This window comes from Corylus avellana, chromosome 4 (assembly GCF_965113065.1).
Source record: "Corylus avellana chromosome 4, dhCorAvel1.hap1.2, whole genome shotgun sequence".
In the NCBI taxonomy this organism is placed as follows: Eukaryota; Viridiplantae; Streptophyta; class Magnoliopsida; order Fagales; family Betulaceae; genus Corylus; species Corylus avellana.
Genome location: NC_142493.1, coordinates 18,551,093 through 18,695,271, shown reverse-complemented (window position 1 = coordinate 18,695,271; position 144,179 = coordinate 18,551,093). Strand labels below are relative to the sequence as shown.

Sequence of the window (144,179 nt, the reverse complement as noted above, 5' to 3'; positions counted from 1 at the left end):
ATGATTGATATTACTATGAGAATATGGTTTTTATACTTAATGTTGGCAAATACGACATTTGTAAAATATAACTGTTGAAAAATATAATTATTATAAGATACAACCATTTCAAAAATATTATAGTTACAAAAATGATTATTTGAGAAATAATAATTGTTGAAAAATTATTGTGCTAAACAAATTGTTGGCTTCTTCCATTGGAAATGCTCTAACACTCAACTCAACTAAAAATTTTTCAACTTTATTCAAAATTTTATATTTTTCAAACAACACAAACATAATCTCAAGTCTTTTTTCTCCTTGATATTCACAATTTTGAATTCAGTTCAGTAGAATAGAAAAAAATCGTAAACTCAAACGAGCTATAAAAGTTTTTGAAGAAAGAGAAAACACTACAAAAATTGTGACAATTTTTGACCAGGGGTTTTTGACGTGTGCTTTCCAACGTTTATTAACGGTTAAAAGGGTGGGTGTCAAAAATCTCATATTTTTGACGTGTCTACAGTGGCACGTCAAAAGTTTTTGACGTTTAAACACAGACACGTCAAAAAGATAATTTTTGACGTGCTAAAACTGAAAAGTCAAAAGTTTTTGACGTGTCAGTTTTGCCACGTCAAAAACTTTTTTGACGTGTCAGTTTTGACACGTGAAAAACTTTTTGACGTGGCAAAACTGACACGTCAAAACGTTTTTGACGTGGCAGTCTTGCCACGTCAAAAAAGTTTTGACGTGCCAAAACTGGCACGTCAAAAACTTTTTGATGTGTCAATTTTGCCACGTCAAAAAGTTTTTGACGTGTCAAAACTGACACGTCAAAAACTTTCTATATATATATATATATATATATATATATATATATTTTTTTTTTTATATATTGAAATATTGAAATAATTCCTGATTACAATATTTCCTAATTACAATATTCCAATACAATAAATCCAATTCCAATATTCCAATATTCCAATATTTCTAATATCCAATATTCTAATATTCCAATCAATAATCCATATACATAATCCAATAATTCAATCCACATACATAATCCAATCCATTAATCCACATATTTCGATACATAATCCAAAACCCAATACAATATCAAATATCTAATACATAATCAAATATCTAATACATAATCTAATTAATAATCCACATAATCCAATAATCCAATCCATTATTCCCTTACCCCCTATCGAGTGGTCAAATACAAAACCCGGAGGTTGGCGCTGGTTATTACGGCACACCTTACAGGGGCAGTGAATTTTTCCATTAGGGATTCTACAGTTCCTAACTGCAAAGTCCACGAATGATCTACACCCGTCTCTGTATTCCCTTGTACCCCTAAACTTTGTCATCCAACTCTTGTCCATAGCTTTTGTTATTGGAACTGTAAGTGAATAAAATAAATTTAAGTTAATTAGTTAGATGTTATTATCTTTTTTTTTGTGTTTTTCTTTAAGTACATCGTTTCAAATTTTTGTTTATTTTTAACAAAGAAGCACATACATTGAGTATTAATTATAACATCTACATAATCTAAAATTACAAAACCTAAACAAAATTAAGGTCCACAATTAAAAAACATTTGACATGCCACATGGGGACCGTAGATAAAATATATGTGGCTATCTTATGCGCTATCTATTTTTTTGTTCTCATTTTTTATGACATTTACATAATCTAAAGTTGTAAGACCTAAATTAATTTTTTTATATATGGGGACCCTAAATAAATTAGTTATAGGTAGCTAGCTAGGTTAAATGTTGGTTTTCTTTCTTCCGTTTATTACAAAATTTAGTTGTTCCTTACTTTCTTTTTATATATATCTTAGCATTTACGAATGTATTCTAAATTTACAAAATCTAACCATTAATTAACGACCAAAATAGATATGCATTTCTTATTTGTCACGATAATGTGCAAAAGCATAACCTACACAAAATATGGGTCTAAATATAAATGCAAATTAATGTTCAAAAAAATTATTTCAAGCTATGAGGATACGTAATTTTGCATGCATGCACGTAAATACATTAAACAATATTTTCACCATAAACAAAACATATATGTAAAACAAGTATACTTGCTTGAAATTAATTAATTAATTAGCTAACATGTAAAAAGAATTTGCTAATATAATACAACAATAATATATAATTGCAATAATTAATTACCTAACAAGTAATACACTGTAAATTGCATATATATATATATATATATATATATATAAAATCAATAACTATATATATATACCAGATTTTTGAGACTGCGTCGAAGAAGGCTTGGTTGCCGGAAGGAGCAGCGCTGGTGATGGGCGCCAGTGAGAGAGAGAACCACCGAGGGAGAGAGAGAGAGAACCACCGAGAGAGAGACAACGTGAAAAGACCTGGCTGAGAGAGAGGACGCGGGTGATCACCGAGAGAAATGTTGCAGAGAAAGAAAGAAGAAAATATATTTTGAAAATGGGTTTTGAAAATATGGGTCTGTCGCAAGAAGACGCGGGAGAGAGAAAGAAAGAAGAAAGAAGAAAATATATTTTGAAAATGGGTTTTGAAAATATGGGTCTGCAGCAAGAAGACGTGGGGGAGAGAAAGAAATAAGAAAGAAGAAATATATTTTGAAAATATGGGTCTGCAGCAAGAACACGCGGGGAAGAGAAAGAAAGAAGAAAGAAGGAAGAAGAAAGAAGAAAGAAAGAAAAAAAAAAATAAATTGGGAAGGCAGCTGGCGTGCGCGCCTTCCCGAGGTTGTTTTTGACGTGCCACATGGCACGTCAAGAATTTTTGACGTGCCAAATGTGGCACGTCAAAAATTCTACCTATATTTTTAAAATTTCTTTTTATTATAAACATAAAATTTTAATTAGAGAAAGTTTTTGACGTGTTAAATTAACACGTCAAAAGTCTTTGACGTGTCAAATTAACACGTCAAAAGTTTTTGACGTGTTAAAATACAACACGTCAAAAACATATAAAATTATAATTAATTATATTATATAATTTAAATTATAATAAATTATATTTATTTTAATTTTATTAAGATTATATATTAAATTATAGTTCTATTAAAATTATATTTACTCTATCATATAATTTTTATTAAAAATTATATTTATTCTATTATATATTTTTTTTCTTCTTATATGTCCACATTATCTATACAACACAATTACAATTAATTAGAGAATAAATAAATTAATATTCTAGATATATAGATAATTAGATGTATCCACTCACCGACCACATATTTTGTGTTGGCCAAGTTAATGTGAGGTTTGCGGGTCTTATAAAATAAATGTATTGAGTAGTTTTAATATATATTTTTTAAAAATTAATATGGCCAGTTATCATATTAATATTATAACTAGACTGATATGTGCATGATCATATTATGTTCAAATTAATATTAATGAAATGGTTGAATTAGATGCATGCATGTGATAATTATATTAATTGGCATACAATATATAAAATGAGCATGCATATATACAACAAACACACACACACACACACACACACACACACACATATATATATATATATATATATATGATATTAATTGGCATGCATGTGAGATATATATATATATATACCAAGTAATTTATACTAATTAATATGATAAACTTAATTTTCCTATCCAATCAAATTTAATTTTTTATGCCAATTAAAATTAATTATTTTTTAATACATATTTTTGATATCAATTATTACCAAATTATTTACAACTAAACAATTTTTTTTTTTTTGACGTATTGGTTAGACACGTCAAAAACTTTTGACGTGTTAAAATACAAAACGTCAACAATATTTTTTTTGACGTTTCTACTTAGACACGTCAAAAAACATCTATTTTTTTGTAGTGAAATAAAACATAAAAATAAATAGGGATAGTTAAAGATACATTGGCCTCCTCAATTGACAATCATTTTTTATTTAACCCCATGAACTAACGATTGTGACACTTGTTGTAATTAAACGAGTCATGTCTTTAAATTAGAACTCATTAATTTTGTATTAGATTTGTGTTGGGTTTAAAGGTCGTGTAAAAAATTGTCAATTCGAAATGTCAGATGTCTTGTTCGTGTTGTGTCGAGACATGTGTATAAGATTATATAGGTCAAAACAAACTCAGCCTATTTAATTAAATGAGTCAGACCCTTTGACTCAAATTGGTGAATTGTAACAAAAATTGTAGTCATAAGATGAGTGGCAAATTAGTAGAAATTGGATGGATTCTTTACACTACGGGGGAATTGACATAATATTTATTTAATTTTGGGAAAAGAGAGATAAATAATAAACAATTAGACTTCAAGTAAACTTGGTACACTTGATAAATATGCTTCCATGGGTTATCCTTTGGGTATTATCTGCTGGATTGGCCTTGATATATATCTCAAGTTCTGTGAGGAAGTAGAGATGAGGTTAGGTTATATTGTATGTGTGTTGTCCTTATCTTGTTGTACATCAATATTTGAAATGCGAAGATGAGATAAGGATGACATTGCAGTAAATACCTTAACAATTATGTAGTATCCTTGGCCATGGCAAATTAAGATAATCAAACCATGATTATTTCGTAGAAATAATTAAAGGCCTAGCCTATTACATGGCATCCCAAATATTCACGTGAAAATTAAGAAATTCTTTGTTTGATCTATAATAATAGAAAATTACTGTTGAAGCTTCCTACATCTGGCATCCCTTTGAAGATCTAGTGAATTGAAATCAAATTACTGTTGAACCTTCCTACGCCCCTCTAAAAACAGAAAATATTTGACCGTTAAAAGTAGTCCCACTAATACATGTTCTTATCTGCCAAGTATTCTTCTTGCCTCTTTATCTTTCTCCTACATTGCAGTCTCATGGAAATGAAAGGAAAGAGACAAAAGATAAGAAGTGATATTTTTTTCTAGGGTTAAACACGCTTTGTTCCATGAGGTTTAAGTACTCTATTTTTAATTACATAGGTTTCATTTTGTATCGCATATGGTACATCGCTTATGGCTAAAAACAGAGATGATACCTCCGTCGAACTTACATCCATAAATTGACACTAAAAAAATGGACATGTGTACTTGAAAATTAAAAATTATTAAAAACATTAAAAAAATTTGAAAAAAAAAACATATAGTTGGTGCATCATATATATGTGTTTTGGATATTTTATTCTTGTTGAAATCTTAATGTAATGAGGATTTGCTCTTATTGACACTACAAGCATTTGGCTCATTAGCAGCCAGATTATTAATGGAAACTTTCATGTCGCCGCTAATATTAGACGCTAAAAAGTAAAAAATTAACATTAGCGTCGCTTTTTGAGGTGACGCTAAGAAGTTGCTGCTAATAACTTTTCGGGGAATTTTTCTTTTTGGCAGACAGTGGTCAAAAACTAGAAACTATTAGTGGCGATGCTACATGTTGCCGCTAATGATGGTTAATAGTGGCAATAGTGTAATGTCGCCACTAATGGCCCTACATATGATATTTTTTTTTTTAAAAAAAAAACTAATAATTTTGGCGCTTCCTTACAAACTTTCGCACCAAATTTTTTTGGCTTAATTAGTCACTCAATTCTGTCTCCCTCCCGTAGACGCACCTCTTGCTCAACTAGGTAAAAAAATTTTCTCTCACTCCCTCTTTCTCTCTCTCTCACTCTCTCAGATTTTATTGCTTTTTGGAGCGGGTCGTTCACTCTCTCTCTCTGTGTCTCTCTGACACTACAAAAAACTAGCAATTTAGTGACGTGTCTACAGTGAAAGGTTTTTTCAAACGTCACCAATTGGTGATGTGTTCATTCCTAACACATCACTAATTGTTTTAGTGACGTGTTACATATTAACACGTCACCAATTTAAATAACCATTAAAAAATACTTCAAAAAAGGGAAAAATAAACAAAAAAATTGAAATAAGAATTATTTGTGACGTGTTATTTTTTAAATGTCACCCTATTGGTGATGTGCCATTGTGGCATGTCACTATAGGGGTGACGTGCTAGTTTGGCAGGTCACCAATAAGGTGACGTGTCATAGTGGTGACGTGTCACTATGACATGTCACCCCTTATAGTGACGTGACAGTGGCATTGTTACGTTACTATAGGCAATTAATTAAATGCATTTTAATTATAAAGGCTAAACCGGTTTTTGAAAACATAATTTTTTAACGGGTTTTTTAAGGGTGAATTGGTTTTTACTTAAAAAACCGGTCATTATATTTGAAGAGTTTTCCATATATAAATTAGTAAATAAATTAAATATTATTGATGTCAAAATCAAATAAAGAAACAAATAATACAAATCAAATTATTATGTATTATTATGTTTAATCACTTTAATATGTATATAACATAATATTATATGTTATAGTTGAATTAGATGAACTAAATGATAGGATGTTGGTAGCTAGAAACAAAATAGAATAAAATTTCATTGCATTATTAATCAAAAATAATAAAAAAAACTAGTTCAAAAAAAAAACTTAAGTTGCATGGGTTTAGTCGTTTAATAAAAAATAATAAAAAACTGGTTTTTTAAGAGGCATAAAGATTATTAATCAAGATTTCAAGAACTTGGTGAGGTCTCCAATAGACTCCAATTAGCTCTCTCTATGCGGCCCTCAGCTTGGGGAAGGAGGGATGGGCCTTGCTTCCTCCCTCTCCCCCCCCTCCTGTGCGGTTTTTCTTTTGTGTACCTTTTTTTGCTTTGAGCCTTTTTTTCTCTCTTGATGCTCCATAGCACTACTCCCGTTGTGACTCCACCTTGCCATCTCTACCGTGCTGCTGATCTCCACCGCACCTCTCCATCACCGTTTTTTCACATCGCTATCTGGCATCCATGGTCCGAAGTGTGGCTCACACACTCCTGTGCGGCTTCCTCCCTCTTCGGCCAGAATCCTTAGACAGCCTTCCTCTTCTCCTTGCTCTGATGATTAAAACTGTTTTGTCGATTTTTGTTTTTTTTGCTTTTTTCCTGTATTTTCTTGTTTGTTTTGTTGTCCTGGCATTTGGGCTTACGACGTGAATAATTTTTTAGCCATTCAGGTCGAGAAGCACTAGTTTTGGCGTGGAGCTTTTGCTTATGCCAAGAGAATGGGTTACCTATTTTTTGGATAGAGTTTGCACCGGGTAGATCTGATCTATAAGCTGAAGATTAGGCATGGGTTAGCGGATGTAGATGTCATAGAAATTCAATGTAAGATTTCTATGTTTTCACCTCTATGATATGTAATCCTTTAGCTTTAACTATGAATTTCAGAACTGTATACTCTATGATTGTAAGAGTTTTATGTTCTTGATTATTCATGAATGAAATCAAAATGAATTTCTCTAAAAAAAAAAAAAAAAAAAAAGATTATTAATAAAAAATTTCATTGCTTTATTTTTGATTTTTGATTTTTTTTTTTTTAAATATAATTGTATATTAATTATTAATTGTATAGATTGTCAGATTTGTACTCAACATAATGATTAGGTATTTATTTTTGATTTCATTAGCAAAAATTATATTTATAATAAAAAATATATAGATATTACATGTCGTAATTTTAAGGCACTTCTAAGGGGGTTTCAACTATTATATATATTTATACAACATCTTATGAGAAATTATATATTCGATGTCCAAACCAAAGTGTAAAAAACAATTAGTTTATAAAATCGTTAATTGTTTTGATATAACATGATTCTTATTTGATATTTGCCCTAGGCCTATTCGATATATGCATATATTTTTGTTAATTTGTATGATTTACCCAGATTTTCAGATATTTTTTTTAAAGTACTTTTTATGCTTTTGAAAGAAAAAGAAGGCAAAAATTTATTTGATTATTGTACAAAAAATGAACTGCGAAACACCTATGAGATAATTAAGCATTGAATATGATGTGGGAGGATTATTTTATTGTATTTTTTTGAAAGGAATCAATTTAGTCTCATTCATTGATAAATGAGTTTAAAGCTCAAATAACACAGAGCAAAAGCTTTGAAGCAATCATAGTCAACATTATGAGGTTACAAGCATCAAAGATGACGTATTACATTTCAGATTCAAACAAAATCTGCTAACCTATGACTAATTTTCAAATTAAACAGCAAATCTGAGCCAAACAGACTCAAACCAATGCATAGGTAGTTCTTATTCCTCGGCACTAAGGGTAAAGAAGCCCAAGCCAAAGCTCATCCTCTTCAACCCGAAAGCCAGGATAACGTTCACATCCACAACCCAAAGGTCTGGACCAAAGCAACAAACCCGAAGGGCATCAGGCGGGCAGATCGAGAGAGAGGACTGAGCATTATTACACGCAAAAACAAAAACGATTACAGGGAAACAAAACAAGACAGAAAGAACAAAAAAAGGAAAGTTAGACAAAATTATAGGGAAATAAACAACATAAAAAACACACCAAGAGGATGATAGCAACTGAAAAGAAGAGCCGATCGAGCGCTCGCTAGAAACCGAAACCGGAAGGGGTGTTGGAAGCTCATTGCGGTGGGGGCGCGAGAAAAGGCCCAGTAAAGGACGGTGAGTGGCAGAGCATGCAGAGGAAATCGGTAGCACACTCAAAGGGAGGGGGAAGTTTGAGTGAAACCCCAAGAGTATCACCCACAAAGTGTACCTAAACAAGCAGAAAAAACAACAAAAGCAATTACAGAAAGAAACAAAAACAACTAGGGACCAAAGGATGGGGAAGAGCTGGAGAGGAAGGGAAAGGAAAAAATCGCCCAAAGAGTTAGGGGCATCAGGTAAATAGGCTAGCTCGCTAAGCGAAAGATGGTGATGAGTGGGGAGGGGGGAGGCAAAAGAGGGAGAGGGGAGGAGGGCCGGAGGGGGAGAACAAAGGTTCTCCCCCTCCGACGGTTGCTAGAGATGAAACCCTAGCAGAAAGGGGGAGGGCTAGAGAGAGAGAACTCGTGGATTATTTGATTTCATTGTTGACTGAATGATTTTTTATTATTTTGCTATGTATTTTTTTTAAGGCTCATAATTATATGGGTTTTATGATTTGTATTAATAGTGGCACATCACCAATTTTGGTGACATGCCACACATGGCACGTCACTTCTGGTGGGTGACGTGTGGAATTTCACATGTCACCAATTGGTGACATGTGGTCAATCCACACGGCACCAATCCCCATTCTTGACCAGTGGATTTTTGATGTGTCACCCACATCACCAATTACATGTCACCAACCCATTAGTGACATTTTTGGCCATTGATACGTCACCAATGGGAAGTCACTAATCTCTTGAATTTTTGTAGTGAGATTTTATTGCTTTTTGGAGTGGGTTGTTCACAGTGGTTCCGATGATTGCAGTGGGTAGGAGTTTGTTTCGGCAGGTTCTTTAGGTAAATCTACTTTGCCTTTAGGTTTTGTGTTGATTTTTATGGGTGTTTGGTTTCTATTTTGGTGTCTTGGTTTTTTGATTGGGGGATTGCTTTGAATCTTAGGGTTTGATCATTCCTTACAGCTATTTGGGGAATATTTAGGGGTTTCAAAATCATTACACAGAATGATAAATTATATAGAAAATACTTGTCTTCTAAATGAGGGAATTATTGGTGACTATTGCAGATCTTCCAATTGCACGAAGAAAGTCGTTGCAAAGCGCATAAAACCCATGTTTGGATTTTACTCCTTTCTTGTGCTTTGATGTTGCTAAAATCACGGTGCTTTTTTTCCTTGAAATATATAGGAGATTCCAATTTAAATGATGAAATGGGAATGTTTGAAATTTCAAGGACCATAAATTGTTCAGTAAATAAAGGATGATATTTTAATAAAAAGAATAATCAGAAAATTTAATCCCCAAACCTTGAGTTTGAAAAAGGTTTTGGTTCCCTTAGAATATAAGGTCTACGTTCCCTCAGAATCTAAGGTCTAGGTTCCCTTAGAACCTAAATTTTATCAAAATTGGTAGAAAGAAAAAGCCAGATTTGGGTTCTCTTTCAATCGACAGACGCGTTACTCAATCTGTTACGTGAATTATGTTACCATCCTAGTGTCCCACATTAGTTAACCTATTCTTGACCATGTGTATATAAGCTCTTGGGCACCATTCCCTTATAAGCCGGTTTTCATGGGAGAGTTCTACCCAAGGTTTGTCTCATTTGGTATCAAAGCTAGCCACCATGTCAAGGGGTTCGAGTCACGAAGGGGGGCGACCTATGGGCTAGATTAAAATACTGATAGGTGAGTGGAGCCGCCAAAAAAGAAAGGGTTACCATCAGGTCAGTGTTAATAGAGTGGGCCGCCATGGACGTTGGCCACGGAAGCGTGGTGGTATGTTACGATCCTAGTCTCCCACATGAGTTAAGTCTAATCTTGACCATGTGTATATAAGCTCTTGGGCATCATTCCCTTATAAGCCGGTTTTCAAGGGTGAGTCCAAATGTTACGTGAATACGTAATGGGATAGAAATTAGGTTCTAAGGGAACCTAGACCTTAGATTTTGAGGGAACCTAGGCCTTAGATTATGAAGGAACCTAGACCTTTTTCAAATTCAAGGTTTGGGAATTAAATTTTCTGATTATTCTTTTTCTTAAAATATCATCTTTTAAATAGGAACATTATAACGACTTAGACTTGGAGTAGAACTCCTACACTAACTTGGAGATAAACCCGCAAAAAGATAACTAATGAAATACCGACTCTAAAATAAATAGCTAGATAATTGAAATACAAATAGACGCAAGTTTATCTCTAATCTAAAAATACTGATAACAAAACTAATCTAAGTTAATCTTAAATGAAATCTAATTCATATTAAATATAAGTCTACTTTATCACTATGTTACTTTCGTACCAGACCCAAACAAGTCACCCTTATTAATCATTAGCGTTGGACCGTTAGCGTGAAGTCGCTACTATTTATCAATAGCAGTGACAAAGTGCTCATTAGCGGTGACAAGATGTCACTGCTAATGAGCCAAATGCTTGGAGTGTGAGATCTCAGCGGTGATGAGATCGAAGATTGAGATCTCAGTGGTGATGAACTCTTATTAAGATCTCAGAGGTAATAAGTTTTTGCTCATAATTGATGAGTAATTTCAATTTTATATATATATATATATATAAAATAGGGATTATTAAAATAAATCCATTTTCAAGTTCAACGTCTTGTTTATGAATTGAACACGACAATTTGGAATTAATGTGTATGTTGATTTTGTATGCCGCCTACAAGATTTATGCTACATAAAAAAGTACAAACATTTGACAAACTTCAGAAAATAAAGTTGACAAAACTATGATACATTTGACTGACAAACGCATTTATAGCGTTGCTGCATTCTGTTTTCATCTTTGAAACTATTGCCACAATCTGGATAGAGTACACGACAATCTTATGTATGACTTTGGAGCCCATTTAGATCATCAAGAACTTTCACTTTACAGTCATCACAGTGTGCACAACAAAATTCATTGGTAGTTTCTAAACCTTCAACCGAGACATTCTTAGAATAGCTATCCATGGAAAAATTGCAGATAAATGGTAGTAAGTGGATGAGAAAGTTTTGAAAAGAGATACATATTTATGAGCTAGTCCACCTTTCGTACACTCTTCACATATCTACCAACTATTAGATTAAACATTAAAAAATCTTCAAACGGTACAAATTTAGTGGTCAACTGTTGTTACCGTGCACAACAATGATAAATAATATGGAATCGAAAGGAAAGAGAGTAAGAGAAAATTGAGACACAAATTTATGTGATTCGACAATGTGCCTACGTCCACAGGAGAGTGCGACTATAATTATGGTTGCTAATATGACTGAAAGTGTTTTGGATCATCATGATCAACTCCTCTCTCTAATTTGAGGACATCTTGAAAGCCTTACGAGATGTATTTGGCATTGTGATTTTATAAATAAAAGTGCGATTGTAAACTAAATCGCAGAAAATAGATTATTTGGGATTTTGTTTTGGGGTAATTTCACTTTAGACCATTAAATTATGACGCGATTTGAGAAGCCCCCAAACTTCAAAACCTCTCAATTTGGATTCCTGAACTTTCAATTGTAGTGAATTTGAAGACGTTAACTTCCCTGATTTACTCCTAAAAAGGCCAAAATATCCCTATTTTTTTTTTTTTACTTTATTTTTATTTTATTGCTTGATTTGGAATTAAGGGTAAATATAGAATTTTATAAAAAAGTTAGGGGTATAAACGTTATTGTCTCACTTTTAACATTTAAAATCTAACGGAAGGGCTCAAATTGATTACAATTGAAAGTTCAGGGGTTTAATTTGAGAGGTTTTGAAGTTTGGGGGGGAGGGGGCTTCTCAAATCGCTTGGTAATTCAGGGATCTAAAGTGAAGTTATCTATTTTGTTTTTAAAAAATTGCAATTTGAAAATGCAGATTTTTTTTTTTTTTTTGGTGCTTTCAAATTATAGGTAAGAAAGTGCATTTTTGAAAACACATAATTTTAAAGGCCAAATCGCAAATTTTCCAAATAATATAGGTTCATCAATCATCATATTTGTTTTGATCTATATATGTTCATCAATCATCATATTGTTTTAAGATTTATTCTTGGGTAATATTTTGTTTTGATCAATATAGGTTCATCAATCACCATTTTTTTTTTTTTATCAATATATGTTCATCAATAATCATATTGTTATAAGCTTTATTTTTGAGTTTCCCAGAACATATGTTAAAAGAGAGAAAAAAATATTAACCATTCAACCAACCTAAATTTTATCAAATTTGGTGATGTTTTATTTCTCATGGATACGCTAACATGTTCATCATACTACAAAAGCTATCATATTATGTATTCTGATGGATGGGCGAAGCTCCCAATGCCAAATATTGCATTTTGAATGCAAAGATCTGAACCTAAACCAAAAGGCAAAAAAGGGTGGCATTTTTCATCCTCGTTACAACTTAAGCATCCTCATTGAGATCTTAAGCAATACATTTTTATTTCCTTAAGGAGTTGGGTTAGGAATACCCCAAATTAGTGCCGGTAATACCAACAAATAATCACTTAACTACATACCCTGGTATTGACTCAATTCTTACGCTTTCTAACTTGTACGTAACATTGTCATAACCACCTACAATTTCATCTATGTGGCCTCCATTGTAGGCATCCGAAAGTAAATACAATTCTTTCTCCAACCATAACGAAGATTTTGAGACGAGATAGATAATGAGTTATTCTTTCCAACAAAGAAAGCATCATCTCCTACGCTTGTTACCTCAATCCATTTCAACCGTCCTTGAAATAGCTCGTAGACCACAAAGGTGGGTAGTTTTATAATATTCCCTTTCTTCGGGATCATCAACTATTGGTTTCCATTTAAATTTCATATTAACGAACACAAGTTCACCAGATGTCATTCGCACCAACCAGCACTCATTTGGGACATGCCGTGAAGGGTGCGGCGCAATTCTCGTCATCTGTGGCAGCGAGATAGCGTCACCAATCCAAACTTCTCTACTACGAGTTAAATCGTAGAATTTTCCTTCATAAGACATGACATCTTCAGCAAATCGTGAAACCTTTAACTTACTCCATTTCTTATCCCCACTTCTACAAAAAGCAAATTCTCCAAGCTCATCGTAGATGGCCATGACCATGAATTCATTAGAAGCAGGATTTGACGACAAGACAACATTATTGACGAAAATTTCTCGGAAGTAAGCCAAACCCTTTGAATATGTTTTTTGATTAGGAATATATCTTCTTGCCCCATAAATAAAATATTCTTCATTCGGCTTGTTATGATCAAATCTCAAAACATCTGGAAAGGTGTCTAGAGGTGGCAACTGAATTTGAGCCCTAGTAAATGGATTAATTAGACAGAACTTCGGATACCCATCAATAGCGAGTATCCAATCAAAAGCTGACATTGTGCCGAATACTACCTAAATTAATAGATAATAATTGGTATGTTTAACTCACAAGTGCACAAGATCAAACGAAAGTATAGTGCGGCAAATACGAGATCATTCCCACTATGATTGATGATTTTGCTTAGAATTGATTTTCTAAATTAAATATCAAGATTGTCACGAAATTGATATGTTGAAAAGAAATAAATATAAATGAAAGGGTAGGGCTTTGATATCCACCACTAATCATACTCAATTAATATAACAATATGCCAATGTTCCAATCATATCAAGATTACTTAATGTTTGCCAAACTAAGAGCGTGGGCGTATACTCCTTAAGCTATTGATCTCACTAAGCAACGAATTAGGCATGGGTGTATACTCTTAAGTCTTTTCTTTCTAAAAGGATTTAGCACAGGTCTATACTAAGTTGTTCTTTCAGAAAGCATAATTCATTGGAAATCAACAAACGCATGAGGCCTAGGGAATGGGTGTATACTCTCAGTTCCCCATGTTGATTACCCCAAGAACCTGCAAAGATATCTTTTGTCACTCTATTAAGCTCAGGACTCTGTCATCCAAATTGACTTAAATAACTAATCCATACCACATGCATATGTTGGCCAAACATATTCAAATGAGGAATTCAATAAAGCAGGGAATAATCAAGTTAAGCATCACAATATGATTAACATAAAGGCATCAATATTGAAGTATTAAAGAGACATGATTAGGGCTTCAATCTATCCCTACTAAAGTATTTAGTTACACATAAATTTGATGCTAATCATCTTTATAATAAAATAAAAATGAAAAGAATAAACCCGAAAAACGCTTCCTTGAAGAGCCGTCAATTCTTCTCCCAAAACTTCCTCTAAAAATTGTCTTGAATTCTCCACTGAATAGTGTGGCTTATAGGTCTATTTATCGGCTGAGGAAAAGCCCTAGAAGTCCTAGAAGCCCTAGTAAACTCATAGGTTTAAGTCCTAGTTCAACAAGGACTAGGAAAACCTAATTTGAGTTGAAAATGGACTATTTCCGCAAGCTGGCACGAATGCGCTCCATCCTAGCCAGTGTGTGCTCGGGCGTTGGGCTGTGATCGATCGTTCTTCTGCTCTGCTCGAGCCTAGACGCGCTCGAGCATTCTTCTTATGCGCATGACTACACGTCTAGGCTTGAGCGCACTGCACCTGAATGCTTGCTCTTGATCCAAGACTTCTATCCTTTTCCCAAAATTGCCATTTAAGTCTGAATTTTCCAGAATTGCATCATTTTCCTCAAAAACCTATAAAAACAAAGAAAACACAGAAAGGAAATAAAATAGCACAAAATAACAAGACTAAGAAATTTACAAGTTTAAATTAAGGGGTAACACACCCCCAAACTTACATATTGCTAGTCTCTTAGCAATACGAAACTAAAAACAAAATGAAAAACAAAAAACAAAAAGATAAATACATCTTTCGTGGGATGTACGATTGCATTTAGTGTATGCAACATGCCTTTTAAACCCCTAGGCATTCCCTAGAGGACGAGTGGAGTCTTGTGAGGGTTTTCCTGGAATGTTACCCACAAACGTTATGCACAAGTTGATGTTATCCAAAAATTTGAAATATCACTCAAAATCATGGTTTTCATTCATTAGCAAGTTTAAAAAGATAAACTCCATCTTTTTCATGAATTGGAATTTTAAAGTCTAATTACTTACAAAAGACAGGTTAAGGCATCACAAGTTCGAAACAGTGTAAAGTGAGCTAGCACATAAATATGAAGCTTTCAATTATTTTTAATGTGCAATGTCTCAATATCTCAAAGTTCATTGAAATCTTTCAATTATGGCATAACTTTTTTTTTTTTTTTTTCTTTTGGGTCAGGCTGTGCAATGTTCGGTTGCCTTAAGCTTTCTAATTGACCCATGTAACGAGTGTTAAGTCAATGACTCCCAAACCAGATGGTTTTAGGGCATTAGGTATAGAGACACCCCTAAGGACTTACTAACTCGAGTCAAAAAAGCTACGAAACCAAACTAACCATGACATTAACCAAATCAAAATTCTTCACATTTTGACGTGAACACGCATTGCTTAATGAGGTAAGAGGTCCAGTTACTAAATGAAAAGCTTATCAATGATCATATTATTATCATAATTTTTAATTATTATTTTTTATCTTTTTTCTTTGGCGCCAAAGTATCCATCTAACAAGCCTCCTAGCTTCCTCAAGACATTAAAACATACACAACAGACTCTCATGTCATACCCCACAAATTATGTGCTAACGTTCTTATGTCAGATCAGTTCAAACAGATGAATTCTCAGATACCTAAAGTAAGTAACCAAACTTAAAAACTCTATCATCCGATTATGTGTTCAAAATTTTAAGCTCAACAATGAAATCAAATCACAATTTTTTCAGATCAACCAAAATTTTAAGACAAAACATGAACATGCAAAATTTTTCAAAAATTTAGGAACAAAGTGTGTGTAAATGTCTCCCATACCCCCAAACTTAAATTACACATTGTCCCCAATGTGTGTATAACATGGAAAGATCTTACCAAGGAGATGGAAAAACTAGCTGGAACAGTATGGCTCGTAGCACACCCCTAAACTTGAACGCAAGTACACTTGTCCTTGAAACAAATGATACTCCAACCAAATACCAGTTAAGTTTAACACATTGTTGTAAAAATATAATCAAAGAATGAACATGGAACAACAAAGGAAAGGATAAAACCTGGATGGAGATCATGGACCCTGGCCTGATGAAGGACTCAAGTGCATAGGGCCTGCGCTCGAACCTATGAAGCTGACTCATTTAGTCAAAATATATGGGATTCACCAAGCAAATGGAATCCTTATCCTTGATGCACTCAGTGCATTTTGACCCTTGAGTTTAAACTTGAATCACCAGTCTTTTCTTCTCTTGGACCAAAGAGAATGAATTTTACCTACAGAAAGGTAATTCCAATTGTCTGTAGATCGGGGTGGACCACTCTCTTAAACAGTTTCTCATCCGGAAGGGAATCATGAGCTAGAATAATACGATGAGAATACTTAGGGATTTTATCTATCTTGATGTCCTTAATTTGCCCATATAATAGCTCTAACAAACTACTTTCCTGGCCTTTTGGTACTTCGGGGATAGGGGCTGATGTTGAAGAAGTCTTAGTGCTCTCTTCTTTTTTCCGATGTGGTTATTGTGGAACCTCAATTTGCTCCTCCTTCCTTTCTTCCACTTGATTTTCAACCACTTCTTCACTCCTCAATGTGGTGATAGCTTGCTCATGATAGTAAGTGCATTCATCCTCCATGTATTGTCCATTAGGATTTGCCACAAACTGACTTTGACACTCTTCTTCTTCTTCTTCTTTGAGGATATCAGCTCTTTGTTTGAGGTGGGCCTCCATCCTTTCAAATGATTGCAAGTGAGAGTTCTTCATCTCCTCAACTGCTTGTAGTGTATTATTGGTTGCCAATCTGATCATAGCTAACAACTTTTTAGGGATCTCAGGAGGACGTGGTTCTTCTTGGTATTGTTGAGGCCAATCGATGGGAGATGGCTCCTCGTCTTGATAGCAGGTACTCTCTTCTAAGTTAGAACTCTTCAGAGGAGGTGGCTCTTCTCGGTATGCTTCCAACTTGGCAATGTATTCCAGCAGTTGCATATTGGACTCACTGTGGCTAAGAAAGGAGTATGATTGACCATAGAACTGCGGATATGATTGATGATGCAGTTCATGAAATTTTGGAGCATGATCTTTAGGAGCTTGAGCTTGCCATTGGAGATTAGACTATTGGCTCCATGACAAGTTATAGGAATCAGAATAGTCGTCGTTCCCCGGTCTAGAGAATGATGTGTTCATATGCCCATAAGAATGGTTAGAAAATTGTATTGTTAAAGGACAATCTCTAACATGGTGATAAAGATTATGGCAATATGAACATGGTCAATGGGATCTTGGAATGTTTCCCCACATGTGTAAAAAATAAAATAACAAACAGAAGTTAAAATTAAAAGGAAAATAAAAACAAAATTAACAATAAAGACTTACGAAGATGCAGACTCGAATGACCCTGCATGAAAAGAAAAAAAAAAATCAGATCCGTACTTAAAATAGTTTAGTGCTACTGTCCGAATGTGTGATCGATCGCACTAGCTAGTGCACTCGATCGCCCTGGAATAGACACTCGAGCGCACCTCTGTAGATAGCACAGGAACTGCGGAAAACCAGAAAACAGAAAAATTAAAACAATTAAAACAAAATAAACTAGGAAAAAAAAATTCTAAACAAACTTAAACAATTTTCGGCAACGGCCCCAAAAATTTGTTGTGCCGAATACAACCTAAATTAATAGATAACAATCGGTACATTTAACTCGCAAGTTTACAAGATCAAACAATAGTATAGTGCGGCAAATACGAGATCATTCCCACGAGGATTGTTGATTTTGCTTAGAATTGATTTTCTAAATTAAATATCAAGATTATGACGAAATTGATATGTTGAAAAGAAATAAAGATAACAATATGCCAATGTTCCAATCATATCAAGAATACTTAATGTTTGCCAACCTAAGGGCATTGGTGTATATGCCTTACGCTATTGATTTCCCTAAGCAACGAATTAGGCATGGGTGTATACTCTAATTCTTTTCTTTCTCAAAGGATTTAACATGGGTGTATACTAAGTTGTTCTTTAAGAAAATATAATTCAATGGAAATCAACAAACACATGAGGCCTAGGGCATGGGTGTATACTCCCGGTTGCCCATGTTGATTACCCCATGAACCCGCTAAGATATCTTTTGTCACTCTAATAAACCCAGGACTCGGTCATTCAAATTGACTCAAATAAATAATCCATACCACATGCATATGTTGGCCAAACACATTCATAGGAGGAATTCAATAAAGCAAGGAATAATCAAGTTAAGCATCACAATATGATTATCACAATGACGCCAATATTGAAATATGAAAGAGACATAATTAGGGCTTCAATCTAGTCCTACTAAATTATTTAGTTACACATAAATTTGATGTTAATGATCTTCATAATAAAATAAAAAGGAAAAGAATAAACCTGAAAAATGCTTCCTTGAAGAGTCATCAATTCTACTCCCAAAGCTTCCTATCAAAATTGTCTTCAATTCTCCCTTGAATTGTGTGGCTTATAGGTCTATTTATAGGCTTAAGAAAAACCCTAGAAGTCCTAGAAACCCTAGTAAACTCTTAGATTTAAGTCCTAGTACAACTAGGACTGGAAAACCTAATTTGGGTTGAAAAATGACTATTTCCACAAGCTGTCATGTGAGCTGGCATGAATGCGCTCGATCCTAGCCCATGTGCACTCGAGCATAGGGCTGCGATCAATTGTTCTTCTACTACGCTCGAGCCTAGACATGCTCAAGCATTCTTCTTATGCGCATAAGTGCATGCCTACACTCGCTCCTTGGCTGTAGCGCTTGAGTGCTGACGCCCACGAGCCTAGGTGTAGTGCGCTCTAGCGCACTGCACCTGAATGCTTGCTCTTGATCCAAGACTTCTTTCTTTTTCCCAAAATTGCCCTTTAAGTCTGAATTTTCCAGAATTGCATTCTTTTCCTTAAAAACCTACAAAAACTTAGAAAACACAGAAAGGAAATAAAATAGCACAAAATAACAAGACTACGAAATTAACAAGTGTAAATTAAGGGGCTAAAATATGAATATTTGAGCACATAACAAATGATCCTCACAAAAATATTCCCATTACTTCTGGAATGTCTGTAACGCCCCAAAATCTGGCCTTGACTAGTCTGGTAGAGTTACTACCACTTACGCTACTATATGTAACTGGTAGCTATCTGAGGAACCGCCCATATAAGCAAACTTAGAGTAAATGCATTGGAAGGTGAGATAAATCTGAGAATTTTAACAACCATAAAGGAAATCTATATATATATATATATATATTATCCTCAACACATTGACACAGAGCAACTAGTAGAAATAATAACCTAGTCAAACCTGATAATGTGAAGATCTCTGGTCTTACATAAATTTGTAGTGGCAACCTTGACACTCTTCCTTTTCTAGAAATAGGTTTCCTACAAGATGTAATAACCGCATAAGTCTAACGATTTAGTAAGTAAACCTTACAGTTGGGCATGACATGAGCCAATTTTCATTAAACAAAAACAAACGTGCAGTTTTATAAAGATTTTAAGAGGTGTTGTCTTTGTTAATACCCCATAAAATATTGTCTTATTGAGAAAAAGAGGTTGTACTTCCAGCGGCAGTTGCCTAGGTGTTTTAATGCAAAAGGCTAATGTTTTATAGGTCATAACTATTATATATGGTATACCCGAGAGTTTACCCTTTCTCAGTAGGGTTGGCGCTGTCCCAAGGAACCTGTAATAAAAAGGCTAATGTTTTATAGGTCATAACTATTATATATGGTATACCCGAGAGTTTACCCTTTCTCAGTAGGGTTGGCGCTGTCCCAAGGGACCTGTAATATAATGCCGGTGCCTCGGCCATTGTACGCTACTGTCCATAACACTAGCAGCTCGATCGAGTCCGATCTCAGGTGCCCCACGCTACTAATGATGTACGTCCTATAGTGACCCGCTAATGAAGGCTGCGCAGGTCACGAAATAACCGGTGGATTCAAGGCTCATATATCATATCCATACACTCGTTTGACCAGAGAATAAAGTTTCTATAGTAAGCCCATGGCCATTATACCACACATACCAGTGTACCATGTCATACGATGAATCTTATCAACCAATTATTAAGGCAGTTGCCAAGTTATACAAAAATATAGGCATGCACACATCATATGCGTGTTCAGTCAGCTGACATATCGCACATTTTTAAGGAAAGTGGTCGGAAGTGTTTACTTACCTCGCGCGCTTGCTTGAGTCCTCCAACATCACAAATTCCTGATGTAACGAAATACAACACATCATTATATGCAGTACTAGAGAAAACTCCGACTGACATAGTAAGTTCTAAAAGCGCAGAGTCCTTAACTCACATATTTGGGTCATTGGGCATATGTCCTGCTCTTTGGGTGAACGCTCGGCCCTAACACATCATTATATGCAGTACTAGAGAACACTCCGAGTGACATAGTAAGTTCTAAAAGCGCCGAGTCCTTAACTCACATATTTGGGTCATTGGGCATATGTCCTACTCTCTGGGTGAACGTTCGGTCAGAGAGCGGAAAATCTTGGCCAAAAGTCCCAAACATAGTCTTATGCTTTTAGGGTGTGATAAATCTCATCCTTGGCTCCTAATGGACACAAGCATAGTACAAAACATGCTAGCATGCAACTTTAAAGAAATCAAAGGTGAGATAAAAACTCTTTAAAACATTCTTGGTCCTTTAAAGAAAATGGGTATAAGAATTTGTCAAGGCACCTCGAAAACTTATAATACTAAGAAAGCAGTAAGAACAACATGAAGGATAAGGGAATGAACAAGAAGCAACCTTGATGAGGGCAACACTCCACCGAGGCTTCCTCATTCTCCTCCAAAATCACTTCTCACTTCTAGGGTTAGGGTTTCTTGGTGTGAGGAGGGGCTGAGGGTTGAAGGGAAAGGTTTATATAGGGCTTGGGGCCTGCTCTCCTCTGAAAATATGGAGAATGAGTTAAAATTACTTTTAAGAGTTGCTAGCGAATGTTAGGGTACTATGGGGCGAACATTCGCATACTGCTACACAATGGATAAAAGGGTTCAGGAGTACGTTTGGGTATTACCAAATGGTTCAAGATTGGTAAACGAATGCTCGTGGTGGGACCCCAAGCAAACGCTAGCACTTAAGGTAAGAGCGAAAGTTCAGGTAGTCCCCCTAGAGAACGTTCGGTCAGAGAGTGAATTTCTTGGGTTTTGTTTGAAAGTCTCAAGGGGTTGGGCTATTCATAAGGGATTTAGGTCTTTAGGATTTAAAACTGTGTTTTATGAAAATTTCTTGTCGTTTTGTAGTAAATTATTACCATTTTCAAACTAGGTGTTCTATTGGGGTATTACAATGTCAATGTTATACATCTTATTTTCTAATGGGTTAAGGAAAATAAAACGTTTATTTTTGCTCACATTGTCGTGTGGGAGCATAAGCCATGGTACTTGATTGAATTGGTGGTTTGGCATCTTTGACAGCATGGATTTTCATGGCTTACAAGTTGATTGCAATCGGACGTAATCAACATAGTTTATCAATTTCTTTCCAATCTCATTTATCAAATCCTATGGAAGCTCTACTAGTTTCCCTTCAAGTTGACTTTCTTCTGCATTATGGAAGGATCAAAAGTTATTTTATAGATTGAGTTGGAGAAACTTCTTCCAACCCAATTTGGAGAAAAATCATGTCCGATTCATAGTACTTTTTATGTCACTACTAAATCAAGATAGTGTTGCAAGCCCAATCCTTGAATCAATAAAGTGTATAACGAAAGAAGTAAAATTATGGGTTAAATACCATCGAACCCTCTGCGGTTTAACAATTTTATTTTTTGTCCCGTCGGTTTTACTTTGTATCACAAATGGTACCTCAATAATGGCAAAAAACCAAAATGGTACTTCCGTGCAAAATTCGACGGAAAGCCACGTCAACACCATTAAAAAAATTGACATGTGTCCAAATACTAATTAAAAATAAAAAATAAAAATTTTAAAATTAAAAATATTAAAAAATTAGAAAAATAAGTAAAAATAAAGGAAAAGGGGTGGCTCGAGCCATTGCTTTGGACAACTTAGGGGTGGCCAGTCACCCCCATGTAGGTGGTTGGAGCCATCCTTTGTTGGATTGGGGGTCCCTTAGGGGTGGCCAGCCACCCCCATGTAGGTTGTTGGAGCCACCCCTTGCCGATTTGGGGGTGGCCGAAACCACCCCCAAGGCTGTTGAGGGTGGCCTGGCCACCCCCATTTAACCTGCGATGGTTTTAGCCACCCCATACCGGTCAGTCTAGGGGTGCCCAAACCACCCCCATGGCTCTTGGGGGTGGTTCGGCCACCCCCAATGGCCAACATTAATTTAATTTAATTTTTTTTATTTTTTTTCAATTGGCCCTTGGGGGTGGCCAAACCATCCTAAAGGGCCATGGGTGTGGTTCTGCCACCCCCAAACCAATCGGTCTAGGGTGGCCGAAACCACCCCACACTCAAAAGAGGTGGCCTGGCCAACCCCAACAGCCTTGGGGGTGGTTTCAACCACCCCCATTTTGCAAATTGGGGGTGGCTGAACCACCCCTAAATTGGCAAGGGGTGGCTCTAGCCACCCCCATAGGGGTGGCCAACCACCCCCATCTTGTCCAAAGGGGTGGCTCGAGCCACCCCTTTCCCATGTACATTTTTTTTTCTAATTTCTTAATATTTTTAATTTTAAAATTTTTATTTTGTATTTTTAATAAATATATGGACACATGTCGATTTTTTAATGGTGCTAGCATGGCTTTCTGTCAAACTTTGGACGAAGGTACGGTCTCCTTTTTTTGGCATTATTGAGATACCATCTATGATACAAAATAAAACCAATGGGGTAAAAAATAAAGTTGTTAAACCACATGGGGCAAAAAAGTATTTAAACCTAAAATTATTTTTAAAAGCAAAAGGGAAACACCAATCAAACAATAAATTAGAGGAATGAGACATCAAATTAATTAATATCTTAAATTTCGCAATTGGATATGTGTGAATTAATTTGTAAAGAAATTTGTAAATTGTGGCTTCAAATGTTCATAAGAACCCCATGGATCCCATTATAATTAAGGATCAAGCAATAAGACTATCGGACTAGATATATTTCCTTGAAATGTTACTATAACTTAGATATGCTTTTGCCCCAACATCGGCACCGTCGTACTATAAAGGCTAAATTTTGGGGGAAAGAGAAAAAAAAATTAAGATAAAAATAAATAAATTAGGGGAAAATGCATTTTACCCACTTGAAGAATCCACGGATTTGCGTTTTAGCACCCAATGTCTAAAAATCGACGAAAGACCCCCACAATGTAGATGGCATTGGCAAAAAACATCATCCGTCTATTTGGACGGAAACCAAGTCGTGTGACTGGCACGTGACTTTTTTAACAAAAACTTTCAAAAATGCCCTTAGGGGGTAAAGTGTAAACATAAATAACTTTGAGGGCATAAAGTGTTAAAAAAAAGAAAAAAAGAAGTTAAACCTAAAACTTAAAACAAGAAGTATATATACCAAAAAAATAAAAATAAATAAAATTGGGGGATGACAGAGCCGGCCCTTTTGGCAAAACCACCCTTAGACCGATCGAATGAAGGTGGTTTGGCCACCCCTAAACCCACTTGGGGTGGTTTCGACTACCCCCTAAAACCATTTGGAATGACCCACATTTGGGTATATGAGGTCGCCAGACCACTCTCGTGGGACACATGGGTGGTTGGGTACCCTATGTCAGCCGAATGCGGGTAGCCAAGCCACCCGCTTGGCCAAATCGGGGAGGCTGAATCACCCCCAAATGGCTTGACCACCTCACAGTTTTTTATTTTATTTATTTTTTTTTTTTTGTTTAAGTTTTACGTTTAGTTTTTTTTTTATTTTTTCCAATTTATTTTTTATTTTGTATATAAAGTTTTTGTTTTATGTTTAGGTTTAGTTAATTTTTTTAGTTTGGGTTTAATTTTTGATTTTTTCTGTTCATTTATTTTTTTTATTTTGAATATAAACCTTTTGTTTTAAGTTTTAGGTTTCGTATTTTTATTTATTTATTTATGTTTATGTTTATGTTTACACTTTACCCCCTGAAGTCATTTATTTTTACACTTTACCCCCCAAGGGCATTTTCAAAATTTTTGGTTGAAAAATGTGACTTGGTTTCTGTCCAAATAGACGGATTTGATGGACGGATGGTATTTTTATTTTTGCCAACTTTAGATACATTATGGGGGTCTTTCGTCGATTTTTAAACATTAGACGCCAAAACGCAAATGTATAGATATTTCAGGGGGTAAAATCTATTTTTCCCTTATTCTTTGTGTGAGCACAAGTTAAATGAATTGTATGAACCATGACTTGTTAATCTTGAGCAATCTACTTCTTTCCCAAGCTTAAGTTTGCCTGCATGTGTGAGTTATTGAAAGGCAACCATATGTAAAAATTAGATAGTCCTTTGGAATTAAAACTTATACACTACCTCTCTTTGACTAGAGCACTTGTGAATGATAGTAAAACTTGATGTTCATAAGCTAGGACAAAAGGTGAACACTATAACAAGAAAAATTGAACCCTATGTCTGTTATAGAGGTGTTGGTGTTTAAATCATTGCGGAAAAATGATAACTTGTCAAATGGACAGGGTTTCAAATAGTGCTAAGTGTAAGGGGAGTAGGTGTATAAGTCTCTCTAGACCCTAGACATAAGGTTTGACATTTGGGTTAATGAGTTTGTCTATTTCACACATGAGGTTTCATGTTAAAGCCTAACCCCCTCACAAATTGTAGGTCTTAAGCTTGCTTGTAAAATTGATCATATACAACACTTATCATGCTTTAAAGAATTCAAATTACAAGTGCATTTTATGCATTCTGAAGGGACGTGGCTCTTGAGTTTTTAAACATACGTACCGACAAGATTAACTCAAACTTTTCACTTTCTCTCAAAATTCGGCCTCTCTCCCAAAAGTGTGGAGTCTGTGTTCAAATCTTCAAGTCTTCCATCCATTCTCTAAAATCCACAAGGAAATTTTCTGACAAAAATTTCTACAATTTGGTTTGTATCTAATTCATACAAACTCGCATAATAAAGTGACATGTGTCCCATAGCTATTAAAAAGACATGTGAGAAGCACACATATGTCACTTTATTAGATGATTTTTTTAAATTAGATACAAACCGTTTTGTAACAAATTTATGCTCGTAATTTTCTATTCCTTGGTATTTCTTTTTTGGTTTTCGCCTTTTTCATGGTTTATGGTCTAGGTTTTAGAATTGTGAATTTTTTATTTGATGTTTCATTTCTAGAATTGCATATAATGTTTAGATTATTCTTGTGCATTTTATCTCATTTATCATGTGTGTGGGAACTCATCGAGGGTGTCTATAGTGACCTAAATCATTAACTAAGCTTAGGTAGCTTAGTTAGAGGGTTAATTTGGACTTTGGGTCAATGGAACATCTGGAAGGGCATTTTGAAAATTTTAGACTTTCTAACTGGTCGTATGCATGAGGACCACCATACGTACGCTTTTTTCTTTAGTGAGGACGTACGCTGACAATAGTACAGGATGTACGCATGGGGACCACCGAACGTTCTCTGCCAATAGTACGCCATACTCTGCAAACCGTATAGGACGTACATAGGGGGACCACCAGATGTACTATACTTTTCTAAAAACCTTTGATTAATACCTAGACTTCTGGTACAGCCTTTTGACCGCTGGATAAATAGTACCGACGTATGCTCCAATAGTACTGGACGTCCCTTACTTGTCAGAATAGTTGGTAGCGCCCTCATCTTTTTCTTACCTATAAATCCCCCTTACCCTCGAGCATTGAAGCCTCATTCTCGCCCCCAGGCTCTCTGAAACCCCTGTGTGAGTGTTTTGTAAGGATTTTGTGACTTGTTAAAGAAGGAGAGGTGATTCTTGGAGGTTTCACTTCAAGGAGGTAATCTTCTAAGCCTAGATTGTTCCTTAGTCGTTATGCTGTTTAAGTGCTTTTTATAGTTAGTTTAGTTGGTAGTTTATAACTTCTAGTTATGTTGTTGCCCTTAATCTTGGTTGAAGCATGGGTTAGCGTTTAATTCTTGTTGGGCATATTTCCTTCAGTATGGAGGTATTGTTTTGATATAGGAGGTCCTAGGATTCCTTTTGATAGCTTTAGAACTAGTTTGGGAGGATCAGAGGACGGTTGAACCAAATGAGGTTCTACCTAAAACTCTCTGAGCGGACATACGGCCACTAGACCGAACGTACAGTCATAAGCATTCCAGGGAATGCCACTTTAGCCAATTGTCCAATAGCCTCTGTTTTCATGTTCTATGTTGGTTTTAGTTGGATTTAGAACAAATGGTAGGTCTTTTCTCAGTATTCGAGGTTATGGAGCCTCAAGGAAATTTTAAGGAGGAGCCTTACGACCCAGGTGAGTACAAACTCACATGGATGCTTATTGTTACATTTTTCGCATTACATGTCTATTTTATATATATCAAACACACATATTTTGCAACTCTCATGAAATACATTTTGGAACTATTGTGAACTCACTTTTGTGAAAACATGTATCGATTAATAAGATAACATTGAGGCTTGTGAAACAATGCATGTAAAAGACTGATGAGATTAATTGCATCGTATGACATGGTACGATGGTTAAATGTGTGTGTGTGTGTATGGGCTTTGGATCCAATGGTTTCGTGACCAGGCACAGCCATTCCGTAATGGATGGTCATTATAGGATGAACATCATTAGTGGTGTGGGCTACCCGAGGTTGGACTCGGTCTTGCCACTAATGTTATGTATGGTAGTGTACAATATCCAGGGCACCGGTGTTGTATTACAGGTCCTTCGGGATAGTGTCAACCCTACTGAGAAGGGGTAGGGTAGACCAGACGGTTGAACTATTACTGTTACTCTATATTATATGCATATGTTATATCTATATCACATCCATGATAAACTGTCATCTCATAATGTTGCATGTGCTTTATAAACAACTGAGTTCACCATTTAATGACGGGTACGTCATGTGCATTTATACTCACCATATTTTCGGACTTACCCTTGTATTATTTCCTTTTTTTTTCTCTATATGTACAACTATGTTGTTATAGATAGTTTAGCAGAAGGTGGATATCGTGAAGCATCCAGTTATCTTGGAGGATCCAGGAGATGCTTAAGGACTTATTGCAAGCTTAGGCGGGTACTCATGGTAACTAGTGTTTTTGAGTTATGCTAAAGACCTAGGGGCTTTGATGTATGCCTGCATATTAAGGTAAAGCATGAATCCCTTGTAAAGATGAATTGTGTAGTGTAATTTTAGCTACTTTGATATTCCTTGGTAGATGCTCTAGTTGTGATGATGAATTTTAGCTACTTTTCGCTGATTAGTATCCTCTGTTTTTAAGTAGAGGTCCCTGAGTCTTGTCCAGCGAGGGATAAGGTTAGGAGATGAACCGTGGAGTTAATTACCAGTTAATTAATTTTTAGGACGTTATTGTGTCCTTGTCTTAATTGTGTTTTTGGTCATGCACATCATTTGTTTGCACTCATATCATCTATTGCATGTGTTTTCTGCTTCATGGATTTGCATTTCACTTCTTGTGCACTCAACAGGCGCGTCTAAAAAAAAACGTTGGTAAAAATTGTAACGTTTCTTCATGATCGCTAGGGAGAAACAAACCCCCAATCGACAAGTGTTACCCCCGTTTAAATGAAGACGTGCGCCGTACTTCATTAATCATCGATATCACATCCCCAAAAAAGACGTGCCACAGTGAATGTGGCATAAAAGCCCCCCTTTAAAAAGGTGCCAAACGTAGATTAAACGGATGACGATATTCAAAAAGAAAGAAAAAGGACCCCTGGCAGGAAAACTAGGCACGTAATGATGAAAGCCCACCTCTGATGTAATGGACCATAACCAAAATGTATTCCCATTACAACCCCACTGGGACCTAAGGGAATGGAGGGGTACTGATGAGACAAAATACTTCTCTATGGAAAAGCCCAAAATGAAGAAGGCCCACTTGGATAGCTACGATGGAAGCAAAGACTCGGCAAACCATCTAGAAACATACCGAGCTCACATGGCACTATAGGCCTCATCAGATGCGATCCTTTGCCGGGCCTTCCCCTTCACCCTCAAGGGAGTAGCCAGACATTGGTTTAGGAGTCTGGAACCACAATCCATCGGAACCTTCACTGAGTTAGGTAAGAGTTTTCTCTCCCATTTCACTGGAAATCGCTGACGTCGTGGGCCTGCAATGTATTTGCTAACAATGAAGTAGGAGTCCAATGAGTCGTTAAAGAGCTATATGGCTTGATTCAACCAGGAAAAACTCATAGTCGACCACCCAGACAAGAGGGTGATCCTCCCTACCCTTATGGGGGGGGATATGGCCACATAGTCCGTTCATGGTAGACGTGGCCCGCAAGCCACCAAAAAATTTGGAGGAACTCATGGCGAGAGCTGAAGAGTTTATCAATGCTGAAGAAACTATAAAAGCCTTCGCAGAACAAGCCAAAACAGAAAAAAGGAGGAGGGAAAGTTGACGACCAGAAAGAGACATGTGGTATCGCAGGGTAGAAAATCGCTTCAAAGTGTATCCAACGCGCGTACCTCCTCAACATCTCCAACATCAGTCGAGTGCACCTGGAATAGCGGCTAACATATTAGTGCATGTACTTAATGACCCTGGGTTCTGTTTGCCAAACCCCACTGCTAGTTGAAAAGGTTAATCGATAGGTTGGCTAAAGAGAAAAAGAGCGAGACGAACACCCCGTTGAGCACCAACCCCCAAACCGGCGGGGGGACCACCAAGGGGAACAACAAGAACAACCTGCTTCAAGAGGCAAAATTCGGACAATCTCAAGAGGGTTTGCTGGAGGCGGCCCCACGAACGGCATGAGAAAAGCCTACACCCGGCGAAGGTTCAGAAGCCCAGTCAATTTGGACAGACATCAGAAATCAATTTTAATGAAGAAGATGCGTACGGAGTTCTACACCCCCACGACGATCCGCTTGTGCTCACATTAGCATTGGCTAATTACACCATCCATCGGGTGTTGATAGATAATGGCAGCTCTGCAGACATATTAGATGCCCCAGCATACGACCTGATGCAATTCAGAAGGGAATGCTCCAGCGGGTAACCTCCCACTTAATAGGGTTTGCCAGAGACAAAGTGTACCCGGTTGAAACCATCGACCTTCCAGTGATGGCATGTATGTCCCCTTGCCAGACAATGATTATGATTTCATTCTTGGTGGTAAATTCCCCTTCATCCTACAATGCCATTCTCGACAGAACTAGGCTCAATAAAATGAAAGCAATCCCATCCACCTATCACTTAAAGATAAAATTCCCAACAGAAGCAGGGGTGGGAGAAGTGCAAGGTGATCAACACTCCATTCAACGATGCTACCCGACGTCTTTAAAAGATCCACAGGCCAGAACGACCATGACTATCGACATTGTGGATATGTGAAACGAGCAGAAACTTTAGAAAGCGAAGCCAGCTAAAGAACTCTTCTAGATCCAGATCGACGATAATCCAAACCATCTCGTCCAGAATGGGCAATACATGAAGGAAGAACTCATACAGGTTCTCAAAAGGCACAAGGAGATCTTTTAGTGGACTCACAATGACATGCTAGGCATTAGCACCAAAGTAATCTCCCACTGATTGAATGTTGATCCACAAGTCAAACCGGTGATCCAAAAAAGAAGTTTTACTCCCGAGCACAACATGGCGATAGCAAAAGAAGCGAAGAAACTCCTAGCGGCAGGATTTATCCGCAAGGTCTATTATCTCGACTGAATATCCAATGTGGTGATGGTAAAAAAGTCCAATGGAAAGTGGTTCATGTGTGTGGATTTCACGGACTTAAACCAAGCCTGTCCTAAGGACAGTTTCCCATTGCCCAGGATAGATCTTCTAGTGGACTCTACCTCTGGGCACAAGTTGTTAAGCCTTGTGGACGCATTCTCGGGCTACAACCAGATCAAAATGGACCTTTGGACCAAGAGAAAATAGCCTTCATTACTGACAGAGGGCTCAAATGCTAGATGGCTATGTCGTTCGGCTTGAAGAACATCAGAGCTACCTACCAACGGTTAGTAAATTCAATATTTAGAATGCAAATTGGTAAAAATGAAGAAGTTAATGTTGAATTTATGCTAGTCAAAAGTCGTCAGGCTAGTAATCGTGTAACCGATTTAGAAGAAACCTTTGGAGTATTAAAGGAATACAACATGAAACTTAACCCATCTAAATGTGCATTCAGGTCTCCTCGGGTAAATTCCTTGGTTTCATGGTATCCCAACGAGGCATCGAAGCAAACTCGGAGAAGATCAAAGCCATTATTGACATGCAACCACCTTGGAACACAAAGGAATTGCAGTGTCTCACAGGACGCCTGGCTGCCCTCAACAGATTCATCTCCTGTAAACTGACACAAGCCTCCCATTCTTTAAAATATTGTGGAAGTCCTTCGAATGGAACGAAGAATGCGAAGCAGCGTTCCAAGAACTCAAGGGGTACCTGACGAACCCCCCACTCCTCAGTAGAGCTGCACTAAGCGAATCGCTCTACATTTATCTAGCATCCTCAGTGACAACCGTAAGCTCCATTCTCATCAGGGAGGACCAAAAGATGCAGGAACCAGTATAATACACTAGCCGGGTGCTGCAAGGAGTAGAAATCAGATACCCTAGCATTGAAAAGTTGGCATTTGACCCGATCACATCCGTCAGGCTACTAAGGCTGGTGCAATGGTCAGTCAAACTAGGAGAATTCGACATCAAATATCTCCCCAGAACGGCAATAAGAGCGCAAGCAGTAGCAGATTTCCTCGGGCAATTCACAGAAGATGTGGAAGATACGAAAGAAGAAGAGAATGAATATGTCTAGGCTGTTGAAGTGGACGGATACTCATGCTCAGATAAAAGTGGAGCAAGAATTGTCATCAAAACACCCAGCAGCATCACATACCAACACACTCTCAAGTTCAAGTTTCAGGCTACCAACAACGAAGCTGAATATGAAGCACTCATAGCCGGGCTTCACCTAGCGAAGCAATTGCGAGCCAGCAATGTAAGTGTACAAAGTGACTACCAACTAGTGGTCGGACAAATGATAGGCGAATATAAAGCAAAAGGAGAGAAGATAAAAAAAAAAAGTATTTTCAGAAAGCCCTAGCTGCAAAGGACACATTTGCAAAATTTCAAATCCAGCAAGTCTCAAAAGAGTACAACGTTAAAGCGGACCAGTTAGCACGCCTTGCCACTTCAAACATTGAACCACCTCAGGGAAAGCTGAAAACATTACCTATTGAAGATCACCAAACCCCAGGTATGTGATGTCAATAAATGATATAAGTTGGAAAAAACCTGTTGTGAAATATTTGACAAATGGAGGACTCCTAGAAGACCCAAAAGAGGCCAAAGCAGTTTGGTGCCGAGCTGCTAGATACACGATCCAAAATGTCATTTTGTACAAATGAAGTTTTATACATCCGCTGTTACGATGTCTGTCAGATGGGGAAGTAGACTACGTCTTAAGAGAGATTCATGAAGGCATATGTGGGAACCACTAGGGAAGAAGATCCCTCACCACAAAGCCTTGAGGGTAGGATACTACTAGCCCACCATGGCCCAAGATGCACACGACAAGGTCAAAAAATGCCAGCAATTCGCCAACGTCCCTCAGAGTCCGCAAGAAGATCATACGTCCATATTTACTCTATGGCTGTTTGCCCAGTGGGAAGTGGATATTGTCTGACCCTTGCCACTAGGAAAATGGGGAGTCAAGTTTGTTGTGGTAGTAGTCAACTACTTCACCAAATGGGCAGAGGTGAAAGCACTAGCTACAATAACTAAAAAGAAGATTGAACACTTCATGTGAAGATTAGTGGTTTGTAGTTGGCATCCCACAGTCGATTGTTTCGAATAACAGTAAGTAATTCGATAACCCACCAGAGACTAGTGTTCGGAACTGGGTATACATAACTATTACTCTTAACCAGCACACCCCCAAGCCAATGGGCAAGTCGAAGCAACAAACAAAACAATCTTCAGAATGATAAAGAGAAGGTTAGACAAAGCCAAGGGTCTAGGGGAAGAAGAATTACCAGAGGTACTGTGGGCTTATCAAACGACCACGAGAACAGCAACTGGAGACACTCCATTTGCCCTAGCATTTGGAAGTGAAGCAATGATTCTAGGTGACATAGGCATGCCAAGTCACAGGCAAGCCTACTTCAATGAGGAAGAAAACAGTCAAAATTTAAGGGAGAATCTGGATATACTAGATGAAAGAAGGACACAGGCCGCCATGCACATAGCAGCCTATCAACAGACCACTGCAAAATACTATAATCAGAAGGTCAAACACAGTGATTTCAAAAGGGGAAACCTTGTTCTAAGAAAAATGCTGCCTCCAATGAACGACCCAGTCGACGGTAAGTTGGGTCCCAAAAAATGATGTGGTGTTTTCAAAGCAAAAATAATCAATGATAAAATACCAGTCGCAATAATACGAATCTTTGTAGGATAAGGCTATAGAGACAGTGTCGAACCTCAAGGACTGTAAGGGTGTTGTTATCAAGTTTATGAAGATTAAAAGTAACTTAATTTAAAAGATGATTGAATTGTTTTGTAACTAAAGTGCATGAAAATAAAAGAGAATTTGAATATAAGAGAGAGTGTAGGGTATTGACTTCACCTCCATCCGCACAACAATGGTTAATCATATTTAATCAATAAATTCATTCTATGCATGGTATAACTAAACAAGAAAATATCTTATTAAAGAATAAGTATAATCCATCTTTGGTTGGCACGGATCATCCACCTAACCACTAAGATGTGGTACGACCTGTCTTCCTTTGGTATGGATTATATAATTCTTTAATAGCGTACATATAATCAAGAGAGTAAGTATCACCCATCTTTGGTAGGCATGGATCGTCCACCTAACCACTAAGATATGGTACGACCCGTCTTCCTTAGGTATGGCCTATCTAACCCTTTTGATTATATGTTAGTTAAAACCGTTGTATAATCATCATCCCCATCATCACAGAAAATAAGAATGATTTGAGTTCAATAAAAGTAAAAGACTTTCTAAGACAAGATAAGAATTTCACAAATATTGATTTTCGAATTTAAGAACAATTGCATTTAAACATTAAAAACAAAATTAAATTGTGGCAATTCTCATAATTATATAATCAACATGCATGAATTGAAAATCTATAAGTTTAAATACAAGCAAACCAATGTGCTTGGATAGGGATACATTGATACCCCACTATGGGGTTTAACCGCTCATGACTCTGCTAAGCCTCCAAGAACTATTTGCTGAATTTTTGCCCGAGGTAGTGGTGTCTTTCTTCAATGTTTAGAGGCCTATTTGTAGGGATTCAGAGAGCCCTAGAAGCCCTAGAAACCCTAGGAAAATCGTAGGCCAGTCTCCCAGTCCAAGTAGAGACTGAAAACCCTTTCTCAGGTGGGTTTGGAATCCCTGCGTGTCCTGGAAACCCGAGTGCGCTCGATCGCATGTCTGGTGTGCTCAATGGCAATTCTGGTGCGTTCGATCACCCTCGAGCGCACCTCCGTTTGGACGGGAAGTTCATCTTTCGGATGGCTTGCAAACAGAGCCTCTTTTGACCACTTAAACATTGGAATTAGCCAACTCTAGTGAAACTGGACTTTGTACATCTTTTAGTTAGCTTTCCAATGCCACAAAGCTTGCTCCAATCAGAGTTTTGAAACTCTAGATATGGCCTTTTTAGTAGGACTCGTCAGGTGTGAATCATCGCTTGATCCAAATTTGCTGCCAATGCTCCCCAAAGTGCATTTTAAGCCCAAATTAAATGGTTTTTCTTATATTCTCCCTAAGAACCTGAAAACACTAAAACCAAAACAAAATCAAACAAATAATAACGTTAAGGAATTAACATATGCGAGTTAAGGGGCTTGAATGTGTAACATTTGGTACTTATCAGTCCATCTTGGGAAGGTCCCTACCGAGAGAAGGATTGCAAGTGACCAGGAACTTACCACCTTGAAACACTAGAAGGGAAACCATTAGCCCATCCCTGGAAACACGGAACATCTCCAATATTACTATCAATAGAACGAATGAAAGGGGCGCCAACAAGACCACTCAGGTATGAACCATGTATAAATTTACTACTTACCTCCTAATTAAGCTAACATGAACAACAAAGGAAGCGAAAAGAACCAAACCATGAGCGTCAAAGGTGGCAAAACAAAGTGAATCAAGGTGATTAACTTGAAATTATTTCCTTATTTAATTTCCCATTATGAATTCTATACACCCGTACTGACTTAAGCATTAGAGAGTCAACGGTCCCAAGAACACTCGATAATCCAGGGACAATGTCCCAAGAACTCCTCCAAGTAGACCACTCAACGATCCTACAAAGGAAAGGTATGCATGTGAAATGCAGCTCCACATACGTGAAACCACAAAACGGTGATGAGCCAACATCCCGCCCGGGTTGGTAAGGGTATACCCCGTTCGCAAAATGGTACTCCTTTATGCAACTAGTTAAAACAATGTCTTGGTAGCCCACCAAGAACAAATTAAAATGCCTCTGTTCAAACAACGGAAAAGTCAAAAGGCCAACATCCCGCTTGGGTTGATAGTAGTATACCCCATTTACACACAATGGTAGTCTCCTATACAACTAATTAAAACAGTGTCCGGGTAGCCTAAATACTGAATCTCCATGCAGAATGGTTTCACGATGTTCAACTCTCATATTAAATTGAGAAGCCCTCTCTCACACACATAAAGAATGAAGTTTTTACTTTTAAACTCAGAAAAAGTGCAGATACAAAGACTTGTAGGAAAGCACAAAGAAAGAAATACACAAAAAGAGGCCTCAAATGTCGTCGTCACTATCAAGATCCACAAAATCCACAGGAACATTAGCCGGAGGAACCTAATCACCTTTAGCAGCTGGGCGAGGAAGGAAGGTAGTGGGGCATTCCTTCCTAAACATGCGATCTCTAGCCACCGCCAGACTCTGAAGAACTGGAAATGGGCAATCTCGCCAAGTCAACGTGCCAAGATCCATCGGCCCATATTCTCCTTGTACGAAGCCTTGGCACACTATAAGCACTTTACAAGGAGTATAACCGGGTGGCATAAGTCTTAGAAACGTAATGGTCATGATGAGCCTATTTTGATCCTTTTATTTTTTTTTCAAAATATGTGCTCAAATTTTTTATTTTTTATTTTCTCAAAACATGTTTTAAAATTAGAAAAAAAAGAAAAAAAATGTAAACATACCTATCGTGGCCGCTTTTCCTTTACGCAGAGGAGACTTGGTGGGGCAACTTGTCCTACAAGCGTAATACCCATAAGTATTTTCACAGCAGTACTGGACACTCCCACTAGTCCCGACTGTATTTTACAGGGAACAAGGGATTGGGCCCTCGCATTCGTTAATATCTTACATGCGAGACAAACAATGTTAGTATCTAATAAATCAAAGAGAGTGACTTCTATAAGGGGGTGGTGTAAACACACCCCTTTGTGCCCACCACTCATCAAGTGACACCTCAGCATTTTAGAATAAACTTAAATTTAAGAAAAAAAATACACTCGTACCAGATTAATCCACCTAAACCCTAAAAAATCTTTTTTTTTTTTTAAAAAAAAAAAAAAAAAAAAAAAAAAAAACAAAAATTGATGGGGTGGCTGGGTGGCCACCCCATCCCCCACTGGCCACCCCATCGCCTAGGGGTCGCCCGCGCGCCCACCCCCAGCCCATACGAGGTGGCCGGCAAGCCATCCCCAGCCCATATGGGGTGGCCGGTGAGCCACCCCTTGGGTTAGGGTGGCCGCGCGGGCCACCACCAGGCCATGGGGTGGTCGGTGAGCCACCCCATGGGCGGAGGTGGTGGCTGCAGATATTCTTAAAAAAAAAAAAAAAAAATTGAATAAACCTAAATAATTTGGTGTTTTTGTTCTTATTTGGGTTTGTGCAATAATCCTAGGTGGCAGCTTCTTATTGGTGGACATAAAGAAGGTAGTTTATACCACCTCCTTATAGAAATTATACTCATCCTCATGAGGCCTTCTAGTAATTGATTGTTGCGGATATATAATATAAGACGTATGCGCCCAAAAAGTAACAATTGTGGAGCATCCATATATATGGGATCATTTTCCTGGTAATTTATGAGAGTTCAATCATGGATGCTATGTTCATGCGCAGCAAGCACAAACTAGTCCAGAAAAAGACGTACAGCTTGGTCTTGTTGGCAACTTCCATACAATTTCTTGGCAACTTTTAGAAGGAAGATAATGGCGTTATAAAAGGCGGGCCCCGGGGGCTTGGGCTTTGCTGCTTCACTCACAAGCCAACTCATCACTATCCTAGAAAGAAAGAAAGAGAGAGAGAGATGGTGGTGCAACTGCAAATTATATTTCAGATAATTTTGCTATTGTTTTCAATTGATGCAATATTTGTACAAGCAGCTGCGGGTTTAGCAATTAATGGTTCATGTGAAGCAAGCTGTGGGGGTGTTAACATCGGAATATGATCTTCTCCAGTCCAAAATAGACTTGAGAATATTCAATTCATGGCTAGGATTTCTTTTTAAAAATCCTAAAGCTATAAATAGGACACTTGTCCACTAACCAAAAATAATAATAAAATATTATTTTAGATTTAGATAAAAATAAAAAACAAAATTATAAAATATTAAGGGGAAGTTGGCCACCCCATTAGGGGTGGCAAGACCACCCCAGTTGGGGGCTGGGGTGGCTTCGGCAACCCCAGCCAATTCTTAAAAAAAAAAAAAAAAAATCGTTGGCCCTTGGAGGGCCAAATCTAAAAAAATAATAAAAAAATAAAAAAAATAAAAGTTGGTTAGCCCTTTGGGGGTGGCTAGACCACCGCCGTTGGGCTTGGGGGTGGCTTCAGCCACCACAGACCAGCCGTTTGTGGTGGCTGAAGCCACCCCCATGGCCCTTAGGGGTGGTTCAGCCACCCCCATAGACATTGGCGGTGGTCCGGCCACCCCCAAGGGCCAAACAGAATTTTTTTTTTTTTTTTTTAAAAAAAAAAGATTTGGCCCTTGGGGGTGGCCGGGCCACCCCCAAGGGCCATGGCGGTCTGGGGTGGCCAAAGCCACCCCATCCCCCAACTCGGGTGGTCCGGCCACCCCTTAATATTTTATAATTTTATTTTTTACTTTTATTTAAATCTAAAATAATATTTTATTATTATTTTTGGTTAGTGGACAAGTGTCCTATTTGTGGCTTTAGGATTTCTAAGAAGAAATCCTAGCCATGAATTGGATATTCTCCAGTCCATTTTGGACTAGAGAAGATCTTATTCCATTAACATCACATACCCTTTTGGAATGGGAGATGGTTGCTTCGTTGATCCATGGTTTGAAGTAGTTTGCAATAATAGCGACTCTTGGGCCTCTCCCAAACCTATTTTGAAGAAGCTCGACCTCGAGGTGCTCAACATTTCATTAGAAACTTATACTTCAGGAAGCAGTACAATTCTCGTCAATTATCCGAGTAATAAGAGTAAAATGTAGCTATTTGGTCTTTTATTCGGTGAATGTAAGTTATAAACTGAACCACCTAAATCATTGTTTTTTATTTTCTTTATCCAATACATTATCCTTTAAAACTGTCCATATATATGGAAATTTCTCAAAATGCAGCCCGACGTTTCTGATCCTAATGAATATGACCACTATCCTTATTATTAAAATTTGTTAAATATAGGAAATGAACCAGAAGAAAGATGTCTCATCTTTTGAATTAGGATATGATTTGAAGATGTTATAGTAATACGCATGTTCGGATTGTGTAGATATTAAAGTTGAAGTGGGGTAGCTAAGATATGTTTGGATCCCCTGATAAGTGTCTAGAAAGAAAAGGGTAGAAGGAAAGATCAAAAACAAGAATATAAAAAGAAACAGCACTAGGATGTTAATTAATAACTGGTGGAATAGAATGCATTTTGATCATATTGTCGTTCAGAGAGTTAAAGTTGTGATATCCAACAATTGTCCTAATGTAATGACGTCTAGTGGCTCTGACAGAGGAGGCCTACTTGTTGATAGCTTTTGAGAGACTTGTTGCATTGTCGGCCTCTACTGCTGACTGGCATTTAGGCAAGCAAATGCTATCTTTGCAATGGATAGCACTTCCTCGGTTACTCAACCTCTTGGAGGTGAGAGGCGTTGGTCCAACACTTCCTTCAGTGTGATTTGATGGGAAATTGTCGATGATGATGATCACGACGATATGGAGGAGATGAAGCTGCCTGGATGCCTTCCCATTATCACTTCCAATGCTACCATCCCAAAGCTGTAAACATCGCACTTCTCGTTCACTTCCGTTGTGTAAGCAAACTCTGCAAAGAAGATATTAGCAAATGGTATATATGGATATGATATTGTCCGCTTTGGGTCAAGCCCGCACGGTTTTATTATTAGGTTTATCCCGAAATGCTTCATACCATTTAGAGAGAGCATGCTTTATGAGTGAGTAGCAACTAGTGAGGACAAAGCTTACCTGGAGCTGAATACCCGAGGGTGCCTGCATATGATGTGCAATTGGATGAGTTAGGCTTTAAAATCCTTGTTGTGCCGAAGTCAGAGACGTGGGCTTCATTGTCCAAATCTAGCAGTATGTTATTGCTTGATATGTCTCGATGAATAACAGGAGGTGAGCAGTCGTGGTGCATGTAGGATAAAGCTCTGGCAACACCTCTTACAACTTTCACCCTCCTAATCCAGTCCAATTCCATTGCCTTAACCTCATTGCTCAATATCTTTCTCAAGCTTCCCCCTTCCAAGAACTCATACACCAAATATGAGTATCTTGCATGTGAACAAAACCCGTGAAGCTTTACAATATTCTGGTGTCTTACTTCTGTTAAAGCAGTAATCTCACTGGTAAAGGCTTTTAGGTTAGCCATTATGACATCCTCTGATTGGTGAAGTTTCTTCACAGCAGCAACTTGATCGTTTGGCAACTCAACTCTATAAACTCTTCCACATCCCCCCTCTCCAATGCTATATCTTGAGTTGAATGCCTCTGTTGCTTCAACAATGCTTTGATGTGCTATTTTCCCATCATAGCTCCATATCACAAACATATTTTCATTTTCTGTATCCCTTGGCTCATCATCTATCTTTCTCACTTTTTTGAAACCAACACAGTATATTCCTGCAATGATATATAAAAGAAATAGGGCACCCAAAAGAGAGACTGTGATCAAAATCGCAGCTCGGAGGTTCATCTTTCCACCAGGTCTTTTGCTCAACAAATAGGGCAAGCCTGCAAACCAGTGTTGTTGCCACACAAGCCTCTGTTATGTTCTAGTGCTGCTATTTGTGCCCTGCTGAAAGCTTTGTTGTTAGGAAGAGGTTCCTCCAAATTATTGTATGATATGTCCACGGATGTCAAGCTTAACATTTCATTAAAAGTGGATGGGATCGAGGCAGACAGAAAGTTATGGGACATGTTTAACAATGCTAAGTAGTGTAAATATCCAAGCTCCCATGGTTGGAGGGCAGACGAAAGAGGCCGGAGTTGCTGCTTTATGGCCGGAAGACACCAACAAAAACATAATAAAAAATTAAAAATTAAAAAAAAAAACACCAAGGGAAAGACAAGCAAGAGGGGAGGGGGAGAATAAAAGAGGGGTAGAGGGGGGAGGGGGAGGAGGGTGAGCACCCTCCTCTCCAGATTCATATCTGGTTTCTATTTATGGATACATTATTAATTATTCTTATAGGTGAAAGGGAATCACCATAATGATTAAATTTTTAGTATATCGTAATTTTCACCCAAAGGTGAATTGTGGTAGTGCTACTTATTGTTCGTTGAAAATTATTTTATGTTTGATAACTTAAAGCATTAATGTAGTGAGCATTTATTTAATTGAAGTGTTAGTCATATTTCACTACATTTGCATACTTCATCTGTTGTGGAACAAATTTCTTAGACTAGTTTGAACAAGTTCAGTTTCACCTTATTTGGTACTCCAAACTGAGAAATCGTTTACTATTACTGATTCAAGCAGTGCGGAAGAAAAGACTGTATACAAGTCTCGATAGATTGAGCATTATGTTTAAGTGAATGAGCATAGCAAATAATATTAAGTAATTACTTCCTAACAAGGGAAGAACGTTTTGGTTCAGCTAACTAGACCCTTGTTATGACATTGATGGCTGAACTTACTACCATGAAATTTAATGGTAGAAATGGGGATGCATGAGCATATCCTTGAAATGACACATCTATCTACTAAATTGAACAAGTTGTGTGCAAATTTAAATAACTCATAAGCGCACGAGTCGTGTGTAATAAAGTGTGTGCAAGTGTGAGGTTGAACTATAAGGAGTTGTGTGTTCGAGTGATTTTGTTGTGCAAAATTAAAATAAACAAAATAAAATGATTAAAAACAATTAATGGAAAAACACTAAGGTTTTCGGAATCCACCTCGCCAAATCAAACAACACATTCTTGCATTTTATACATACAACCGACAAACAATAGGTTTTATACATTGTTCAAAGTTTGTAAAAATGCATATTAAATCATTCGATGAATCCAACCGTTAAACGAATCACAACGAATATCCAATTGAGATCAAATCATCCACTGTATCCATTTGATATACGAATCACAATGGATATCCGTTCTCAATCGAATCATTCGATGTATCCATGGATGAAACACAACGAATATCAAACTTTTTATGAATAAAAGACAGAACATTCAATCAAATGAAATTAATCAAGCAATTGAATTGAATTCGAACAACAATTTGATTAAACATCGGAATTGTATAAATAAAATGACAAGAATGTGTTGGTTTATCAATGACGAAGCTTCATCTTCAACCTTAGTTGAAGGTTTTAACCTCTCATGATTACAAAACTCATATCAAAATGAATTAAAACCATAAGAAACGTAAAACTTACAAAGAGAAATGTAGCAAAAGCCCTAGAACAACAAAAAGTCAAAAATATGCTTTCTACGACGCCTCCCAACGTGTGTTTTACAAAAGAAAAAGTGATATAAATACTAAAACCTAGGGCTTCAACACTAACAGGTCAGCACGGGTGCACTCGATTGCACAATATGTGCGCTCGAGTGCACTCGAGCATGGGTCAGGGCTCTGCGGCGCAGCAGTTAGGCGCTGCAAGTTTGGGTGATTACACGAGTGTGCTCGAGCGCACTTCCAGAGATGCTCTTCTTCAACTTCTTTACGATTTTCACACTAAAGATCGTAGTTTTCTCTCAATGACCTGCAAAAGTTGAACTAAACATAGCCTCGTTAATGAAATGTCTTTTTGACTCACCATTTTTTGGTAGAGAAAAGTATTTTATTACTTTTATTAATGACTTTTTACATTACAGTTATATCTATTTGTTGCATAAAAGAATCTCAGGTAGTGGATGACTTCAAGGTATACATTATTGAGGTTAAAAGACAATTAGATAGAAGAGTAAAGGTTGTCAAATTAGATAGCGGTGGTGAGTATTATGGAAGCTATGATGGATCGGGTCAATGCCTACCCCATTTGCTAAACTCTTTGAAAAGTATGGCATTTGTACACATTACACTATACTAGGTACGTCTCAACATAATGAAGTAGCTAAATGGCATAATCGTACTCTAATGGATATGGTTAGTAATTTCTCTTTACCCATTTCATTGTGGTTGGAAGCCCTTAAGACCGCATTATATTTATTAGATAGATTTTCTACTAAAGTAGTTTTATAGACTCCTTTTGAACAGTAGACTGAAGACACCTACATGTTTGGGGTTGTCTAGAAAAGGCTAGAATTTACAATCCACATGAAAGAAAATTGGATTTCAAAACAATTAGTAGTTACTTTATTGATTATCTAGACAAATTCAAAGGGTATAGATTTTAAAGACCTACATGTAGTACGAAAATTGTTGAAACCGGTAATGCCCAATTTCTTGAGAATGGTGAAATCAGTGGGAGAAATAAACTACAAAATGTGGTTATTCAAGAATGTTAGGGTACAAGTCCCACTACCCATAATTTCTAAAGAAGTTGATTCTAGAGTTGTATAATCGTTTGACAAACGTGGAATAATAAGTTAATGATCGGTCACTCCATGATGAGATTATCACCAATTATAGAAAAATCAAAAGAAATAGCGTTAATGAGGTCGGAAAGAAAACAAAGATTCGTCATTTCAAATGATTATGTGGTTTATTTACAGGAATCTAATTTTGATATAGGGGTGAATAAGGACCTGGTTTCATTTTCATAAGCCATAGAAATTAATGATTTAGTTAAATGCATTGATGCCATGAATGATGAGTTGAAATCAATCGACCAAAGTAAAGTCTATGACATCGTTGAATTGCTTGAAGAATATAAGATAGTCAGGTGTAAATGGGTCTTCAAGACCAAGTGCGACTCCCATGGCAATATTGAACGACATAAAGGCAAGCTTGTGGGCAAAGGTTTTAACTCAAAAAGGAGGCATTAATTATAAGGTGTCTTTCTTTCCCGTATCCAAGGACTCACTTAGAATCATTATGGCTTTGGTAGCTTGGTAGCTCATTATGATTTAGAGTTGTACCAAATGAATAGAAGTTTAAAGGAGGAAGTCTATATGGACCAACCTGAACGCTTCTCAATAAAGGAAATAGAGCACATGGTTTGCAAATTAAATAAGTCAATATATGGACTTAAACAATCTTTCACGCAATGGTATCTTAAGTTCAATGACCTGATTACTTCCTTCAATTTGAAGGAAAACACTGTTGATCTATGTATATACTTGAAGATTAGTGGTAGCAAGTTTTTGTTCCTGATTCTATATGTTGACGACATTTTGCTTGCTAGTAGTGATCTTGGTTTGTTGCACAAAACCAAGAAATTTCTCTCTAAGAACTATGAAATGAAAGATATGGGTGAGACAACCTATGTGATAGGAATATAAATATTTCAAGATCGATCACGTAGTTTGTTAGGGTTATCTCAATAACGATATATTGAAAGAGTTTTAGAGAGATTTGGCATGGAGAACTATTCAAGTAGTGCTGCTCAAATTCAGGAAAAGGGATAAGTTTAGTCTTATGCAATGTCGAAAAATGATGGAAACCTCACGCTTCTACTGTAAGAAACCTGATGTATGCATAGACTTGTATTAGACCAGAAGTCAATTTTGCAGTTGGTATGTTGGGTAGATACCAAAATGATCCTAAAATGAGAAAGCTACAAAGAATTGATGAGGTACTTGTGAGGAATAAAAGATTTTATGCTCATTTTTAAGAGGTCTAATCATTTAGAGATGATTGATTACTCTAATTCAGACTCTACTGAATTTGTGGCATGCTTTGAGGCCACATTTCATTTATTATGGTTGCAGAACTTTGTCTCAGGACTTGGAATTGTCAACATTAATGCCAAGTCGCTGAGAATTTATTGTAATAATTCTACATTTATGTTTTTCTCCAAGAACGACAAATATTCTAAAGGCGTTATAAGCATATGAAGCTTAAATATTTTGTCATTATGTAGAAAATTCAGAAACAGCGAGTGCCTATAGAACATATTAATAAAGAGCTCATGATTGCAAATCCATTAAAAGGTTACCAACAAAGACATTTAAGGAACATGTTAACATAATGAGTCTTGATTGTAACCCATAGTGCCCATAATGTTTATGGATTGCATAATGTTTATATATGTTATTAGACACTTTTGAGATCTCATTAAATATGCTTCTGATTTTCCTGTTTTCCATTTTATACGTACATATAAGATTGGATGAATGACAACAGGAATAGTCTTTGAAAAAAGACATTTGTGGACCGTTTTTTAGACACTTCTCATTTATGAACCATGATTGAACAGGTTGCTAGTGTTGTGGTCCATGGAAGGGACTATGTCGTCTTTTGATGTACAACCGCCATGACTCACACTAGTAGGTTGTTTAATTATGGTATTTAGGATTACCAAATTAAAGTAAGGATGAATTAAAATTTTGTGCACCTAATGTTAACCTCATTGAGTCTAAAACAATATTAGTCATATGGGCCAAGTGGGAGAATGTAAGAATTTAATGTCTCACATGACATGGCACATATGAGTATTTATTAGACTCCTAAAGTTATGAGATTATTTAATCCGAAGTGGTTTCCTATTAAATTAACTCTTACTTTGATGGGAAGTTGAGTTATAAAGGAACAAAGGAAACCGGTCATATTTCTACCTTATAAATGTACGCAATTTCCATCATCTTTGTGTATCTTAAGTGGGTCAAGCGAGAGAAACCGATTTCTAGTGTTTATGCTTTCAAAAGAAGAATTAAAGAAGCAAAATATTCTCGTATGTTTCTTTTTATTAATTTACTGTGAAATTCATAATAGTTACGATCTTGTAAGTTATAGTATATTATGTCAATTTTATGTTTTACATCACTTAGACAAAAATTTTGCTAAGAGAATGACACACTTCAATAGTAAAGATGTAGCTAGGTAAATATTTTTCTTCTATATATGCTTCCGTTCTTTTCTTTCCCTTTCATATTATATTATTTTATATTTAACATAAAAGTCTACATGTAAAGATCTCACGGCCAACATTGGCCTTTCATATATAACACTTTTGTTCATAGTTTATAGGCCCATAATTTCTTAATTTGTTGTTGAAAGAGATGTGTGAGGCGAACTATGCTAGAGCGTAAAACTATTGTGTAAAATTACTATAATATATTTAAGGTTAGTCCTCTCCCTCGCTTGAATGCTTCAATGATTAGTGGTGACTGGTGAGTGAAATTCGATTGCAAAAGAGAAATGTCTAAGTAAACTTTTTTTGTAAATAATATCTACGTAGAATCAGAATAAAACCATAAGGAATTGTAACATTTTTCATTACGAAACTATAATTCGATTGAAGCCAAAAAACACCAAAAAAAATTGTAGCAATTCTCATTGCAAAACTATAATACCATTGATGCCAAAAAGTATGCGAACCATTACCAGAGACATAGCTATCCTTTTTTTTTTCTAAGCAAATTGGGAAAGGGGTACAAGTGATCAAAAGACCGAAAAGGGGTGGGCTCCCCTACAACATAGCCAAGCTTGAAAAATAATAGTGCTAGTAAACGTAACAAAGTAGGAAATGGGCCAAATAAAATAGCTCGGTCCTCTCAAAGGGGCCGTATAAAGCGGTTTTAAAGACAAAAAGAGTATAGGAAGGATCACAAACCTCAAGAGGTTCATAAACTCTAATAACAGGTGTAAGAACCTCAAAAGGTCCAAACTCAACTGTACCGCCAACAAGGAACAATATCAACCTCCTGAAGGAAGTCGATCTAGGAGCGGCAATGGTAAGATCCGGATCTGGAGCCGAAGAAAAGGGAGTACTGACTTCGGTAGCATTAGTCACCAGAACAGAAATCAACCCCAAGTTCAAAGGGAAACTAAAACCCACAAAACCAAAGCAAAACAACAAAAAATATAAGGTAACAAATGGAACAACAGAAAATACAAGGAACAGATGGAACAACAACAGAAAAATAAACACAAGCGGAAAAACAGTAGAAAACCCCAACAAACAACAGGGATGGCAGTGATGAAGGAAAAGGAGCAGCCAAGAGGAACCATAGACCAGGGCGTGTGCATCACGCGCCGGCGCATGAAGCTCATGCTCCAACACATGCTGGGCAAATGACTGATCGGGAAGTGCGGTGGAGAGCTAGGCAGCCGCTGATGATGGTGGACTGGCATGTGTAGACCTGGGTTAGCCTTAGGAAAGCAGATCGGGTTTTAAAGAAAACCCATCTAAGAACCAAACTCGATCCAAGATGAACGGTCGAAAATGGCGAGCAGCGGCACAGGGGAGTGGCGGGGATGTGAACGACCATGGAGGATGGCACCCTAGGGCAGCGGAGCAGTGGTCGGAAGGTGGAGCAAAAAATCTGTGCTGAAGGGTGACAAAAAGACCAAAGAAGCATGTAGAAAAAAAAACTTGCCGGAGAAGAAGAGGAAAAGGAAAAGGAAAAGGAAAAGGAGAGGAAAGGCTTCCCCCTCCCTTGACAACCACAATGATGGTGGTAGAAGGCCTCACAAGGAGGTGGATTTTCTCTACTTAGAGAGAAGGAAGAGCTTATTAGTGATTTTAGCCAATAACCGCTAACCGGAACCGGGTTTTCACCCCTAACCATAGCCACCAAAGTTAAAAGGTGTTAAATTACTACTTTTCCTAAAAGGTTAAGTTGATAGAAGAAGTAAATTACAACAATTTATTATCATTCCAAAAACATGAAAAATGCAAAAACGTTGATTTTTTTTTTTAATATAGTAAATGGAAAATGACATCGTAGCCACCAAATTTAAAAAATGTTAAATTACCACTTTTCAAAAAAGTTTCAGCTGACAAGAAGAGATAAATTTAATTATTTAATCAATACTTTAACACTTCTTCTCACGTATAGGTTAAAACTCTCTTTTAATAGGTGAGATCCAACATGTGGAATATTTAATTTAAATAGGGGGTGAATTGACGGAGCTAAGGTTCAATCCGAGGACCTCTGTCTCTAATACATTGTTAAATTGCCACTTTTCTAAAGCTTAAGCTAATAGCAAGAGATAAATTTAATCATTTAATCAATACTTTAACAAAAACGTTAATACACTAGTTGTAACGCTCTTGGTCCGTTAAAGACATGTGTCACAATGTAAATGGTGTTTATGTGGCTTATTAATTAATTCTGTCAACTTTGCTAACGGTATGGACCTATTTATTTATTTATTTTGCTTATCCAATTAGTATTTAGTCACTTCTTAAACCCGAATGAGCTATTTGTCAAAACTGGACCTAAAAAAAAAAAAATGGTGAAAGGGTGAGCAAAAAGACTTAGTATATAAGTAAAATCCTCAACTAAGAAAAAGTTTGGGTTAAATTCATTTTTTTCTTGAGAAATCACATTAAAGCATTTTTGTTTCTTATATATATATATAAACAATCTCTTCATATGGCCTATATTTGCACACAACTACACCACGTATGTTGAGGTTGCGAGATCCAACCTTTGAGGATCCAACAACAAATGTGGCCTTGGGAGTGCCTTCTAAAACTCTAGCTTTTGGTTAACTAGCTAGTTGTAGTTTTAATATGTTGTTATGTTATCGAATGTTAGTTGGTAGCATCAAACGTTCGATGCTATGAGGAAACCCTAAAATTTTAAATCCTTTATTGGTACACTCGTGCTTGGATTTCATTTTATTTTTAACAAAAGTTCAATACTTGAATAGTTTGAAATTTAAAAGTTCCAATGAGTTGTAGCCTCTGTAACGTTTTGTATAAAATTATCACAAAGATGTTAGCAAATAGATTGAAGGTAATTCTTCCACATATTATCTCGTTTAACCAAAGTGCTTTCAAATTTGGGAGGCTTATTTTTGATAATATTCTAGCAGCTTATGAAACACTACATTTGATGCATACAAGAATGTGGGGAAAGGTAGGCTTTATAGCTTTAAAGCTATATATGAGTAAAGCATACGATAGGGTTGAGTGGGATTTTTTGGAAGAAGCTATGCGAAGGACGAGTTTTGCTAACAGATTGATGGGTTGCAAATAGGGGGTAGATGAATTGGGTGATTGTTGGTAGAAATGGAATGAAAGATGTTATTGATAGAATCTCCACTTGAGGTAGGAGGCACCATTACACATACGTGTGAGTGAATAACTGCATACCTTCTCATAATCTCCTGACAATATAAATAGACTAAGGCTCCTAATTAGACTAGAGCTCCTATTACGACTCCTACTGGACATGAACAACCCCTATCTTAATAAATGACTAATACTTGAATATAACATAGTTACTTCTTCTGAGAGTTATCTTATCTTTCTCCCTTATCTCTTGCTCTTATCTCTCTCCCTTATCTCCTGCTCCTCTGAGAGTTATCTTTACCTCTCTCTTATCTCATGCTTGAGCTAATCCAAATACCTTGGATTAGGTTTCCTTATCCTCTGTATACGACCCTCATCACAAATGGATTGAGTTAATAATGTGCTGCATTATGTTTGTAAAGTACGCTATTATTATCAAAGGGCAACTAGTGGGGAGAATTTGTCCTTCTCGTGGGATAAGATAAGGGGACCCTTCATCCCCTTATTTGTTTATAATTTGTGTGGAGATGCTGGGTTCACTCCTTTAACTCAATGAAAGATTGGGATTGCTAACGGGTGTGCCAACCTCTAAAAATGGCTCACAGTTAAATCATTTATTTTTTCCAGATGATAGATTACTATTTTGTAAGGCCAATCCTTTGGAATGGTGCTGATTGTCAAAGTTACTGGAACGATATGAGAAGGCATCAGAGCAAAAACTCAACAGAGACAAAACCTCAATTTTTTTAAGCAAAAATACTAGTCAAGAAGCTAGAGATATTATTTTTCAGTTCTCTGGTATTCTAGCTACGCAGAGATATGATAAATATTTGGGGCTAATGGCTCTTGTTGAGAAGTCCCGAATGAAAGAATTTTAAAGCATTAAAGATAGAGTGTGGAAGCAATAAAATGTCTGGAAATCAAAATTTTTAACTGAGGCTGGCAAGGAAATATTACTGAAAGTTGTGGTCTAAGCGAGTCCAACATACAATATGAGCGTCTTCCTACTAACAAAGGGACTCTGCAAGGAGTTAAATTATATGATGCAAAAATTCAGGTGGGGGCACAAGGAAAATGGGTCCAAGGTTCACGAGATGAGTTGGGAGAAGATGGGTTTTTCCAAGGCAAGAGGAGGTATGGGTTTTAGAGATTTAATTTATTTTAATAAGCCCGGTTCGCAAAACAGTGTTGGAGAATTATGCAGGATCCTAATAGTTTGGTAGCAAAATATTTCTCAGGTGGTTCTATTTTGGAGGCATCACTAGTTAAATGGCCGTCATATGCTTGAAGTATTTTTTTTGACATGTGAATTATTAAAGGACGAACTCATTTGATGTATTGGGGATGGAAAGACTATTAAAGTTTGGGGTTATAAATGGCTGCCAACTTCGTCAACTTATGCGGAGCAAACACCGAGGACAATATTAGCGGAAGATGCCAAGGTAAAGGAATTCATAAACCAAGATTCAAAGTGGTGGAATGTGTCCTTAATAGAAGAAATTTTTAAGGAAGAGGCGGAGCTAATTTGTCAAATACCAATGAATAGAGAATATTTATCCCTTCTTCTTGCTGTATTTCTTGTCCATCACAGTCCTAGACTGCATCATATAGCCCATAGACTGTGTTGATATGGAGATCGAGGCACTACTTCAGGAATGTTCACAATATAGAGTGCCTATCATTTACCAAAAGAAAGAACTACAGCGTGGGAAATGATCACAAAGTTCTAGATACAACATTTGGAAAATATTACAGAACTTGCAAGTGCCCAATCCCGTTAAAGTATTTTTTATGGCGGGTGTGCAATGATATCCTCCCAACATAAGAGAATTTGAAGAAGAGAGGTACTGTTAACGAATCTAGTTGCATTTTTTGTACTCGGAAAAGTGAAAAATGTCTTATATGTATGGAGTTATCCCTCGGCTTTTGATGTTTGGGGGCCCATGGCAAAAATGTGTAAAAGAGTTTAGTTGAAGGAGTCAACTTTGTAGATGTCATGGAGAGTTGGATTGACCGGCTTAGAAGAAATGCAGTATTTCATGGGGTTTTTTTTACTCATCCAAGAGTTGACTTCCCCTCTACTAGCGTTCAAAACTGTAAATGCAATGCTTGATGGAAATGAGAATTTAAGTTAGGTTGCAATGCAGTTAAAATGGAAGAGCCTGCTGCAAGGGTTGTATAAAATAAATTGGGATGTATCCATTGACTTGTCACAAGGTGTACGAGTATTGGCTTGATAGCGAGAGATTATCATGATTAGGTGATTGCAGCTAGAAGCCACACACATTACTATATATCAGAACCAGTGGTGGCAGAACCGATGAGTGCGTTCAGTGCTGTAGAATCCTATCATGATGTGAGGCTTCATAATGTTATTATGGAGACTGATTTGCTACTAGTTGTAAATGCGATAAAAGATTACAAACAAAATTGGAGTAGGTATGGGCAAATCATGGAGGATATGAAAAGGGTGCTACGAGCACTAGGAAGCTAGCAGATATGTTCTACAAAGAGAGAAACCAATTATGCTGCTCATGGTCTAGCAAAAGCGGTAATGAAACAAATTATGGATCATGTATGGATATTCTTAGTTGTATCCATGAAATTGTAACCTTAGAGCGTTTTGCTCTATTTTCTTAAAGCTTTAATTTTAGAGATTTCATAAATGAACGAAGATTAAAAATTTTTGACAAAAAAAAAAAAACCAAACGAACCAAACAAGCCCTTTCCCTAAATCGGGTTGGAAGCAAACAAAAAATAAAATAAAGGAAAAGAGTAATACCCTTGCAACAAAGCATCTGTTTAGTATTTAGTTATTATTTCGATAAGGAAAAAGAGTAACCCACATATGACGTGTTGTTATTAATATATGACTTTCAAAAATGACAATAAGGATTTTTCACATCATTTTAGGACGCTAGCTAAGATTACATATCAGCTCTTACTCCACGTCAAATTCTCGCAAAGTGCTTCCAAATAGTGGTGAGGAAGATAAAAATGAGGGAGGTTATGCATAGAGTAAAATTTTGAGGGTAGAAGATATTAGATTAATTTACTGTAGCAGTATGACTTGAAGTAAGGGCTGATGTGTAATCTTAGCCGGTATCGTAAAACTTAAAATGATATAAAAATTCTAGTTGTCAGTTTTTAAAGTTAGAAATTAATAATAACACATGTCGCATTTTTATTGGATATGAGGTGACAAAATAATAGATTCTGTTAAGTTACTTAATGGAAATTGATTTCATGGAGCAAACTGTTATTTTGGCCTACCTAGAGGACCTATAAATTATTTTGTATACCACAGGAAGTGATTTGTAATTTAGACCAACTACAGGAACCTATAAATTATTTTTTTTACCATATAGAGTGATTTGTAATTTAGGCCAACCACATGGACCAATTTTACAGAGTAATTCTAGAAATCCATCTTGTGTCACTCTTGAGTCCCTTCCAGAATGATGAAGCTATTAAATTCACCATTTAATCAAAATTCAATAATGATCAATCACAAGCTCAATGGCGATTTTAATAACTGTTGTGCAAATTTTAATATACTCGCAAGTGTATGAATCGTTTACAATATAATGTTTTGCAAGTGCGAGGTCAAACCCACAAGGAATTGTGTTTTTGAAAAAACAACTTATATTTAAACTAATTCTATCATAACCTAGTTCCAAAAAGAGTTTGAATTGGGGTTTTTGAAAGAAAAAAAAAAAAAAAAAAAAGACAAAGCATAAACTAAATAAAATAAACTAAGAGATAAAATACTAAGGTTTGGGAATCCACATCCACACTCACCGAATCATAACAACATACTTCCACGTTCATCAATATTAATCTGAAGTTCTCACAATTAAAATCTTAGATATGTTTTACTATGCTTCAAACAATTAATCAAAACCGTCCCTTGTATCCAGTCATTCCATAAATCACAAAAGGAATCCAATATCAATTAAATCATCACATGTATCCGTAAATCACAAAAGATATCCAATTTTAATTAAAACACCAAATGTATCCGTAGAACAAATCACAAGGGATATCCAATTTTTAGGCAAATAAAATCAAGCAATCAATTATGTGAAATTATCTCAAATCATCAAGTGTATCCTTGAATCACAAAAGATATCCAAGAATCAATCCACAAATTGAAAAATAAGTAAAACAATTGAAATATTAAACCCAATAAAATCAGATAAATAAATACTTACATAAAAGTGTTGTTGTTCTTCATCGGTGAGGCTTCATCCCCAGCCTTAGTTGGAAATTTAGCTCCACATAAAAATAAAATCTAAACCTAAACCTAAAACCTAAAGAAAATCTAAACTAAAGAGAGAAAAGCTGTGAAATTTTTTTCTCCAAACTTGTCTAATTTTTCTTGAATGCATAAAGGTCTATTTATAGGCTTAGGAAAGTCCTAGAAGCCCTAGTAAACCTAGATAATTCGGAGGCCTGTCTCCCAATACAAATATAAGTTTGAAATCCCAATCCGATTTGGAAAAGGAGTCTTTGCCGCATTCTGTCTGCTTGAGTGTGCTCGAGCGCATGGCCAGTGCACTCGATCGCACGCATGCCTACGTTCCTTCCTCTGCGGCGCAACGCTAGCATGCTGCTACTGTCTTGTGGTCGTGGGTGAGCTCGGGCGCCACCCATCTGGGATCAAACGCACATGCGCTCGAGTGCTGGATGCTGCGCTCGATCCTACCTTGGATGGCTTTGTCCAGCTTTCTTCCAAACTTTGCATTTTTCTCTTTAAAGCTGAAGTTTTTCTTCAACAACTTATAAAACACTAAAAACACAAAACTAACACAAAACATTAGATTACGACACAGTGAAAGGATTAACCAATGTAAATTAAGGGGTCCAAATATGTAATATTTAGCACACATCAAACACCCCCAAACAAACATTTTGCGAGTCCCTTGGCAAAACAAAAATAAAATAAAATAAAATGAAAGCAATAAACCCAAGTCCTCTGTCGTGAGAGAGACGATTACATTTGACATATGCAACAAGCCTTTTAAACCCTTAGGCATCCCTAGTGGACGAGTAAAGTCTCGTGAGGGTTTAACAGGAATAATACCCACAAACATTGCAGCATTATGTTGTTAACAAGAAAGAATTTTCACACAAAATATGGTTCTTATTCATGAGCAAACTTAAAAAAACAAACATCATCATCATAGTCAAAAGATAATCCAGAATCAGATCATTCATAAATGGACAATTTAGACATCATATGTTATGAAAAGTACAAAGTGAAATTAGCATATAATCATAAAGCTTTCATTTTAAACTCAAAATAAGTTCAACAAAATTTGTAAGAATTCCTAACAGATGAAATAACCAAGGCAAGATATGCATTTTTTTTCTTTTTTATTCACAGGCTATGCAATGTCTAACTCTCTTAAACTTTCTAATTGACCCATGGAGCAAGTGTTAGGCCAGTGACTTCCAAACCAAATGATTTTAGGGAACTAGATGTAGAACATCCCTAAGGGATTATTAACTCAAGTCAAAAAGGCTACGAAGCCAACTTTGCCATACCATAAATCAACTTGAACTTCACACCTTTATACGCGAACACTCAATGCTTAATGAGGCAAAAATTCCGGTTACTCAGTGAAAAACTCAACATGATCTTTTTTCCTTTTTTTTTAATTTTTTTTTAATTTTTTTTTTTTTATTTTTTATCTTGCTAGCCAAGGTTATTCATCAATAGATCATCTAACAAATATCAAACGGAACAAGATTAAGCTAAAACATCATACCTCACAAAAAACATGCTACTGTGCTCATAAAAATTTATCTCAAAACAAATGAAATCTCTTTTACCCAAAAATAAGTCAAAGGACTCAGACTCCTAATGACATAATGATGTATTCAACCATTTAAGCAAGCCAATGAAATGCAAACCACAGTCATAGTTTAACTTAAACTTTACAATAGCATAGCACAATTTTTTTCTTTAATTTTTTAGAACAAAAAGACAAATAAAAATAAACTGACAAAGTGTCTTTCCATACCCCGAACGTGATTTACACATTGTCCCCAATGTGTAAGGAAATCTAAGTGTGAACAAGGTCAAGGCGTCTGTTGTGCCAAATATCTACCATAATTAATAGGAAAATACTTGGTACGTTTCACTCGCAAGTGCACGAGATCAAAACGATAGTATAAGGTGCAAGTACGAGATCATTCCCACAAGGATTGTTGATTTTATTTAGAATTTATTTTCCAAATTAAATATCAGAATTGTCACAAAAGATTGATATATTGAGAAGAAATAAAATAACGAAAGCATTAGGGTTTCGTCATCCACCACTAATCAGACTAATTAAGATAACAATATGCAAATGTCACAATCATACCGGTATATTTAGTGTTTGTCAACCTAAGGGCATGGTATCTACTCCTTAAGCTATTGATCTCCCTAAGCAACAAATTAGGGATGGTATCTACTCTGATTCTTTTCTTCCCTGAAGGATTTAGCATGGTATCTACAAAGTTGTTCTTTAGGGAAGCATAAATTTATGGACATCGGCAAACACATGAAACCTAAGGCATGGTGTTGTGAGTTTTAAAATGATACTTACAAGCATACGAGTCATGTACAATATAGATTGTGCAAGTGCAAGGTCGATCCACAGGGAATTGTGTTGTGAAATTCAATTTCTATTTAGACTAAACCTATTTTAACCTAGTTCCAAATTGTTTGCGATTTTTCTTGCAAAAATGAATATATACTAAATAAATAAATCAAATGATTGTAAATCAAATGAATAAAATCACTAAGGTTTTCAGAATCCACCTCACCAAATTCATACGACACACTTTCATATTTTTCTTCATACATCCGAAGAACAATAAAAACCTAAGCATGTTCTATTTTCTTTTCTAAATCCTATCAAAAGATTCAATGAATCCATCCGTTGTACAAATCACCACGAATATCCAACTTAAACCAAATCATCCAATGTATCCGTTTAATCAACGAATCACAATGGATATCCGATTTAAATTGAAAGATTCGATGTATCCGTTGGATGAAACACATCGAATATCCATTTTTTTGCATTGTTAATAATCAAACTTTCAATCACAATAATTTACTCAAATAATTGAAATAAAATAGAACGTCAAACTTTATTAAATGACGGCATTGTATGAACAACCACATGAAAGTATGAATGTAAATCATTGGTAGGGCTTCATCCTCAACCTTAGTTGAAGGATTTAGCCTCTCAGGACTAAAAACAACATGATTAATTCAATTGACAACATTAAAATAATTAAAATACAAATAGAAACGTACTCAGAGCTCTAAAATGACAAAAAGGTCGAAAATATGCTCTAAACGGCGCCTCCCAACGTGTGTTTTCAAAAGAAAACATGGGTATTTAAACGAAAAACCAGGGTTTCGGAGCTGCCAGGTCAGTGTAAGTGCGCTCAATTGCACACCAGGTGCGCTCAAGCGTACTCGAGTCTTTAGGTCTTCTGCAACACAGCACTTAAGTGCTGCATTTTTGGGCTGATGTGGACATGCCCTTGAGCATTCAATGCTAGGCTTGAGTGCAGATGCGCCTGAGCGTAGTGCTGTGCACTCGATTGTGACTTCCAGAAATGAAATTTTTCAATTCCTTTGCATCTTTCACAATAATCCAGCAGTTTTCGTTTTGCAACCTGCAAAATGCTAAAACACTAAAACTAACAAAAACATTAGAAAATAAGAAGGCTAAAGGCTTAGCAAATGCAAATTAAGAGGTCCAAATATGCAATATTTGGCACTCATCAAATACCCCCAAATTTACATTTTGCTAGTCCCTTAGCAAAACAAAATGGGAAACAAACTAAAAGCAAGAAACATAAAACCGTTGTCGTGGGAAAGACGATTGCATTTAGCATATGTAACAAACCTTTTAAACCCCTAGGCATCCCTAGAGGACGAGTGAAGTCTCGAGAGGGTTTACCAGCGATGATACCCACAAACATTTTTAGCACTATGTTGTTGACAAACAAGGAGTTCCACACAAAAACATGGTTCTTATAGCATGAGTAGGTTTAACACAATGAACTCCACAATCACATCATTAAGTCATCCAAAAATCATGTAACTCATAGATGGAAATTTTAGACAACACATGTTCCAATAAATGCAACGTGATACTAACATACAACCATGACGCTCCAATTCTTCTCAAAGTTTTTTGTACCTCAAAATTCATAGGAATTCACTTAGATGAAAACAACCAAGGCTTAAATCAAAACATGCAATTTTTTTTTGTAGGCTGTGCAATGCTCGGCTCCCTTAAGCTTTCTTATTGACCTATGTAATGAGTGTTGAGCCAGTGATAGATGATTTTAGGGCACTAGATGTAGAAATATTCCTAAGGGCTTAATTACTCAAGTTAGAAAGGCTACAAAGCCAAATTAGCCATACAAAGAACCAAGTTAGATTTCTCATCTTTTTACGCAAACACTCGATGCTTAATGAGGCATGAGGTCTGGTTACTCAATGAGAAGCTCAAACTGATTTTTTTTTTTTTCATTTTTTTTTTTATCTATTTTCAAGCCAAGGTTTCATCAACACTTCATCCTACAAATCTTAAGATATACCCTAATCAATTTAAATCTCATACATCACAGACTCTATGCTAATGTGCTTGTTATTAACTCAGACATATGAAGTCTCTCTAATCCAACAAATGAGTCAAAAGACTCAGATTTCTAATGGCATGATGTGTTCAAAATATTAAACAATCCAACAACATGCAAACCACAGTTAAGGTGGAAACCATGCTCAATCAACAACATAGCAAATTTAAAAATAAAAAATAAATAAATAAATAAATAAAAAACAACAACAACAACAACACAAAGATAACAAGAAATGGACAGAAATGTCTACCTCACCTCCAAACTAAAATGACACATTGTCCCCACTGTGTCCAGAAATACAATATCGAAATGGGTGGCACATGTCGTGCGTCACATAAGAGAACGTTCCCTCAAACTTGAATAACAAACACTTGTCCTGAAAAACACAACTAAAACAGAAACAACACAAACAAAAAGATCAAATGACAAGGAATAAAAGGAAGAAGGTTGCCTCCCACAAGTGCTAAGTTTAAAGTCTTCAGCCAGACTCTCCACAGTAGACGACAATTACTCCGGAAAACTAGGATCCTCCAACAGTGTCGTCTCAATTTTTGAACTCTACAATTCCAAAAATGGTTTCAGTCTTTGTTCATTCACCTTAAATGTGTTACCATTCTTTGGATCCCCAATCTCAATGGCCCCATGAGGAAAAACTAACCAAATAATAAATGGGCCTGTCCATCGAGATTTCAACTTGCCTGGGAAAAGATGCAAACAGGAATTGTAAAGAAGGGCTTTCTGACCAGGCTCAAAAGATCATCTCAAAATGCTCTTGTCATGAGTCTTCTTCATTTATGCCTTGTGCAACCTTGCACAATCATATGCACCATTCCTCAGCTCCTCTAATTCATTGAGTTGGACCTTCCTTTATGAGTCAACTTTCGTAAGATTGAAGTTCAGCTACTTGATAGCCCAGTATGCTTTATGCTCCAACTCCATCGAAAGATGACATGCCTTTCCGTACACAAGCCGATAAGGTGACATCCTAATCGAAGTCTTGAATGCTGTACGATATGCCCACAGTGCATCATTCAATAGCAGAGACCAATCTTTTCTAGTCGGGTTTACCATCTTCTCCAAAATGTGCTTGATCTCTCGATTTGAAATTTCCACTTGCCCACTTGTTTGTGGGTGATATGGGGTGGCAACCTTGTGTGTGATGAAATACTTCTTCATCAACTGCTCAAAAATCCTATTGCCAAAATGCTTACCTCCATCACTTATGATTGCTCGAGGAGTACCAAAACAAACAAAAATAGTGCCCTTCAAAAACTAGACCACGACTCTGTGGTCATTGGTCTTGCACGCAACAGCCTCCACCCATTTGGACACGTAGTCCACAGCAACAAGAATGTACAAATAGCCAAAGGAATTTAGGAAGGGTCCCATAAAGTTAATGCTCCACACATCAAAATGTCCACAACCAAGATAGGATTGAGGGGCATCATATTCCTCCTAGAAATACTCCCTAGCTTCTAGCAATGCTTACATGCGGCACAATATGCATGAGAGTCACAGAATAGGGTAGGCCAATAAAATCCACACTGTAAAATCTTTGCAGTGGTCTTCTGTGCACTGAAATGGCCTCCACAAGCATGATCATAACAAAAGGAGATGACATTGGATTGGTCGTGCTCAAGAATACACCTCCTAATGATTTGATTGGGACAATACTTGAACAGGTAAGGATCATCCCAGAAAAAGTGCTTCACCATGGCCAAAAACTTGGACTTATCTTGTCGCCCCCAATGCAAAGGCATTTGGCTGGTGACAAGATAGTTCATTCTATGATCAGCAAACCATGGTGTGGGATTGTGAGCAATTTGCATTAATAGCTCATCAGGAAAAGTCTAAGAAATAGGAATGGCGTCCTCAGTGAAATTCACTATCAACCTAGACAAATGGTCCGCCACCACATTTTTGGAACCTTTCTTATCTCAAATCTCTATGTCGCACTCCCGCAACAGCAAAATCCACCGGATGAGACAAGATTTAGCATCTTTTTGAAAAAAATATACTTTAATGCCGCATGATTCGAGTAGATAATGACTCTAGACCCTAGCACATATGATCTGAACTTATCCAATGCAAAAACGACTGCAAGCAACTCCTTCTTAATGGTAGAATAATTGAGTTGTGCATCGTTTAGAGTCTTGCTCGCATAGTAGATAACATGGGGGAGTTTATCAACACGCTGCCTCAAAACAGCTCCAACTACATAATCTGACGCGTCACACATAATCTAAAAAGGTACACCCCAGTTGGGTGGCTGAATAATGGGTGTGGATGTCAGAATCTTCTTCAGAGCCCCGAATGCTTTCTTACAGTCCTCATCAAATATAAACGAGGTCTCCTCCACCAACAACTTGCACAAGGGCATGGCGATCTTGCTGAAATCGTGGATAAATCACATGTAGAATCCTGCATGGCCCTGAAAAGAGCGAACCTCCTTCATTGTACGTGGAGATGGAAGATTGGAAATTAGATCCACCTTCACTTTGTCAACCTCAATCCCACGATGAGAGATGATGTGCCCCAATACAATGTCTTGCTTCACCATAAAATGGCATTTCTCCCAATTAAGTACCAGGTTCTTCTCATTGCACCGCACTAAGACCACAGTGAGGCGGCACAGACACTCCTTAAAAGATGAACCAAAGACGGAGAAGTCAACCATGAAAATCTCAAGGAAACATTCTACCATGTCAAAAAAAAATACAGATCATGCACCGCTGAAAAAGTAGTGGGTACATTGCATAACCCAAAGGGCATGCGAAGGTAGGCGAACGTCCCAAAAGGACAAGTGAATGTGTCTTCTCCTGATCTTCGGGGTCCATAGGGACATAGTTATATCCAGAATAACCATCCATGAAGCAATAATACTCATGCCCAGCCAAGCGTTCCACCATCTGAACAATGAATGGGAGTGAAAAATGATCCTTCCTTGTGGCGGCATTCAACTTGTGGTAGTCTATACATACTCTCCATTCTGACTGAATACGAGTTGGGACCAACTCATCATCCTTGTTCTTCATTACCGTCAATCCAGCCTGTTTAGGCACAACATGAATCGAGCTCACCCACTTGCTATCAGAAATTGGATAAATGATCCATGCATCCAACAACTTTATCACTTCTGCTCTCACAACTTCTTGCATAGCTGGGTTGAGCCTCCTCTGTGGCTCCCTCGATGGCTTGGCATTCTCCTCCAAATGTATCTTGTGCATTACCACCGAGGGGTTGATTCCCTTGATATATTCAATAGTCCAGCCAATAGCTTCCTTGTTCTCTCTTAAAACATCCAATAACTTCTCCTCTTGAGCATCAACCAAATCCGAAGTTATAATCATAAGCAAAGAATTTGCTGGGTCAAGGAACTTATACTTAAGAGTGTCCGGTAAAGGCTTAAATACTTTTTTGGGAGGGTCAGGTACTGCTGTCTCCTCCTTCTCATTGCTCACTAGAGGAGCAATCTCCAAAATTGCATCTACCTGCTCAAGTAACTTGTCCAAATCCAAATCATCTCCAAACTAAGCAAGGCATGCTTCCAAGGGGTCTTCTATGCTTGATTCATCAATAGTCTCCTCAATAATCTCCTCTATCAAGCATACATTTCTCACTTCAACATATTCCAGTGGTTGCTTGCTGATATCAAAGATATTCAGCTCCACTGTTATATTTTTGAAGGAAATCTTCATCACCCCCGTCCAACAATTGATCAGGGCATTATCCGTAGCTAAGAATGGTCGCCCTAGAATCACCGGTATTTGAATCCCAACAATACATCCTCAATTATTCCCCGTAGAACCTTTACCGACCTATTGTTATGCAAATTTTAATACTCATAAGTGCACGAATCGTTTGCAATATAATGGATTGCAAGTGCGAGGTCGAACCCACAGAGAATTGTACTTTTGCAAGAGCAATTTAAATTTAAACTAATTAAATCCTAACCTAGTTCTAAAAGGGTTTTGAATTTTGGTTTTAAAAATTAAAAGACAAACATAAACTAATTAAATAAACTAAGAGATAAAATACTAAGGTTTGGGAATTCACACTCACCGAATCATAACAACATACTTCCATGTTTATCAATATTAATCTGAAGTTTTCACAATTAAAATCTTAGATATGTTTTACTATGCTTCAAACAATTAATCAGAACCATCTCATGTATCCATTCATTGCACAAATCACAAGAGGAATCTAATATCAATTAAATCATCAGATGTATCCGTAAATCACAAAAGATATCCAATCTTAATTGAAACACCAAATCTATCCACAGATCAAATCACAAGGGATATCCAATTATTTAGGCAAATAAAATCAAGCAATCAATTATGTGAAATTATCTTAAATCATCAAGTGTTTTCTTGAATCACAAAAGATATCCAAGTATCACTCCCCACATTGAAAAAAAGTAAAACAATTGAAATCTTAAATCCAATAAAATCAGATAAATAAAGACTTACATGAAAGTATTTATGTTCTTCATTGGAGAGGCTTCATCCCCAACCTTAGTTGAGAATTTAGCTCCACATAAAAATAAAACCTAAATCTAAAGACAACCTAAACTAAAAAAGAAAAAAATTGTAGAATTTTGCTCTCTGGAATTCTATATCTTTTCTTGAATGCAAAAAGGTCTATTTATAGGCTTAGGGAAGTCCTAGAAGCCCTATTAAACCTAAATAATTCGGAGGTCTATCTCCCATTCAAAATAGAAGTTTGAAATTGGAATAGGATTCGTCTAGATTTGTGTCCATTTATTTCGGGGCAATTTTGGCGTAGTAACCGTTTGAATCACTTCAATCCGATATTTGAGCAGAAAGTTATGGTCAAAATACTGAGACATGTGCAGAATCTGAATTTGAATCCAATCCGAAATCTTATCCAATCTGAAATTTAATCCAATCTGACCTTTAATCCGATTTAACCTTTTTCTTGGATTTGGTTAAACTTAACCACATCATCTAGGTCTTCTCAAAGTATGCTTTCTTCCAAACTTTTCATTTTTCCCTTTAAAGTTGTGGTTTTTCTTCAACAACCTACAAAATATTAAAAACACAAAACTAACACAAAACATTAAATAATGACACAACCAAAGGATTAACTAATGTAAATAAAAGGGTCAAAATATGAAATATTTGGCACTTATCACCTATCAGCCAACTTGAGTGTCATCGATGTGGGCTTCAATTCCCCTAACCCCAACTGTAAGTAAACTGAGTAGGGCAAGAGATTCACACTCGCTCCTAGATCCAATAAGGCCCTCTCAATCCCTAACTCCTATCATGCAAGAATGGTAGCTCACCCAGGGTCCTTATACTGAATGGCAGCTTGCACTGAAGGATGAAGCTAACCTACTTAGTCAAAAACGCCTTTCTTTGGGATATTCGTCCTCCTCTTGACAGTGATCAAGTCTTTCAAGAACTTGGTATATGATGGCACTTGTTGGATGGCGTCCAAAAATGGGATATTGATATGGACTTGCTTGAACACCTCCAAAATGTCCTTAAACTTAGCTCCTTTCTTAGGCGCACGCAATCTCTCTAGGTAAGGCGCCTTAGGCACAAACAACCTAGGAGGATTCTCAACAGCGGGTGTGGCTTTAGATGGCTCAACATCTCTCTTCTCATTATTGCAACTCTCTTGCCCTTGTGGCACAGCAGGGTTCTCTTCAGGTAGAACCACTTGATTGTCCACTTGTCTCCTTGACCTCAGTGTGACAATCAATTGCACTTGTTCCTGCCCGTGCGCAGGGTCTGAAGAACTTCCAACCGCAAACTGTCCCTTAGTGTTGGGCATGGGCTAACTTGGGAACTTCCCCTTCTCTCTTTCACCCACAATTCAAAAAAAAAACAATCAATTTCTGACGTGGCTACAGTACACAATTTTTTGCCACGTTAGTAAATATTTTTCTGACGTGGCAAAGTTGGCAGGTCAGTAATTACTGACGTGGTATTTTAACACGTCAGAAATTTCTGACGTGGTAAAATGCTGACACGTCACTAAAAAAGATAGGGAGAAAATTAATGGGTTTGGGTTTTTGAAAATTAATGGAGAAAAGAAGAGAGAGAGAGAGTGAGAAAATAGAGAAAAGAAGAAAGGGAGAGCTGGAGAAACGAAAATGGAGAAAAGAAGAGAGAGAGAGTGAGAAAATGGAGAAAAAAAGATAGGGAGAGCTAGAGAAAAGAAATTGGTAAAAAAAAAATTTTAAAAAAAAAATTATTTTAATTGAAAAATAATTTAAATTAATAAATTTTTTAATTGAAAAAAAAAAATTCTAGAAAAAATTTAAAAAAAGAAAAATTATTATTTTTTAAAATTTACTGACGTGTTAATTAATTTTCTGACGTGCCACTCCTGCCACGTCAGAAAAAAATTTCTGACGTGTCAATTTCTGACCCATCAAAAATCTTTTGACGTGTCAGGAAATTTTTTTGACACGTCAAAAATTATTGACGTGTTAAAAGTGACACGTCAAAATATTAACTTTTGACACCCAAAATTTTAACTCTCGACACACGTCAATAAATTTTACTGACGTGTCAAACCACCTAACAAGTCAAAAACTATCTGTCAGGAAAAAAAAACAGTTTTTGTAGTGCCAAGTGACTCGCAATTTGACCTATCTGACTTTCCAGCTTGGCAATCGCTTGGGTGTTTACCATTATTGCACTCCTCACTTCACTTATGGATTGGCCAGTGAGCTTCATGAAGTCCTTGAGAGTGTCTTCCAACAACGACTATGAAGACGACACATGAAGACGACACTGGTGCTTGAGTGGGAGCTTGGAAAGCAAGTAATGTCAATGGATGAGCTGAGCGACCATGATTCTAAACCGGTGGAAGAAATCCGGGAGGGTATTGATTGTGAGCATGATGAGGAGCTCCTGCCTGATTCAACGGTTGGTTCTGCTTCCATGAGAAGTTAGGATGGTTCCACCACCCTGTATTGTAGGTCGCTAAGTATGTTCCACTTGACTGCTCCCGATAATCATTGAAAGCAATCACTTGTTCCATAGGATACTCAACAAAAGCCAACATAGATGGCCAATTCTATGCTAAGTGCATAGGACTAGCACAGATGGAACAGCTATCAACATTGAATGTATTGGTAGCATTGATGGACTGGCTCACAGTGAGAGCGTCAACCTTCTTGGTGAGAGCATCTATCTTCATCTTCAACTCAGTGTCTTCTTTCAACTCATAGATGCCTCCTTTCTTGGGGATACGGGCGGATTTGTCCCAACAACTTGAAAAATCCCACTACTGCAAGTTGTCAGACAACTTATCCAATGCTTTGTATGCTTCATCACCCGTCAAACTTAGGAATGCTCCCCCATTCATAGACTCGATCATAAAAGAATTGAACGAGTCTCCATTTCACATATCCATCAGGAGGGCATCTTATAAGTAACTTGAAAGTGGCACAGATGTCCTTGAATTTTTTTACTTAACTGTAAGGATTTTCAAGCTCTAAGCCATGAAATGAGGGTAGGAGTTGGATGACGTGAGGCTTCAGATCAAAATGGGTGGCATTGGTTGGAGGAAATACTATGCACGAAGGGGAGGTTGTTGCAACGGGTGCGAACAAATCTCTAAGTGATCTAGTAATGTCCACATTTTCCACTCTCGGCTGCTCATTCTCAACCCTAGGTTGCTCCACATTTCGGGGTATGTTAACTACCATTTCAATAATCTCTCTCTCAAGAGGTGCTCTCTGATTTCTCCTGAGAGTTCTTTCTATTTCGGGATCTAAAGATGTCAACTCTTGGTTCAATGATCTCCGACCAAGCATACACCAAACAAAAATGCCAAAATAAACTAACTAAGAGACAAAACATTCACAAAAATCATAAAAGCAAAAACAAAAAACAACTATTCACAAAATAAATCAAAAAGAATTAAAAAAAAAAAAAAACTTTCCTACTTAGCTTCTGCTAGTCTGCGGAAGCTGGCAACGGAGATGCGATGCGCTCAAGCGCAGGTAAAACTAGATCGAGTGCAAGCACACCCTGGTCGCCGAAGGTGCTGTCTACTACACTTGTGTGCGTCTGCTGTGCGCTCGCGCGCAATTGCGGAAGGGTCGAGCGCAGGTGTGCAAGATCCTTGCAGTGATATGCTCGAGTGCGCTCGAGCGTGCTGAGGTGCGCTCAAGCATCTTGGCAGGGACTGGGCTCCTCTGAAATTGCAGAAAAAGAAATACAGCAACCAACTTCCTTTTTTTTTAGGGAAAATTACAGTTTACCCCCCCCCCCCCCCAAAGTTGACAGTGTTTTTCAATTCGAACATCAAAGTTTCAATTTTTACAATCCACCCCCTCAAAGTTCTAAATTTTTGCAATTTGACCAATTGTATCCAAAACTTCTCATATTACCCCTAATTTTTATTTTTTTATTTTTTATAAAAAAAATTTTAAAAAAATTCGGGGTGTCCATAGCCACCCCCCCTTTGGCCATCTAGCCATTTTTGCACTCCCAATTTTTTTTTTTTCATAAAAAATATAAAAATAAAAATAAAAATCAAGGGCAATATGGGAATTTTGGGATAATATTGGTCGAATTGAAAAAAAATTGGAACTTTGTGGGGGTGGATTGCAAAAATTGAAACTTTGATGTTTGAATTGAAAAACGCTGTCAACTTTGGAGGGGTAAACTGTAATTTTCCCTTTTTTTTATTAAATCAAAACACAAAAACAAATAAAATAAAAATAAAATGAAATTCCAAAAGGAAAATAAAACAAAAATGTTAATTATAACTAGTAGAAAAACAAATTTAATTTAAACAAAAATTAATTTTCACAAGCAAAACGATTCCCCGGCAACGGCGCCAAAAACTTGTTGTGAGTTTTAAAATGATACTCGCAAGCACACGAGTCGTGTGCAATATAGATTGTGCAAGTGCGAGGTCGATCCACAGGGAATTGTGTTCTGAAATTCAATTTCTTTTTAGACTAATCCTATTTTAACCTAGTTCCAAATTGTTTGTGATTTTTCTTGCAAAAATGAATATAAACTAAATAAATAAATAAAAGCGATTGTAAATCAAATGAATAAAATTACTAAGGTTTTCAAAATCCACCTCACCAAATTAATACGAAACACTTTCATATTTTTGTTCATACATCCAAAGAACGATAAAAACCTAAACATGTTCTATTTTCTTTTATAAATCCTATCAAAAGAATCATTGAATCCATCCGTTGTACAAATCACAACAAATATCCAACTTAAACCAAATCATCCAATGTATCCGTTTAATCAACGAATCACAATGGATATCCTATTTAAATTGAAAGATTCGATATATCCGTTAGATGAAACACATCGAATATCCAATTTTTTGCATTGTTAATAATCAAACATTCAATTAGAAGAATTTACTCAAATAATTGAAATAAAATAGAACATCAAATGTTATTAAATGACGGAATTGTATGAACAACGACATGAAAGTATGAACGTAAATCATTGGCAGGGCTTCATCCTCAACCTTAGTTGAAGGATTTACCCTCTCATGACTAAAAACAACATGATTAATTCAATTGACAACATTAAAATAAATAAACTACAAAGAAAAACGTACTCAGAGCTCTAGAACGACAAAAAGGTCAAAAATATGCCCTAACGGCGCCTCCCAACGTGTGTTTACAAAAGAAAACATGGGTATTTAAACTAAAAACAAGGGTTTCAGCACTGTCAGGTCAGCGTAAGTGCGCTCGATAGCACACCAAGTGCGCTCGAGCATACTCGGGTCTCCAGGTCTTCTATAGTGCAGCACTTAAGCGTTACGTTTTTGGGCTGATGTGGACGTGCGCTCGAGCATTCAGTGCTGGGCTCGTCACTTCCCAGAATTGCAATTTTTCAATTCCTTTGCATCTTTCATAATAATCTTGTAGTTTTCCCTTAGCAACGTGCAAAACACTAAAACACCAAAACTAACAAAAACGTTAGAAAATAAGAAAGCTAAAGGCTTAGCAAATGCAAATTAAGGGTCCAAATATGCAATATTTGGCACTCATCACATGGTATCTACTCCCGGTTCCCCATGTTGATTACCCCAAGAACCTATGATGAGATTCTTTTCTCACTTTATAAAGCCTAGGATTTAGTCATCCAAATTGACTTAATTAACACATCTAAACACATGCATATGATGATCAGGCACATTCATATGAGGAATTCAATTAACCAGAAAATAACCAATTTAAATATACCAAAATATAATTGTAACAAAGGCTCCAATATTGAAATTCTAAAAAGACATGATTAGGGCTTCAATCTAGCCCCTAACAAAAAGACTAGCTGGACAAAATTAAACTAAAACTAAAAATAAAATAAAAGTAGAAACCGGATTGACTCCTGGAAGCAACTCCAAATTCTCCTCTCTGGAATTGTGTATTTTTCTAAGAGGCCTAGAGGTTTATTTATAGGCTTTAGAAAGACCTAGAAACCCTAGAAAACCTAATAAAGTCATAGGTTTAAGTTTTAGTACAATTAGGCTTCTTAAATCCCAGTTATAGTGGAAAAAGACTTCTATCGTAGCTGGGCGCCTTGAGTACACTCGATCCCAAGGGGTTGCGCTCGATCGTCCCTCTTATGCGCTCGAGCCTACTTCTAGTGCACTCAATCCTGCTCCAGCTTTTCCCACAATTTGCTTTTAAGTCCAAGACTTCCAAAAATGCTTCCTTTTCCTTCAAACACCTAGAAACAGACAAAAACACAAAAGGAATCTAAAACAACAAAAAATAACAAAACTAAGAAGTTAACATATGTAAATTAAGGGGTTAAAATATGTATATTTTAGTACTTATCACACCTCCAAACTTACATATTGCTAGTCCCTTAGCAATACTAAACTAAAAATAAAAAGGAACTAAAACAAAAACTACTCTATCTCCACTATCGTAGGAAACATGATTGAATTTAACATATGCAACAAGCCCTTTAAACTCCTAGACATCCCTAGTAGGACGAGTGAAGTCTCGTGAGGGCTTAACAGAAATGTTACCCACAAACAGTATGCAAAGTTCATGTTGTCCCCAAAACTGAAGTATCACTTAAAACCATGATTTTCATTCATTAGCAAGCTTAAAAAGATAAACTTCATCTTCACAATGAATCAGAATTTTAAAGTTTAATCACTTACAAAAGTCAAGCTAATGCATCACAAGCTCAAAATGGTGAAAGGTGAACTAACACATAAATATGAAGCTTCCAAGAAGTTCCAGTGTGCAATATCTCAATATCTCAAATTTCACTGGGATCCTTATCAAAATGAAAACCTAAGCATGGAGTCAAATTATTATTTTTTTCTTTTTAGTCAGGCTGTGCAATGTTTGGTTCTCTCAAGCTTTCTAATTGACTCATGTAGCGAGTGTTAAGTCAATGCATCCCAAACCATATGGTTTTAGGGCACCAGGTGTAAAAACACCCCTAAGGACTTACTATCTTGAGTCAAAAAGGCTATAGAACTAAACTAGCCTTGACATTAACCAATTCAAAACTTTCACCTTTTGACGTGAACACTCATTGCTTAATGAGGCAAGAGGTCCAGTTACTTCGTGAAGAACTTTAAAATTGATCATTTTTTTTTTTTTTTTAACTTCTGCCAAAGTATTCATTTGATAAATCACCCATGTTCACCCAAGACAAAGACATCAGGTTTAAATGTCATACCTCACAAAAGATGTGCTAGTGTTAAATCAAACAAGTAAATTCTCAGATGCCTCAAGTAAGTAACCAAACTCAAAAACTTCATCATCAGATCATATGTTCGAAATTTTAAACTCACTAAAGACAATCAAATCACAATTCTTAGATTAACAAAAATTTTAAGACAGACATGAACATGCACTTTTTTCCACAAATTTAGGGACAAAGTGTGTGTAAGTGTCTCCTATACCTCCAAAATTAAATGACAAATTGTCCTCAATGTGTAGACAACATGGAAATATCTTACCCGGAAGATGGGGGAAACTGGCTGGAATGGTACGGCTCATAGCACACCCCTAAACTTTGAACGCAAGCACACTTTTCCCCGAAAACAAAACACTAAAATAAATAAAAAGGAAAACTAAAAATAAACATCAAAAATAAAATGAAAAACAGATAGAAAAATAAAAAGGATATGCTGTGGGGTGCCTCCCATAAGTGCTAAGTTTAACGTGTTCAGCCAGACTGTACTCATCTCACTGCGGTCTAAACTTGAAGCTTCAATCTTTTCTTCTCTTGAACCAAAGAGAATGAATTTTTCCTATTGCAGGGTGACTCCAAATGTCCACAGGTTGAGGCAGATCAATATGATCGACCTGAGAAACTTTCTTAACAGCATCTTGAATTAGACAGGCATTAAAAGAATTCAGGTTATCTTGAGGTAACTCCAATACATCAAAAATTTTGAAATCTATTTTCTCCCAATTTACCTTCATACTTATAGTACCCTTTTTAACACAAATTTTTGTATCTGCCATTCACATAAAGGGTCTTCCCAAGATAATAGGCAAGGGCAAAAGCATAGGGTATTCTTCCATATCTAAGACAATGAAATCCACAAGTAAGATAAATCGATCTACCTGAACCAGGACATCCTCCAAGATACCTTTCGGTCTTCTAATACTTCCGTCTACCAATTGTAAGGTGATTGAAGTTGGTTGCAACTTCCCCAAACCCAATGTCACATACATGGTATACGGCATTAGGTTGATACCTGCTCCTAGATCCAATAATGCATGCTCAATCAGCCGATTACCTATTGTGCAAGGAATAATGAAATTGCCTGGATCTTTAATCTTTGGTGGCAACTTTCCCGACAACACCGCGCTTACCTCTCTTGTTAAAAACACTTTTTCATGATCTTGAAACTTCCTTTTATGAGTGTAACAGTCCTTTAAAAATTTAGCATAAGCAGGAATTTGTTGAATTGCATCTAATAAAGGAATGTCTATTTCAACTTTTCTCAAAGTTTCTAAGATATTTAAAAGTTGCTTTCTTTCTTTGGTTTTACTAACCTCTGGGGGAAGGGTGGTGCAGTCACCTTCTCTTTTTCACTTACCTTGGAAGTTGTGGCTTCAGCTAGAGATGTTTGTCTTGTCTCATCAATTCCCACCTTGTTACCAATGACCTTACCACTTCTGAGGGCTGTTACAACCTTTAGTTGCTTGTGGCCTCATGGATTAGGTGCTGGAAATTCGTCCCTCTCTCCTTCACTCAACTCTTTGGCCATCTGCCCTACTTGCGCCTCCAATCTTTGAATGGCTTGATTGGTTGTTGCTTCTAGTTTCTGAATGGCTTGACTGGTTTGAGCATTAGTGTTTTGCTGCGCATTCACGAACTGGATCATGGCACCCTCAAGGCCATTCTTTTTTGGCTCCAGCTTTGGTTTGGCTACTTGTGGTGGAGGTCACTGTCTTAGTCCACATAGTCTGCTGGCTCCTGATTTGCAATTGAGAACATGGGACAAGACTTACTGGTGTGGTCAGAATGGGAACATATTGCACATACCTCGACTTATGCCACTTGTTTGAATGGGGCAATGCTATAAGTAGTCATGGTTTTGACTATCATATCCAGCTTCCTCTCCATGGTGGCCAATTGAGTCTGAATTCCACCAGTTGTGCCCACTTCGTGTATGCCCTTTCCTTTGAGTCCTTGTTTCCCTCTGAATGAGAATTGTTAGGAGTTCTCACTTATGATCTCAAAGAGTTCCTTGGCTTCATCACTACTCTTCTCCATTAACATGCCACCACAAGCTAAATCTACAAGATCTTTGTTAGAATCATTTAAACCCTCATAGAAGGCTTGTACCTGATCGTCTTAAGATACGTTGTGACGTAGGCATTTAAGAAGTAGCCCATTAAAGTGCTCCCATGCCTCGAAGAAGATATCCCCGTCTTTCTATTGGAAGGTCAGGATTTCCCTCCTCAATCTCCTTGTCTTATGGGCTGGGAAAAACTTCTTTAAGAACTTTGTGGCCATCTCTTCCCAGTTATGAATAGAACCTGCAGCCAAAGAATTGAACCATAACTTTGCATTATCTTTTAAAGAAAAAGGAAAAAGGATTAACCTGATTCCTTCTAGAGTTAAACTCTGGATATTCTGAGTTCTGCATAGATCAAAGAAATGCTGAAAATGCAGATATGGGTCCTTTGTAGGTGTGCCTCTATAGTATGGAACCACTTTGAGCATATGTGGCAATAACTGGTAATCGCTCTACACAATAGGCTGGAAATCAATGCATGATAGCTGGTCGAGGATTTGGGGACATAATGAATTTTTTATCAGCCTTGAACTAGGGGTGGATTGTCTCTCTGCATGATTAAAGAACAAAGAAAATTAAATAACAAAAAGAAAATAAAAACATAAACAAAACTAAAAAAATAAAAAGAACTACTTACCGCTGGCACAAAGTGTGCTGAACGAGTGCACTCAATCGAACTGTGAGGTGTGCTCGATCATACTCGTGCGGAACAAAAATGAAAACAAAAATAAAAACAAAAGAAAACAACAGCTTCAACTCCCTGCAGCAGCGCGCTCGATCGCACCACTACAAAACAGGACTAGACATACGGAAATCAGAAACAATAAAACTAAAATTAAAAACAAAATAAAATAAACTAATGGGAAAAAAAATCTAAACAAAATTAAACAATCCCCGGCAACGACGCCAAAAATTTGTTGTGCCAAATACCCACCTAAATTAATAAGCAAATACTTGGTAAGTTTTACTCACAAGTGCACGAAATCAAAACAATAGTATAGGGTACAAGTACGAGATCATTCCCACGAGGATTGTTGATTTTATTTAGAATTTATTTTCCAAATTAAATATCAGAATTGTCACAAAAGATTGATATATTGAGAAGAAATAAAATAATGAAAGCGTTAGGGTTTCGACATCCACCACTAATCAGACTAATTAAGAAATAATATGCCAATGTCACAATCATACTGGTATATTTAATGTTTGTCAACCTAAGAGCGTAGTATCTACTCCTTAAGCTATTGATCTCCCTTAGCAACGAATTAGGCATGGTAACTACTCTAATTTTTTTCTTCCCTAAAGGATTTAGCATGGTATCTACTAAGTTGTTCTTTAGGGAAGCATAAATCTATAGAAATCCTCAAACACATGAAGCCTAGGGCATGGTATCTACTCCCGGTTCTCCATGTTGATAACCCCAAGAACCCGTGATGAGATTCTTTTGTCATTTTATTAAACCCAGGATTCGGTCATCCAAATTGACTTAACTAACACATCCAAACACATGCATATGATGATCTGGCACATTCATATGAGGAATTCAATTAACCATAAAATAACCAATTTAAATATACCAAAATATAATTGTAACAAAAGCGCCCCGAAATCCCAAAAAGACATGATTAGGGCTTCAATCTAGCCCCAAACAAAAAGGCTAGCTACACATAATGAAACTAAAATTAAAAATAAAATAAAAGAAGAAACCGGATTGACTCCTAGAAGCAGCTCCAAATTCTCCTCTTTGGAATTGTGTATTCTTTTAAGAGACCTAGAGGTCTATTTATAGGCTTTAAAAAGACCTAGAAACCCTAGAAAACCTAATAAAATCGTAGGTTTAAGTTTTAGTACCATTAGGCTTCTAAAATCAAAGTTATAAGTGGAAAAAGACTTCTATTGCAGCTGGGTGCCCCAAGTGTGCTCGATCCCAAAGGGTTGCACTTGATCGCTGGTGTGCGCTCGGTCGTCCCTCTTATGCACTCGAGTGCAGATGCGCTCGAGCCTACTTCTAATGTGCTTGATTCTGCTCTAGCTTTTCCCACAATTTGCTCTTTAAGTCCAAAACTTCCAGAAATGCTTCCTTTTCCTTCAAACACCTAAAAACAGACAAAAACACAAAAAGGAAGTAAAACAACACAAAATAACAGAACTAAGAAGTTAACATATGAAAATTAAGGCGCTAAAGTATGTATATTTTAGCACTTATCAGCGTCCCCCAAACTTAAACACCAAAACACTTGTCAACAAAACTAACAGCAATATTTTTTTTCACAGAAACAAAACATCAAAAGACTAATTGTTGTTAGAAACAAAAACAAAAAAAAAACGAAATGTAATGAAATAGGAAAGAAAGAATTTCTGGAGTGAAGTGCAAAAAATAAACTGGAAGAGAATTTTTACAGCGCTTCCCCCGATCATGCGGATGTCCAACCAATTCCTTCCACCCTTTTTTCTCCAAAACTTCATAGCCCTTTGGAATGATGTTTCGCCATCTTATGTAGACTTGCTTGCTTCGACAGATCTTCTTAGGAAAGTGGTTCCTAGATTTGTGTGCTTGTGTGCACAAGTCCTTGAGTATCTGGACATAAGATGGCTCTTTGAGACATTCAGGTGATGAAGCTTTGGATTCTTGATGTGTCTCAAGAGGAATAGTGATGTAGGCTAGAGCTTCAGTACTCACTTGCATGTCACTCGACCGATCAGGATTTGTTGGGGACTCATTGTTCTCTGGGTGCTCCACTTGCTTTGGGTGCTCAACTTGATCAGGGTGCTCAACTTGATCCCCTTTTTCTTCCTCCTCATTGTTATCCACAATTTCATCCTCATCAGTCCACTAAAGAATAGAACGATTGCTCTGGTCTGGTCTAGCTTGGACGTTCTCATGATAAGAATTTTCAGACTCATCCTCATCATTCATGTATTGTCCTTTAGCCATCAGCTGACCTTGATGCTCTTCTTCTTCATTGTTATCCTCTATGCTTGCATTGTCCCAATATTGACTTATTGGGTCAAGTTGACCCAACGGTAGCTTGAGTGTTGGCATTTGTGATCTCTTGCATGGCTTCTTTCAGTTCTTGAGTGGATTGTTGCATTTCTTGAGTGGATTGTCGCAATTCTTGTAGGAATGCTTTGAGTGTGTCTTCCAGTGATGACTATGGTGCAAGCTGTGGCAATTGAGTGGTGGATTGATAAGCAGGAGATTGAGCTTGATGACCGAACTGTGGATAGTTTGAATGGTGCAATTCATCAAATTGGGGAACATAATTTCCTGTAGCCTAAGCTGACCACGAGAAATCATATTGGTTGTTCCAATCTGGGTTGTAATAATTGGAATTTGAATCAAATCCTGAGCTGGAGAAGTTACTGTTTATTGGCTCATATGAAAAATTAGAAAATTGCCCAAATGCTAGACAATTGCTAACCTGATGATAAGGATTGAAACAATATGAACGTGGTTCATGTGGTGTGTAAGTGTGAGAAAAATGGGTTGGGGCAAATTTAGCTCCTATGATTTGGTTTAATTTGTCAGATAAAGCAGCGATATCAGCTTGCAAACTTTCGGGCCTACTTTCACCAAAAAGACCTTCATTCTTTTGAGCATTTGGAGAATGTACCTTGCCACTAGTCAAACCATATTGTACCCAAGGATACATGATCACTCTCACTTATTAGCATGCAACTATCCAACATAAAACATGAACCATTCTTTTTTTCCTTTTTTTTTTTAGAAAAAATAAACAAAAACAAAAATTATTCAATCAAAAATTACTATGAACACAAACTAAGCAAAAATAACCAAAAATTAAAAACTAAAACTTAAAAACTCACAAAACGGACCAAAATTAAATTTGGCAAATTCAGGTACTGATCTGTCTTGGTGCAATCTGCAGAGGTACGCTCGAGCGCAGGCTAGGTGGGATAGAGCGTAGATGCGCTCATCCGTCAGTGGTGCTGCGACTGCATGCATGCACTCCTCTGCTGGTGCTGTCTGCTGCGCGGGTGCGCTCAAGCGCGGCGTGAATAGGATCGAGCCCAGGCGTGTTGATCTGTCTAGTGTTCCTAGTGCGCTCGAGCTTACGCAGAGGGTTGTCGAGTGCAAGTGCGCACAACTGAACTAGCTACTGCTTTGGCTGCAACTACGCTCGATCGCACTTGCGTTGATGTGCGGATAGAGCTGCGGCAGAAACTGCAAAACAGGGAAAAAGAAAACACAAAAAAAAAAAAAAAGGAAACTCTTTTTTGTTATTATTATTAGTAATAGGAACAAAACAAATTGCAGAAAAATAAAATCCTAATTATAACTAGTAGAAAGATAAAATCAATTTAGACATAAATTGAATTCAAAAATCAAACAATTCATCGGCAATGGTGCCAAAAACTTGTTGTGCAAATTTTAATATACTCGCAAGTGCACGAATCGTTTGAAATATAATATTTTGCAAGTGCGAGGTCAAACCCACATGGAATTGTGTTATTGAAAGCACAACTTATATATAAATTAATTTTATCCTAACCTAGTTCCCAAAAGAGTTTGATTTGGAATTTTTGAAAAAAAGACATAACATAAACTAAATAAAATAAACTAAGAGATAAAATACTAAGGATTGGGAACCCACACTTACCGAATCATAACAACATACTTCCATGTTCATCAATATTAATCTAAAGTTCTCACAATTAAAATCTTAGATATGTTTTACTATGCTTCAAATAATTAATCAAAACCATCCCATGTATCCATTTATTGCACAAATCACAAAAGGAATCCAATATCAATTAAGTCATCACATGTATCCGTAAATCACAAAAGATATTGAATTTTAATTGAAATACCAAAATGTATCCTTAGAACAAATCATAAGGGATACCCAATTTTTAGGCAAATAAAATAAAGCAATCAATTATGTGAAATTATCTCAAATCATCAAGTGTATCCTTGAATCACAAAAGATATCAAAGGATCATTCCACACATTGAAAATAAGTAAAACAATTGAAATATTAAACCCAATAAAATCAGATAAATAAAGACTTACGTAAAAGTGCTGTTTTTTCTTCATCGGTGAGGCTTCATCCCCAAGCTTAGTTGGAAATTTAGCTCTACATAAAAATAAAATCTAAACCTAAACCTAAAAGCTCAAGAAAAACTAAACTAAAGAGAGAAAAGCCGTGAATTTTGTTCTCCAAACTTGTCTGATTTTTCTTGAATGCAAAAAGGTCTATTTATAGGCTTAGGAAAGTCCTAGAAGCCCTAGTAAACCTAGATAATTCGGAGGTCTGTCTTCCAGTACAAATAGAAGTCTGAAATCCCAATCTGGTTTGGAAAAGGAGTCTTTGCCGCATTTTGTTTGCTCGAGTGTGCTCGAGCGCATGGCCAGTGCGCTCGATCGCACTCGTGCTTGCGTTCCATCCTCTGCAGCGCAGCACTAGCGCGCTGCTACTGTCTTGTGGTCGTGGGTGTGCTCGAGCGCAACCCATCTGGGATCGAGTGGTGGATGGTGCACTCAATCCTACCTTGGATAGCTATTTTTCAGCTTTCTTCCAAACTTTGCATTTTCTCTTTAAAGCTGCATTTTTTCTTCAACAACCTATAAAACATTAAAAACACAAAACTAACACAAAACATTAGATTATGACACAGCTAAAAGATTAACCAATGTAAGTTAAGGGGTCCAAATATGCAATATTTGGCACACATCAATAGCTACAACATTCTTAGAGGGACACAAGAGGAACACAAAAGGGACTTGTAGCATTACTCAATTTTATATTTAACCCTATCCCTATTTTACGTAAAAAATATGTTAAACATCCCAAATTTTTGTTTTAAAAGTTGGTTCCCAAATGATGTGTCACCATCTCATGAGTTGGTGACACACTTTTCAAAATAATAAATCTCATGAACATCATTTGATAACCAACTTTTGAAAAGAAAATTTAGAATGTGTAGTACGTCTCAGATTATTTTATGACCAAAAAAGAGAAGTAATTGCTTCCACATGAACGACCGACAGAAGAACATAACGATAGAAGCACTTGTTTAGTCCTCAAGATGTAGCTCAATCGGCTAGGACCACTCCTCATGAAGTGGATGTCACTAGTTCAAATCCCCCTCCCCCCTCTTGTGTGGACATGTCAAAAAACAAAAAACAAAAAAAGCACTTGTTTAATTGTATTAAATATTTCAATTACTTGTTTACAAAAAAGGAAGAAAAAAAAAATCAATTACTTTACTGACAACTGTCAAACTATATCAGTAAAGAGATCATTCAATAGACTTCAATGTGATATACTAGAATGAGTTTAAAGTATTTACATTAAACTCTTTTTTCACACAATTTCCTTCAACTTTTTTCAATAGCAGGGCCTGCCTGCTCCTGCTCCAATATAACTATATTATTACATTAGACCTTTTAACTCACATTTGGGCCGAATGTCACATTTTTCAACCAAATCAAAATAATATTAATGTCCAATAAAATTTATTTACATAAACAAGCATGTGACAATTAATGAAAAAAAAAAAATTACATTCCAAGAAATAACATAATAAAGCCTCCTCACTAAGCGTCAATATTAATTATTAATAGAATGGAGTGTAGATGAAGCTAAAATGTAATTTAATTTAAATTTATTGACTCTGTGAATAATATAAATGGTTGTTTTGCCTTGCTCAATTGAGTTTGTATGTATATATAGAACATAATTACATAATTGAATTCTGATTGATCTACAGAGATAAGGATTATAATTTAAATTACAATTCAAACTCTATCATGAGAAGACTATCTAATATGATAAGAAGAGGGCTTATCTATAATAGATACAATCTATTTGAATTTGAATATTTGTTGTTTATATGACAATGGATTATCATTATCCTTTACCTTTACACGTCCCCTCAAGCTGAGTTGGGGTGAAACAACCCGAAGCTTGTCACATAGAGTAGAAAATCTTGGAAAAGATAACGACTTGGTGAAGATATCAGCGACTTGAAAGAACAAGACGTACCGTTGTGGGTTTTACCACTAGACTGTATGTCTCAGAGTAGTCAACACCAGCTTGTTGATGAAACCCCTTAGCCACCAAATGTGCCTTGTAACATTCAATGGAACCATCTGCCTTCCGTTTGATACGAAATACTCATTTGCACCCAACTAAATTTTTTGCTTGAGAGGAAGGAACCAAACACCATGTATTATTCTTGAGCAATGCATCAAACTCGGAATTCATGGCATGTCTCCAATTTGGATCATGAACGGCCAAAGAATAACAAGTCGGTTCCATGGTTTTTATAGCACCTGTAGCAGGCAAAGCATGAGAAATAGGATATCTGGAAGTGCCATCTGTGAACACCTTGGGCTTGGTTATATTGTTTTTGGCTCTAGTAACCATGGGATGGGTATTATGGGCAACAGAAGATGAAGGTGCACTAGGTTCATAGGTTGAAGAAGACATGTTGGGAAAGGAGAGGTGCACGTGATTTTGGGATTGAGTGTTTGGTTGTACATGAATTTCGGTTGAGTGAGATAGAGGGGTTTGCACGTGATTTGAGGGTTGAATATTGTCATTATCCAAGAGAGTTGTTAGGGATTGTTGGGTGTTGTCATTGTCTAAAGGAGTAGGATGGATCACGTGGGTTTCTTGATTTTGGAGAGAAGAAGGTGTATTATATAGTGGGTCTAGAGATTGCATGAGAGTAGGAGAGGAATGGCTTAAAGATTGTGTAGGATATGTGGTAGTTGATGAGACTAATGAGCTAGAAGGATTTTGAGATGAGATGCTAGAAATGGTTTGAAAAGGAAATTTCTTTTCCTAAAAAATAACATCTCGAGATATATATAAACGACCAGATTTAATTTGAAGGCAACGATATCCTTTGTGACGTAGGCTGTAGCCTAAGAAAATGCATGGAAGGGAATAGGGTTGCAACTCGTGAGAGTTATAGGGTCTTAAATTTGGCCAACAGACACACCCAAAAACACGTAAGAGAGAATAATTTGGTTGAGAATGAAAAAGTCATTCATAAGGTGATGAATTTTTTAAAAGAGGTGTAGGCATCCGATTGATGAGATAACAAACTGTTTGAAAAGCATCGTCCCAATATGTGAGGGAGACGGAGGCATGAGAAAGTAAGGCTAATCCAGTTTCAACAATATGACAATGTTTATGTTCTACAGCACCATTTTGTTGATGCGTATGAGGACATGAGAGATGCCTGGATTTGCTAGGATTTTGGAGAGTGAGCAGTATTCACCCCCCCCCCCCCCCCAATCAGATTGAATTATTTTAATTTTGGAATTAAAATAACATTCGACATTTTTCTGAAACTGAATAAATATTACGCAAACATCACCCTTGTTATTCATGGAAAAAAGCCAAGTATAACAACTAAAGGCATCTAAAAATGAAACATAATATTTATTTCCAGCAGAAGAATACACAGGAAAAGGACCCCATACATTAGAGTAAATCAATTCTAGGGGTTGAGTTACACGTGTTGAGGATAAATGAAAGGATAATTGCTTGCTTTTGGACATAAGACAATCAGAATAAGACAAATAGTCAGGACTCTTGAAAAAAGGTAAATTAAATTTTGCTAGGACTATAGAGCATAAATGTAATGTTGGATGGCCTAGGCGTGAGTGCCAATTCACCAATGAAGTGCGTTCTCCCACCAACGCCGAGATGGAGCTGGAGGACAAGGGAGGAACACGACCGAACCTGTTGCTAGAAGAAGACGACCTGGACTTCACGAAATGGGAGGAAGGTGGACTCGACTGACCTGAGGAGTGGAGCTGCATGGATGTAGGTAATTTATAGAGACTATTATCATTCACGCCTTGAAGAAGAAGTTTCTTGGAGCCCTATTCCTTCACCAAAAAATACCAAGGATGGAACTCAATATATGTATTAGTATCAAGTGTGAATTTGTGTACGGAAAGAAGATTTTTGGTGATTAAAGGAACATGTAAAACATTACGTAAGAGAAAAGAGGTTGTGGGTGTGGAGAGATGTGTGTCCCCAATGTGTTCAATAGACACACCATTACCATTTCCCATGCGAATTTGCCCAGATCTAGGATATGTCTCAGCATTGAGGTTCAGATTTGCGGATCTGGCTTGCATGCGGTAGTGGAAACACGGAACCGTTTTCCACTTTTACAAACTAGCTTTAAAATACAAATAATATAAAATTCATTAAGACTTAAAAATTATAAAACAATAATACTTAAAAAACTAAAACAAAGACGAAGAGAGAACTAGATAGATTTCAGAGAGAGAGAGAGTGAACTGAGAGGCAGAGAGAGAGGAAGAGGTGGCACTGTGGGCAGTGTTGAGCGGTTGTGATCAGCCCCGTTCTGGCAAGAAATGGCCGGATTTGCAGGTGTGCTCTGGTGAACCATTGCCGGAGCCTGGAGGCCTCTAAACTCAAAACTCCATTTCAATTGGTATAAATTCCGGGTCCTATTTCATATTGGTATTCAATTTGGGGGTTTCTTTCTATTGATTTTTTGGATTTAGCTTGAGTTTGTGGATATTCTGTTTGGTTGCTGTGAAAATGTTGGGGAATGGAAAGAAAATGTCGGTTTTTGAAAGATTGTGAGTTTTATTGGGGTCCTGCTCTTGTTTGATTTCTAGGTAATTCTCAGTATTAAGGAAGAATGAATTAGTGCTCAATTTTGGGTAATTCTCTGTGCTTTCCTCCAGTTTTCCACCAACCAAAAGAAAAACAGAGCATAACCAAAACCCAAACGACAAGAAAAAAAAAAAAAAAAAAAAAAAAAAAAAGCCCAGAATACCAACATACCCAAAAGAGAAGAGAATAAGCCTGGCGCATATCCTGGTTACCCACATGATCCTGAACCTCCACCTGGGCATGGGGCTTTGCCTGTCCTTCCAGCCTTTTAGATCCACCTTCATCACCAAAAACCCCACCACTAAGGACACCCCAAAGAGCACGAGGTGAGGAGATATCATGGTCCGCTGTAGCTGGGGGATTGTGGAGGGACGAAAGTTCACTCTTTAGTAGAAATAGGAGCTAAAATGATTGGTGGGATTTGCCTTTGGGACCACCCCCAATGGCCAAAGAGTGGTTCGTTCACCCCCAGACCAGCCACGTCTTGGCCCAAAAAGGGTGGTGGCCCAAATGGGGTGGCCAGCCACCTCATTTGGGCAAGGGGTGGTTGGAGCCACCCCTTTGGGTTTTATATTTTATTTTTTCATTTTAGTTTTTTTTGTTTTAATTTTTTAATATTTTTAGTTTTTTAATGATTTTTTTTTAATATAATTTTTAATGATTTATTTATTATTTTTTAAAAGAAACTCACTTTTTAGTGCCCAAAAGTGAGTAGTTCTCACTACCGCATATGCGTTTGCGTTTTGAGCAAACGCAGGTATGCAGTAATGAGAACTACCGCATAGAAGCCAAATCCCAGATCTGCTAAATCTGAAGTAAGATGGTGAGTTGCTCCAAAATCCGAGTACCATGCCAAGTCAAAATTTGCTAAAGAAGTCGAAAAAAAAGCCTGATAATTTGCTGTTGAGTCCCGATGAAAAGCTTGATCAAAGCAACGATAACAGTCAATGGCATCATGGCTTGGCTTATGGCAAAGTTGGCACACTAGAGGGTGAGAGTGAGAATATGATGAGGGGCCACTACCACACCCCCTGCCTCAGTAGTTTCTGTGATGGGATGAATTGGAGGAATAACCTTTGCCAAAATTCTAAAAATACGAAGATCTGCCACCACGACCACCACGGAATGAGCCACATTTAGCTGCAAAATTGACATTAGCGGTGGAGAGATCAACCGTAGGTTGATTGTGTTCCAAACGTTGTTCATGCGCAAGAAGATGCCCATAGAGCTCCTCAATGGAGAGAGGATCTGCTCGAGTATATACCGAAGTGACAAAAGAGTCACTCACTGCCAAGACCTTTGAGGAGGAAGGATTGCTTTTCAAAATCACTTAAGGGCTCATCAACGCCGCTAGGGTATCCACAAGATTTGTGAATTTGTGGAAATAGTCCACAACGAAAGAACTGCCTTTAATTAAGGTACCTAGTTGAAAATGAGATTGCATGCCTCTGTCTTGCGGCTGCGAAGCAAACATACGCTCAAGTGTGGTCCAGACTTCTCGGAAGGTCGGACAATTAACCACATGAGGGATAAGAGATTTCTCTATGGAGGAAATAAGAGCTCCAAGGATTAGATTATCCTAAAAATTCCAATGGCTGTACTCTGGATTGTTAGCAACAGTGACGACGCCAGTTGCAAAAGTCGTGGATATTTGCTTTGGTGGAGCAAGTTTAGAGCCATCTACAAATCTATAGACGTCAACACCCTTCAATTGAGGGACAACTTGGGCTTTCCAAAGATGATAATTATCGTTTTTGAGCTTGTGCTAGAAGCAATTTTGAAGGCTATGGAGAGCGGGTGTTGAATCGAATTAAGAGGATGAAGCGGAAGCCATTTGAGAGAATTTAGTCATAATTAGCTCTGATACCATGTGAATAATATAAATGGTTGTTTTGCCTTGCTCAATTGAGTCGTAGGTTGTACGTATCTATAGAACAAAATTACATATTTAAATTCTGACTAATCTACAAAGATAAGGATTATAATTTAAATTACAATTCAAAATCTATCCTGAGAAGTCTATCTAATATGATAAGAAGAGAGCTTATCTATAATAGATAGAATCTATTTGAATTTGAATATTTGCTATGTATATCACGGTGGATTATCATTATCCTTTACAGACTCATTTATTAATTTTGTTTATGGTCGATCTTATTATTGTATGCTCTATTTGTTTTAACATAAAATAATTTATGCAAAATTCTTAATTCATTAATTTCGTGTATTGTTCACCGATGGTTACAAAAATTGTAGGTAAACCTAAAATCAGGTCTAATATAAGGTTCCATCTTTTAATGCTTTTTAGATGGTGATTTTTTTTAAAAATAAAATAAATAAAATAAAAAATAAATAAAATTAATATAATATAAAAATAAAAGTAATTTTGAGTGTGTTTTATAGATATCTTGTGTTTTGAATTACTTTTTTTGAATTGTGTTTTGAATTACTTATGAAAGACATTGTTTTTTTTTTTTTTGGCAATTATTAAAGATATTGTATTGAAAAAGACCAAAAAAATTAAAAAAAAAAAAAAAAAAAAGTACCTTTTCTCATAAACTTTGATAGTAACATAAGCCTGTTCGCGCACTTAATTATCACAGAAAAGACCCAAATGCTTGGATTGTCAGTTTCCCAATCACTTATTCAATCAACTATTTCAACTTGTATTTATTTGTCAAATATGGGCTCCAGAGTCGTCAAATCCAAATCGAGTGCCCCCAAGAAAATAAAAGGAAATAAATTGTTAATACTTAGTAAATAAAAAAACTCTTAATAAAATAAAAATTAAAATTAAAAAATAAAAGATACTTTTGCTTGAAAAATATTGATAATTTTTTAGTAATTTATATAAAAAATGACATTTTTTTAGTTGAAAGTTTGAAAAGAGATTATTAAGTAGGTGATAATTTGAGAATTATGTGGACGTTCTCCGATAAAATCAAAAGGAGAAAACACAAGCCGTATCTTGCAAGTCTTGCTAACGACCAACGAACGGTTGAGCCCTCTTTTGTCTTTTTGTACAGAACTAAGAAGAAGCAATACGCAAGGGCCCAACTAAAAAGTCCGGATAAGAACGTTTAAGAAATAAAAATAATAATAATAAATAAAACCTTGTAGAAATAGAATCAACACTCCAGAGGTTGCAAATTATGTCCGCTTTCGGAAACTCTGTTCTGTTCCAGACCCGATTTGGACGCGAAATTATGAACCCACGTGGATCCGAAGGTCGGAACCCTAGTCCCAAAACGACAACCGTCACGTGTGCAACCCAGAACTACGACAGAGCCAAGGAGGTGAAGCGGTTCGACGACTCCAAGGTCGGAGTGAAAGGCCTTGTCGACTCCGGCATCACAACCATCCCCCGCTTCTTCGTTCACCCACCCGAGACCCTCTCCGACCTCAAACCCGGATCCGAAGTCCGGTCCGGATCCGATCTCGTCATCCCCGCAATCGATCTCTCCGGGGTGGACTCGGATGCACGGCGGTCAGTCATCGTCGACGAAATCAGGCGCGCGTCCTCCAGCTTCGGGTTTTTCCAGATTGTCAACCACGGTGTCCCGTTGGGAGTTCTGGACCGTACGATGGCCTCCATCAAGGGGTTTCACGAGCAACCGACGGAGATGAAGGAACGGTTCTACAGGAGGGAGATAGGCACCGGTGTATCCTACATGTCCAACGTTGACTTGTATCATTCTAAAGCCGCCAGTTGGAGGTATGCTATTGGTTACCGTAATCCTCGAAATTCATTTCTTTATGGTCGTAATTTTAACTCAAAAAATGCGATAATGGTGCCAGGGACACCATCCAGATAAGACTGGGTCCGAAGGTGGTGGATGAGGATGAAATCCCTGAGATATGCAGAAAGGAGGTGATTGAGTGGGACCGAGAGATCAAACGGCTGGGAGAGCTCTTGGTGGGGCTGCTTTGTGAGGGGCTGGGAGTGGAGGCAAAGAGGTTGAATGAGATGACATGTTTGGAAGGGAGAGTGATGGTGGGCCACTACTACCCTAACTGCCCACAGCCTGATCTGACGGTTGGGCTCGCGTATCACACTGATCCAGGGGTGTTAACGGTGGTGCAGCAGGATCATGTTGGTGGGTTGCAGGTTAAGCATGATGGGGTTTGGCTGGATGTTAAACCTGTCCCTGGAGCTCTTGTTATTAACATTGGGGATTTGCTTCAGGTAAAAAATATGCTCTGTTTTGTATGTGCTCTCAAATAGTGTATGTGATAAACAACTTGGACAATAACATGAATTATGCTAAAATATTAATTAAATAACTTATTAGGTTAAGTTTTTATTTGCTTCAGCTAACTATATACTCTATTTTGTTAAGTGCTCTCAAATATTATGATAATAAAACCCTAACTTCACAATTCTGCTTTATTTCAATTAAAATATTCTACATATGTGGCCTCACTTGTTGATCGAGAATTTGGGCCATTACATGAGAAGAAGTGTTAGAATATTAATTACATGAGTAAATCATATGTTAAATTTTTGGGATAAATAATAATTTAATACCTTAATCCAAATTCAGAAGGGCTAGTTAAGATTTTATATTTGGTGCTAACCTTGAGTAGCATAGACAGAGGCTTTTGTAAAGAAACTGAATGTTAAGGCTTTTCTCTCTTCAGATTATTTCCAACGAAGAATACAAAAGTGCAGAGCACCGAGTGTTGGCCAACTCCAAGAATGAACCGCGGGTCTCGCTGGCGGTTTTCTTCAACCCAAGCAGTAGAGAGGACCTGTATGGACCGCTGCCAGAGTTGATATCACCAGAGAAACCTGCAATTTACCGGCAATTCACGTTAACAGACTTCATGACCAGGTTTTTCAAAAAGGAATTGGACGGCAAATCTTTGACAAATTACTATAAGCTGTGAAACTATAGTTAATAAAAGAACTTGTAAACCATAGTTAATAAAAGAAAACCAATTGTTTGTCCAAATTTCAGATTTCAAAAAGTTATAATCTAGCCCTGATAATACTGAAAGATCTTTATAGTTTCTGGCAGTATTTTCTATTTTCTGGGTTGTATGTATTTGAGTATTGAAATGAATTATTTTTATTTATGGAATTGTATAGAATTGTGATGAAGAATGAAATCAGGAATGATTTAGAATATGAATATCTGCTACACAGGCTTTGGAGGAGCCAGTACCTCCAATGAACTGAAAAAGGAAAATACTCAACTCTTTCCGTGCCTACTAACTATCTGAACTGCTGCTTATATGCTACCCAAGTTGGGTTGCACAACTAACCAGCCCATCTAACAACTCAAGTTAACCCATTATCAAAGTTGATTTCAACGCATGTTTTATATATGCCAATAACTTCTATAAGGACTCGACACAAACTAAGTCTTTTGTGTCCTCCAATAAAAAGATGACATGTCGGCTTAGAACATTAAAAGCAAATGTTACGAAAACACATGATCTTTATCTATTCTATATTGCTCATCGGCAAAAAGAGAGCACATCCAACATATTACCTATCACTTTCTAGACAAAAGAAACAGCACCACCACCCCCATGCCAATGCCCTCTCCTCCGCCACCGCCGAACAGCAACGTCCTAGCTGCTGCAACACCTGTAACGTAAGTGTTCTTAAATTTCTTACCTTTTCTCTGATATCTACTTTATCTCTTTAGAAATGTTCTCAGTTTTCAATTCTGATTCAAGGGTTCTTTCTTTCTTGAATTTCCTGCTTCTGGGTATTCATTATTTGGAGGATATTTTCAATTTTGGTTCATGGGTAATGGGTTCTCTCTTTCTTGAATTTCAATTTTGTATTTTGCTTCACTTCTCAAAAATCTGCTTTACATGGGTTATTTCATTTTATTTCTTTCTTGAATTGCTCGACTTTGGTGAAATCGGCAGATTTTTTGGTTCTGCAGGTTACAACAAATTGTTGCTATGACCAGTAAATTGGTATTATTTTGTGCACTTCGTTTACAAAGTTTAACCTTATGAATAACAAGCATTGGCGCCCATTCTGGATATTAGTATGTGAGCTCCACGGAGAAGCTGAAATGCTTCTTTCTCTTTTACATGAGTTTTTAATCGGTGTAACGAATGCTCAGCTACTGTTTTTTTTTTTTTTTCTTCTTTTCTCACTCCTTTTTACTAATTATCTTCTTTGAAATGCAAGTTGCTATTTTGATATGCTTATTACCATTTGGGAACAATTTTGTTCAGCTTATGGCACTTTTCAATCATTAGGCCATAATTTATGATGAACATTTACTGGGATGATTAATAGGGTGGCATGATATTCATAGCCCAATAATGACCATGATTCTAAGGTATAATATATAATCAACTTTTCTTTGGTACTAAGAGAGCTGAGACATGCTCTTTATCTTTTAGCTCCCCTGTCCCCGTTTTGGTTTCTTCCCCAACTTCAGCATCTTCTTTCCAAAAAAAAAATTCATTACTTAACATGAGATTTATATATGGTTCTTAGATGAGAAATGTTAAAGACTTGAATATCTTTTCTCAAATGATCTGGACCCCACGTTAATTTAAGAAAAAAAAAAATTTAAAACCTAATTATTTCCTGAACGGAATTTCACCTATTTGTGCTGTGTCTTCCATTCTACTCTACTTTCTCAAACAGCTCACTCGCTTCATGGTCTCTATTTGCAAGTTCTGCAATCATTGAAGTGCAAATTTTCCCCTCTTCCCTCTCTCCCGCTTTGAATAAAAAATAAAAAATAAAAAAAAAGGTGCAAATTTTAAGAGTAGGTGGCAACTCTTTAACTTCAACATCCTTCTATGGTTGTTAATGTTTCTAAGTGAGGGCTCATGTAGGTTCGCCTTAATTTGTGCCTTTTTTTGAACCACTTTGTCCACCTCTTTGAAAGGACCTTATCACTTGTTTGACTCATTTCCTATCCTTTTATGTATTTCTATACTGTTTTAGTTCGATTTGGGTTTGTCATTGAGGAGTTCACCAATCTTTCGATTTTAGGATCGTCCACTCTCAATTCTTTTTGGATCAAGAGTGAAAATGATCCTCCTCCTTTATAACCATTTTCCTTATTCAATTAGAAAAATAAATAAAAACAAGTATATATTTTTCTTCCAAAAAGCTTCTTTTTCATTTTTGCATTGTTGTTTCTTTTCAAAAAACCGAAAGACAGTTCTTTAACTTAAAATTTTTTAACAAAATAAAGAGTAAAGAATATGATGAAAATATATTTAATACTCAACAATAATATGCTACCTTTTTAATAGTTGGCATTGTTAAACTTGAAAATCTACTTTTTTTTTTTTTTTTTTTTTTTGAAATTATAGAAATTACTCATACTATTTTTATTTTCTGAATGCAATGTGCGTTTTTTTTCTATTCATTTGATTGGTCATAAATACAACTTGTAAGGGTTAAATTGTTCAAGTTAAAAATATGGATGAAGTCATTTAACCCTATTAAATTATCACTCCATTGACAATCTACCTCTCAAATTCTCAATGGCAACAATTTACCCCTCAAATTACCAAAACAATGACAATGTACTCTCAATTTTGAAAAAAATGACGAAATTACCCTTACTAAAATTAAAATAAAAATACTAAATTTTAATTTTTCTTTCAAATTTTTAAGGATATTTTTGTCCTATTAAAAATTATATATGGGTAATTTTATCATTTTGCTAGCATTGGGAGGGTGCATTGTCATTGTTTTGGTAATTTGAGAGATAAATTGTCGAAATTAATAGTTTAGGGATAGATTGTCATTGGAGTGGTAGTTTGAAAGAGTTAAATAGGCTTTATTATAAAAATACAAGGACTAAATTAACAATCATATAAAACTTCAAGAGTGTTATTTATATGTTTTGCATTAATAATAAGAGGGTGGGACAAAATAAAAAACAACTTGGGATTGCTAAGAAATTTTGTCGAAGAAGACTAATTTTCTAGAACCCACCAACCGTACAGGATTGAAAAACTTAAATCAAGCAACACGTGTTAGGCTTTAGCTTCATTGACCGACTACTTGACAAAGTTCACGGCTCTTTGTGGGACCATTTTACTAACTCATGTGGTTAACAATTTAGATAGGGTCCAAATTATTATTTTATTATCAATCTTTCTTCAAATTATTAATTGTATCCATGTCTTTTTTAAACTAAAAATAATAATAATAAAAAAAAAAAACATAATGAAAAACCAAGGGGATCATTTTAATTTTTTTTAATTAATTTTTTTGTTTATTTTTATTTGGAAAAAATTCGCATACCCCTAGACTACTATCCAATTGTCAATGTCTTTTCTAAACTTTTAATTGCGACAATGTGTCATTCAAACTACCAAAAAATTAACAATGTTATCCCAATATTGTAAATACCTTTAATAATTTTCTAAAAAAATTAAAAATTAAAACATTTTTTTTAAAAAAAAAAACAAGAAGTATTGAAAATCTAAAAACAATCGTTCTTTTTTTTTTTTTTTTTTCTTAAAGAAAACAAATAATTTGTTTTTCAAATTTATTGGAATATCTTTATCTTATTAAAACAAATTTAGGGTCGGTTTTGTTGGCCATGGGAGGTACATTGTCAATTTTTGATAGTTTATGTAGTGGACATTATCACAATTGAAAGTTTGAAAATATAGCTAATCGAAGGGTAGTTTGAGAGGATTTTTTCCTTTTTTTTTCTTTCTTTTTTTCTTTGAACTTGTAATGATATTTTTGTCTTATTGAAAATGAACTGGGGTGGCCAAGGCACCAATGGAGTGGCCGAGCGACCCCCTTAGAGCCAAGATCCACCCCCAATTTTTTTTTTTCTATTATATATTTTTTTTGTTTTAAAATACATTATTTTTTAATTTTAAAAAAATAAATAAATATGTGCTACGTATCAATATTTCATTAATCCACGTGAATTTTCGTTAAGTCAACTAAAGCTCAACTGACAGAAGATTAATTTAGTTTATTATTAAAACCACATAAACCTCTTGTAATAAAAATCAAATCTTAAGAGAGAAAATAAAACAACAAAACCTCATGGGTATTTAATATTTAACCCTTAAAATTAAGACAAAACAAGAATTTTAATCTTCTTTATATATAGCATTACACCTCTACAAATATTCACAACCACTTGTCAGATGTCTCGGTTCCTCACCAGGCAGCTCTCCACAGTAATGGAGTCAACAGGCTCCTACTCCATCCTCCTCCTCTTCCTCTTCTCCTTCTTCCACCACATCCCAGCTCTATCATCGCCCACTTCGACCACTCCGTTTTCAAAGGAAGCTCTCCCCACCAAATCAGGCTACCTCCCCGTCAACCCCACCACCGGCTCCGCCATTTTCTACTCTTTCTACGAAGCCCAGAAACCCATTTCACCGCTCTCCCAAACCCCTCTTCTTATTTGGCTCCAGGGCGGCCCTGGCTGCTCCTCCATGATCGGTAACTTCTTCGAGCTCGGCCCCTGGCGTGTCAACTTCCACAAGGCCAAATCCGACCCACTTGCTCTCGAACCCAATCCAGGCTCTTGGAACCGCATATTCGGCCTTCTTTTCCTCGATAACCCGATTGGAACCGGATTCAGCATTGCCTCCACACCCGAAGAAATCCCAAGAGATCAACATTCTGTTGCCAAGCATCTTTTGGCCGCGATCACTTCCTTTATTGAATCGGACCGATCGCTTAAGTCCCGGCCGATATACATCACTGGTGAGAGCTATGCAGGCAAGTATGTTCCGGCAATTGGGTACTATATTATCAGGAAGAATGCCGATTTGCCGGCGTCCGAGCGGGTCAACTTAGCAGGCGTTGCTATTGGAAACGGGTTGACCGACCCGGTGACCCAGGTGGGTACTCATGCCGTGAATGCTCACTTTACTGGTTTGATCAATGAGAGGCAGAAGAGGGAGCTGGAGAAAGCGCAATGGAAGGCAATTGGGCTGACAAAATCAAGGAATTGGAGCGAGGCAACAAATGCTAGAACAGGGGTCCTGCGTTTGTTGCAGAACATGACAGGGTTGGCGACATTATACGACTTCACTCGGAAAGCTCCATACAAGACAGAAATGGTGACCGAGTTTTTACAAAGCGAGGAGGTGAAGAGGGCCTTGGGGGCGAACGAATCGGTGGCTTTTGAGGAGTGCAGCGACGTCGTTGGGGATGCGCTGCACGACGATGTGATGAAGAGTATGAAATATATGGTGGAGGCTCTGGTGACGCAGAGCAGGGTGCTGTTGTATCAAGGGCATTTTGATTTGAGGGATGGGGTGGTTTCAACGGAGGCTTGGGTGAAGACGATGAAATGGGAGGGGATTGAGGAGTTTGTAATGGCGGAGAGGAAGGTTTGGAAGGTGAAAGGAGAGCTTGCTGGGTATGTGCAGAAATGGGGGAGTTTGAGTAATGTTGTGGTTTTAGGGGCAGGGCATCTTGTGCCTACTGACCAGGCATTGCATTCTCAGGCAATGATTGAAGAGTGGGTCTTGGAGAGGGGGTTGTTTGGGTATCAACAAGGGGAGGATTTGTACTCAGACTTGAGTCCTCCAATGTAACTTTTGTTACTCCTACTCCTCCTACTCTTCGTCTTGTGATTTGTAATATCATGGAATAAATTCTCTACTTTGTATGAATTTTTATTATCTTTTTGTTATAAGTAATCGAAATATTATTAAAAAAAGGTAAGATGTTCTATCTACACAAGAGAAGTCACTTAATTAGTAAGAACAACAAGACAAGAAAATTATGATAACTAATCACCGAATGAGAACATAAACGATTGATGTTGAAAAATAAAGACTTAATTTCCTTCAAAGTTTTCGAAAAATTTTATCATTTATTTCTCATCACATACACCACAAAAGGCATAAATACACAATTTTCCACACATCACTACAACAATAGTCCACTAAAATAAGCATATAAATTGGCTACTCGTTTACGTATTGAAACGCTCTAAGTTCTAGAGGTAGAGCGACTGGGAGCAATTGTAATATATTCTTAATAAAAATAAGAATTCTCCTATATATGATCACCACAAAAACATAACATCACCAACGTACTATAAACTCTCATTATGAAATCACAAACACATAATGTGCTAGTATTTAATAATCTCATAAGCAATAAAGTTACAGTATATGCTCCTCCCAAGCGGTCTACTTTATAGAATGGAGTCCCAGACACTTCTACTACTATTGCTCCTGCTAGTCCACAAAGCAATAAGTCTAAGTGTCCCAGCCATTGGGCCAAATGATCGGGTCTTTAACAACTAAGAGGCCCACTAGTACCCATGTCCTCAGTACTACGATATATAGGGCAATATGAAAAAGATGTATAGGGAGAAGGGGTGAGTTCAACAACTCAGTAATTAGCCACAACACCAAGATGTTATAAACATGCTATACAAATTTTTATGTCATAATCTCAGTCATGTACAGCAATAATTAATAAAATGATGACAATTAAAGCAATAATAACTAGTTATAAAATGAATAAGCACTTCCTTTTACCTTTCTTTCAAAATAGTTGTTTTACCCTTTGACTCGACACTGCAATTTTACCACGAGCGGCGCACGTTGGCTTGTCCTGAAGGACCTATGTGCTCATCCTGTCGTCACAGGGGAGAGCTACTGGGTTGGAAACTTCCCTAGGTGAAGGCCACCCGGTCGATAGCATACACCTTCTCATAATCATCTTTTGGTGTGCTTGCCATGCTACCAATGTGATAGTAAGCACTTATTTTTACCTTTCTTTCAAAATAGTTGTTTTACCATTTGACTCGACACCGCAATTTTACCATGAGCGGCGCACGTTGGCTTGTCCCAAAGGACCTATATGCTCATCCTGTCGTCACAGGGGAGAGCTACTGGGTTGGAAACTTCCCTAGGTGAAGGTCACCCAGTCGATAGTACACACCTTCTCATAATTGTCCTTTGATGTGCTTGCCATGCTACCAAGGTGGTACCGATCATGACTATAATCGTGCCCTAGAGTTAAACATTTATGAACATGAATGCACATGTAATATTTCATATGATCTTGTAAGCTCTTCTATAATGGTATAATATACCATAAAACTTTGTGATAAGCTCCTCTCATTCATAATCACATTCAGGCATAACTCATAAAAATGAGGTAATTGTAATATGTAACATTTTTAAATAATGACATATGATCGAATAAAACATGGCATTAAAATATGAAATGAAGTGCAATTGAAAGTCATGTAAGTGGATTCTTTATAAAATTTTCAACAATTTTTCAAAGATTAATAATAAAATTTGTTTGGATTTTTGGTGTTATGTCTCCTTACCTGGTATCGCATGCCCTTATTTTCTTTTTGCATCCAAGTCTATAAGCTGTGAAACCCTGGTGTCAAATGGTATGAATAATGATTAGCGCATAAAGTACCCACACATAAACTTGTAAGTTATAGTTAATAAAAGGAAACCAATTGCCCCATAATAGTGGGAGACCTAAATTCATCAAACATTTCCTTGCCCTCATGCCTCATGTCGCCTTTTGCATTTGATAAATGATTATTTTCTTTTTCATTAGTCTTTTTTTTGCCCAACTTTTACAAATTTACTATTAAATTTGTAAGACTCAAGTTGGATGGGGGGATTGAGGAGGCTGTAACGCCCCGATATTTGAACTAGCAAATATCGAAGTCGTGACACTGCAACTTTAGAAAATACAATCTTACAGCGGAGTATGTATATTTTTTTCTTTTTCTATGACCTAGTAATAACTTACACAACACAGTTGAGCTGACTATACCTCGAGGTGATATATTATTAAATAAAATAGAAACATGGTTTTCATTACAACATATGTACACACTAGGTGTACCAAATATATGCTACAGACGGCACCTAAATTAACATAGTAATATCTATTAAGTTTACACACATCACCATACATAATAAAAGCGATTAACATAAATGAGACTTGCTCCATAGAGTAAGCATAAATCCTACAGCAGATGGTCTATCAACCATCAAAACCAGTAAAAGGACCATCGTCCTCACTTTCTATCCCTGCATCAAGATCTATGTAATGATGACGTTATCATATTTACATAGGCAAACAAGTGAGTAATCTATTTTCCTAGATATAAAGACTAAAAAGACTAGTTTGAATAAATAAGATTAAAGACTAAAATATATAATAATGAATGCGTTGTTAATGCAGCGTAATGACAGATTATTTTGTGTTTTATGATAATCTTTCTTCAGACCTCTTCTCATGAGCTCTCAGCCCGCTTACGTCCGTTATGTCCCTCACACTTTAGAGGTTTACCTGTTTGGTGCTGGCAACTACACCGTCCCAACTTAGTTATATATTAGGCCTGTTGGACGGTTATATACCCCCATCCACTGAGATACCAACAGTTCCTCGCGGAAATCCACCCAGCTTGTTCTTAAGGTGGCTATCTTATCAGCCCATTTTATTAGACACATTATGCGGCAGTTGTATTGCAAAATTATATCAATAAGACAAAATAAGAATTCCTATAACAATAAAACAAAGCTAGTACTCAGTAAGTATATCCATACTTACTCTCCTTAGTGTAGTATTTTGCTCCACTTCTGCATATAATACATACATACAAACAATACTTAGTTCATTCTCCAATAATATCATTGTTTAAAAACCCTCATCTTTTATATTTATTTATTATCCGTCACTTCATCTTTACTTACTCATTTTATTATATTAATCTAAGATAGTTACTTATAACTAGCTTTATGCCTGAATTCATTTTTGGTGACGAGGCTAATGGCCAGTATTACTAAATACAAACAAGTATTATAAATAATATATATAAAACATGACTCATATTTTGGAGATGAGACCAATGGTCCGTACCTACCAAAGTATGAATCAAAATTTAAATGACAATAAAAAAAATGACTGAATGTAAATACTGAATTCATATTCTGGGGATGACCGCCAAAAATATGAATTAAAATTTAAATGACATAAAAGAAATAACTGAATGTAAATAATGCATATTTCGGGGATGAGATCAAATGGTCCTTACCGCCAGAAATATGAACAGAAATTTAAATGACATAAAAGAAATAACTGAATGTAAATAATGCATATTTCGGGGATGAGATCAAATGGTCCTTATCGCCAGAAATATGAACAGAAATTTAAATGACATAAAAGAAATGACTAAATGTAAATACTGTAAAGTAAATAATATATAGATAATATTTTAAGTCCTTAATTGATTTTGTCCACTAACTCTTTATTATTAATTCACTTGTATCCATTACTTTATTTTACATTATACGCTTATTAGGTCTTTAAACAATTAAATGAGGACAAGTAATAAAAGCAATAAATCATGATATTTATACAAGAAACACTTACCCAATAATCCTTTAGAAGTAAAACTCCACCAAATCTTCTCTAGGTAGCTAGTTTTAGAAAAACGCTTGAACACTACAAGAAAGATCTAGGCTATATGGTATTTGACTAGAACTAAGAAATAAAATGAAAGGAGGAGCAAACAATTTTACTTGTTCTAAGATTGTAAAAACTTAAGTGAAAGTGAATTTAGCTAAGGCTCTATTTATAAGAGAATGAATGGTTAGGATTTATTTTTACACATTTCATCTAAGGGTTGAGATGTATTTAACCAAAAGAATGAACCTAGTCCATATTTCATGCTCTATACCAATTAGAATTTTCGTCTAAAATGAGGGCAGTGTATTCCGATCCATTTTTCAATGTCCAAACCTACTCCGATTGACATGAAATTTTGAGAGTAGATAGAGGACTCCGAGACAAACATTTTATATTTTTAGTTCGACTTCATCCGAGTTCGTTTGAGTCTATTTTTGGCCTATACAAAGTTTCCAATTCAACTTAGGCTTTAACTATTTGCATTCCCACTTGGCCACTTGTCTTATTAAATCATTATAATCATGATATTTACTATAACCATCATTACTAGAAGACTTTAAGCTTTCAACAAAGGTGGCTAGCCTTGGTATCTTTCTTTAGCAGTTTTAATCTCATTTAGACAGTATGAAAATTAAGACACTGCTTTTTAGGCTAAAAAACTGAAAACCTTCAAATTAATTTATGACTTCGCTAAACACCAATATAAATAATTTATTCACTAGATTGGGTTTGATTATGCCCATAAACATATTAGTGAAGCTAAATTTTTAGAATTGAAGTAATATACATAAGAGGTCAAAAATCAATGTAATATACCTTTAACACTAAATAGTTATTTAATATCATTAATCCACATATCATTGTTCTAATTTATCGATTATATTTTTAATCTACTTAATATTATTTAAATAAGAGTTTTAAAATCTAGGTCGTTACAGAGGCGACCAATGGGGATGACTAATATTGTAACACCCCAATCTCATATTAGAAAGATGAGAAGTAGCCCCACATAGAGTTGGTAGAATTTTATTTACTTAATTAAATTTTATTTACCTCATAGTGAACCTCAATAAAAATGATATACCCTTCAAATTTCGAGTGACAATAAACAATTTTTCTAATTTGAAAACTTCTGATACAAATATTTAAAGTGACATATAAATCTTTGTAAGCTTATAAATATATAACCTAACAATTTAATTAGCACAACATAAGCATTTAAATAAAACAAGTAAGAAGTTTTACATAAAAATTATGCTAAGGAATAACACTTTGAAAGAGTTAAGGACTTCTCCTTACCTGAAACTGCAGATATAAAGGCTGATTTGTACTGTTAACCAACTCATCCAATAACATTTAGCTATATCAGCCTTAGGCTAAACACATAGGTCATATCATATCTATTAGGCTAAACACATTGATCAAAAGCCCATGAATGAATTAATAAAATTTTATTTTGCATTATAATTGTCAAATATTTTATTTGTTAATTTAACTGTAGACACATATAAAAATTTAAAATATTCCACAAATCATGCAATTTTTCGTAATGCAAGTTGTTTCAGCTTATTTAAAATTTGAATTTATATCTAAATCTATAAAATAAAAACTGCAGGATTTCTTAGAATTCAAAATAAAAACATAAGATATATATATATATATATATATATATATATATATATATATAAATTCATACATACATATTTTAAATAGAGAGTACAACATCTGGTTTTGAAAATAAAAACATAAGATTAAAATGACAAACATCATGAAGTTTGTTGGGAACCGAGTAGACGCATTTAATAATGTTCTTATTTCAAATGCTCGTAAGAAATTATAAGGATGAGCTAGTTGATAAAATCATGTGCTGGGCCTGTATGGTTATTAGTCCATCTACAACATGATTTGTGAAGGAAATATATACAAGAATGAAAAGCCGACTATATATGTATATGTTAAGGCATATAAATGGCCCTTTTTGAAAAGCGGATTATGTACATGACCCATTTGAAAAAGGATGCGGGTAACATTTTTTGTTTTTATTTTTATTTTTTAAAAAGAACTATTGTCATGAAAAAAATAGAAGATTTGCATAAACTTATATGGCATAAAGCCATGTGTTAAGTGGCCCATTTGGATTCTAAATAAATAAAATAAAATAAAAATATTTTGTTAGATTAATTAAGCCAAGCACCAATAATGGATTAAGTTCTTACAAATGTCATCACTATTAGGCATCAAAACAATTCAGTAATTTTTTGGGTCCAGTAAATATTAATAGGTATATTTGATCTAGTTTTTACTAAGGGTCGGATATAGTCAAGATAGACTTCTAGTTAGAACCTACGTGTTTAGCCTAAGGCTGATATAGCTAAATTTTATCGGTACAAAAGTATCAACCAGGTAAGGGAAAATCCTTAACCCTTTCTAAGTGTTATTACATTGCATAATATAATTAAATAAAGTGATAGTTTGAATATATATATATATATATATATACATGAATAACTGATTTAGCAATTTAAAAATTATTTAGACAAATAAACCTTATATGAATATCTAACATTATTTCTAATAAAAAAAAATATAACATTATTTGATCGAATTGCAATTTGAGTAATTACTTCATGTAATTTTTTTTTTTTTATTTTGCCAAAGGACCTCAAACCAAATCTCAAATTATTCATCTCAAAATTAACTTCCAATATTTTTACTTTTACATCACATCAATCACTTTTTATTACAATTTAAATAAAAAACTTAATACAAAATATTTTTTTTCCACATTTTCATTCAAATTATTATTTTTTTTCCACATCAATGGAGGCCAAAACTTGCGCACCCCACTAAAAACAAAAAAGAGGTCCAAAGCCTAGTAACCTTTGCTGACAGTTTTCTCTGCCGTCGTCTTTAAAAAAAATAAAAAATGATGTAGTTTTAAAAATTATATCATTTTTAAAAAAATAAAAAATAATGAAATTAACATTTAACTTTATTCTTTAAGAAGAAGCACTTTTTTTTAAAAGTTCTTTTTTACTTAAAAAAAAATTTAGGAGTAAATACTTTTTACCCCATGAACTACAGTGTCTTTGTACTTTTCCTCATGAACTACCAATTATGACACTTGACCCCATCAAACTACCATCTTATGACACTTTCCTTTCTTTTGTCAATCAAATGGGTTAAATCTAACGGTCAATGGTCATGTGACTTGCATGTGCCATTTTAAATTTTTTACCTTCCATTTTTGCCATTACTTCATATCAATAAAATGACGCTTATACAAATCCTAATCCAAAAATTTGAAGTGAGGGCAAAAATGGAAGGAAAAAAATTTAAATTGGCACATGCAAGTCACATGACCGTTAAGCGTTAGATTTAACCCTTTTAACTGATCAAAGAGGAAAAAAATGTCATAAGATGACAGTTTGATGGAGACAAATATTATAGTTAATAGTTCATAAAAAAATAAAAATATCAAGACACTGTAATTTAAGGGAGCAAATGATAATTACTCCAAAAATTTAACTACAATCCCGGATTCCGGAACATCTCTTTTTCACTTTTTGCATGCTTTAAGTTCGAAAAGTGATCTAAAAAAAAAAAAAAAATGTTCGAAAAGTGAATCTATTAAACAAAAAAAGATTCCCAAAGCTGACAGTTTTGGTTTTTCTATATGGCTTTAGCACATGAACTCCGAAAGGATTAAAGTTTTATTTTATTTTTTTATTGTTTTTAAATGTCATGTGGAAATAATTTAAAATTAAATAATAATAATTCTATTCAAAAAAATTTTGGTGTTAATAATTTGTCTACATATTTTTTATATTTTTTAATAAATTTAATAAATTAATCATTAAATTTGTAATGTCCACCATTTATTTATATAAAATCCTTATAAGTTTATAAATATAATAATTAATTTATAAGATGGGATAAAAAAATAAAATCATATTTAAAATTATGACAAAACAAGAATTTTAATCTTCTTTATATATAGGCTATAGCATTACACCTCTACAAATATTCACAACCACTTGTCAGATGTCTCGGTTCCTCACCAGGCAGCTCTCCACAGTAATGGAGTCAACAGGCTCCTACTCCATCCTCCTCCTCTTCCTCTTCTCCTTCTTCCACCACATCCCAGCTCTATCATCGCCCACTTCGACCACTCCCTATTCAAAGGAAGCTCTTCCCACCAAATCAGGCTACCTCCCCGTCAACCCCACCACCGGCTCCGCCATTTTCTACTCTTTCTACGAAGCCCAGAAACCCATTTCACCGCTCTCCCAAACCCCTCTTCTTATTTGGCTCCAGGGCGGCCCAGGCTGCTCCTCCATGATCGGTAACTTCCTCGAGCTCGGCCCCTGGCGTGTCAACTTCCACAAGGCCAAATCCGACCCACTTGCTCTCGAACCCAATCCAGGCTCTTGGAACCGCATATTCGGCCTTCTTTTCCTCGATAACCCGATTGGAACCGGATTCAGCATTGCCTCCACACCCGATGAAATCCCAAGAGATCAACATTCTGTTGCCAAGCATCTTTTCTCCGCGATCACTTCCTTTATTGAATCGGACCGATCGCTTAAGTCCCGGCCGATATACATCACTGGTGAAAGCTACGCAGGCAAGTATGTTCCGGCAATTGGGTACTATATTATCAGGAAGAATGCCGATTTGCCGGCGTCCGAGCGGGTCAACTTAGCAGGCGTTGCTATTGGAAACGGGTTGACCGACCCGGTGACCCAGGTGGGTACGCATGCCGTGAATGCTCACTTTTCTGGTTTGATCAATGAGAGGCAGAAGAGGGAGCTGGAGAAAGCACAATGGAAGGCAATTGAGCTGACAAAATCAAGGAATTGGAGCGAGGCAACAAATGCTAGAACAGGGGTCCTTCGTTTGTTGCAGAACATGACAGGGTTGGCGACATTATACGACTTCACTCGGAAAGCTCCATACAAGACAGAAATGGTGACCGAGCTTTTACAAAGCGAAGAGGTGATGAGGGCCTTGGGGGCGAACGAATCGGTGGCTTTTCAGGAGTGCAGCGACATCGTTGGGGATGCGCTGCACGACGATGTGATGAAGAGTATGAAATATATGGTGGAGGCTCTGGTGAAGCAGAGCAGGGTGTTGTTGTATCAAGGGCATTTTGATTTGAGGGATGGGGTGGTTTCAACGGAGGCTTGGGTGAAGACGATGAAATGGGAGGGGATTGAGGAGTTTGTAATGGCGGAGAAGAAGGTTTGGAAGGTGAAAGGCGAGCTTGCTGGGTATGTACAGAAATGGGGGAGTTTGAGTAATGTTGTGGTTTTAGGGGCAGGGCATCTTGTGCCTACTGACCAGGCATTGCATTCTCAGGCAATGATTGAAGAGTGGGTGTTGGAGAGGGGGTTGTTTGGGTATCGACAAGGGGAGGATTTGTACTCAGACTTTAGTCCTCCAATGTAACTTTTGTTCCTCCTACTCCTACTCTTCGTCTTGTGATTTGTAATATCATGGAATAAATTCTCTACTTTGTAAGAATTTTTATTATCTTTTTGTTATAAGTAATCGAAATATTATTAAAAAAAGGTAAGATGTTTTATGTACATAAGGAGTATACAAGAGAAGTCACGTAATTAGTAAGAACAACAAGACAAGAAAATTATGATAACTAATCACCGAATGAGAAGCATAAACGATTGATGTTGAAAAACAAAGACTTAATTTCCTTCAAAGTTTTCGAAAATTTTTATCATTTATTTCTCATCACATACACCACAAAAGGCATAAATACACAATTTTCCACACATCACTACAACAATAGTCCACTAAAATAAGCATATAAATTGGCTACTCGTCTACGTATTGAAACGCGCCAAGTTTTAGAGGTAAAGCGACTGGGAGCAATTGTAATATATTCTTAATAAAAATAAGAATTCTCCTATATATGATCACCACAAAAGCATAACATCACCAACGTAGTATAAACTCTCATTATGAAATCACAAACACATAATGTGCTAGTATTTAATAATCTCATAAGGAATAAAGTTACAGTATATGCTCCTCCCAAGCGGTCTACTTTATAGAATGGAGTCCCAGACACTTCTACTGCTATTGCTCCTGCTAGTCCACAAAGCAATAAGTCTAAGTGTCCCACTCATTGGGCCAGATGATCGGGTCTTTAACAACTAAGAGGCCCACCGGTACCCCTGTCCTCAGTACTACGATATATAGGGCAATATGAAAAAGATGTATAGGGAGAAGGGGTGAGTTCAACAACTTAGTAAGTAGCCACAACACCAAGATGTTATAAACATGCTATACAAATTTTTATGTGATAATCTCAATCATGTACAGCAATAATTAATAAAATGGTTACAATTAAAGCAATAATAGCTAGTTATAAAATGAGTAAGCACTTCCTTTTACCTTTCTTTCAAAATAGTTGTTTTACCCTTTGACTCGACACCGCAATTTTACCATGAGCGGTGCACGTTGGCTTGTCCCGAAGGACCTATATGCTCATTCTGTCGTCACAGGGGAGAGCTACTGGGTCGGAAACTTCCCTAGGTGAAGGCCACCTGGTCGATAGCACACACCTTCTCATAATCATCCGTCGGTGTGCTTGCCATGCTACCAATGTGGTAGTAAGCACTTTCTTTTACCTTTCTTTCAAAATAGCTATTTTACCCTTTGACTCGACACTGCAATTTTACCATGAGTGGCGCACGTTGGCTTGTCCCAAAGGACCTATATGCTCATCCTGTCGTCACAGGGGAGAGCTACTGGGTTGGAAACTTCCCTAGGTGAAGGTCACCCAGTCGATAGCACACACCTTCTCATAATTGTCCTTCGGTGTGCTTGCAATGCTACCAAGGTGGTACCGATCATGACTATAATCGTGCCCCAGAGTTAAACATTTATGAACATGAATGCACATATAATATTTTATATGATCTTCTAAGCTCTTCTATAATGGTATAATATACCATAAAACTTTGTGATCAGCTCCTCCCATTCCTAATCACATTCAGGCATAACTCATAAAAATGAGGTAATTGTAATATGTAACATTTTTTAAATAATGACATATGATCGAATAAAACTTGGCATTAAAATATGAAAGGAAATGCAATTGAAAGTCATGTAAGTGGATTCTTTATAAAATTTTCAACAATTTTCCAAAGATTAATAATAAAATTTGTTTGAATTTTTGGTGTTGTGTCCCCTGACCTGATATCACATGCCCTTATTTTGATTCTGCATCCAAGTCTATAAGCTATGAAACCCTGGTGTCAAATGGTATGAATAATGATTAGCATATAGAGTACCCACACAGAAACGTGTAAGCTATAGTTAATAAAAGGAAACCAATTGCCCCGTAATAGTGGGAGACCTAAATTCATCAAACATTTCCTTGCCCTCATGCCTCATGTCGCCTTTTGCATTTGATAAATGATTATTTTCTTTTTCATTAGTCTTTTTCCTGCCCAACTTTTACAAATTTACCATGAAATTTGTAAGACTCAAGTTCGATGGGAGGATTGGGGAGGGGACCAATGGGAATGACTAATATTGTAACACCTCAGTTTCATATTAGAAAGATGAGAAGTAGCCCACATAGAGTTGGTAGAATTTTATTTACTTAATTAAATTTTATTTACCTCATAATGAACCTCAATAAAAACGATATACCCTTCAAATTTCGAGTGACAATAAACAATTTTTCTAATTTGAAAACTTCTGATACAAATATTTAAAGTGACATATAAATCTTTGTAAGCTTATAAATATATAACCTAACAATTTAATTAGCACAACATAAACATTTAAATAAAACAAGTAAGAAGTTTTACATAAAAATTATGCTAAGGAATAACACTTTGAAAGAGTTAAGGACTTCTCCTTACCTGAAACTGCAGATATAAAGGCTGAATTTATATCTAAATCTATAAAATAAAAACTGCAGGATTTCTTAGAATTCAAAATAAAAAGATAAGATATATATATATATATATATATATATATATATATATTTTAAATAGAGAGTACAACATCAGGTTTTGAAAATAAAAACATAAGATTAAAATGACAAACATCATGAAGTTTGTTGGGAACCGAGTACACGCATTTAATAATGTTCTTATTTCAAATGCTCGTAAGAAATTATAAGGATGAGCTAGTTGATAAAATCATGTGCTGGGCCTGTATGGTTATTAGTCGATCTAGAACATGATTTGTGAAGGAAATATATACAAGAATGAAAGGCCGACTACATATGTATATGTTAAGGCATATAAATGGCCCTTTTTGAAAAGCGGATTATGTACATGACCCATTTGAAAAAAGATGCGGGTAACATTTTTTATTTTTATTTTTTAAAAAGAACTATTGTCATGAAAAAAATAGAAGATTTGCATAAACTTATATGGCATAAAGCCATGTGTTAAGTGGCCCATTTGGATTCTAAATAAATAAAATAAAATAAAAATATTTTGTTAGATTAATTAAGCCAAGCACTAATAATGGATTAAGTTCTTACAAATGTCATCACTATTAGGCATCAAAACAATTCAGTAATTTTTTGGGTCCAGTAAATATTAATAGGTATATTTGATCTAGTTTTTACTAAGGGTCGGGTATAGTCAAGATAGACTTCTAGTTAGAACCTACGTGTTTAGCCTAAGGCTGATATAGCTAAATTTTATCGGTTCAGGTATTTAACGGTACGAAAGTATCAACCAGGTAAGGGAAAATCCTTAACCCTTTCTAAGTGTTATTACATTGCATAATATTGATGAAAAATCTCTTACTTGTTTTATTTAAATGCTTATGTTATGTTCTTTATATGCTTACAAGAATTTATGTGTTACATGAAATATTTGTATAAGAAGTTTTTAACTTAGAAAATTTATTTGTTGTTCCTCAAAGTTTTAAGGCTACAACACTTTCACTAATGTTCATTATGAAAGATGTTCCAATTCAATTTTGAAAAGTAAGAGAAGTAAAAGCCCTGCAACATGTTGCCCAAAGTTGAGTTAAGAGAAAAGAAGTAAAGGAAAAGATAAGAGTTTTATAAGATGGGAAAGACTGTGGGGGAGATAATTTTGGCCCAAGAATTTAGAGAAACGTAGCATGGTACATGCACTAGAGATGGAAGTGCAACCCAGTGAAGGACATTTGAGAATGTGGGATCCATCATTTTTGCCAAGTTGAGTGCACCAGACGTTAATCGGCTATCCCAAAAGGCACGTATGTGGCCACAGGCGCTGCCATGTTAACAAATGCTGTGCATTCCTAGTACGCATGGGTAACAAGGTACATGAGCTCTACTATGAGAACAACTGTATTAAGTAATGATTATTGTTCGTTTGATAAGCATTACTTGTTCTATTGAAAATAAAGTATTTTTCTTGGAGATTCATAGAAAAAGTCAGTGTTAAAGAAAATGAATTTTAACTCAACCGTTTTATGGTTGAGGATTTTCTTACGGAGCATTTCTTTCACTCACCCTTATTATGTTTTGTTTTCGGATATAAGCAAGACAAAATAGATGGATGAAATAGGGACTTAGGAGGACAATAAATTCATTTCATGTAACATTTTTTCTATTTTTATTTTATTTTATTTTTATAAGTACACTAGGATGGAGTATTCATTATTGGATTTTAAACTATGTTATTAGCCACTATTTTGTTTAGACCAAATGTAGCCGCATTTAAAATTTTAATATTAATTTCTTGTTATGTTTTTATTTTTAAAAAATTCAGCATTTAGATAATTGCTCTGGTAGGCCTTATGATACTTTGCGTCTATGAGAGATTAGGTTAGCAAACCTAACCTTCACAGATATTTTGCTCTGATACCAACTATAACACCTCCAACCTGTGAAGGTTAGGTTTGCTAACCTGAACTCTTAGAGACGCAAAGTATCATAAGGCCTATTAGAGCAATTATCTAAATGCTGAATTTTTAAAAATATAAAAACATAACAAGAAATTAATATTAAAATTTTAAGTGCGGATACATTTGGCCTAAACAAAATAGTGGCTAATAACATAGTTTAAAATCCAATAATGAATACTCCGTTCTAGTGCTCTTATTAAAAAAATATATATATATATGTGTCCAAGAAACGAGTCTATGGTCCTCCTAAGTCTCCCTTTCGGCATTCTATTCCGTCTTGCTGATACCCTGAAAACAAAACATAATAAGGGCAAGCGAAAGAAATGCTTAGTAAGAAGATCTTCAACCATAAAATGGTGAGTTAAATTCATTTTCTTTAACACTGAGTTTTTCTATGAAATCTCCAAGAAAAATACTTTCTTGGAGATAGAACAGCATATAATACTTATCAAACGAATAATAATAATTACTTAATATAGTTGTTCTCATAGTAGGGCCCACGTACACTGTTACCCATGCGTACTAGGGTTGCGCGACCTTTGTGACCATGGCAGCGCCTGTGGCCGTAGACTTGACTTCTAGGCTAGGCGATTAACTCAAGGTGCACTCAGCTTGGCAAAAATGATGGATCTCACCTTCTCAAATGTCCTTCAATGGGTTGCGCTTCCATCACTAGGTCTGGTACCTTGCTGTGTTTCTCTGAATTCTTGGGCCAAAATTATCCTCCATAGTCTTGCCTCATCTTATAAAACTCTTCTCTTTTCCTTTACTCTTTTTCTCTTAACTTAACTTTGGGCAACATATTGGAGGGTTTTACTTCTCTTACTTTCCAAAACTGAATTGGAACATCTTTCATAATAAACATTAATGAAAGCATTGTACCCTTAAAAATTGAGTGACAATAAATAAATTTTCTAACTTAAAAACTTCGTATACAAATATTTATTGTAACACATAAATTCTTGTAAGCTAGCATAAGCATTTAATTAACATAACATAGGCATTTAAATAAAACAAGTAAGAGATTTTTTTTTATCAAAATTATGCAATAGAATAACACTTAGAGAGGGTTAATGATTTCCCCTTGCCTGATATTGTATCTAAAAAGTTTGATTCGTATTGTTAAACACATGAACCAATAAAATTCAACTATATTAGCCTTAGGCTAAACACATAGGTTTTAACTAGAAGTCTATCTTGACTATACCCAACTCTTAGTAAAAATTGGATCAAATATATCCATTAATATTTACTGGACCCAAAAAATTACATAATTGTTTTGGTGCCTAATACTGATGACATTTGTAAGAACTTAATCCATTATTAGCTTAATTAGTTACAACACCTATTCTTACTCTCCCATCACGAACCGGCAGCTTTGTGATCTACAGCGATGCCTCGCATAAAGGTTTGGGTTGCGTTTTGATGCAACATGGGAAAGTAATCTCTTATGCCTTGAGAAAACTGAGAACTCACAAACGTAATTATCTTACTCATGACCTCGAGCTTGCCGCTGTTGTCTTTGCCTTGAAGATTTATGATAAGTGCTAGAATATTCATATTTTCAGCCCTTAACTTGCATGTTTTAATCCTTTAGTTTTGGTTAATTAGGCCATTTTACTTCCTTTTTGTATTTTCTTTGTTTTATAGGGTTTTGGAAGAAAATAAAGCGTTTCTGGAAAAATTCCAAGCTTAAAGGGCAAATTGGGAAGATCTAGAAGATATGGTTAAGTTTAACTAATCATGGTTAAAGTTTAATCAAATAAAGGAAAGGATTAATTCGGAATTTCTCAATTTGAAGTCAAATCGGATTGGATGCAAAATTGGATTCTGAATACGTCTCGGTATTTTGGCCATAACTTTCAGCTCAGATATCCGATTGAGGTGATTCAAGCGGCATTAGAAAGATAACTCAAACTTATACAATTCATTGTGAAATACCATTTTCCCAATTCGGAGCGCCGCAAGGCCAAAATCACGCCGCAAGATAGGACCGCAATTTTGGGCGAATCCTATTCCGATTTGGGCTTAGGTTTTCTTTAACCTAATTGGGCTTTGACTTAAATCTCCGAAATTTCTAGGATTACTAGGATTACTAGGGCTTCTAGGACTCTCCTAAGCCCTATAAATAGACCTCTAAGCCTCACAATTGAGGGGATCAGACGAAGACGCGCCGGGGGCGCCGTTCTTGGTCGCTTTTCGTGTTTTCTGGATTTTTGTAGCTTGGAACTCGAATTCTTTTGTAAGTTTTTAATTTTAATGAAGTAATTTAGTTTCTTTATGATTTCTTTTGTCATGAGAGGCTAATTCTTCAACTAAGGTTGAAGATGAAGCCTCACCATTGATTAGTTTTATATTTTTATGTTTCGTTCGTACAAATCCGTCGTTTAATGTAATGTATGTTCGTTTCAGTTTAATTGTGTGACAAAATTGTGATTGATTGTTGTTTATAAATCGTGAAAATGTTGGATATTCGTTGTGTTTCATCCAACGGATACATCGAATGATTTGATTGAGACTTATATCCATTGTGATTTACGGATACAATGGATGATTTGATCTCAATTGGATATTCGTTGTGATTTGTAATAGAGATGGATTCATCGAATGATTCAATTGGTTTATAAAAAAACAATAGAACATATATATGGGGTTTAATTGTTTGTCGGATGCATGAATGAAAACATAAGAATGTATGCTTTGATTTGGTGAGGTGAATTCTAAAACCTTAGTCGTTTATCTTTTGATTATTTTTATTTTATTTAGTTTATGTTAGTTTATTTTCAAAATCAAAATCATTCGGAACTAGGTTAAGATATAATTGATTTAGATAGAAATTAAATTTCACAAACACAATTCCCTGTGGATCGACCTCGCACTTGCACACACACTATATTGCACACGACTCGTTCGCTTACAAGTACAATTAAATTTGTACATCAAATTTTGGCGCCGTTGCCAGGGATTTGTTTGTTTGTGAAAATTGATTTTTGTTTAAATTGATTTTATTTTTCTACTAGTTATTTTCTTTTTACAGTTTGTTGCCTTTTATTTTTATTTTATTTTTATTTGTTTCTGTTTATAGTTACTAATAAAAATAAAAAAATAAAAAAAAAATAAAAAAGAGAAAAAGTTGTTTGTTTTTGTTGTTTCTGTTGCAGCTCTGCCGAAGGAACTAGTCCCTGCCAAAGCGCTCGATCGCACATCACTTGCGCTAGAGTGCACCTTCGCAGACTACACCAAAACGGGCCAGCACCTTGAATTTTGCCAAACTTATGTTTGGTCCGTTTAGTGAGTTTTTGTTTTGATTTTTTGTTTTTAATTTTTGGTATTTTTGTTTATTTTATTTAAAAAAAAAAACCAAAAAAATCCAAAAAAATCCAAAAAAAATTTTGGTTAATGTTTCATGTGGAAGTGTGCTTTGTTTAAAGAGTGAGGATAAGCATAAATTTTCCTTTAGGTAATTTTAATGCTACCCTTAGTTGTAGGACACCCGCTTTTTCCAACCATCTTCATCATTTTCACCCACATGGACCATGTTCATACTGCTCTAACCCTTATCATAGTTCAGGTAATTGTCCATCTTGGGGACAATTTTCCAATTTTTCACATGAGCAGATGAACACCAATTTCTCCAGTTTAGGGTCTGAATCAAATTTCAATTGCTACACCCTCGATTGGAGCAACCATTCTAATTTCTCGTGGCAAGCTAATGCTACGGGAAATTATGCTCCCCAATTTGATGAACTGCACCATCCTGAATATCCGCAGTTCGACAACCAATCCTCTACCCCTTCACCCTGCAATTATCCTCCACAAGATTTATCATTGGAAAACACCCTCAAAGAGTTCATACAGTCTAATGGCCAAACCTTGCAAGAGCTGAAAAATGCCACCATGGTCAACTCCCAAGCCATAAATGAAGTGAAGAATGCAGCCATGGCCAACACTCAAGCAATTGAAAAGTTGGAAGGACAGCTTGGTTATTTAGTTGCTGAACTCACTAGAATAGAAGAAGAACAGCTTCAAAGTCAGTTGATGGCTGAAAGGCACTACATGATTGATGAGGATGATTCTAGCAATCCTTATCATGAGCATGTCAAAGACACCACCCCAATTAGGAGAGAGAAAATTGTTGAGGAGACTGTTGATGAGACAAGTATAGAGGACCCATTGGGAAAGTGCTTTGCTCAATTTGGATGTGACCTAGACCTTGACAAGTTACTTGAGCAAGCTGATGCCTTATTGGACTCCACTCCTAAGATGCGAATTGAAAATGGGGAAACCACTGAGATATCATTCCCTAACTCACCCTCATTAGCAGCTGAGCCTTTCATTGTGGGTAACCATGAGGAGAAAGAAAAAGAGGAGCAGGTTGATCACATTGAGCCCCCATCAACTCCAAATCTGTCCAGTGACAAGGGAGTGAGTACTGAAGCTCACTCCTTCATCAAAATCCCTCTTGAGACAATTCATGAACCCCAACCTTCAATTCTTCAATGTCTCAAAGAGCCGTCTCATGCTAAAATTCTCAAGGATCTATGCACACAAGGTCACAAATCTAGGAACCATGTTCATAAGAAGATCCTTCGAAGCAAGCAACTAGGCTACCTAAGACGGCAAAACATCCTTCCAAAGGGATATCAAATTCTTAAGAAGAAAGGGTGGAAGGGATTGGTTGGACACCCAAATGATCGAGGAAAGTGTGGTATTCTTTCTTTCCTTTTATTTTCAGCACTTTATTTTGATTCCTTTTCCTTTTTGTCATTTCATTTTGTGTCATTTTCTTTTTATTTCTATCAGCAATTAATCTTTTGATATTTGTTTCTATGAGAAAATATTGCTGCTAGATTTTGACAGGTGTTTTGGTGTTCAAGTTTGGGGGACGCCCTGGCCTTTGCACACTTGAGTTTCCGCATCCTACGGTATTGTGTCTCTTGCTACATTTGGGACAATGTGTCATTTAAGTTTGGGGGTGTGGACAAACACATTGTCTTTTTGTTTGTTTGTGTCTTTTTGTTTGTTTTGTTTAAAAAAAAAAAAAAAAATTGTGCTATGTTGTTGATTGGTTATGAGTTACATCATAACTGTGGTTTGCATGTCATTAGTGTGTTTAACTTTTTGAACACTACATGTCATTAGAAATCCGAGTCCTTTGACTCATTCGGTGGATTAGAGAGACTTCACATGTTTGATTAGGGTGTGCCTTGTGATTTGTAGGATGAAGTGTTGATGAAACCTTGGCTTGAAGATAAAAAATTAAAAAAAAATAAAAAAAATAAAAAAAAAATTGTCATCATCAGTTTGAGCTTTTCATTGAGTAACCGGATCTCATGCCTCACTAAGCATTGAGTGTTCGCGTAAAAAGATGAGAAATTCAACTTGGTTGACTGTATGGCTAGTTTGGCTTCGTAGCCTTTTTGACTTGAGTAATTAAGCCTTAGGGATGTTTTACATCTAGTGCCCTAAAACCATCTGGTTTGGGAGTCACTGGCCCAATACTCGTTACATAGGTCAATTAGAAAGCTTAAGGGAGCCGAACATTGAACAGCCTACACAAAAAAAATGAAAGTAAAAAATATATATATATATAAAAAAAAAAATGCATGTCTTGATCTAAGCCTTTGGTGTTTTCATTTGTGTAAATTCCTATGAATTTTGAGGTACACCAAACTTTGAGAAAAATTGAAGCCTCTTAACTTTGTGTTAGTCTGACTTTGCACATTTGGAGCTTGTGTTGTCTCAAATTTCCACCTTTGAGTTGAATGATTTGTGGTTGGCTTGATGATTTGATTGTGGTGTTTACTTTGTTAAACTTGCTCATGATATGAGAACCATATGTTTGTATGAAAATTGTGTTTGTCAATGACGTAGTGCTAAAAATGTTTGTGGGTACCATTTCTATTAAACCCTCACGAGACTTCACTCGTCCTCTAGGGATGCCTAGGGGTTTAAAAGGCTTGTTGCATACGCTAAATGCAATCGTACATCCCACGAAAGATGGATTTATCTTTTGTTTTCTGTTTTTCCATTCTTGTTTTTAGTTTTGTATTGCTAAGGGACTAGCAATATATAAGTTTGGGGGTGTGATAAGTGCTAGAATATTCATATTTTCAGCCCTTAACTTGCATGTTTTAATCCTTTAGTTTTGGTTAATTAGGCCATTTTACTTCATTTTTGTATTTTCTTTGTTTTATAGGGTTTTGGAAGAAAATAAAGCGTTTCTGGAAAAATTCCAAGCTTAAAGGGCAAATTGGGAAGATCTAGAAGATATGGTTAAGCTTAACCAATCATGGTTAAAGTTTAATCAAATAAAGGAAAGGATTAATTCGGAATTTCTCAATTTGAAGTGAAATCGGATTGGATGCAAAATTGGATTCTGAATACGTCTCGGTATTTTGGCCATAACATTCAGCTCAGATATCCGATTGAGATGATTCAAGCGGCATTAGAAAGATAACTCAAACTTATACAATTCATTGTGAAATAGCATTTTCCCAATTCGGAGCGCCGTAAGGCCAAAATCATGCCGCAAGATAGGACCGCAATTCTGGGCGAATCCTATTCCGATTTGGGCTTAGGTTTTCTTTAACCTAATTGGGCTTGGACTTAAATCTCCAAAATTTCTAGGATTACTAGGATTACTAGGGCTTCTAGGACTCTCCTAAGCCCTATAAATAGACCTCTAAGCCTCACAATTGAGGGGGATCAGACGAAGACGCGCCGGGGGCGCCGTTCTTGGTCGCTTTCCGTGTTTTCTGGATTTTTGTAGCTTGGAACTCGAATTCTTTTGTAAGTTTTTAATTTTAATGAAGTAATTTAGTTTCTTTATGATTTCTTTTGTCATGAGAGGCTAATTCTTCAACTAAGGTTGAAGATGAAGCCTCACCATTGATTAGTTTTATATTTTTATGTTTCGTTCGTACAAATCCGTCGTTTAATGTAATGTATGTTCGTTTCAGTTTAATTGTGTGACAAAATTGTGATTGATTGTTGTTTATAAATCGTGAAAATGTTGGATATTCGTTGTGTTTCATCCAACGGATACATCGAATGATTTGATTGAGACTTATATCCATTGTGATTTACGGATACAATTGATGATTTGATCTCAATTGGATATTCGTTGTGATTTGTAATAGAGATGGATTCATCGAATGATTCAATTGGTTTATAAAAAAACAATAGAACATATATATGGGGTTTAATTGTTTGTCGGATGCATGAATGAAAACATAAAAATGTATGCTTTGATTTGGTGAGGTGAATTCTAAAACCTTAGTCGTTTATCTTTTGATTATTTTTATTTTATTTAGTTTATGTTAGTTTATTTTCAAAATCAAAATCATTCGGAACTAGGTTAAGATATAATTGATTTAGATAGAAATTAAATTTCACAAACACAATTCCCTGTGGATCGACCTCGCACTTGCACACACACTATATTGCACACGACTCGTGCGCTTGCGAGTACAATTAAATTTGTACATCAATTTAGCAACACTATCTTTATGAAGAGCATTGTGAAATTTACACAGATCATAAGAGTCTAAAATATTCCTTCACCCATAAGGAACTTATCAAGGACTACTACTGTTCAATCAACTATCATCTAGGAAAAGTAAATATTGTGGCCGATGCCCTTAGTAGGAAGACGTTAGTTGGAGGGATGGCATCTACTTTCACCACACAGAAGGAATTACTTTTGGATATGGAGTGAGTGGGCATAGAAATGTCAATAAAGGAAGTTCAATCCTACCTTGGCAATTTAACCTTGGAACCAACCTTGCTTTAGCAAATTAGAGTTGCCTAGCTATCATACACTGAACTAATCAGTATCCGGGAATAAGTTAGTAAGGGTGAGTGCCCAGATTTTAATATTGCTGAGGGATGGAACGTTGAGGTATCGAAGTTGCTTGTGTGTACCTAACAATTCTGACTTGAAGAAGATAATCTTGTCAGAGTCTCATTAATCATTGTATACGATACATCGAGTAGCACCAAGATGTATCGAGATTTACGGGAGCATTATTGGTGGAACATGATGAAGAAAGAAGTAGCACAATTCGTACAACAATGCCTGTAAACGAGTTAAAGTGGAACACCAAAAGCCAACATGAACGCTTAAGCCATTTTCCTAAATGGAAGTGGGAGCACATAACAATGGATTTCGTCACAAGTTTGCCTAAGACTAGAAGTGGGCTAGATGCAATTTGGGTAGTAGTGGATCATTGAACAATGCCAGGCACATTTCTTGCCCATTAAGACAACTTATGATGTGGGGAGCTTGGCAAAAGAGTACGTGGATGAAATTGTAGGGTTGCATGGTGTACCAGCAACGATCATCTCGGATTGTGACCTGTGTTTCACCTCTAGGTTTTGGCAGAGTTTACAAACTGCTTTTGGTACAAAGTTGAGTTTTTGTACGAAATCCCATCCTCAAATTGATAGACAATAAAAGAGAACGATCCAAACATTAGAAGATATGTTGAGAGCATGTGTTTTAGACTTCAAGGGTAGTTGGACTCAGTATATCACCCTAATAGAATTTGCCTACAACAATAGCTATCAAACAAGCATTGGAATGGCGCCCCACATAGCATTGTATGGAATGAAGTGCCTATCACCTTTTCATTGGGATGAGGTTGGAGAACAACAATTGACTGAGCTGAAAATAATCCAAGATACTACAAAGAAGATTGCATTGATTCGACAAGTACTAACCGAAACTCAAAACCGATAGAAAAGCTATGCGAATAATAGCCATAGAGACTTGGAATTTGCTGTGGGGAGTGACCTGTTTTAGAAAGAGGGGTAAATTAAACCCCTCAATATATTGGTCCTTACGAAATTTTGGAGCGAGTTGGATCGTTAGCTTATCGACTAGCATTGCCTCCACATCTATCCAGAGTTCACAATGTCTTTCATGTGTCGCTACTACGAAGGTATGTTGCTGACCCATCCCATGTGTTAGTGGTTGAACTGCTTACTTTCTCACTTCTCTCACTCATCAAAACACACGCATACTCTCACTCAACTCCATAACACATTTTTATTTTTCTCTCAACCATCTCTCAAAAGAAAATCGCAAAGAAACTTCCCTCTCAAATTTCTTGATCCAAGTAAGTATTCTAGGAACTCTTATTTTCTTTTGTTTTCTTTTTTTCTTTAGATCCCTCAACTGATTTAATTATGAACATTTTTTTTTTTTTTAATCATAGAAAAGTTAAATTTATTGAATTGTACAAAAATACGTCTTATTGGCCGAAACATTTAGTGTGGAGGCATATATATTGTTGGATCATGGATCAGCTACATTGGGCCCGGTAAAATGATCCATTGGCCCATCACTAAAGTTCGGTTATTTTTACTGTTCATCAAACTTATGCTCGGTAATTTATACTTAACTGAACTCGGTATAAACAATGCTCGGTCCCAAGACTCGGTATGCCGAGTCTTACGTGGATTACCGAGTGTTACTCTCGGAATATTGGATATATCTGCATGATATTTTTTCATCCTTCTTTGAATATATATATTGTTTGAAACGTGGATCCTCAGTAAAGTCCATAGTGTCAAGTAAACAGGTACAACCCGATGTCTATAAAAGGGGGGTCCCCTCTCAGATTTTGGTAACTTCTATTCCTTTCCAAAATTAAATATCCTTTATTCTCCCAATCTTATCTACCATCTTCGAAGTTATATTTCTCTTAAACACTGTGACTAACTTAGGCATCAGAGCTATCCCCTGCCGGACAACGCCGGCAGCTTTGATCCTTTTTCTTTGTTATTTCATTCAGGAGATTTCACAAATATCAGGCCATTCACAGGGCCCATTCCACATCATTATTCGGAAAACTGTCCAAACAGTTTGGCGCCGTCTGTGGGAAATCGAAATTTTATCGGTTCTTACTAATTTCAAAAATTCCGACATGGTGAACACACCCCCACACCCTGATGCACCTCCACACCCTGTCCCAAATGTTCAATCTGATATTCCTGGAACATCACACGAGCCAAATCCTCAAACAACTTTACTGGAAGGTTTTATGAAGCGAATAGCCGAATCTATTGAAGCCATGAAGAAGCAAAATGAAGAAATCATCTCTAGGTTACCTCCTAGAGAAGATCCAGTACGAGAAGAAAGGCGAGAAGAAGCGTTCAGGGAGCCATCACCGTTAACCTGATAGCAGTCAACTCGACAAGATGCCGAGAGTTCGATACAAGGAAGCTATCGTACTGTTCGAACCAAAGAAGGCTCTCACTGAGGGAGATCCGGTAATGATGTACGTCATAGTAACAAATCACATCATAGCGAATCTAGTCATGTAAAATCTCATCATAGCCAATCTCGGCGGAGCCATTCTCATCATGATCAGTCATACCATGTAAACCTTGCAAAGATTGTTGTAAATAAAGATGTCCAAGATCTTAAAGAAAAGTATGAGAAGATGGTTCTATTAATCGAAAATGGCGAAGGTTGATCTGTAACCGAGGATCTTATGCAGCATACCAATCTACCTTTTACTGATCAGGTAAAAAATTTCAAGATGCCTGACAAATTTAAGATGCCTCGAGTTGATAAATATGATGGAAGTGGAGATCCTTCCGATCATATGGAGAGTTTCCGAGCTCATATCATTCTTCACGATACTCCAAACGAAATAGCTTGCCGAGCTTTCCCTTTAACTCTGAAAGGGGTTGCTAAGGAGTGGTTCGGAGGCTTGAGCCCCAAATCTGTTGATAATTTTGATTCTCTCGGACAACAATTCCTGGGTCCATTCCTTGCTGTTCGTTAAAGGAAGAAAAATCCAGCATATTTATTGTCTCTCGTGCAAGGAAAAACCGAATCTTTAAAAGATTTTATGTTATGGTTTAATCGGGAGAAGTTGACGGTGGAAAGTCTGAATGAACAGACTGTTCTTTTAGCTTTAATGCATGGCATAAAGGCTGATGGGCCGTTGATGGCCGAATTAGCTCGGAAACCAACTTTGGGAACTCTTCGGCAATTCACCCACAAAGCTGAAGAATTCATTAATCAAGAAGAAACCGTGTCAGCTCTAATAAAGTCCAAAGCTGAAGGGAGTAAGCCTGTTCCTAATTCAATTAGAGCAACACCAAGGGCCTTTGTCGAAAAGAAGAAAAAAGATCATCGAAATTTAAGAATTCCATAAAAGAAGATTGAGCTACCACCTAGGCAGAACCAACATCAACAATGTGTGGGGTGAACACCTTTAAATACAACTGTTTACAAGGTGTTCATAGAGGTCAAGAAAGACCTGAGCTTCAGATGGCTAGGAAAGATGAAAGCCCTTCCCTAAAACCGCAGCACCTAGAAGTTCTGCGAATACCATAACGATCATGGGCCTTATACCGAGAATTGCATTAGTCTTTGGTTCGAGATTGAAAAATTCCAAAGAAATGGGAAGTTATTAAATTTTTTAGCTGAGGAGAAGGGCAAAGAAAAAGATTTTCAGGACAGTCAGGGTCAACAGGCGAGGCAAAACAATGATCGCTTGCGCAACCAAAGGCAAAGACGTGATGAACCGAGGATGTCTTAGAACAATCAACAAAGTCCTCAGAACCAAAGCATTGTTGGTGAGATTCAGACAATCTCGGGAGGTTTGGCTAGCGGAGGAGAATCTAGCTCGGCAAGGAAAGCCTACGTTAAGCAAGCAAGAATGGAAGAAATCTTTTTGCTTGAGAAACCCTCCAAAGTGCAGAAATAGGAACTGAGTGTTCTAACATTTTCCGAGGAGGATGCGAAAGACATTTCAATGCCACACGATGATGCGTTGGTGATAACTTTAACAGTGGCTAATCACGTTGTTCACCGAGTTCTGGTGGACAATGGAAGTTTGGCTGATATTCTGTATTGGACAGTTGTTCAGCAATTGGGCATTGGCCGAGAGAAGTTGAAGCCCTTCCTATCACCATTGATAGGGTTTGCAGGGGAACGTGTTCAACCCATTGGAATGATTTCTCTTCCGGTGACAGTAGGAACCGCCCCTAAACAGTCCACTATTATGGTGAAATTTCTGGTAATTGACCGACCGTCGGTGTACAATGTCATCGTCGGTCGTCCAGCTTTGAATCAACTGAAAAGCTGCGACCTCTACCTATCATCTGAAGATGAAATTTCTGAAGGTCGAAGGGGTTGGCGAGGTTAAAGGTGATCAGGTTGTCACCAGAAGGTGTTATAACACATCTTTGAAAAAATGCCCAGAGTCGGCACTGTTGACGATCGGCCATTTGGGTAATGAGAAGAAGATTCAGTTGAAGAAAGAACCAGCTGAGCCATTGGTTGATATACCAATAGCTGAAGGAAAGGTTGTGAAGATCGGCTCTCAACTAACTCCAAAAATTAGAGAAGTTCTCATTCATTTCCTTCAGGAAAATCTAGAAGTCTTTGCATGGTCTCCTGAGGACATGTCGGGGATTGATCCTAAAGACATTGTTCATCATTTGAATATCAATCCAGACGTGAAACCGGTGAAACAAAAATGAAGAAATTACTCCTGAGAGAAACATGGCAATTGCCGAGGAAGTAGACAAATTGCTCAAAGCTTAGTTTATCGAAGAAGTACACTATCCCGATTGGTTAGCCAATGTAGTGATGGTTAAGAAGTCTTCTGGGAAATGGAGGATGTGTGTGGACTTCACCGATCTTAACAAGGCCTACCCGAAGGATAGTTTTCCACTGCCTCATATTAGTTCATTGGTTGACTCAACAGCCGGGTATGAGTTGCTGAGTTTCATGGATGCGTTTTTTGGTTACAATCAAATCTTCATGCACCCATCCGATTAGGATAAAACAGCAGTCATCACAGACTGAGGCTTATATTGCTACAAAGTTATGCCTTTCGGTTTAAAAAATGCAGGTGCTACCTACCAACGATTGGTAAACAAGATGTTCCAGGAACAAATCGGGAGAAATATGGAGGTTTATGTCGATGATATGCTGGTCAAGAGCAAGCTGCAGGCAAGTCATGTGGCAGATTTACAAGAGGCGTTCATGAGATTGAAACGATTCAAAATGAAGCAGAATCCTACGAAGTGTGCGTTTGGAGTTTCATCTGGGAAGTTCCTCGGTTATATGGTTTCAAGCCGAGGGATTGAAGCCAATCCAGAGAAGATTCAAGCAGTGTTAGACATGCAATCTCCATAGAATACAAAGCAGGTTCAACAGTTGACGGGTAGAATCGTGGCATTGAACAAATTCGTCTCTCGATCCACAAACAAATGCCTTCCTTTCTTTAAAATTTTCCGGAAAGCTTTTGAATGGTCTGAGGAATGTGAACAAGCATTTGAGCAGTTTAAAAAGCATTTGGCCAGTCCACCTCTGCTTAGCCGAACTATCCCTGGAGAATTATTATATTTGTATTTAGCTGTATCTCCCACCGTGGTCAGTGCGGCTTTGATTCGGGAAGAGGAAGGAGTTTAGAAACCTGTTTATTTCATTAGCCAAGCGTTGCATGGTGCTGAGGAGAGGTATGTACAAATAGAAAAACTTGCTTTTGCTTTGGTAATCGCATCTAGAAAGCTTCGGCCGTACTTTCAAGCCCATACGATTAATGTGTTAACCAAGTATCCGTTAAAAAAAGTACTTCGGAAGTTGGATCTGTCTAGTCGGTTAGTCAACTGGGCAATTGAGATTAGTGAATTCATCATCCATTTTGTGTCGCGCAATGCTATCAAAGGCCAAGCACTTGCAGACTTTTTAGTAGAGTTCACTAACATGCAAGACTTAGAGGCATGGCCAAATGAAAAGATGTGGGTAATTTATGTTGATGGTTCTTCTACAAAGAAGAAAGGTGGAGCTGGGGTAGTAATGGGCACACCAGACGAGAAGGAATTGAAAAGCTCTTTGAGACTAGAGTTCAAGACTACTAACAATGAAGCAGAATATGGAGCGGTAATAGCTGGGCTCGGCTTAGCCCAAGAGATGGAAGCAGAATTCGTGGAAGTGCGGAGTGATTCTCAGGTGATTATCGGTCACATTCGTGGTGAATTTGAGGCTAAGGGCAGCAAAATGAAGCTATATTTGACTAAAGTCCAGGATATGCAAAAGTCCTTCAAAAAATTCTGTATTGTTAAAATCCCGTGGGAAGAGAATGAGAAAGCAGACCATTTAATCCGGTTAGGTTCAGCAACCGAGGATGAAGTGGGGGAAACCGAGCAACCAATACAAATTTTACAACAACCCTCCATCACCGAGGAAGTCATGGTTTTAACTATCGAATTCATGCCAGCCTGGGCAGAAGAGATTGTTGGTTATTTAGAAATGGGAGTTCTTGCAGGAGACAAGAGGAAGGCAGTGCAATTAAAACGAAAGGCTGCTCGATTCACCTTGGTCAATGGTATTCTTTTCAAACGGGGCTTTATGTTACCTCTTTTTAAGTGTGTTTCTAAAAAAGAAGGTAATTATATCCTCCGAGAGATCCATGAAGGAATCAGTGGCAGTCATTCAGGAGCTCGAATGTTGGCATTGTCAAGATTCTATGCAAATTGTCAAAACTTATGACAACTGTCAGCACTTTGCAAATATCATTAAGCAACCTCCTGAAGAGTTTAGCTCAATTTCTTCACCATGGCCATTTTCACAATGGGGCGTAGATATAGTAGGGCCATTACCTCCAGGGAAAGGAGGCATTCGGTTCGCTGTAGTTGCCGTAGATTACTTCACGAAATGGGCAGAAGTGGAAGCTTTGGTGAACATTACAACGAAAAATGTCGAGAAGTTTCCTTGGAAGAATGTGATCTGTCGATATGGGATTCCCCATGCATTTGTGACAGACAATGGCAAACAATTCAATTGTGATTCCTTTCGAAACTGGTGTGCTGGGCTTCATGTTCAGCAATATTTCTCATCTGCAGGGCATCCTCAAGCAAATGGACAAGTAGAAGCAACAAACAAAACCATATTCAAAATCCTGAAGAAGAAGCTCGGTCAGCACAAAGGGAATTGGGCGGAGGATCTCCCCAAGGTTTTATGAGCATATCGCACCACCAGAAGAACTCCAACTGAGGAAACCCCTTATGCTTTAGCCTTCGAAACCGAGGCTGTCATCCTAGCTGAGATTGGGTCGAGAAGTTTTCATGTAGACACCTTCAACCCCGAACTTAACAGCGAGGGTCTGAAACTACATCTAGATTTGTTACAAGAAAAACAGGATCAGGCTCAGATTACTATGGCGGCATATTAGCAGAGGGTAGCTCGGTACTTCAATCAGCGAGTCAAACATCGCAGTTTTCAGGTTGGAGATTTGGTCTTGAAAAAAGTCACTCTTGCTACGAAGGATACAGCTAATGGCAAGCTAGCACCAAACTGGGAAGGACCATACAAAGTGATCAAATGCGGCAGGGCAGGAGCATATCACCTCACAAACTCTGAAGGAAAACAACTCCAACGACCATGGAATGCTGAGCATCTTAAGAAATATTTTTATAGAATTATAAGTCTCAGAGATTCACCTTTTGTTATATCCCTTTTGTAATATAAAAGTGTTATGAATGAAGAATCCTCTGAGGTTGTAATCATACAAAAATCTTAAAATACGCAGCAGACCACACTACATTCGAAAATATAGCCAGAGCATTTCCCGAGCATGACTCGGTTAAATATCACTAAGGTGCTTTCCTTAGATAAACCTTCGGAAATATAGCCGAAGAATTTCCTAAACATTGTTTGGTGAAATATCGCCAAGGCACTTTCCCGAGGAAGAGTTCAGAAATATAGCTGAACAAAGCGCTTTCCGAACTTAACCTTTACCCAAAGGTTCCACTTCGGAGAAATATAGCCAAAGAATTTCCCAAACTTTGTTCGGTGAAATATCACTAAGGCGCTTTCCCGAGGAAGAAGTTCATAAGCATAACTAAAACAAAGCATTATCCTAGCTTAAACCTTTACCCCAAAGGTTCATGTTTAGTAAGACATACTCGAACCAAGAACTTTCCCAAAGCAAAATGTTCAAACTATTACTTTTGAACAGAATATTCTCACAAACCATGCATTCTCGGTAAAAACGTATGTTTCGTCCAAATTTTCCAAGCATCAAGCATCATATAAACACAATCGTAACGATTCAAAATTTTCAAACCCACATCTCATAAAGATTCCCATTGTTATAAATTAAATTTATAGCCCATGGGAATCGGGGGGGTATACCCATATGAAGCAACAATAAAGCAGTTGATCATTGTCAAAAACATTTCTATTTCATCGTCAAAAAATAAAGAAAGTAGTTACAAAAAGTTATGTCATCCCAGTAGTTACATTCGGAAAAATTCAATCGGCTCCATCTAATGCATGGTCCCATTCCTCGTCAGATACAATCACCGATTTCTCCGAGTCATCAGATGAAGATCCTTCAGCTTCAGTATGCTCTGGTGCAGTAGAAGGTTCCCCAGCTTGATGTCGAGCAAAAGGGTTGAAGCTGAAGATTGTAATGCCTTTACAGTCGGGCATTTGCTCTTGACCGACTATAGCAATTTTTGCAATGGCCTCTTCGGTTGGGGGAATATCTTCGGGTTTAATTGTGTCCAGGTCAACACCCTCAGGAGGATTCTTTGACCAGCTGCGGAAAGTTTCAAAACCCGAGATGAAACCTATACCCCAGCCATAATCTCGGTCCCAAGAAGCGAAGGAAAGCTACTTATAGAAATTACGAGCCTTATCCTTGTACCTAATCACTTGTTCTTTGGCTCGGGAAAATATTCTATTAAACTCTCAGTCCTCTTCTCGGCAGCCTTAAGCTTCTTCTTTGCCGACTTTCGTTTTTTTCCAGCCACCAGAAGCTGCTCCTCGGCCATTTTTAGTTTCCCTTCAGCCACCTCGACTCTAGTGCACTGGGTTGCCGAGTACCTATGAACTTCTTCGAGTTCTTTAGAAACCAAGTTAATACGAGACTCGGTAACTCGGCATTGAAGCTCGGCATCAGCATGTTTTTCCTTGAGCTGAGTGGCTTCATCTTCAAGGGTGGAGTAGTCAATCAGCAACCTCCGGCCTTTAGCTTTCTTAGCAGCTAACTCGGTTCTAGTTCCTGAGCCCGAGAATCAGCTTGAACATACCAAGCCTCCAACCCGGTAATCTGCTCTCTGGAAAGGAAAAGGTCGTTTTCTTGCCGGGATGATAATCCTTGTAAACGCTCTATCTCGGCTTCGGCATCTCCAAGTTTCTTCTTTACATTCTCGGTTTCCAAAGCCGAGCTCTCTGCAAACCTTCTGAAATGGAGATAGTAGTTCATACTGTGCATTGATCCCTACCAAAGAAAGAAGTTTTTAGTAAACAAAAAAGAGAAGAAAAAGGAGAAACACAGGGAGATAGAGGCATTTACCTCAAGTTGATGATACAGCGTGTGTTCCATCACCTCCTTTGGAAATTGAGCACTGATGCCGGGAGAGTTATTGGCCTGAATCAAATTGACTAGGGCAACGAAAGGGTTTCCAAGCCAGTTGTCACCCAAACGAGTAAGAGGTTCCCCAAATGTCCAAGAAATCGGATCAAGTGTACGCTCTGCCGAAAGACCAGCTGCTTGCGAAGTCTCAGTAGGATTTTACATAGGATCACTCGGTGGTTTGTCTCTCGGTGGCTGAGATGACTCCCCAAGGTTAGCGAATTCCCCACCATCTGAGAAATTAAAACCAAGCCCTTCAACTTCACTAACAGTTACTACTGGTTTGGCATCCGATTGCTCAGTAGCCTCTTGAACACCTGCCCCTTCTTCAAGAACTGTTTACTCGTCAGCCATGGGTTCTGTAATTATTGGCACATCATCAGTATGCTCGGTGGTTGAGGGTTCATTGGTAACCGGATCTCCAATCTCAGGTCCACTACCTGTAAAGTCAGCAACCACAGGTTCGGTGCTAGCAACCTCCGGGTGCGGGGACGAACTCTCCGCTTCAGTTTGACCTGGGAGAATCACTGCAAGTAGTTGTATTACCGGCATGTGTAAGGCAATATCCCTAAGGATTTGACCAACGTCTACTGGTTCCTCTTCCTCGGAATCAGAAGCACTCAAGTGCATGGCTTCGGTAGGAGTAGAAGAGAGAGGAACCGCCGAGAGTGGTTCGATTTCTAAAGCCTCGGAGGAGGGAGGTCTGGCTCTTACCGGAGTATGAGAGGATGATCGGGGTGGTCGGTTGGCAAGAAGGGCATCTCGGGCTGATGTATCTTGCTTGCCTAAAAACTCCCTGACTCCACTAAGAACCTTGGAGTATGCTCTGACATGGGGATCAGGAGCTCCTACCTCAGGAGTTGTCTTCTTTCCTTGAGCTCCCGAACCATTTGTCACTCTGGTCCTTTCTTCTTCGAGAAGGTTGTCAGGCACTAACCCCATTATTTCAGAACCCGAGAGTACTTCAACTCCCTCCGATTCTAGATCAACAACTGGCTCCGCTGTCTTCGAGCCACCGTCGTTTTTCTTCTTCTTCTCCAAAGAAGCAATATTAGGATCTTCTGGCTCCTCAACGATTGCCAGAGAAACTCTAGCGGCGATTGGGGGCCTTGCCAAGGGTTTCTTCGAGAAAGCCTCTTCGGCTTTCCTCTTGCCTTTCCCTTTAGAAAGCCCTTCGGCTTTGACGGTCCTCCTTCTCGGAGGCTAGGCAAGATCAGCAATCGGTCTTCCCGGCACCTTAACAAGTGGTATTCTCGGTAGGGCAGCCTCTACCAGCCTTGCTGGGGCAGGGGTCCACAGGTACAGTGCCTTATTCTCCTCAGTCATGACAGCATCGTAATCCATTTCTAAAGGATTAAGCTCGGCATACCTCAGTACGTCTCTTACTCGCTTCGCCTCTTCCCTGGTTAAGCTTGGTTCTTGTTGACCTGAAAGTATATATCAAAGATTAGCTTTGCTGCAAAGGAAAAAAGGGAAAGAGTAGATAAGTACTAAGTTCGGTTTGTACCTCGGTTTGATGGAGCAATGGTTTCTCGAGGAACACTCAGATCTTTGATTACTTCCGAAGGTGCAAACTCCCAATCACCTTGAACAAAGAAAAATTCGTCTTTCCACCCTTTGTTGCTGGTATAGGTGGGACTGAAGGTGAGAAGCTTTAATTTCTTTCGGGTTTGGAAGGTGAATAGGTACTCGGTTCGGGGACATTTGGTTAGTTGGTAAACCTTCAGAAACTCCACCACAGTAAGAGGGTGTTCTGCCCCGAGAATCTTTGGCCAAACAATCATGCAAGCAAAGAAAACTCTCCAGCCGTTCGACAACAGTTGGTGAGGAGCTATCCGAATATAACTCAACACCTCCCGAACTATCCTCAAGAAAGGAAGTCTCAGACCTATCCAAAACATCTCCAAATAAACGCAGACTTCATTACTGTCGACATCCACCATAGCTCCAACACTGTCGGTATCGAAGCATAATCGAATCGAGTCGGGAAGCTGACAGATTTGACGAATTTCTAGTTCGTCACCATCTGACAGATTCGATTCCCATGTAACCGGGTGTAAAGCACCCAACGCACCAGGGGCGTCCTCGGCTCTACGACTCATTAGGTATTGAAATTCGGGAGTTAATTGACGAGGAATGGAAGAAAGACCTTGCCGAACTAGAAGATAAGTAACGCTCAAACGAAGATGATTGACTGAGGGTTCAATCAAGGGAAGAAGAAAATCTAGGTAATGAAGTATGGGACAGTTTGGATGAACGAAAGGCTCGGCTGAAGGGACAGACTCGACCGAGGTTCTGAAATACACAACGCTTGAAAAATAATATTGGGCAGAAAGGTCCGAACGAAGGAGTGCCAGTGTTGAAAGAAAGAAAGAGAGATCAGAGAAAGCTCAGAAGGGACAACAATGGCTTCTAATGGAAAACAATGGAGAATAAACGAAGGGGAAGAGGGTTTTAAAAAAAAGCTTTCAGAAGGGGAAAATGAAGCAACTCATTTAAGGCCTTAGGAGCTAGGGTTCCTTGGAAAGGCTCCTTTGTATTCTTACTCTCCATGCAGGTACTGACGCGTGACCACCTTAAATTTTGAACCGTAGGAAACCCAACACGTGGTTCTCAAAAGGCGGAGGTAAGTCATTTATTGCTCCCACTATATTATTTTTTGAAAATTCAAAATTTCAAAAGTTTAAAATTTAGAGCCAATTCACCTTATTTCTATATAAACAAAACCAAATTTATAAAAAAGCTGACCCAATCTCAGAAATACGAAATTTCCATATTCTGTTAGAATAGGAAATTTGGGGGTAACTGTTGGATCATGGATCAGCTATATTGGGCCCGGTAAAATGATCCATCGGCCCATCACTAAAGTTCGGTTATTTTTACTGTTCATCAAACTTATGCTCGGTAATTTATACTTAACTGAACTCGGTATAAACAACGCTTGGTCCCAAGACTTGGTATGCCGAGTCTTACGTGGACTACCGAGTGTTACTCTCGGAATATTGGATATATCTGCATGATATTTTTTCATCCTTCTTTGAATATATATATTGTTTGACACGTGGATCCTCGGTAAAGTCCACAGTGTCAAGTAAACAGGTACAACCCGATGTCTATAAAATGGGGGTCCCCGCTCAGATTTTGGTAACTTCTTTTCCTTTCCAAAATTAAATATCCTTTATTCTCCCAATCTTATCTACCATCTTCGAAATTATATTTCTCTTAAACACTGTGACTAACTTACGCATCGAAGCTATCCCCAGCCGGACAACGCTGACAGCTTTAATCATTTTTCTTTGTTATTTCATAGTCTTGAAATTTCACAAATATCAGGCCATTCACAGGGCCCATTTCACATCATCATTCGGAAAATCTGTCCAAACATATATAATGTAAATTCATACATACATATTTTAAATAGAGAGTACAACATCAGGTTTTGAAAATAAAAACATAAGATTAAAATGACAAACATCATGAAGTTTGTTGGGAACCGAGTAGACGCATTTAATAATGTTCTTATTTCAAATGCTCGTAAGAAATTATAAGGATGAGCTAGTTGATAAAATCATGTGCTGGGCCTGTATGGTTATTAGTCGAGCTACAACATGATTTGTGAAGGAAATATATACAAGAATGAAAAGCCGACTATATATGTATATGTTAAGGCATATAAATGGCCCTTTTTGAAATGCGGATTATGTACATGACCCATTTGAAAAAAGATGCGGGTAACATTTTTTATTTTTATTTTTTAAAAAGAACTATTGTCATGAAAAAAATAGAAGATTTGCATAAACTTGTATGGCATAAAGCCATGTGTTAAGTGGCCCATTTGGATTCTAAATAAATAAAATAAAATAAAAATATTTTGTTAGATTAATTAAGCCAAGCACTAATAATGGATTAAGTTCTTACAAATGTCATCACTATTAGGCATCAAAACAATTCAGTAATTTTTTGGGTCCAGTAAATATTAATAGGTATATTTGATCTAGTTTTTACTAAGGGTCGGGTATAGTCAAGATAGACTTCTAATTAGAACCTACGTGTTTAGCCTAAGGCTGATATAGCTAAATTTTATCAGTTCAGGTATTTAATGGTACGAAAGTATCAACCAGGTAAGGGAAAATCTTTAACCCTTTCTAAGTGTTATTACATTGCATAATATAATTAAATAAAGTGATAGTTTGAATATATATATATATATATATATATATATATACATGAATACTGATTTAGCAATTTAATAATTATTTAGACAAATAAACCTTATATGAATATCTAACATTATTTCCAATAAAAAAAATATAACATTATTTGTTCAAATTGCAATTTGAGTAATTACTTGCGCACCCCACTAAAAACAAAAAAGAGGTCCAAAGCCTAGTAATCTTCGCTGACAGTTTTCTCTGCCGTCGAGTCGTCTTTAAAAAAATAAATAAATAATGTAGTTTTAAAAATTATATCATTTAAAAATAAAAAATAAAAATTAAGAAATTAAGATTTAACTTTATTCTTTAAGAAGAAGCACGTTTTTTTAAAAGTTCTTTTTTATTTAAAAAAAATTTAGGAGTAATTACTTTTTACCCCATGAACTACAGCGTCTTTGTACTTTTCCCTCATGAATTACCAATTATGACACTTGACCCCATCAAACTACCGTCTTATGACACTTTCCTTCCTTTTGTCAATCAAAGGGGTTAAATCTAACGGTCAATGGTCATGTGACTTGCATGTGTCATTTTAAATTTTTTACCTTCCATTTTTGCCATCACTTCATATCAATAAAATGACGCTTATACAAATCTTAATCCAAAAATTTGAAGTGAGGGCAAAAATGGAAGGAAAAAAATTTTAAAATGGCACATGCAAATCACATGACCGTTAAGCGTTAAATTTAACCCCTTTAACTGATCAAAGAGAAAAAAAGTGTCATAAGATAGTAGTTGGATAAGAACAAATATTATAGTTAATAGTTCATAAAAAAAAATACCAAGACACCGTAATTTAAGGGAGCAAAAGATAATTACTCCAAAAATTTAACTACAATCCCAGATTCCGGAACATCTCTTTTTAACTTTTTACATGCTTTAAGTTCGAAAAGTGAATCTATTAAACAAAAAAAATTCCCAAAGCTGACAGTTTTGGTTTCTCTATATGGCTTTAGCACATGAACTCCGAAAGGATTAAAGTTTTATTTTATTTTTTTATTGTTTTTAAATGTCATGTGGAAATAATTTAAAATTAAATAATAATAATTCTATTCAAAAAAAATTTTGTGTTAATAATTTGTCTAAATATTTTTTATAATTTTTAATAAATTTAATAAATTAACCATTAAATTTGTAATGTCTACCATTCATTTATATAAAATTCTTATAAGTTTATAAATATAATAATTAATTTATAAGATGGGATAAAAAAAAAAAATCATATTTAAAATTAAGACAACAAGAATTTTAATCTTCTTTATATATAGCGTTACACCTCTACAAATATTCACAACCACTTCTCAGATGTCTCGGTTCCTCACCAGTCAGCTCTCCACAGTAATGGAGTCAACAGGCTCCTACTCCATCTTCCCTCCTCTTCCTCTTCTCCTTCTTCCACCACATCCCAGCTCTATCATCGCCCACTTCGACCACTCCCTATTTAAAGGAAGCTCTCCCCACCAAATCAGGCTACCTCCCCGTCAACCCCACCACCGGCTCCGCCATTTTCTACTCTTTCTACGAAGCCCAGAAACCCATTTCACCGCTCTCCCAAACCCCTCTTCTTATTTGGCTCCAGGGCGGCCCAGGCTGCTCCTCCATGATCGGTAACTTCCTCGAGCTCGGCCCCTGGCGTGTCAACTTCCACAAGGCCAAATCCGACCCACTTGCTCTCGAACCCAATCCAGGCTCTTGGAACCGCATATTCGGCCTTCTTTTCCCCGATTGGAACCGGATTCAGCATTGCCTCTACACCCGAAGAAATCGCAAGAGATCAACATTCTGTTGCCAAGCATCTTTTCTCCACGATCACTTCCTTTATTGAATCGGACCGATCGCTTAAGTCCCGGCCGATATACATCACTGGTGAAAGCTACGCAGGCAAGTATGTTCCGGCAATTGGGTACTATATTATCAGGAAGAATGCCGATTTGCCGGCGTCCGAGCGGGTCAACTTAGCAGGCGTTGCTATTGGAAACGGGTTGAGCGACCCGGTGACCCAGGTGGGTAATCATGCCGTGAATGCTCACTTTTCTGGTTTGATCAATGAGAGGCAGAAGAGGGAGCTGGAGAAAGCGCAATGGAAGGCAATTGAGCTGACAAAATCAAGGAATTGGAGCGAGGCAACAAATGCTAGAACAGGGGTCCTGCGTTTGTTTGTAGAACATGACAGGGTTGGCGACATTATACGACTTCACTCGGAAAGCTCAATACAAGACAGAAATGGTGACCGAGTTTTTACAAAGCGAGGAGGTGAAGACGGCCTTGGGGGCGAACGAATCGGTGGCTTTTGAGGAGTGCAGCGACGTCGTTGGGGATGCGCTGCACGACGATGTGATGAAGAGTATGAAATATATGGTGGAGGCTCTGGTGAAGCAGAGCAGGGTGCTGTTGTATCAAGGGCATTTTGATTTGAGGGATGGGGTGGTTTCAACGGAGGCTTGGGTGAAGACGATGAAATGGGAGGGGATTGAGGAGTTTGTAATGGCGGAGAGGAAGGTTTGGAAGGTGAAAGGAGAGCTTGCTGGGTATGTGCAGAAATGGGGGAGTTTGAGTAATGTTGTGGTTTTAGGGGCAGGGCATCTTGTGCCTACTGACCAGGCATTGCATTCTCAGGCAATGATTGAAGAGTGGGTGTTGGCGAGGGGGTTGTTTGGGTATCAACAAGGGGAGGATTTGTGCTCAAACTTGAGTCCTCCAATGTAACTTTTGTTCCTCCTACTCCTCCCTACTCTTCTTCTTGTCATTTGTAATATCATGGAATAAATTCTCTACTTTGAAAGAATTTTTATTTTCTTTTTGTTGTAAGTAATAGAAATATTATTGAAAATACGTAAGACGTTCTATATACACAAGGAGTATACAAAAGAAATCTCTTAATTAGTAAGAACAACTAGACAAGAAAATCATGATAATTAGGAAAAAAATATATGTATTTTTTTCCTAAAATGTACATCGATGAATAATTGATTTAGCAATTTAAAAATTATTTAGACGGACAATCCTTCAATGAATATCTAACATTATTTCCAATAAAAAAAAATAACATTATTTGATCGAATTGCAATTTGAGTAATTACTTCATGTAAATCATTTTTTTGGCTAGAGGATCTCAAAAAAAATTTAAATTATTCAAAATCAACTTTTAATATTTTTACTTTTTATATCACATCAATTATTTTTTATTATTATTTAAATAAAAAAATCAATATAAAACATTTTTTTTTTTTTTAACTTTTTCATACAAAGTATTTATTTATTTATTTATTTTTCTTTTTTGTCCTTTTTTTTTTAACATCAATCAAACATGTCGTCACTAGCAAACATAAAGAGCCCTCCAAAGCTTGCTCACTCCACTAAAAACAAAAAAGAGGTACAAAGCTTAGTAATCTTTGCTAACAGTTCCTCTTTATGCCGTTTTCTTTAAAAAAAATTTTTTTTTCAAAAATGTAATTTAAAAAATTTTATCATTTTAAAAAAAATAAAAAATATGAAAATAACATTTAACTTTATTCTTTAAGAAGAAGCACTTTTTTTTTAAGGGAAAAATATAAAAAAGCCCTCCAAACTATCGGTCGTTTTCGATTTAGCCCCTTAATGTTTCAAAAGTGATAAAATAGCCTTCCAAATTACCAAACTATTGCATTTTGGCCACTCTGTTAGTCAAAACGTTAGTTTGGATGGAAACTGCAAAACGATGTCGTTTTGTTGGGGGGCTACTTTATCACTTTTTGAACATTAGAGGGTTAAAATAAAACAGCTGGTAGTTTAAGGAGCTTTTTTATATTTTTCTCAATTTTTTTTTTTTTTTTTTTCATAAAAGGGCATTGTAGTAACATACCCATAACAAAACGACGTCGTTTTGCAGTTTCCGTCCAAACTGATGGTTTTGAGAAACGAAGTGGCCAAAATACAATAGTTTGATAGTTTGAGGGGCTACTTTATCACTTTTTGAACATTATAGGGCTAAATCGAAAACAACTGATAGTTTAGAAGACTTTTTTATATTTTTTCCTTTTTTTTTTTTAAAGTTCCTTTTTACTAAAAAAAAAAAAAAAAAAAAAAAAAAAAAAAACTACAATCCTGGATTCCCGAACATCCCTTTTTCACTTTTTACATGCTTGAAGTTCGAAAAGTGAATCTATTAAACAAAAAAAGATTCCCAAAGCTGACAGTTTTGGTTTTTCTGTACCGCTTTAGCACTCGAACTCGGAAAGATTAAAGTTTTATTTTAGGGTTAAATACTGAGCCATGAGATTTTATTACTTTATTTTTTAATTTTTTACAGTTTGATTTTTATTATAGGAGGTTCTTGTGATTTCAATAAATGACCAAACTAGTCATTACGTCTGTTGAGTGTTAATTGACTTAACGAAAGTACAAGTAAACCAATTAAAATTTGACACTTGATATAAGTGGTCACGTCATCAATGATGACGTGGCACCTATTTAAATTTTTTATTTCAATATATATATATATATATATATATATTCAAAAAAAAAAAAAAAATTGAGGGTGGTTGGCCATTTGGGTGTGGCTTGACCACCCCCTTTGGCCATGGCCACCACCATCTGGCCGGATGGGGGTGGTCGAGCCACCCCTTTGGATCAAAGGAGGTGGCTCCCTTGGTGCCCAAGGAGTAGGGGTGTCAACCCGGTCCGGTTTCCCGGTTTTTGGCCAAAATCGGAACCGGAACCGGGGTACCCCGGTTCTCGATTTTGGGAAACCGGAGCCGGAACCGAGATCCCGGTTAACCGGGGTCCCGGTTCCCGGCCGGTTCCGGTTTTACCCGGTCCGGTAACCGGTTTTTGAAAAAAATTAGTGTTTGGGGCTTATTTTAGGTATTGGGCCTAAAATAAACCTATTATTTTTTTCATAAGTTAGCTCATTTAAAAAAAAAAAAGTTATTAATCTTTTTATCTAAATTAAAGATGCTTTATTGTGATTGTTCCAAATAATTAAAAAATAAACCTAAAAAAGCCTAAAAATCCTAAAAAATCAATGTTTTTGCCTATATGAGCCTTAAAAATAAAAAATCAAAATTTTAAAATACCCTAAAAATCATTTTAAATTAGATACATAAAGAAAACATTAAAACAATAAAAAGTAAAAACAAGTATGTAAACAAACCAACATGCACAAGAAATAAATACCCCTTACTACAACAATTCAAAACCCAAAAAAATAAAAAATAAAACAAGTATTTAAATAATCTACCAATTAAAAGAAATACACTCACAATAAAAATAGTTCACAAACATATTACAAAGACAATATATATATATATATATATATATATATATATATATATATATATTTATTATTTAATAAAATAAGACCCGGTTCCGGTTTTCCCGGTTTTTACCGGGTGCCGAAAATCGGGACCGGAACTGGGGTCCCGGTTTTTTTTTTTTTTGGCAACCGGAACCGGAACCGGTCCCCGGTTTCCCGGTTTCCGGTTTTCCGGTTTCCCGGTTTTTGAGTCCCTGTTCTGGTTTCCCGGTTATTTTTGACACCCCTACCAAGGAGGGTGGCCAAAACCACCCCCAAACCACCATCGAGCCACCCCATCCCGCCCCCCTTGGCTCCAAGGGGGTGGCCCCTTGGCGCCCAATGGAGGTTTTGGGGTGGTTTTGGTCACCCCCTTGGCTCTAGCCACTCCCAATACCCACTGATGGTGGTTTTGGCCACCCCCCTTGGGCACCAAGGTGGTGGCTCGGCCACCCCCATCCGGCCAGATGGGGGTGGTCAGGCCACCCCCATGTCCAAAGGAGCCACCCCCAAATGGTGGCCACTCCCAATTTTTTTTTTTTGAAAAAATGTATTATTTTAATTTTAAAAAAATTTAATTAGATGCCACATCATCAGTGTCATCAGTGATGATGTGGCCACTTATGTCAAGTGTCAAATTTTAATTGGTCCACGTGGACTTCCGTTAAGTTAAGTAACTGTCAATGGACGGTAGGACTAATTTGGTCATTTATCAAAACTACAGGGACCTCCTGTAATAAAAATCAAACTCTAGAGAGGAAAAAATAAAGTGCTGAAACCCCAAGGGGTATTAGATATTTAACTCTTTATTTTATTTTTAGAGAGTGTCTTGAGTATTGAGGTTGCACAAAAGTAGGCTTTTGTGCCACCAATTAAAAGGTGACACCTAAGTCAATCTTGCCAGACTTAATTTTAGAAGAAAAAAAAACCCCGCTGCACTAAATTATACCAGGTTTGAGGAAATAAAAACAAAAAAATTAATTAAAAACAAAAAAACAAATTAGAAGTGGGGCTTCCCAACATGCAGCCACCACAAGTGGGTGGTGGGGGTGGCTTGGGAGGGGTGGCCGCACAAGCCATCCCTCACCTAGGGAGAGAGTTTTGGCGGAGAGAGAGAGAGAGAGAGAGAGAGAGAGGGGGGAGATCCAGGCCACAGGGGGCGACTCGCGACCAAACCCCAGGCTACAGGGGGTGGCTTGCACTGCCACCGCTGGGCTAGGGGTGGCAGTGCGGCCACCCCTAACGGGCCGCCACCCCTCTCTATTGGAAAACCTTTTTTTTTTTTTTTTTTTAAATGATTAAACATGATATAATCATGTGGTTTGGTTTTATTTTGGTAATGTGTTCCATGCTGATGTGTCAGATGGTGAATGGTGGGCATAAAAGAGCACTTTTGTCCAACCTCCTTATCTAAGTTATTCTCTTATTTTTTTTAGAGACTAACTTATATAGGGAGGTTGCACAAAAGGTGAGTTTTGTGCAACCAATTAGAAGGTGACACCTAAACTAAATTTATCAAACTTAAATTTTTTTGAAAAAAACCTAACTACACCAGATTATAAATAAAAATTAATTATATAAAAAAAAATATATATATATATATATAGAATTGAAGTGGTGGCAGGTTGGCCACCCTCCCCCACTTTGGGTGGCCGGCCGCCACCCCCAGGCCATGGGGGTGGCCGCGCGGCCATTCCCATGGCCTGGGGTGGCTCGCCGGCCACCCCTTCAATTTTTTTTTTTTTTTTTTTTTTAAATAAAAAATAATAATAATTTTGTATTTTATTAGAGTAATCTGGTGTGGTTGAATTTTTGTTTTAAGTATAAGTCTAATGAAATTGACTGATGTGTTAGCTTTTTATTGGTGACACAAAATGTGACTTTTGTGCAACCTCCCTATATAAGCTATTCTCTTTTTTTTTTTTTATTGTTTTTAAATGAGATTTAACTATGGTCAGAGGCTCCTTAAAACCCACATTTTGCAGCACCCAATCAGTAACTGACACCTAAGCTAAACCACAACAATTGCATTTTTCTTAAACTACAACCAACCTCACCGGATGAAGAAAAGAGAAAGAAGAAAAGAGAGAAAGAAGACAAGAGACCCAGTGGGTCTGGCTGAAACGGCGCTGGCCGTGGGTCTACCCATGACCCATGGCTAGCCAAACCAGCCACTTCGGCGCCGTGAGTTACCGTCTCCGGCGCCGGTCCGACCTTTAGGGTGATAAAATCCCCTAAAGGGTTAACCTTCCATCTCTAGGTTTTAGATTTGAATCTAAAAATGAATTTTGAGGCATTAGAAACAATTTTTGAAACATTAAAAACGGATTTTGGGCATTAAAAATGGGTTTTGAGGCGGGTTAGGGTCATGACCCGCGGGTTTTGTCGTGGGTCACGGCTGGCCAACGACAGCCACGCAAGACCCACGACGTCGTGGGTACAGCAAGACCTACGGCGGGGTCTGGTATGGGCGGGTTGGGGGGCATGGGTTTGGGCAGGGTGTGGTTTGGGTGGCTTTGATTTGGTGTGTTTGTGCTCATTTTTATTTTTTGCATTTTTCTTAAAGTGATGATATGTCGATTGATGAGTGGGTGTTGTAAAAGTGGTGGTTTGCATATAGTCCAAATCATAGGGGCTCTCTTTTAAATGTCATGTGAAATAATTTAAAATTAAATAATAATAATAATTTTATTAATAAAAATTTGGTATCAATAATTTGTCAACATTTTTTTTTATATTTTTTAATAAATTTAATAAATTAATCATTAAATTTCTAATGTCCACATTAATTTATATAGAATCCAAATAAGTTTATAAATGTAATAATTAATTAATAAGATGAGATAAAAAAAAATCATAAAAAATTAAGACAAAACAAGAATTTTAATCTTCTTTCTGAGTAGTGATAGAAGTTACGCCGGCGTGCGTAAACAGTAACGCACACTGGTGACGTGGCATGTGCCACGTCGTTTGCCCCAATTTAAAAAAAAACCAAAATCTGAAACACGTTCCTCCCTGGCCATTTCACCCCAAAAATTTCCCCCAAACCCATATTCCCTCCACCCAGATTCTCTCTCCACCGGCACCGGCACCGGCACCGGCACCGGCGCCGTGATCCCACCGGAACCGAGGCCGTGATCTCCTCTCCTCCACCATCATTGCCGCCGACCGACCCCATTTTCCCTCTCCTCCTCACTCTTCGCACGCAGCTCTCTCTCTCCCCCGACCTTTCACCTCCGCCCACCACTATCTACTTCCGGCAACGAGGGCCACCCATGCACCACCATCGGCAACGCCCAGCCACAGAATCAACTCCAAATCCGGCGACGACGCCCACCAAACTCCAGTCGTGGACCGCCACCGAACACGCCTACCATCCAAGATTCGCCCGGCCGAACGCCACTCCCGGCACCAGCTTAAAGGCTTGTTTTGTCAAGATCCGTTATTTACAGCTGATTTGGTGAGTGGAATTTTGAAATGGGATTTTTGTGGGTTGTGTTTGGGCATGGCACCAGATCATTGCTGGGTTATTTGTGGGTTGTGGGTTCTCTGTGGGTGATGAATTGTTTCTTTGTGGGTTCTCTGTTTTAGTGATGAATTGTTTTTTCTGCTTCTCTCTGCACCCAACACCCACAATCTTTGGGTTTTCGATTTTTTGTGTGTTTTTAGCTCAAATCTCTGTTTTAGTAATGAACTCTACTCTCTTGCCTGCTATGCACACATTGTGTTCGGCAAAATGCCTAACCGACATTTTTGAGATATGAATTTCAATTCATGTTTTAAAATGCTCTTGCTAAATACCTATGGTGTTTAGTGGTGCAGGGGACTCAGCCGCATTTGTTATTCTGGTTAATATTTGGAGGGTTTTTCTTCTTGTTGCTTTTGGGTCTTGTGTTATATTTTTTGCATATGTAGATTGTCATTTGTAATTAAGCTATTTGTTTGGCCTTTTATTTTATTTTTTAAATGTTGTTCGTCGGTTTTGTGTTATGTTCTTCTGTGCTTGAAGGTTCTTGTTTGTTCAGTTTTTCTTGGGATGGTTTTTTGGATTTATTAGGTGTTAGTTATCTGGTTTTCTTAAATTGGGGGTTGATGTAGGTGGTGGTTATTGGGTTTTGGCTGTTTTTATTGTTTGGTTGCATCTGTTTTTTTTTTTTTTTTTTAATTTAAGCTTGGAAAGCCATGATTCAAGTTCATATGTGAAATAAAAAGGAGTGGAACAATGGATTCAGTGAATGAAAAGAGAATGAGATTTTTTATTTTGGGGGCTTTGTTTAATTGGTTTGGTGTTAATTTTCAGTATTTGATATATTTAAAACGTAAATCAACATGTACTTGGGTTCTTGTATTCTGATTTTTTATTTTTTTATTTTTATTTATTCATAATCTATGTTTGTGACGGAAAGCATGGTGATGATGCTTTACTTATTTTGATTTTCCTTGCTGACGCCTCTAATCAAATTTATTTTTAGTTTCGACATTATGCGGAATCAGTTTGTCCTATAGGAGAGCTACAAAAGAATTTAGACTATCTTGAACTCATTGTTTATTGGGTGGCTGAAAAATTTGAGAAATGGGGTCAAGAATTATATGCATGTCATTCGAGATTTTCAAAAGTCAAGTTTAATCAGCCCTATATGGTTGTGTTAGGCTGAGTTCACTGGAACACCATACTTCTTTTTCATGTAAAATGCTGAAAATTCTTAACTTTACATCCTAATTCAAATGGATTTTCAAGAAATATGAACAAATAGAAAGTAAAATGCTTGAGAATGTCAAAAATCGAGTCTAACTTTATACTTTTCTCAGAAGCCAAAAGGCTCTATTGGGTTTTCAATGAAGGCTTTTAATAAAATGCATAGTTAATATGCTGAGAATTAAATGGAAGGATTGGCACTTTGGTTGATTTTGCATGTGATATTTTAGGCATTTGTTTGCATTTCTCAATATGATGATGAATGTCTCTGTGATGTTTATTAGAAATAAGCATTTTTTTTCAGTGCCTGGATGAAAATGTTTGGGTACTATACGATTGAATTGGGGCCCGACTTATGTGGTGTTTAGACGCAATGTTTCTAGGTTTGTTTTTGTAGACCTTGTTTTTGCAGAATCTATGCATGTTTGTAATGCTTATGTATTTTTTGCATAATGGTATTGGAGATGAACTGAGATTCTAGTATTGTCTTGGTTGGTGTTTTTAATTAGATTGTACATATGAATAGATTATGTCTGCATTATCAAATAGCAAAGATTACATTTGTGTGGGCATTGATCTTTAATTGTTTGATGTGTATGATCAGGAAGCATCATTCAAGAACTTGGTTGTTTTAGTTTAAATTTTCCATTTTTTCTAGTGGGTATGGTTTATTTTGGTGGGTTCTGACCCAATTTCATGTGATTCTTGATCTGGTTTTGAGAATTATTGCTTGATCCGGATGTTTAGGTGGTAAATGCTACCAGTTTTGGTGAAACGGGACGGGTGGAAATTTCCTACAATCAGAATATTTGCTTTTCCAGAGGGATGTTGAAGTTTGCATTTGGAATTTATTGAATGGAACTAGTATTAGTGTCTGAAATTTCCGGGTGGAAATTTCCTACAATCGGAATATTTGCTTTTCCAGAGGGATGTTGAAGTTTGCATTTGGAATTTATTGAATGGAACTAGTATTAGTGTCTGAAATTTCCAGGTGGAAATTTCACTTGAGAATTTTTTGTTGTTGATGTTTGTCATTGGTGTTTTTGTTTTTGTATTCCATATGTTTGATGAAATTTCCATGAGATTTTGTTGTTGTTGATGTTTGTGTTATTGCTGCTACAGGCACAATCTTTGGGTTTAATTATGCTTATTTAAAGGGTTACTACAAGATTTGGCTCAATAATTAAACATGATCCTGGCATAGTTGGCAGGCAAAGTTTCAAGAAGAAAGGACATGAGGGAGCACATTAATTCATTTAACTTACATGTAAAACGTTACATAACTTGTGTGTCTGATCTTTCCTTTGATGACTTTAGCCCATTTCTTTTTTGAACTATATAAAGAACCTTTATGTTAGTATCTCTTTAGATCAGAATTATAATTTTTGCACAGGGCCTCATCGTGGTTGTAACTGCTTCAGTGTTGGTATTTAGTAAGGCCAACAAGGATTGAGTTACCTTTGTAAGTTGGGCTTGTCTATGGTTTTGGCATGCAAACTTTATGTATCATTTTTTTGCGAGGTCATACTTTGCATTTAGTTTTTTTTGCCGTATAATATTTGATACCTTATTAGAATGTCACCAAAGAATCATACATAGTTGGAATTTCCAACATTTCTCGTAAAAAGCATATAGATTTTAAGGGAATTAGTAAAATTTCCACACATTATGTATGACCTAACCCATTTCCAGTGCATAATAGTTGAAATTTCCCACACCACATAATTTCTTGAACAAACTATGGTCATAGTAATATATTTAGTGTTACCATTTAGATTCTGTGTTGTAATCGCCGCTAGTACTATGCCCTATTTTCAGCTTACAATTGAGATTCATGAGTGCCTATGTACTCTTTCTCATGCTTTGCATTTTTCATTAGTGCCTTTGTATTTTTGATTAAGTAAAAGTGGGAAAAGATCTCAACTAAACATTTCAATTTTGAGGAGGATTTAGCAGCTGAGGAATCAGCAAGAGAAGGAGCTTGATGAGTGAGAGCGTATGCCAGTCATTTCTTTATTTCCTCAGTTTGGTTTCAACTGCTAGTTTCTTGTTATTATTTATTTGTGCGTTAGATATGTGCTCACTGTTTACTTGTCTCTCATGAAATGATAGTTGCTCAAAATGCAATGAGTTTAAAGTTGGTGTAAGAGACATCATCCAAGCAGGACATGGAGAGCGCTATCAGGTTCTCATAATTTTTTTCTTCTTCCTTTTGATTTCCTAAAATGTTCTTGTACGTGCTTGATATCTGTCACATGACATGGAGAGCGCTATCAAGTTCTCAGAATTTTTTTTCTTTCTTTTGATTTCCTAAAATGTTCCAATGGGCTGGGTAGATACAAAAACTCATGTATCATTTATATATGTGTATATTTATAATGTTTTGTGTGTGTTCAGTTGTTGATTGCTTGTGTTCATGTTTGAAAATTTGCGAACTTATTGGTGGTATCCTAATACATATATGCTACCTAAGGTTATAGCTTAAGCTTCATTTAGATGGAATCAGGGAAAGGATATTTGTTTGTGGTGTTGAATAAGGCCAATGTTATCAATATATGAATTTGTACCATATAGAGTTCTTAAGGCCAGTCAAAACTTCTTAAGAGCTTTTTTGACTGAGGGGTAATGAGTGCTTTTATCAAGAGTAGAAGATGATTTAGCCTTTAATTTTGTATCTCAAAAGTGCATGCTAGGATTTATCAATAAATTTTCTGGCATTTTCTTTTAAGAAGCAAAATTCTACATTTCTTCTATACTGGCTGAGGAGTGCTTGTAATTGGATAGTAAATGATATTATTATAGCGATTTTGATGTTGAAATATGTTGTTCATATGTTTGCTAAGATTTTATGCTAAGCTTTACTTTGTTAACCTAATTGATGATTGATACTTGGTCCATATGTATGTGTGCTAGTGTGAGGGACTTTCCTAACGCAATTGCATTTCTTGATGACAGGCATTGCCTCTTTCCTGATGATGTTAAAAGATCATGTTCTACAATATGGTTGAGAAAAGACAGCAATTATTTCCTTCATGTGACTAAACATAAGATTCTTTTGTTCTTCTGTTTTTATCCCTCCTGATTCACTGTGTATTTGGTAGGTTGTAGGTACCTAGTGATTTGTACATAAAATTGATTATTGGAATGCCCCCAACTCTTGGCCTTATGTAAAATTAATTATTCTATGTGTAAGTTTGTTTCATGTCATTTGATTCTTTTAGCAAGTGTTGTTTGTAAGAATTTATGATGGAATTAAACATTCTCAAAAAATCGTGAAGGATTGGTTGTTTGTTTGATAAAAAATGGTTAAGCTGAAGGAAAATACTGAATTAAAAAACGGATGCAGTATAATCTTATGTCTTGATAGAGAAAGATGCGGCCAATTGATGGCTGAATTTGCACATGTTTTGGCCACCTCACAATGCTAATGTGTGCTGAAGGTTGCAAGCATAGCAAGGGCATTGTTGATAACCATATAGCTTTATTCCTTTCTGTTTTGCAAGTGAAAGATATATTTGTTGTCAAAGTTTCAAGCTTGAAAAGCAAGTAGAAAATCACACAAGACTTTTTCGACAGCACAACATGATCTCGACAAAACAAAACCAACAAAGTGCATTTAATTTTCACAAACTAAAAGATTCTATGCTTCAATAGTATGAAAATGTTGAAGGATGTAGCAAAACATAACAAAGAGAATTTTACAAGCTTGCAACATTAGTTTACAGTTGACCCATAAAAGGAAAAATGTAACCTCTTCCTTTTTGGCAACCACGCGAAATACTTACAAAATAATAAAATAAGCCTATTTAGGGTATCACTTGAATGCATTTTAGTAATGAATTTGTACACCAATAATTTACAATAGGCAACCAAGCAACTCATCATAGAAAACGTTGAGGACTTGCGATCCCATGAGTCTGATTACATTAAGGGGTTTTGTGCAACCAGAACATGCAAAGAGATATATTGAATATATAAGGAGTTGAGGCCCATCATGGCTATGCCGAAGACTAGAACTGATGCAATACAGCATGAATGGCCTTCAGATGAAGCTACATCAAAATCAAGTAGTCAATAAGAAAAGGACCAATAAGTCAAACATTTAGAAACACATGCATTTTAGCGAAAGCAAATTTGGATATATTTTAGACAGCCATGTGAGAATGAACTAAATGGAAAGGTTGTAGTGGGCTAGTTTTAGTCAACCTGAGTGGTTCTTTCTTAATAGCATGGATTTATAAGAGTCAAGCATAATTGTAAAAAAGTTCATGCTAAAAGAGGACTTCCTATTCTGAGTTAATCCCATTTTTCTTACGTGTCATAATTATCCAAACATGCTTTTGACTCTTCCTTTGCAGCAAATCTACATATTGGAGATACTTTCTGCAACTGAAAGAAACAATTCACTTCACCTTCCCTAGGTTTAGAAGTGATGGTGGCATAATTGGAACAGCAGTCGGTAACGATATGTTTCCTTTGGCTCCATTGATGCCAGAACTTTGGTCTTGGTGTTGCATCACAATTCAAGAGAAGTTAGCAATGGGATGGTACAAAACAACCACCAGCCCTTCTTTCTAATTTTGTGCCAAAAATTCACCAAATTAAACTTCAAGAGGAGAATTTTATAAAAAAAATTGATGTCTTCTCAAGAGTTTTGTAGAATATCAACATATGAATTATAGACCAATTGCATGCCACCATTTACATAGTATTACCTACTAAGTGACGCATCTGAAATGTATAAAAAGATTGGAAGCACAAGTAGCAAGCCATGAAAACAGCATAACTTCAACTCATTTGGTGGCATCTTCAGTAAAAGTAGCAAGACAAATGTGACAACTTTTGCAGCAAAATGTACTCATATCTAAAGCTACGTGCTGTTTCCTCAAACCAATTTAATATGCTTTGTTTATTATGGGCCCTAAGAGCAACAAACCTTACATATTGAAGGACTCGAGTCCTCAACTATGAACACAAACTATGTCCAAAAAAAAGTAAAGGATTCATCTCATCAAGCAAAGGCATAACACTGTCTCTCTTTCATTCAAATGCTTCTAGCATTTGCTATTTACATGCTTGCAAATTCTTATAAAGAGAACCATGCCATCATTTTCTATTTACTCTCGCTTAGAATTTGATTGTTCAAAGATAACATACTTCATGCAATAAACTAAATTATCAACATCAAAAGAAGAGCAACTCACATAATGGTGGAACATCTCCACAACCTTCTCAGCTTCTTCAACAGTACTCATAGTGATAAACCCAAACCCTCTACTTTGATACGTTCCTCTCTTGTAATTCACCTATAACAAAATCAGTAAATTAGCATAATTTCATGGCAGAAAATTCCCCATCTTCTAGTTTTACTCTCTCACACACACAAAAACACAAAAATGCAAACTTTACCTCATCAATCTCAACAATTCCAACACGATGATGTCATGTGAATGAATTCTCCAAAAAAAAAAAAAAAAAAAAAAAAAAAAAAAAGGCTTCTCACAAGCCCAAAGATCTGGAGAGCGCATTGGAAGATGTTCACCCCCAATGTTGCTGCAGTCACTTATTTTTGTATTAATGGACAAAAAATCAATTAATAGCTTACACAAGTTGAAAAACCATAAGCAACGAGTATGCATAAGAAGCTACGAATCAACAGCAAGGAGTGAAGGTTAAAAAGAGACCAAAAAGAAAGAAAGGAAAAAAAAAAAAAGAGTTGGGGATTTCAAAATTAAGCTCTAGCCTCAATTATAACATGTTGCAGGCCACTTTTGAATCAGCACAAGTTCATTATCCATTTTACATTGATGGTTCATCAAATCCATACAAATTTCAACTTTGCAAACAAGTTTAAGGAGAGCTTAAGGTCTTAGGTCCATGGCGGGGACACTCTGAAAACAAAACATTTGACAATAACACAACTCCACTAGAATAGACAGCGATATCTTAGAATGAGAACTTGAGAGAGTTTATAGGTGCTCCAAATGAACCAATAGCTATTCATTTACTTTTCTAATGACCACCAAATGGCTGTTTACCTTCTTAATGAGGTGTATACGAGAATGTGCTTTTTGGAAGGTGTTCACATAGAATTGACCCACATAAACAAAACAAAGGTGTTCACATAGAATTAGTATTGGTGGGCTATTTTTTGGCTTTTTTTCCTTCATATATTCAGAGGCATCATAAAAGTTATCATTTGAGTGATGAAGTAGATTTTGCTATAGACCTTATCATCATATGCAAATAACATTGAGACCAATTACAATGATCCAAAAAAAAAAAAAAAAAAAAAAACTCAATTTTCTAACAAAATTATACTTCTCAGGTCTGTACCTTATTCAATGTATGCCCAGCAATATAAATTCCAGCACCCAACCAATGAAAATATATTGAAATTTACAATTTTTTAACCATCTAATCAGCCACCACAATGCAAACAACATAAAATCATGAATTGGGCCCGTAAGACACTAAGCTGATCATGTCATCGCATTGGGCAAAAGGAAATAAAACAATGAGATAAACCCAGAAAATCTATTTCGAACAAAGCTCCATAAGTCACTAAGTAAAACAAGCACTAGAAGCTAATCAATTAGTCAAATCTAAAGTGGGAGAGTACCTGAGAGAGACACTGATGAAGAGGAGATTTTTGGAAGAGGTGAAAGGATAAGAAGAGCTAAGCACTAGAAACCTCCAAGACATATATTTCATCATTAATTCTCACTCGGTCTTTCTCAGAAACGAAGCTTCCTTTTCACAAAGAAAATACCAACAACCCATTTGAAACAGAGAATAAGCAATAAAAAATTTGAGAACGAAATTGAAACGTAATAGACAAAGCAGAAAGTGACAGATGTGGAAATAAAATCAAAATGAAATGACTTTCTAACTTTGCCTTGGTTTTTCAACCTTGTAAAAGTCTCAGAGAGCCCGAGGGTCCCAAGAGGCCTTGGCCTTCTTGGCGTGGTGGAGGCCGCCTGGCGCAATTGAAGGTGATATCGAAGTCTGCGCTGTTGACCTTAACGGCAGTGCCAATGGGCCGGGTCGGTGAGGATCCCAGGCATGGTAGAGCTGGTCATCGCACGGTGGGGAGTGGTTTTGGGCTCGTCGGCGGCAGTGACGGTGGGGAGAGAAGACTCACTGTGCCAGTGGGGGGAGAAAATGGGTTGGGGAGAAAAAGGGGGGAAATTAAATGTGATTCTCAGGAGAAAGGGTTTGGGGTCGTCGGCGGCAGTAACGGTGGGGAGAGGAGATGACGGCGCCGGCGACGGTGCCGGTGGGGGGAGAAATGGTTGGTTTGGAGGGAGAATGGGAGGGAGAATGGTAGGGGTGTCAAAAATAACCGGGAAACTGGAACCAAAACCGGGAAACTGGGGACCGGTTCCGGTTCCGATTCCGGTTGCCAAAAAAAAAAAAAACCAGGATCTCGGTTTCGGTCCCGGTTTTTGGCACCCGGTAAAAACCGGGAAAACTGGAACCGGGTCTTATTTTATTAAATAATATATATATATATATATATATATATATATATTGTCTTTGTAATATGTTTGTAAACTATTTTTATTGTTAGTGTATTTCTTTCAATTGGTAGATTATTTAAATACTTGTTTTATTTTATATTTTTTTGTGTTTTGAATTGTTGTAGTAAGGGGTATTTATTTCTTGTGCATGTTGGTTTGTTTACATACTTGTTTTTACTTTTTATTGTTTTAATGTTTTCTTTATGTATCTAATTTAAAATGATTTTTAGGGTATTTTAAAAAATTTGATTTTTTATTTCTAAGGCTCATATAGGCAAAAACATTGATTTTTTAGGATTTTTAGGCTTTTTTAGGTTTATTTTTTAATTATTTGGAACAATCACAATAAAGTCTATTTAATTTAGACAAAAAGATTAATAGCTTCTTTTTAAATGAGCTAACTTCTGAAAAAAAATAATAGGCTTATTTTAGGCCCAATACCTAAAATAAGCGTCAAACACTAATTTTTTTCAAAAATCGGTTACTGGACCG

At 36.8% G+C, this 144,179-nt stretch overlaps 2 protein-coding genes, 2 long non-coding RNA genes, 1 other non-coding gene and 4 pseudogenes across 5 annotated transcripts; 6 read left to right on the top strand and 3 right to left on the bottom strand.

The window, feature by feature from the left end:
- Positions 1 to 13,216: 13,216 nt before the first annotated feature.
- LOC132178169 (putative F-box protein At5g55150) lies at positions 13,217 to 26,854 on the bottom strand (annotated as a pseudogene).
- An 11,729-nt stretch (positions 26,855 to 38,583) lies between these two features.
- LOC132178168 (MDIS1-interacting receptor like kinase 2-like) lies at positions 38,584 to 46,346 on the bottom strand (annotated as a pseudogene).
- Positions 46,347 to 70,725: 24,379 nt separating this feature from the next.
- On the top strand, positions 70,726 to 70,832 carry LOC132180151 (small nucleolar RNA R71). The gene has a single exon (XR_009440045.1). It is a non-coding gene; the product is annotated as a small nucleolar RNA R71 (small nucleolar RNA).
- Positions 70,833 to 83,407: 12,575 nt separating this feature from the next.
- On the top strand, positions 83,408 to 85,431 carry LOC132177678 (1-aminocyclopropane-1-carboxylate oxidase homolog 4). The gene is made up of 3 exons (XM_059590104.2): positions 83,408 to 84,015; positions 84,099 to 84,486; positions 84,942 to 85,431. Exons 1-3 carry the CDS (start codon positions 83,453 to 83,455, stop codon positions 85,188 to 85,190), a joined length of 1,200 nt encoding a protein of 399 aa, XP_059446087.1. The 5' UTR covers positions 83,408 to 83,452; the 3' UTR covers positions 85,191 to 85,431.
- A 3,978-nt stretch (positions 85,432 to 89,409) lies between these two features.
- On the top strand, positions 89,410 to 90,911 carry LOC132177854 (serine carboxypeptidase-like 50). The gene has a single exon (XM_059590328.2). The coding sequence runs from the start codon at positions 89,418 to 89,420 to the stop codon at positions 90,822 to 90,824; it is 1,407 nt and encodes a 468-aa protein (XP_059446311.2). The 5' UTR covers positions 89,410 to 89,417; the 3' UTR covers positions 90,825 to 90,911.
- A 7,817-nt stretch (positions 90,912 to 98,728) lies between these two features.
- On the top strand, positions 98,729 to 100,233 carry LOC132178580 (serine carboxypeptidase-like 50 pseudogene; annotated as a pseudogene).
- Positions 100,234 to 125,102: 24,869 nt separating this feature from the next.
- LOC132179344 (serine carboxypeptidase-like 50 pseudogene) lies at positions 125,103 to 128,962 on the top strand (annotated as a pseudogene).
- Positions 128,963 to 135,668: 6,706 nt separating this feature from the next.
- LOC132178645 (uncharacterized) lies at positions 135,669 to 139,371 on the top strand. The gene is made up of 2 exons (XR_009439848.2): positions 135,669 to 138,349; positions 139,120 to 139,371. It is a non-coding gene; the product is annotated as an uncharacterized LOC132178645 (long non-coding RNA).
- A 571-nt stretch (positions 139,372 to 139,942) lies between these two features.
- Positions 139,943 to 141,639, bottom strand: LOC132178815 (uncharacterized). Its single transcript, XR_015911817.1, has 3 exons — positions 141,574 to 141,639; positions 141,369 to 141,470; positions 139,943 to 140,216 (listed from the first exon to the last, which is right to left on the bottom strand). It is a non-coding gene; the product is annotated as an uncharacterized LOC132178815 (long non-coding RNA).
- Between the last annotated feature and the right edge of the window lie 2,540 nt (positions 141,640 to 144,179).

Bases quoted from the DNA above. Each gene is read 5' to 3' on its own strand.
- LOC132177678 (XM_059590104.2), top strand. From the start codon at position 83,453: ATGTCCGCTTTCGGAAACTCTGTTCTGTTCCAGACCCGATTTGGACGC. The intron at 84,016-84,098 runs GTATGCTATTGG...TAATGGTGCCAG, and splicing joins TCTAAAGCCGCCAGTTGGAG to GGACACCATCCAGATAAGAC. The intron at 84,487-84,941 runs GTAAAAAATATG...TTCTCTCTTCAG, and splicing joins ACATTGGGGATTTGCTTCAG to ATTATTTCCAACGAAGAATA.
- LOC132177854 (XM_059590328.2), top strand. From the start codon at position 89,418: ATGTCTCGGTTCCTCACCAGGCAGCTCTCCACAGTAATGGAGTCAACA.